Source organism: Gadus chalcogrammus, chromosome 16 (assembly GCF_026213295.1).
Source record: "Gadus chalcogrammus isolate NIFS_2021 chromosome 16, NIFS_Gcha_1.0, whole genome shotgun sequence".
Classification (NCBI taxonomy): domain Eukaryota; kingdom Metazoa; phylum Chordata; class Actinopteri; order Gadiformes; family Gadidae; genus Gadus; species Gadus chalcogrammus.
In genome coordinates this window covers 27,850,385-27,994,563 of record NC_079427.1, presented here as the reverse complement: position 1 = coordinate 27,994,563, position 144,179 = coordinate 27,850,385, and the positions used below count along the sequence as shown (strand labels likewise).

The 144,179-nt window shown below is 42.4% G+C and overlaps 1 protein-coding gene and 4 long non-coding RNA genes across 6 annotated transcripts; 1 reads left to right on the top strand and 4 right to left on the bottom strand.

Moving 5' to 3' along the window:
- Positions 1 to 35,912: 35,912 nt before the first annotated feature.
- Positions 35,913 to 37,990, bottom strand: LOC130405466 (uncharacterized). Of its 2 annotated transcripts, XR_008904341.1 has the most exons (4): positions 37,124 to 37,990; positions 36,689 to 36,841; positions 36,180 to 36,317; positions 35,913 to 36,093 (listed from the first exon to the last, which is right to left on the bottom strand). It is a non-coding gene; the product is annotated as an uncharacterized LOC130405466 (long non-coding RNA). The 2 variants fall into 2 exon arrangements; XR_008904342.1 differs by lacking the exon at positions 36,689 to 36,841.
- Positions 37,991 to 37,992: 2 nt separating this feature from the next.
- On the bottom strand, positions 37,993 to 39,560 carry LOC130405460 (uncharacterized). Its single transcript, XM_056610547.1, has 2 exons — positions 38,787 to 39,560; positions 37,993 to 38,645 (listed from the first exon to the last, which is right to left on the bottom strand). Exons 1-2 carry the CDS (start codon positions 39,302 to 39,304, stop codon positions 38,429 to 38,431), a joined length of 735 nt encoding a protein of 244 aa, XP_056466522.1. The 5' UTR covers positions 39,305 to 39,560; the 3' UTR covers positions 37,993 to 38,428.
- A 15,973-nt stretch (positions 39,561 to 55,533) lies between these two features.
- LOC130405462 (uncharacterized) lies at positions 55,534 to 59,275 on the bottom strand. Its single transcript, XR_008904338.1, has 3 exons — positions 58,190 to 59,275; positions 57,300 to 57,507; positions 55,534 to 56,848 (listed from the first exon to the last, which is right to left on the bottom strand). It is a non-coding gene; the product is annotated as an uncharacterized LOC130405462 (long non-coding RNA).
- An 81-nt stretch (positions 59,276 to 59,356) lies between these two features.
- On the bottom strand, positions 59,357 to 96,087 carry LOC130405464 (uncharacterized). Its single transcript, XR_008904340.1, has 3 exons — positions 96,028 to 96,087; positions 64,946 to 65,162; positions 59,357 to 64,357 (listed from the first exon to the last, which is right to left on the bottom strand). It is a non-coding gene; the product is annotated as an uncharacterized LOC130405464 (long non-coding RNA).
- Positions 96,088 to 118,110: 22,023 nt separating this feature from the next.
- LOC130405463 (uncharacterized) lies at positions 118,111 to 123,259 on the top strand. The gene is made up of 3 exons (XR_008904339.1): positions 118,111 to 118,285; positions 118,650 to 118,809; positions 123,123 to 123,259. It is a non-coding gene; the product is annotated as an uncharacterized LOC130405463 (long non-coding RNA).
- The last annotated feature ends 20,920 nt before the right edge of the window (positions 123,260 to 144,179 follow it).

The window sequence follows — 144,179 nt, the reverse complement described above, 5'->3', positions numbered from 1 at the left end:
TTCAAGACACCAAATGGCAGGGAAAAGGTAAAGAGGTACTGGTTAGTCCATAGCAAGAGTTTGAATGCACTTTTCTGCATTCCCTGCATCCTCTTTTCACATTCATTAAAAAAGCCCTCCCATAGTTCCCTGAATAGTATTGAGGGATACAAAATGAGCAGGGTGAAGTGGCGACGAATGTATGACAAATTTCAGGACCCACAGAGAGTGTTACGTAAAGTGGAAAAATCTGCAGTGCTCTGTTATGGCTGCAAGTGGCATTGACTGTCACCTACAAAAACAGATGCAGTCTGAAATTGAAAGGAACAGAGCTCTCTTAGAGAGATTACTTCAGGTGACTCTCAGCTTGGCCTCAAGGAATTTGCCTTTCAGGGGTAGAAACACAGAACTAGGGAATATTCACAATGGTAATTTCTTGGGAACCCTTGAGCTTTTAGCTCGTTTTGATCCTATTTTGAAGGAACACTTAGAGCAAATGAGAACTTCAACAAATAGCAGACTGACTCACTACACACTGTAAAAAATGAAAGGTTGAGAAAACTCAAAATTGCAAGGCAACTTACTGCAATAAATGTTTGAGTTTTGAGCCCAACAAAATGTCATTTTTCTTCTTTAGACAAACTAGAAAGTTAGAGTTATACCAACTAAGATTTTATATTTTACAAAATTCAAAAAAGTAAGTCAGGGTTGTTAACTTAATATTTCAAATTAAGGTTAATATTATAAAAAAAAAAAAAACTCAAAGAATGGAAAACTAGTTTTAAGTTCACTTTATTAAAATTAATAATTGGAAACTTCCAATTTGCATTATTGAATGTCAGACAGCAATAGAACAAGCAACATGTAGCTATTTCAGCAGCAGAGAATCGCTGTCTAAATGCAGCAAACCAAAGTGCAGAACAAGTTCGACATTATGGTCAAACTTGTTCTGTACGATATAGGAGCCCAGGTTAAACGGTGACGCAACTCTCGTGCCTCATACACCGCACGATCCCGAGAGCTGCCTTTATTTAACACACACCCACAACACACAGCGCACCGCACACCTAACCAACGGACATGCAAGTCTCGGTAACGGTGGCGGCAACACTACGCACAATAAACAACACAAACAATAAAGACCCCAAACCCGTTAAGCCCACTTAACCTAACAGAAACAAATTGACAAAAGGCAATAAACCCCTTTTTCCCAACCGGCATCACGAATACCCAGACTCCCCGGGGGGTAGGAGTCGCCACAATATTTACCATCTGAAAATTCCGTTAGGAAACCCCGTATTTTCCAAAGTGTCGAAATGCGCATGTGCACCGTAGTTGGCCCAGCCTCAGACAGAGTCTGACTTAAACCCGTGTTTCTTGCTAACAAAGATACTACACTGAGCCCAACTCTTGACCCAAAACTCAACATTGTTGGTTGGACTAAATTGCATTGCACAGTTGACATGAATACTTAATGTTTTATATTCATTTTACTCAGAAATCATAATGAGACCAACAATTTTAGTTTTCGTTTTTACAGTGCACGAGTCCAAGAATTCAGAATGAATTCATAGAATTGTGTGGGCTAAGAGTCCTGAAAAAAATCCTAAATGAAAGGTTGGAGGCCATCTATTATGGCATTATTTGTGATGCAACCCCAGACATTTCTCACACAGAGCAAACTGTTGTGCTATTGAGATATTGTTTCACATATATTGAACGTGAGAATGAATGGGCAATAACGCAGAGGTTCATCAAATTCTGAAATTTCAATAAAAAAACAGGAAAAGAGATAGCCGACATGATGGAAAATGTGCTTTTGGACTTACATAGACATTGGAGATTGCAGGGGACAGGATATGATAACGGTGCACAATATGTCAGGCAAAATAAAGGGTGTTCAAGCACAAATTTTGAAAAAAATCCCTTGGCAACCTCCCCTTGTGCCTAACGCACATTAAATCTTGTTGGTGTACATGCTGCACAGACTAGTACAGAGGTTAAAACCTTCTTGGCAAGATGAAGCTCTGTACACATTGTGTGAGTCCAAGTCCGGAGAGATGGGCCATTTTCAAAAGAATCACAGGATGCTCACTTCATCAATTGTCAGACACCCGCTGGATTGCACGATTGATGCAGTGAGACCTGTGGCAAAACACTTGCCCGGAGTGATTGAGGCTCTTGCCTCCATTCTAAGCACATGCAGCCTTGCGAATAAAGCTAGAGCTGATGGTGTCGGTCTGAAGAATTATTTTGTCATTGAGGCCATTGTACTTCTCAGCATTTGGGTTAAACTATTGCAGTGTATTGATAACAGAAATGTGATTCTGCAATCAGAGACAGTGCAGGTGCAACATTCCGAAACACTGTGTTTTCACCGCCATTGACCACATAATTAGTGACTTAGGCTGCATCCGAATACCTAGTACATACTATTTCTGTCTAGTGTCTACTACTTGACCATACTACACTTGACTGTGTAGTACGGTCTACAGACATGCGTAGAACGCCTCCGCACGCCGCCGAAACTCCACCGGATGTTTGGAGATGATGTATCTCCCCCCAGATGGCGGCAAAATGTACCTGTTTTCCGTCTTGTTATCGTTGCTATTAAATAAAAAAATGTCTCTTTCTACGCGAATGGCTCTTGAAATGGATATCTCTGCTAGAAGGGCGTCGTCGGTCATCTCGTAGAGCGACTTACGGCAGGTTATGTTGTATATATGTGGACATTTGGTAAGTCATTTTTTTTGGAATAATAATAATACATTTACAGTTATTGTTACTCTGTGAAAAAGACGATTGAAGTTAATTTTCCTTTTTTATTGAACACACACACACACACACACACACACACACACACACACACACACACACAAATAAAAAGCCGCTGTTGGTGGTGTCGGGTCAGCCATCTCTTCTTCGTTTGTTACCAGACTCCGGTTGCATTGTGGGATAGCGTAGTGTGGTCTGTGGTTCACTTTGGCGGTAGTATGCATTCGGAAACGACTTCCGTACTACAGAATGCATACTAGAGTATTCGGACGCGCTAGATTTTTCGCATACTACAAAATGCATACTATATAGTATGCAAGTACGAGTATTCGGATGCAGCCTTAGATTCTCGCTTTCAGACCATAGCAAATATTGTTGAAGAATTTGCCGCCATACTTAAAGTGGGCCAGTTAAGTGACAGTGGTATTGCTTCTTTGAGTCAGCCACTGATGGCTAAATACAGAAATGATCTCACACCTCAATTTGAGAGGGAAATCATACATCTTAATTCAATATTTAATGCCACGTTCCCCTCAGTTTGCAGCTGCCTTGGTCTCTTGAATGCAATTTATAAAATGCAACTCCACAGCATTTTTGGAGAGGTCTGCATTGCTCTTAGGATTTTTTGCCCTCTCCCAGTTACTGTTGCTGGTGGAAAAAGGGTAGCCTGGTTCTACCAGACTCTCGTACTTCACTTCATTTCATTTGTACAGAGTCTGGACCTAATCAATTGACAAACGTTAACTCACTTGAAGGCGGGTGTCTGTTGAAGTTTAAAATGATTGAATCTGCCCAGTGCCACTCTGGATCTGCCATAACCAATCGCTAACGTTTGGTTGTGACGTATGTCATGCACCAGGAATCACGCGCAGGTTGTACACAAACCAAACACCTTGCGCGTCTGCACGAAAATGTCCGTCAACGACAGCTGCAGGTTTTGTTCGTCTAATTTAATTTATCAGGGAAAAATTGCACATTGTAAATCAACTACCGACCTACAACAACTCAAACTGGCGCACGACTTTATCGTCATTGTTCTCAGACATGCCCTCTGTTCGCTGATTGGGCGCCGCTGTGGTGGCGCCAGAAAACCAAATTACATACAGCAGGTCCAGACCTAGTACTGAAGGGAAATTCAAATTGAGCGGAAGTACTTAGGCGGGCGGAGCCAGGCTAGAGAAAGGGCATTTAGTAAACTGAATCTTATCAAGAATTATATGAGATCAACTATGTCTCAGGAGAGGTTGAACGCCTTGCAATACTCTCAATCGAACATGAGCTGGCTCTGTCACCTGACTTTAAGGATTTGATCAATGATTTTGCTACCCGGAAGTCTCGAAGTTGGATTTTGGCATCTAAATTATTAGTGCAACAGGCGGGAAAAAGCTATGAAGTTTTTTATACGTCTTTTTTCATGACGTTCATATATTCATATAGTTTAGAAATATCTGTACAATATTGCTATTGTTTTGTTTGTATTATTTTGATATATCCTGTTTGTTTTCTTACTGGATTGTTGATTACTGTATTTACTGTGTCTTCTATCAGTCTATAAGTTTGACTGAATATGTTAGCACCCAAGGGGTTGAATGCGGAAGCCTGTTTACTGAGAAGTTTGGCACAGCCAGTCTATTAGCTTATTTCTGTCTATAGTTACTACAACCCAGGTAAATGTGTAGCTAAATACTAACATCTAGTGTACAAAGTAGCCTAGGTAAGTAGGTAGGTTTATCATGTTGTTATTCAGTTGTTATTCATTTTCTTCTGATGATAATGACCCAATATTACCCAATATTTAATGATTATAAAATATGAATGAATATCTAACATTAAAGATGTAGGCTGTTTTTTTTGGGGTTGGGGAGGGGGGGGGGGGGCTCCATAACTGAATTCTGTCAGGGGGCCCAGAATTCCTAGGGACGTCCCTGCTGCCACCCTGCGACCAGACGGCTACACTTCCCGTTGCAAACCACCCGCAATCTCATTCCCAAATACTACATCCTATATGACTGTACCACCCGGTTACACAGACATCGGGTACAAGCCCATAACTTTTAGGTTTGATGAGTATTTGATCGTGTGAAAACATTGTGGTAACCCTTCCTTTTACAGTCCCCTAATTACTAGGTATTTACCCGGTACATACATGGTAAATCATAGTGTATTACTGGGTAATTACCACTGGTAATAAGAAGGTAAATACAGAGGTAGTTACCCGGTAAATACATGGTAAATCATAGTGTATTACCACTGGTAATAAGAAGGTAAATACAGAGGAATTATCCGGTAGATTATAGTGATTTCCTGTGTAATTACCACTGGTAACAAGAAGGTAAATACAGAGGAATTACAGCTGAAGTACTAAGTAAAACCTCCACTATTACCCATCAACTCAACTAAGTACCGTGTAGTTGTAGTTGTAATAACTCCGATATTGTGTACTTCCTAGGAAATTAGGCAACCAATTATTAGAAACACCTATAAAATCAAGTTATAATTGTAGTTGTTAAGTGTTAATATATGTGTCAAGTGTTAATATATGATTACGCCCTTACTTTGAAAGGACAACGTGATGACGTCACTACGTTTTTGTGAAGCAACCCGTGGGTCAACTGTCCCCGTTGTTCTGTTGTTGTTGTTGGAACTGACTGGACAGTAGTCAGTCATGTATTCTAGAGAATAAATACGCCAAAGGCTAAAGAGAACCTATCGATCTGCTTATTCTTCACCACACAAGAGAAGAGGAGTCACCGCTCCATCTAAACTTAACAGGTTATGGGCCCAGGAAACGCTTGGACACATAAGCTAAAAGGGACAATATTGAATGAGCCTGCCGGAGCCAACGCAGAACAGCTAGCCCTAGATGGCGCGAAGAATGCTGATTGTTATGCTGAACTGGTAAGACTGATAGACGATAAGAGCCTATCGCTGATCAGGCACGATGCAGCCGATAGCCCTGGAAAGCCCTGGGAATATTCGGGAAAAAGCAAGCCTAGAATAATCAACTTGTACACGCCTTTGACCAAGTTAAGCATGACAGAGAACGAGAGTGCTACTGACTATATGATAAGAGCGGAGAACGTCATTACTGCTTTGAGAGATGCAGGGGAGACCATGAGTGATGGACTGACCATAGCCATGGTATTAAACAGACTACCAGACTCCTTCAATCCACTCGCCGTCCATGTAACAGAGAATGAAGATAATGTTACATTCACAGACTTCAAGAGAAGGCTACGGATTTATGAAGAGTTAGAGAAAATAAACACAGTAGAATCTGCAGACAACGTGATGAAGACGAGTGTGAGGCGAAGCTGAGGCCCCACCAAAATGCACGCCAGCAGCAGCAGAAAAGGTGAAGACACCGACGTAATATGCTACAGGTGTGGACTAAAAGGACAAGTCAAGAGCTGTTCAGCACCCAGGCTCTGGAACTCCCTCCCCCCACACATAAAACAGTCAGACACCATTACAACCTTCGAGTCACAACTCAAAACTCACCTGTTCAAACTCGCACACAACGTCTAACTGATCACTGTTTTGATTGTTTGTTTGTTTTGTTTTGTCTTGTTTTTTTTAATTGTTTTTTTATTTATTATGTTTATTTTTTCCACAATGTCTTGTTTTTTTTAAACGATTTATGATGACTATATGCTCTGTAAGGTGACCTTGGGTGTCTTGAAAGGCGCCTCTAAATTAAATGTATTATTATTATTATTTATGATCCATAAAAGTGTGGTGCGGTTACTACAAGACCAACACACACCAAGAATCTATATGCAGAAAAAAGAGGGCTCAAGATGGAGCCAGAAGAGTCGCAGAGGAACCAAATAGCAACCAGGATCAACTCTTCAAGGTCAACCACACCAAAAGAAAGAAACCACCGGACAATGTGAACATGAAGGACATCATGGTGGACGGGGGGGCGACATCCCACATTGTCAATGACATCGGAAAGTTCAAGAGCTTCGATGACTCATTCCGGCCCGAGTCCCATTCAGTGGAGTTGGCTGACGGAACCAAGTGCAGCGGAATAGCACCACGGAGAGGAACAGCGATGATCTACCTACTAGACAACGCCGGACGCCAGCACAGAGCGCTCCTTTGAGACGCACTGTACATACCTTCATACCCACACGACATCTTTTCGGTTGCAAGAGCAGTAAACGGAGGAGCGACGATCACCTTTCAGAAAGAGGACAGTCGCATGGTTACCAACGATGGCAGCAGGTTTGATATCTATGAAAGTCAAAATTTGTTTTACTTGCCAAATGTAGAAATTAATGTTGATCAATGTAAACAATGTGTGTGTCATGATGTAATGCAACCCGGTATCACGCGATTTCGTGCTCATGCGCACGAACGTTAATCTATTGAATCGTGTTCCAGAGCAGGATAGTCCGACTTTTTTCGTGCTACACAGAACGAAATGTAAACCAATGCATTCTGAATGGGAGTGTTCTCAGACAATTAACGTGCTCCACAAAACGCTACGAGAGAGAGAGAAAGAGAGAGAGGGAGGGACAGAGAGAGAGAGCGAGAGAGAGGCTTAATCAGAAAGGGTGTGCGCAGATAGTACAGTGCACCCTAGTTATGTTTATGCCAAAACCACAAATGCTATATATATATATATATATATATATATATATATAGCCTAATTTTATATATTGCCTATATATATATATATATAGGCTATATATATAATTAGGCTATAATTATATTATTTAGCTATAGCCAAATTGTCGAAGATGCCTGAGAATCTCCGGAAATATCAGCATGGGAAATCTGCGCATGAGACCCATGAACCTATAAAGAAAGACGTAATCTCAAGCGGGAGAGAATGTTTGCAGTGCTGGTTTGTGTCACGTGAGTACCGGGCTCTCAAGTCTCATGCATTCGGCGTGAGACACACGCAATTCAACCCATGCACACGCTCGAACCTGGTCTCACGAAAATACTAGACATTGTCACGTTATATGATCTATTAAAACATGATCATGGTCACGTATTTTCTAAATTTTGTATTTCAATTGGAAGTATTTGTCGTGTTACTAAGCACGACTTCCACAGTAAGGCCGTTTCTCAATTCCAAGTACGCAAACTACGGACTCGTGGACTTCGAAGTTCGTACTTGGCGAGTCCGGACTTCAAGTACACACTTCCGAGGACGGGAGTACGCACCTGCAATTGGAACAGCAGCAGACTCGATGACGTCACCAGCTCAGCTCGTCTGTTAACTGTGCTACGGCCTCATGTAGGCATATAATTACTGAACAATATAAACAAATTATATAAAACTAAACACCAGCCTCTTTAGTTTTAAAATAGTATGTTAGTATTTTGAATGAATATAAACGAAAAGTTACGCGTATTCACACGGCAAGCCAGCTGTACCCTACATATAAACAGTAGGGCTGTCACTTTTTCCAAAAATGAAATTCGAACGAATTTCGAATGTCCATAATTAATTTGAATACATTCGACCCCCCCCCCCCCATAGAACACGACAACAGTCTTGATTTTTTATGTTGCTCTTTTTATTTCTTGTGGAAATCACGTTTACCTACTGAATTCATAACAGCACAGGATAAAAACACATCTTTGATAACACATTTGTAAACACAACAAGAGGAAGCTCCGACACACAAGTGCGGCTGTATTTTATACATTAACAATAACTCGCGCGGCTGTACACTCTGTGCTGCTCCGCTCGGCAGTTGTTCCTCTGCTGCTACATTTCGGTGGTAAGCTAGCAGATGAGTGCGCAAATTTGATGTTGTCGATATGTACGACAGCTCTCTTTTACAAAGACGACAAACGGCCTCGTCTTTGTTTGTGACTTTTCCACCCACGGTGTAAAAGCCAAAATGCTTCCATACGCTGCTTTTTAAATGTGATGGTGTCGTTATGGTCCGCTCAGCATTGTACTCCTCGCAATTCTCCATTTTTAATAGCAGTTTTTTAATAGCCGTATCTCAGTTCGCGTTCTCTTCAGTTACGTTTTGTTTCAAAGCCCTCTTGGCCTATCTGTATCGAATGTTGATTCAACATTCGATACAGATAGCCAGGCCAAGAGGGTCGGCAACAGGTCAAACTGATCAAATGTTAGCGCGCCCTCTGCTGGATCGAAAGCAGACTACTTAAAATGGTCTGAAGTTCTTATGAGACGGCAGCACACACACTTCGAATTCGAACTTTTCACCCCACCTTCGAACGAATATTCGAACTTCGAATAAAAAGTGACAGCCCTAATAAACAGTGGCTTGAAAAAGATTGTATGAGATTGCCGTTTCTCAATTTTCCTATATAGCCTATTATTATATTATTGGAGAGTAGGCTATTGATATAAGAATTACGAACGAGCGAGAATAGAATAGAAACACACACACACACACACACACACGATCAGATGGATCCGACCGGGATTTGCGTTGCGATGGGTTTCCTCCATCAGCGACTGTCGTGGAAATATCAATCATAACTATAAATATACAATCATATACAAATTATATTAACCTTGTTTACATAATTATTATGCACATTAGAAGGAACTGTATACATTCTCCCTGTGTCTTAAAATATATACGTTCCTCTCTCCAACTGAGAGAGGTTGTGTAAACTTGTTTACAGCCATGTCTTACAGACATGCAGACATGTCCAATTTCCACCTATTGTATTACAAATTGACTTGGCCTAAGGTCACTCCCACTCCCTACCCACAATGAAAACGTTTTCCTATAAGAATCTTGTTCATCTATTGTCTCGCTGAATGTATCCTTGGTAACTTTGCTGCCAGTACTTTTCCCATTTATTTATTTTATTTTATTGGTTTAGTTCAGGGATATTGCACACTAATCGACATTCAAAATGTAAGTGAGCCAGAGTTAGCCTGAGAGGCTAGTTTTCATTTGTTGTCCCCTGCCAGATATTCAAAAGGCAACCTAAAATTACAGAAATAAAATGCATATAAACAAAGATTAAAAAACAACATAGTCGTAAGAATGAATTGACAGACAATGGCAAACAAACAATAAAATAAGCAGACAATAAAACAATAAAACACAGTGTACATTAAACATTTTAGGAAAGTGCACAAAACAGTAGATTAGGGCTGTTTCCCAAAGTGAAGGCTGCAGCCTTGCTAGGACGCGTCCTTGCTAGTCGCGTCCTATGGAGATGAGAATAGAGTGCTAGCTCGAGTGCTTCCTAGCGTTTGTAACGTTCAGACATTGGAACGACTTGGTAGTGTGGAAGCGCTTCCGCTTTTTAATACTGCGTGTCCGCTTGTAGACACATGTGCGCTTATGAATAAACATGGCAGCAATCAAGCTGATCGATATTTATTTGACTTTTGTCTGTTATGAATGCGGTCATGTCTCCTTCGCATGGAACCTCTTTGGGGAAGTCACAAAAGCTTTGTTGCGGTTGATCGAATCGTCTTTATTAAAAGGAAAATCCATTAAATTTTTATAAAACTAAGTGAAATTGTCTGAGAACTTAATTCCTGACCTGAACTTACTTCATGCATCACATTTACAGTACGGTTGATTACTATTATGCAGGGGGGAAAAGACAAAGAAAGAGATGATAAACATGTATTTATTTGGATATATTATTTAACTGATCTGATTCATTCATTCATATATGCCTACAATCTATCAGTGCTTTGAACACATAAGTATATCATATAAAATACAATTATATACGTTCATTCAAAATTACAAACATTGCAAATGATCGGTTGTGCATTAATTTTACAACATTGGATAGTGGCACTATCCCTTCCACCGGTAAACAAATGTTTGTGCGCCACCCTAAGGCGCACAAAAGCCTCCGTTTGCTGGGCTGACCCTAAAAAAAACGATTCAACACAAACAGGTATACATAAATAATGTAATCTTGTGAGCAAGTAAATTGACATTGGTGGCAGTGGTGTTTAACACCAGCTATGTCCATGCAAAATATAGCAACGTATCATTAAGTTGCAAAAACGTTTGAAAAGTGGCACAGGTCTTTAGCCTTGATTATTTGCATTAACATGATGAATCTATAAAAAGCAAAACGGCACAAAATATTTCTGAAAGCTAATATAACCTCACTTCATTTGAACGTGTACTGCTCTGCCATTTTCAAGAACCCGCCCAGTGAACGCAGAGGATTGTGGGTAGTTTTGGCTCGTCTAGGATGCAGCGATGCATCCTTGAAAAATCTCGGAATTCTCAAAAACAAAGGACGCAAAAATGGCGCGGCTTTCGAGTGTCCTCAACATTGGAACAGTGCTTGTCGGCGTTCTATGACGTAGCGTCCTTAAAAGGGCGGCCGTTGAGCATGCTTCCTTGACATTGGGAAACAGCCTAGAGCTGGACAAATGCACCTACAATAAAAACACATTCAGCAGCATAGAACACAAACATGCAGAACAAACATATATAGCAGCATAAAGGACAAACATGCAGCACAGACATACAGCAGCCTAAAGCATAAACATGCAGCACAAACATATACAGCAGCATAAAAACACAAACATGCAGCACAATTAACTTAGACACTAACATGACCTGCACCGGACAGGAGCACACAAGAGACAAGCAAGCAGGACATAGCATTTACCAAGAAGTCGGCAGAAGAAGCAATTGCAGTCCTAGTGTGTACATAATTGATGACCAATAAGCCATATTTTCAGCTGTCCTGAAAAGGGACGGTAAGAACTAATTTCTCTAATATGAGCTGGTAGTGAATTCCATTCCTGTGACGCTGTAACTGAGAATGCTGAGTGGCTAAAGGCACTTTTTCTAAGGGGTACTACACAGTCTCCCCGGGACGAGCCTCTGGTTGAAGATTATGCAAGTGGCTAAAGGCACTTTTTCTAAGGGGTACTACACAGTCTCCCCGGGACGAGCCTCTGGTTGTCCGGTTTGTATTTGACCTCGGAGTGATACACTGTTGAAGTGGTGGGGGGGCTTTGTAGTGCAAAATTTTAAAAATAAGGCAAAGATTTGCATACTTTATTAGGTTGTCCCAGCTCAGAAGTTTATACTTTCTTAAAATTAGACAATGGTGGTAGGTATTTGACTTCCGGTCCAAGACTTTCAGGGTTCGTTTATACAGTGTTTCAAGTGGTTTAAGTGCTGTCTTATTGGCTTGTGCGAAGCTGGTCAAACAGTATGTGAAATGTGACATTATCATAGCATGCATATAAATCTTTGCTGCATCAGTTGTCATTGAATTTCTAATAAAGCGAAAATTCGATAAGTTAAACTTAACCCTGTGACCTACTTTTTTTACATGAGATTCGATTAGGAGGCCAAGGTACTTGAACTCAGAGACAACTTGTAATTTTACTCCTGACAGCATTATGGCTGGGTCTGGAGTGCTACATTGCTTTTTGGAAAAAAACATGCAGACTGTTTTTGATCATGATCATGCTTTAAGATTAAATCAAATATTTCGCTGTCCGACGTGTCCGCGAGAGAAGTTTCTCTTCATCAAATGGCTTTGTCGGCAGGATCCCAATATGAGATCATCAGACTGGTATGTTATGTTTTGTTAAATGACTATCTTGTAGGGCTGTAACGATACACAAATTCACGATTCGGTTTGTATCACGATTTTTGACCCACGGTTCGATACATCCCACGATTCTTTTAAATTTAAAAAGCATTTTATTTAAACAACACTTAAATACCAATTATCTTAATGTAACATTTAATAACAAATAATTTGGAACACTGAACAGATTTGAACCGAAAGAATACTATTAAAGTATAGCTAAATTAATAAAGAAATAACCAAAGATTGCAGTTGGAGGATGCTTTTTGCTGGTAGGCATAATAGGGCTCCTTTAACTGTTTGGTTGATTTATTCAAATATCCTTATTAGCGCTTCTTATTAGGCTATGTAGCTTAAATAATGACATAATCAGGCCGTATAGAATGCAACATGTTTAATAGCCTAACTTTCAATAGATGAGGAAAAACATGAACGTCGCAATAACGAGGCAGAATGTTACGAGTAGCATATGTGTGTGCGCGAGAATGGCAGTGTGCGTATGCGTGTGTGAGTGACGTCAGCGAGCGAGTGGACGAGCGAGGAGAGCGAGCGGTAGCGCGTGTGTCTAGTGAAGAAGCGAACGAGTCCGGTAGAATAAAGTACCCATCCTGTCAATAATCGGTGGCCGCTTCATTCCGACCTATAAGCAGACAAACTGCCAGTCAAATCACACAAAACAATAGAGACAGGATCACACAGGCAATTTTTTCGCGCTTGGCCCACTCTGGATAAATGTCGTTCATATCGCATATGAGGACTTCGACGGCTGTGGAGAAATGCAATCCTCCGTAGCCACGGAGAGCTGTGATCACAGAGAGGGCATCTCGTCACATATTTACGGCATCGATAGGAGGGGGCGCTGTCAGCAGGACATCATTGCCCTGCCTCTGGTATGATGAATGTATACAAGTGGTTTATTTTATATAAGAGTGAATATGACGCCCTCGGGAAGAGCGATCTAAAAGCATGAGTTTTCATTTAAATTCTTGTTTAGGCGGAGGCTCTGTCTGATATTTTTTGCTAAAATATCCAAGAATTAGGTATCCTTACGAATTGATGATCCGTACTACGTAGGCATCAAGGATTGGCCGGTAGTACACTGTTTGTTCCTACGAATGGTGAGCTTGTGCCTTGTGGATCATTAGCAAGATTCCGCACTGCAGACTCTCTCTTGTTATGTGACGTATGTAGGAGTGTTGGTGGAGGTTTATCACGACTTGGACTGCAACGTTTTGAGTTTCCTATCCGAGTGGAAGTCCTGTACCATTGGAGATTCCTTTGTATTGGCTCTACTCGCTAAAATACAACCCTCATTAAGGGTAAAAACCCTCCAGAGAACTAGGTACATTGATAGAGTTAGGTTGGTAAGAATTCCAAGAAAATTCCATTCAGTAAGTAGTAATAAACCAGTTTGGGATCCCACATACGGCCAACCAGTTTTGGACCTCAGATGAATGGGTAGTGTATGTCCCTCGGAAGATAAGCAATTCTGACCCGGACCTTTGAAAACCGCTTTTGCACTGCTCGCGGCCCTTTCACTGGTATGATGAATATAGACAAGAGGTCTATTTCAAATAGGGGTGATGATTGCACCCACGGGAAGACCAAGTAGGATGAATAGAGTGGCCTCATGTTGTTTGAGCCTGAATTAATCAATGTACACAAAATAGAGGAGCCTCCCAACCTAAAGACGGCGGAAAATTTGATTTAACCACTGTTCAACTTTTCTTGTCATGTTACTAAACGTATCTTATTTCAGAAAAGCGGACGAGTCGTAAAACTAAATATAATAGAGAGATAACGTCCGGCCTTTACGGACGAAAACAGTGCCAGCAGGTAAGTATGGCACTGAAACACATGAGGGTATAGGCCCCCCTCGGTTGTGAAAAGAAAAAATATATAAAGAACATCGTTGTGTCTCATCCCAATAGTTATGTTATGTATTTTTCGCGCCGTGTTTCTATCCTTTCATTCCATGCTTTGCTTTCATGTTGTCTACAACCTCTTGTAGACCCTTCTTCTCTCCACAGCGCTGGAGAAGCAGTTTTACGCCGTCCCGAAATTCTAAATGTATTCGAATGCGATTGTAATAGATTTACTGCTGAGTTGTATTAATCAACCCAGTCTCACCAATATGCGTACAGATCGCACGGTTTGACACTTTCAAAATGCTTGAAGGTTGAAGCGTATGCGTCCTTTGAGACACCCTTTGATATATAAGAGACCCCAAGGTACAGCTTACTTACATTTTCTCGACTCAGTCACCTATTGCATCACTTCCTTTAGGGCTTCGGCCTCCTAATTGATCATTGTAGTATAATTGAATGCCCTCTTTCATATATATGATACCTCCACCACTGGAACGTGGCAACAATTCTCCAAATCCATATGGGGAGGGGGGGGGATGCTTGTGGACAGTAGGGGTGTACACTAGACATAAATAGGAAGCAAACTCAGGAGAAGGAATGACCTCACAAATATTTATTTAATAAATTGTTTCAAATAACCCTGCCTCGTTAAATCAATGAGCTTGGTGTTTTGCTTTCAAAAATAGGTTATAGAAGAAGTCTAAACTGCAGAAAATAAAAACATCCAAGCTGGAATTGGACCTTGGAATATCTGTCTATTTTTTAACCATCGGACCCTAGTTTACGACAAAAACAACACAATTGACGGCAGCTCCTTTGCCGCGTGGTTTTTAGAGCCATGTAAGGATTAGAGGGGGTGGTTGATAGCAACCACCAAACCGCTTTTTGTCAAGGGAACCCAGGGCGACGCTCACTTCCGGGTTGGCCAACATACGTCATCCCTCCACCACTCTATACTGTAATAACACATGTTGAAGTTGAACGATAATGAATTAATTTATTCTTTATTCTGCCTTAGTATTCATTAATTTATTTAGCAGTGAAATGCAATGTGTGTGTGTGTATGTGTGTGTGTGTATAACACGCTATTTTATGTTGAAATGCGACGTAATCCAGTGTTCACGAAAACGTACACTGTCAACGTATGCTTTTGGCGACTGGGTTGGCTCTCAGATATACGTGTTTCGAACAAGATGATATCATTAAAAGTTACATAAAGTAACGGTTTAATAACACAAACGCAGGAAACACGTGAGCTGCTAGTTTAGCGAAAGCAGCATCCCTAACAACCTGACGTTGTTGAAACATGCGAGCGAGCCGATAGAATCTTCTTAATAACTATAAAACTAAAGATTAGACACAATCACTGACTGAAGATTATGCAAGTAAAAAGTATATTTCTCGCTAGAAATGTTATTAGAAACACGTTTAACGGTGAATCGGTCCTAAAATATTGCATTTCCCATTCAGATAATAAAGATTAATAAAGATCATACACATTCACTGACTGAAGATTAATCAAGGAAAAAGTAAATTTCTCGCTAGAAATGTCATTAGAAACACGTTTAATGGTGAATCTGTCCTAAAATATTGCATTTCCCATTCAGTTAATGCTGGGTTTTGCGCATCATATGCATGCGAAATGGACGCATCCGCCCTCCACAGTAGTTAATGCTGGGTTTTGCGTATCATATGCACGCAAAATGGTCATTTGGCGTATGTACTGCACGCATTTTGAAAGTGTCAAACCGTGCGATCTGTACGCATATTGGTGAGACTGGGTTGGTATTAATATGATCTGAGAGATCGTATAGATTTTTTTCAGATAAATAGCAATGTCCAAGGAACGCATGCCCGAAAAACGTAGCAGTTCAGGACACTGATCCAGAGGCAGAGGACCATTCAACTCTACAGAAGTTTTTTCTTCAAACCGGTTTGATTGACAAACCACGAGTGAGTACCCTGAAACTAACATAGAAATAAATAAATCAGGCTCCTTTGAGGCATTGACTTTACTCTGATTTACAAATTTTGTACAAAATATATTAATATCATTCAGTTAGGTAACATTTCTTTGTTTCTTTATCAAACAGATCTGTGATATCCATTTACATTGAGTTCCACATGTTTTAAAATTATTAAATAACATTAACATACTTTTAGCATTAAAGAATTCATGAAGTAAAACTATAACCCAAGTGATTGTGTTTTGTTTCGTATATCCCTATCTGTTGTATCAGCTGTGTGTGTATTCCTTTATTTGTATTAATTTGTTTGTGTTCTCTTTCCAAGAGAACGTCTGACTCCCACATAAGGAAGAGTAAAATGGGCGCCCATTCATCAAAACGGGATGCTAAGGTGACAATAACGGTATCTAAGCGAATTAAAAAAAGATCGGACCTGGTAAGAACCTGCTATGGTAAGAAAAAAAACGATCCTATAGTGCCACCAAGATCCCCCGCAGATACAGTTTTGAGAGAAGAAGGCATATACTCGGTCTTTCCATTTACTTATGATGTGTACGAATGGACAGATGGCAGTTGGCCAATGGGTGGTTCTTTTGATTCTTGCAAACTACAAGAATTAAAATAAACAATAACATCTTGACCAGATCCGAAATGGGATTTTCATTACACACAGAATTGTTTTGATGCATGGATTCGCACGGAAAAAAAAGACACCCAATACCGAAACCAGCTAAACAAGACTTAACTCAAGAAATCGCATCTAACATTTTCAAAAAAACTATGCAAATCAACCCAGATTGGCCAGAATTGTATAGAACAGCTCTGTTGAACATAACAGCAACTAGTAATGCAGAACATGTTGATAAATTAATGACTGAAATAGAGTTAACAGCCGCAGAATTCGACGCTATTAAAACAGCCCAAAACAACATAAAAGACAAAACCGTCCTCGCTACACTTTGTGTATGGAGCCAACGTCAACTCGTTATAGACCTAAACAGATTGCAGAAACTAGCGCGTAAAGTAGGACTTTCCGTTAACCAAGACTGTACAGGATTGTTTCCAAACTGCCCACAGATAACGGACTAGACGACACCGAACTCACCACAATAGCAATCGCAACCCGAAAATCCAAAGAATCGAATCAACTCGGTGCTTCAGGTACAGCGTCTAGCGCTGTACCAACAATACCAATTACAACCACCTCACAGTCGTGTCAAATTGAGCAATGCCCGAAAATAACAATAGGCGACACCGCGATATTGAAACCTTGATCACCAAGTGAACCCATGCGACGAAAAACCGTATAAGTCCAAAAAATTTAAAAAACAAGATAACCATATAACATGAATGTATGTGTGACACGTTGTATACAGAAGCAGTTTGGGGGTGGTGGTCGCGCGATAAATACTAGTATTTTAAACTTTAAAATAGTCTCACGCGGAAAAAACGTTTATGTCCACTGATGAAAATGGAGACGCCGGCAACGTGGGCCTGACACTGAAGTTCCAAAGAGGAGGTACACCTTTAAGTACCATGTCCAACAAGGAGGCAAAAGACTGAGCGTTTGTAAGCTCACATTTATGTCAGTCTTTCAACTGACCAACAGTCGCCTACAGGCAAGTTTTATATAGCCTTATGTTTTCCATTTAACTTTTCATTACATGCATGCTTTTAATGAGATACATTTTCCATAACATATTTACTTAAAGTTACTTATATTTGAAAAGGTTATTCAAGAAAAGTTAGGCAGTCAGACTGAGGGAACAGAGCAGGTAGCTGAAGTCAGATCTCCATTAGAGGACTTAAGAGGAAAGCACAAGAACAGGTAAGTTATTATCCAAGCCTAGTCTAAGTGTTATCGTGAAAGACTTCATGCTGTCAGGAAACATATTTTTGCGCTTTGAGATCGATATCAGAAGTGAAGTGCTATGCAATTATAAAGTATGATTATTCTTTGTATCGTTTCAACATGTGGATCTTAATGATTGTATGTTAAAACAAAATCCTATGTTAGAATTACACATATGGTCACAGAAACAATCAATTGTGCAAAACAGACCAGCATAGTTTATTATATTTCCCTTGTCCATGAGTTGTGTTTTTTTTAGGCCTCATAGCATTCATCCTGCAGTGAGAGAGGAGATAAGAGAGCATATCCTGAGTTTCCCACGCCAACCGAACCACTACTCACGGGTGAAGGGAGATGTGGAGAGGGAGCCCTGATTAAAACCTGCTCCGCATGTACCGCCTGTACAAGGAAAACAATCCAACATCCACTGCAAAGTTCTGGCTCTATAGGGACATCTTCAAGCAGCAGAACCTCTGTTTTGGGCAGCCAAGAAGTGATACTTGTGTGAAATGTGACGCCCTGTTCTCCAAATTAACAGCGGCTACAACCGACGGAGAAAGATCAAAGATTGCAGCTGAGAGTGAGCTTCACCATCGCAAGGCTGAAAAAGCATACTCCCAGTTGCAGGCTGACACAGAGTGGGCCAAAGCCAATAACGACTGCCATGTAATTTGTATTGACATGCAGGGGGTAGTGTACACGCCAAACCTGACACACTCCAACGTGTACTACCAACGACAGCTGGCGAACTATAACTTCTGCATCCAGGAGATGGGCACCGGCAGTCCTCCTACAATGTGCCTCTGGCATGAGGGCATTGCGCGCAGAGGTTCAATAGAGGTGGCAAGCTGCCTTTTGAAGTGGGCAGAAGCATCTTTTGCTCCCCTTGTCCAGGCGAAGGAAAGGAAACTTATCATCTATAGTGACCGATGCTGTGGGCAGAACAATAACCGGAGAGTACTTAACCTCATGGCCCTGCTCGTATCTAGAGGGTACTTCAGCCAGATAGAGCAGAAGTTCATGGTATCTGGTCACTCCTTCCTTCCCTGTGACCGCTCCTTTGCCACGCTGGAGAAGAGGCGTAAGGTCTCCACGCTCTACACCCCCAGCGATGTCACCGAGATGATCCGGGGAGCCAGGCAGCAGCCATTCAGCGTGATAGAAATGCAGTGTGCAGACTTCAGACAGCTCCCTGATGCTACTCTAAAGTGTCCACCTGGCTTCCTAATCACATCCATGATGTGGTTGAAAGTGACAGGTAAAAACTGATGAGTTGGGTTTCTGAGATTATCAGTGTTGGGGATATGTTGGGTAATCTTAATTGAATTTCTTGTTGAATCATGATTTCAGCTGCTGATCCATGGTGTGTCCACACAAAAGGCAGCCACAGCCACTATGAGGGATGGAAGACTTGGCTGATCACCAAGCAGAGGAAGAAACAACCACCTCAAGCTCCCTTGTTTTCCACCACATACGCTCGCGCATACGAGGACCCTCTCCCTGTCAAAAAGGAGAAGCACCATGACCTCATGACAATGCTAGCCTACATGCCAGCGGAGGCCCAATCATTTTATGAAAAATTAGAACGTGAAGAGTAGAAAGCATCCCCAGAATCGCGATCTGATATATAATAATAATAATTATTATAATAATAATAATAATATAGGTATTTATGTATGGATGTATGTATTTATTTATTAAATGAATGAATGGTGTGAGTATTTATGCGCTCTCTAAGTGAGGTTGGTGTTAAATAAAAAAAAATTAAAGAATGAAGTGGTTATTTTCTTGAAGGCTCTGTTACTGTATTAAAACTAAGATAAAGGAATTAGATCTCCAGTGGTTTGAATTGATATGATGAATTGGACTTATACTGTTATTCCACATTAACTGGACATATACCGTTCTTCCACATTCCATAAATGTAAATTGCTGTAACTGTTTGTTTTTAAGATTGACACTGAAAAATGTTATCTCAATAGAATTGGGAAGCTTTTGTTGTCTATCTTCAAGTAAAAATAAATATATTATATAATGTTCACAGGCCAAATAATAAAAAAAAGTTATTATTTGAAATTTGAAAATATGGACTTATATGGTTCTTCGTCTCAAGCACTCAAGTGAAGCGCAATCAATGGCCAAAGATGCTCCAGATCCTCTTCGCGCGCCAACACCTTTTTTACATTGGTTGAATCAAATGTGTACAATTTACAGTCCTTTACCAGGAGACGTGTTAATCATTCTAAAATTGGCATACGATTCAAAATGGCAGTTAGTTCGAGAATTGTTTCATGTCCCTCAAAGAGCCGAATGGGGATCAGAAGAAAGGGGAAACAACATCTCCCTAGACATTTGGTTGGACACAGTCTGTGAAAGAGTGGTAAAAGCCGAAGCATCAAGTCAAGCTGACTTTTCCATTGTTACTCAGACCATACAGAAACCAGATGAAGCCCCCGTAGAATTTTCTCAACGTTTTAGACACATATGGGAGGAAAGTGCTGGAATAACAATGGACTCAAATATGATGTTTACTGTACAAACGTTTATAAACTGCCTTAACCCACAAACTCGCTCTCTTCTCATTCTAACTGATTTGCAATGGCAGGAAAAAACACTAACTCAACTAACCACACAATTGGCTAATATGGAACGCTTAGGCATGTTTAAAGATAAAAAGAAAACTAACCAAAGTAACCATCAAGCAGGAATGTTTCTACAGCACAACTTCAAAGAACGGAACAAAAGACCGTTCATAAAACAGACCCAGGAGTACAGAGAACGTACTAATGATAACGACCAAGACCAACACGATTTTAATTCAAAAGAAAGTCACGTTAAAGATTTTAATAAAACAGAAAACCATAACCACAGCGACTGGTATGGAAAGGACACACGTGAACCCCCCAGATGCAGTTACTGCGAAAAGATTAGTCATTGGGAGAAATATTGCAGAAAGAAACACAGCGATGAGGCCAAACCGTCGGCCCCGCCCATGGAACCAGTCCGCGCCCCCCACACCATGAAGAACCCGCTCCAACGCCAAGGTGAGTATAATCATTACTAGGACCCCTTGGAGAAGGAAACAACGATCCAGGCAACGCTTCTTCAACTGTCTTCCACCCCCACCGAAAACCCTAAATGATCCGTGCAGGTAGGACAAAACCATTTTGAATTTCTTGTCGATTCTGGTGCTACAGTATCAGCTATTAACAAAACTGGTATTTTACAAGAAAGTAACCAAACATTGAGAACGGTTGGTATTGCTGGCATAGCGATGAGTGAAACAATATCAAAGCCGGTTCCTACTATTGTTTCAAATGTCCCGTTGGAACAGAAGTTTTTAATCTCTCCCTCCTCTCCTGTTAATTTAATGGGACGAGATATGTTGTGTAAACTAAATGCAGTAATCTTTTGCACTCCGGATGGTTTGTTTATGCGAATACCCGATGATAAGTTAATTCAGGCTTCCCAATTGTTAACGCATACCGAAGTAACTACTGCTTACTTGTGGAGATTGTTAGGAAAACCTAGTGTTGATATCTGCAATATCGAAAACATTCAAAGTTTGTCTAAAACGTCCCCAGGTCTAACGCAAATGTTACCTTTTGAAACCTTTCATTGTAACGCTACATTTAACGACGTCGTACCAATAGAATATCAACAGAAGACGTGCTTGTTTCTAAATCACACTGATGCATTTAATCCTATCACGCAACTATACATTGGTCCGGCCGGTTGTGCTGCAGTTGTGTCTCTCACAAAAGACCAATTTTCTCTCCTTCACGACGATACAGTACCACACATCATACTAGCTATTTCACCAACACATACACCCCAAGAATTAGAAAACATGATTAAAACCCTACACAACACAAAACCCATTAGTTCATCAGCGACCTCTAGAGGTATACTGCACACACTACAGTCTGACGGTTGGAGACTAGATTTGAAAACCCCGTTGTTTGCGAATTCGAGTTGTACATTCGAAAAACACTCTCCAGCACCGTCTCCTGATTACAGTCCACCCCAGAGTTTATCCCAGGTACCATCTAATCTATGGGCCATGCATAAAAATCATGCAGGATTTGTAACCTCTTCACCACCTCTTAAGGTTGCATTAAAGTCAAATGCTACTTTGCCTTGTATTCGACAGTATCGTTTGTCCCCCGAAGCATTAGATGGGATTCAGCCAGTAATAACTTCTTTCTTATCTCAAGGTATTCTAAAGGAAACTAATAGTCCTTGTAACACACCCATATTGCCCCTCCCGAAGCCAGGGAGATCAGATGAATGGAGATTTGTACAAGATTTGAGAGCAGTTAACAATTGCGTTGTTCCTATCACACCCATAGTACCAGACACACATGGACCAGAATGCCACAAGGATACACTGAGAGCCCTACTATTTATGCTGCAGCAGTAAATCGTGATCTAGCTGACTTGCATTTGCTTGGTAACAGCACCCTCATCCAATACGCAGATGATATACTTCTAGCTTCCCCTTCCAAAGATGTTTGCATTAAGGACACTCTTCTCTTACTCACACATCTAGCAAACAAAGGACACCGTGCAAGCCTCTCCAAAATGCAGTACTGTCAAGAACGCGTACAGTATTTAGGTCATGTACTTCATAACGGCCCTCGCCAACTTTCTCCAGGTAGAATAACGACTCTGCTCTCAACTACACGCCCACAGACTAAGAAACAAATGATGTCTTTCCTCGGCATGGCTAATTTCTGCAGACAATGGATTTTTGAATATAGAGCAATGGAAGCTGTGTTGAGAAAGGCTACTTTAAACGACAAGCCTGTTCACATTGAGTGGTCAGAAGAAATAAATATTGCATTTGAATCTCTAAGAAAAGCTTTAAGTACTGCCCCAGCTTTAGGATTGCCTGATTACTCATTACCATTTCACCTATTTGTCTCTGAATGCAACGGTCATGCTAATGGTATTCTGTCCCAGCAACACTGCTCAGGTAAACGCCCAGTAGCATACTACTCCACCTCTTTACCACCAGTTGTTCTCGGCATGCCAGGTTGTCTCCGGTATGTAGCGGCTGCTGCAGTTATGGTTGAAAAGTCTTCACCAATTGTTTTAGATCATGATTGCACAATATATGTTCCACATGCAGTTCAATTATTACTTAATTCCGCAGCAACACAATATTTCACTAATGCACGAAGAACAGGTTATGAAGTAATACTATTAAGCAAACCAAATCTACATTTGAAACGCTCCCCCCCTGTAAACCCAGCCGCACTAATGTTTGACTCTTATGAAAATGACGCATATGAACATCCTTGTGTTGAAACTGTAGAACAATACACGGCTCTTCCTCCAGACTGACAGACACTGATTATAGATCAGGATATGCTGTTGTAACTGATTTTGACATTGTAGAATCAGCGTCACTCCCTCCGGGTATGTCAGCTCAATTGGCTGAGCGGTTTGCATTAACTAGAGCTTGTGTTTTGGCTAAAGGAAAATCTGCTACTATTTACACTACCTCTAGATATGCTTTCGGCGTAGTCCATGATTTTGGTATGCTGTGGAAACATAGAGGATTCATTACCACCTCTGGTAAACCTATCCAACACTGTGCTATGGTAAAACATTTACTAGAATCTATAATGTTCCCATCCGAATTGTCTGTTGTAAAATGTGAAGCGCACACAGGTGGATCTGATTCAGTTTCCCAGGGTAATGCATTAGCAGATTTCGCTGCTAAACAAGCTGCATTGAACCCCTCCATGATGGTCCTACAAGGTCCCAAAACAGTGCAATCTAACTTGATACCAGTCCCCTCACTTAATGATGTCACTATACTACAAAATAGTGCTGATGGTTGTGAAAAGGCAGTCTGGTCCAAGAATGGTTGTACACCCTCTGAGTCAGGCTTGTGGCTCCACCCTGATGGTAGGATAGTGGCCCCTCGATCCCTTCTCCACTCTCTGTGCCGACTGGCACACACCCCTTCGCATATAGGGAAAGGGGGGATGAACCATGTCATTCAATCTCAATGGTTTGCACCAGGACATACCACTGCAACTGAGCAATATTGCAATCAATGCTTAGGCCACGTTTATACGTAGCAGGGTATTTATAGAAACAAATATTCCCCCCCCTCCGTTTTCAAAAATAACATTGTGCACACAACATCGTTTTCAAAAAAGTTGTCGTTTACATCAAAACGGATAAATACGCCATTGGGACATTATAACTATGCCAAACCTATGGGCGGCAGTGTAGGGAGAAGGATAAAGCCATGCAAGCCAATCAGAATCCTCAGAATCAACAACAACGAATAACACGAGCGTCTTCCTGTAACAAACAAACTGTAAACATAAGGCGCTCATATGAGTTTAAGCATTTCCTGGCGCATAATGTGACGTTTCAGAACCTAAAACCCCGTTTCTACCCGTTGACACGACAACGCGTAACCGGCGTTTTCAGAAATCTCCACTTTGCCCGGAGTTTTTAGAAATGATCGTTTTCTGTGACAAGAACGGCGTTTTCGTGTAAATGAGAGGCCAAACCGTGTGAAAATATCTGCGTTTTCCCTTCGTGTAAACGGGGCCTTAATATGTGCTCAACATGCAAGAGGTAACATTAAACTGGCAAAACATGATCACCTACCTCCTTCATCCGGCCCTTTTGTAAATATGCAAATAGATTTTGTTCACATGCCTCCAAAACAAGGCTACAAGTATATGTTGTTGGTATGCGTAGACATGTTTTCAAAGTGGGTAGAAGTATTCCCCACAAGAAAAGATGATACGTCTACTGTTGTAAAATGTCTAATGAGAGATGTGATTCCCCGATTTGGCCTACCCCAAAGCATAAATAGTGACAGGGGAACTCATTTCACTGGCCAAATTGTAAAAAAGATGTGTCAAACACTAGGAATAAACTGGCAGCTACATGTTCCTTACCATCCTCAATCATCAGGACAAGTAGAAAGGATGAATGGCACCATTAAATCCAAGTTAGGAAAAACTGTTGATGACACTGGCCTGGCCTGGCCAGACGCGCTTCCCTTGGTATTATATACCATAAGAAGTACCCCATGCAGAACAACAGGACTGTCACCCCATGAGGTACTCATGGGCAGAGTTATGTCCACAGGAGTTAGCCCACCTCCAACAACTAGCAGAGCAGCTCTAGTATGGACAGATGAAGCTATCACTGACTACACCATAGCTCTAGCTAAACTGATGACAACATAATTTGAAAGTCAGTATAAGCCTCCCAATACCATCTGACAGCCCTACCCATGGCTTTCATCCTGGTGATATGATCATGTTAAAGTCACTTAACCCAAATGTTCTCCTCCCCAGATGGCAAGGACCAATCCAGGTGTTACTGACCACGAGGACTGCAGTCAAACTCCAAGGAAAACCAGAATGGATCCATGCAAGCCGATGCCGCCCAGCACCTCCGGAAGAGGAAAGCACCATCGCCTCGGATGGACCACCTCTACCGCGATCTGCATAATACTCCTGATGAGCCCAGCAGACCAATGCAACGCAACCACCAGTAACAACGACCGACTCCCGACCATAGCGGAACCCCAGCTAACCACATCATCACACAACCAGTTTGCAAGCCTACTTGCTGCAGCTCAAACCCACTTCAACACCACCAAGGTCTGTGGAATCAGACCCCACTCTGCATCCTCAGGATTACCCTTGATGGCTGTAGCGCTATCCCCATGTGCTATGGCAGCCGTTTTCTACTCCTACTACAAATCAGGTTTGATTCCATTGAACACTCGGACAAACGATTGGAGTTGGATGATAACAGAATGCCCTAACATCACACAGTATCCCCTAAGAACATACCCATGTGAAACAAATGGGCCCCTTACTCCAATGAAGAGTTACCAAATGGAAAATGAGTGTCCTGATTGACACATAGTTAATCTTAAGCTCTCTATTTACAAGTTTTACTAATGTACATATTTATTGCTTTGTTTATTTTTACTAATTTCTTTGAATTTCATTTGATTATTAACGGTTATTAATGATTGCTTTACTAATTTCTTTGAATTTTACTAATTTCTTAGAATTTCATTTTATTATTTTATTAATGATTATTAATGATTGCTTTACTAATTTCTTTGAATTGTACTAATTTCTTTGAATTTCATTTTATTATTTTATTAATTACTTTTACTAATTTCTTTGAATTTAATTGTTATTACTTTATGAATTATTACTTTTACTAATTTCTTTGAATTTAATTTTTATTACTTTATTAATGATTACTTTTACTTTTACTATTTTACTAATGTACATATTGATTACTTTATTAATGATTGATTTTTACTAATTTCTTTGAATTTTGTTCCTATTATTCTGTGCTTTAACTTGTTTTACCATCATTTGTAATCCTGTGACATAATATATCACCTGTAATAAGTGTTGATCTTATGATCAAAAAGGGAGGAACTGTCGTGGAAATGTCAATCATAACTATAAATATACAATCATATACAAATTATATTAACCTGGTTTATATAATTATCATGCACATTAGAAGGAACTGTATACATTCTCCCTGTATCTTAAAATACATCCCTTCCTCTCTCCAACTGAGAGAGGTTAAGGTAATTCGGATTTGAATCCCCACTGGAGCCAGTGAGTCTGGTATTGAGACCAGGGCCCCGTTTCCCGATATCGATGGATCTTCGCTCGTAGGATCATTTTCCTGATGGATCTTTCGAACCATCAATAATTTCTTTTTCGCGTTTCCCGAAACTCCTCTTAACGTGAACGCGCATTCGCTGCACTCAGGACTTCGTAGGATTGTAACTGTCTACTGACACGGTGCTGAAATGGGCTCCGTAGGAGGGGGAGACGCAGGAATGTCGCAGGAAAATTGTCAAGGACAACAGCAGAGTAGCCCACGAAAAAAATAGACTGCAATTATATGAATGCTAAAGACATTAAAACACAATTGATTAGGCTTAAGCCGACATATATCAGTCCTAATCCTGAATGCACTGTGCGTTTCACGGCGTTCCCCTGAAATAATTCCATGACAAAAAATTAAAAATAGCTTGTGTGACAACTACATTTATCTTAATGGGCTGATTTCTGAAACATGCTTTGCACAGCAAAGAGAGCCGACTTAATCTGATTCCGCATAAAGTTTCCTTGATTGATCATTTGATTGGCTATAAAAGACCCTCCGGAAAAAGGGTAAGGCCTCTAGAAACGCGCAGTCATACAGCGCTACAGGCTGCCCAGGGAGGCCATCAGACAGCTGCTTGGGGCGATCAGGCAAGACCTCAGACGTGCTACAAGGAGGAGCTTTGCGCTCACACCGCAAGTGCAGCTCTTGGCCGCCCTCCGATTCTACGCCACAGGGAGCTTCCTGCAGGGGGTAAGAGATGGCCAGGGCCTGTGCAAGGCGTCAGTGTGCAGATCGGTCCAGGCAGTGACATACAGCCTCCTTCGTCTCGTACCGCGACACGTCCGTTTCCACAGCAGAGACGAGATGGGTGCGACCCAAGATAACTTTTTTCGGTCGTTCCGCATCCCAGTGGCCGGAGTCGTGGATGGAACTTTGATTCCAATTCTCACACCCCACGTTGATGGCCACGTCTACATCTGTCGGAAGGGATATGCCGCTGTCAACTGCCAGGTGGTGTGCGACCATCAGGGCATCATCCTGGATTTCGTAGCGAGATGGCCTGGAAGCACTCACGAGTCACGACTCCTTCGTGTTCCGCGAGTCCTCCATCGGACGGCTGGCTGCAGCCTCCAGGGGAGAGTGGCGGCTCTGTCACGTTAAAATTGTACCGGGGGCGAAAATTGTACCGGCCTACGTCATCAGTTGTTTACATCTTGACAACCTGTCGACAACATTCGGCTCATGTTTCCAAAAGACGAAATAACATAATACAGATAACGGATCGCTAGATAACACTTGTTTTTACTTTATATTTGTATTGTATTTAATTGTTTAATCGAGGCGATCGCGTCAAATGACGTAGGAATGTACAAGAACCTTCCCACGTCATTTGACGCGATCCCGTAGGCCGGTACAATTTTCGCCCCCGGTACAATTTTAACGTGACAGCTCCTCGGAGACAGTGGCTATCCGCTTAGGCCTCACCTGTTCACCCCAGTGGCTAACCCGGGAGACGTCCACGAGGAACGGTACACCGAAGCCCACCGTGTGGCATGGTGCATTGTCGAGCGCACGATCGGCAGGTGGAAGTTGCGCTTCCGATGCCTCCACAAGTCCGGCGGAGGGCTCCAGTTTGCGCCAGCCAAGTCGTGCGCTGTGATCTGCAGTGACAGCAATGTTGCACAACATTGCAGCCAAGGCTGGGGTGGCGTTGGGTGAACCGGACGAGGAAGATCCGTTTCGGGACGGCCTCCCGGATTACGCTGTCACTAAACATCCCCGTCAACGTGACCAATCCCCACCATATCCCAGCCTTTTGCCTGCTCCTTTTGCCTTTAATTTTATTTTCATTTCTTTCATTCATTATTTGGTTTCTTTTTTCTTTCATTTCATTCATTATTTTATTATATCTTTTTGTCATTTCTTTCATTCATTATTATATATATATATATTTTCATTTCTTTCATTCATTTTTTTTTCCTTTCCTTTCATTTCTTTCATTCATTATTTTGTTTAATTTTTGGGGTTATTTTAGGCTATATTTTATGAGTAGCCTATGTCACAGTCTGCACAAATCCTGCCTGCGCAAACTTTTTCTGGACTGTCCCGTTTTATTTTGGCCATTTTAACGTCTTTTTTAATAAATAAATTAATAATCTTTATTAATCACCAAACTAAGAACATAAAGGCGCAATGCGTTTTAATAAAACGCATCCAATACACGGAATGTCCGATGGTGAGCTGAGCCTATAGTAGGCTAACGATGCTCTTAGCGTTCTACGAGTACCTACGAGTACCCCTGGAGTACTTGTTAGTTATGAGCGTTTTCACGAAGTTCGTTACTGTGGGGAAAAACGATCTGTCTAGTTACTGGACCAGATGAAATGAGACGGAGAGGTAATAAAGTCTGTCGGCACGAGGACCTTGGATTTATTAAGTAAAGTGGCAACGGTTATACAGAGTCATAAAGCGTGAGAAATCGAATATGTCTAAGTCCCTAATCAGCGCTGATGGTTCGTCCGGAGCTTCGCCTCCGTGGAAGGTCTGCTTCAGAAGAAGAGTGAAGAGTCCCTGTGTGGTACAGTTTTTATGCTGTATCCTCCTCTCGATGAGGTGTGTGCGTTTGAGGTGTGTGTGGTTCTGTGTGTTTTTGCTGGACCTTGGCTCCCAGGCCCTGGATCTTCTCCTAACGGGGGAGAGCTCCTCGTGTCTCCGGTGTGATAAATTAAAACGGGGGAGTGCCCCCCCGAAGTGTCTAGTGTGTGATAATTTAATGTGGCTCTCAGGCCCCTGGTATGGGCAGGTGTTTCTCTTGGTTCCTTCTAACGGGGGAGAGCTTCAAAGTGTCTCCTGTGTGATAAATTAATGTGGCTCTCCCGTTCTTGAGGATGACTGGTGCATTGTCTGAGTGTCTACCATCGCCTGGGAAATGGGGCCTTCGGCTCTGGCCTTGACCTGACTATATATTATCATGTTTGTGTTCGTTGGGTTAGAGCAAGAGTTGACTATATTGTAATGTGTCTGCCATGTGATGTGCTCATCAGGCTAGGGTAGGAGTTAGCTATATTTATAATGTACATGTGATGTACTCAGCAGGTTATTTTTCCCAACATTACCAATGATGCTTTCGGGAAACGCGGTGACAACTCTACGATGCCCTTTCGACGCACTTCATGATCCACTTAGGCTAACGACGCTTTCGGGAAACGAGGCCCTGGCCAATCGACTGACTTCTTTGTTGTGTAAACTTGTTTACAGCCATGTCTTAGAGACATGCAGACATGTCCAATTTCCACCTATTGTATTACAAATGTACTTGGCCTTAGGTCACTCCCACTCCCTACCCACAATGAAAACGTTATCCTATAATAATCTTGTTCATCTATTGTCTCGCTGAATGTATCCTTGGTAACTTTGCTGCCAGTACTTTTCCCATGATCATGCTTTAAGATTAAATCAAATATTTCGTTGTCCGACGTGTCCGCGAGAGAAGTTTCTCTTCATCAGCGACTTATACAATATAAACAAATTACAAACCCCTCTTTCATTTTAAAATAATAGTAGGCTATGTAAATATGTTGAAAAGGCCTCCCACTTTGTTATACTTTTAAAATGTTCCCATATAGCCTATTTTATAGCTTACACACTGATATTTTAAAACAGGAATGCGAAATGCATCCTGGGATATTTAACGGTCCCAAGTCTACACAAGTCACCATCGATTCAGGCTCGATATTTCGGCCAAATTAAGAACGCATCAAGAGCACTTCCGGGTTTTACAACAGTACTTGGCCTGATGCGTACTTTGAATTGGAACAGTACTTGGGCTACGACTGATGACGTTTCACAAGAACGCAAGCACACAAATACAAAAAAGAACGCAAATTGAGAAACGGTTCTGTCCGCGAGCGTTCTCCCTAATGTCCCTTAAGGAGCACCGTACAGATCATTCATTGTTGAAAATTGTCTGTGATAACTAACAAATGACAGCTTTTAGCAACCCGTTTCTACTTAAAATTGTCTGTGATAACTAACAATATGACAGCTTTTGGCCACCCGTTTCTACTTTCACCTTTGATTCTGAGAAATTGTGACAACACACGGATATATTAAATGCAGGTGCGCTGCTCTGTAGGCAAACCGCGAAGGAAAAAAGGGTAGCTGCTTCATCTGTTCTTTTTAGAATTGTATGTTTTGATGTTTATTTTATCTAGCCATCTATTCTCTTGTTTTTGGCTATGTGAATGAAAGTCTGCGTCGATGCCTCGCAAGTCCAGTGTCGCGAGCGGACGTGCCATGACATCTAGAAATCATACCGTATTTAATGGGTTATCATTAATATTGATGTGTAGGGGTTGATTATAACTCGTGAACGGTCTGGGGGAATACTCGTATTCTGATTGGCTGCAGGGCGTGCATTAACTCCTGATATAGGCCTACAGACACCTGCTAAGTAGTTCCAGTCAGTGTTTAGATTCTCTGCCCGAGCCCGACGCAGGCCGGGTCAGGCCGATATTTCCCACCACTATACTCGGGCCGGGCCTTTGATCGAGCGTTTTTATTTTTATTTTATCATTGGTTTATTGGCCTTATCTGAGGAGAAATCTATGCCATAAACAGAAATATTATAGGCCTTTATTACACAGGTCTTCTCAATGCCGTGGAACGCTCCGTTCACTTGCATGGGTAGTAGTCCGGTGACTTGTCTACCCCAGCGTCTTCCGTTGCTTAGCGACGTCACCGTCTTTGCGGACAAATTATTTCTCTGCTGATCAACACTACGAATGGCCAAAATACTTGTTTGCCCCCCCCCCCCCCCCCCCTTAAATAAATACTATGGAAGAATTATTATTATTATTATTGTCATTCAACTTGAACATGTGTTTTTACAGTAGAGTGGTGGAGGGATGACGTATGTTGGCCCACCCGGAAGTGAGCGTCGCCCTGGATTCCCTCAACCCATGCAAATAAAGACTTCATGGTCATAATCATTTAAATATCATTAATCTCCTGAGTGGGTGGTATTCTATTTTTTTCAACGGGGCTGCATCCAGTCACTTGACCGTCATGGTTGCTATGGTGGTTGCTATCGACCGCCCCCCTCTAATCCTTACATGGCTCTAAAAACCACGCGGCAAAGGAGCTGCCGTCAATTGTCTTGTTTTTGTCGTAAACTAGGGTCCGATGGTTAAAAAATAGACAGATATTCCAAGGTATCCTTAAAAGGCAGCTTGGATGTTTTTATTTTCTGCAGTTTAGACTTCTTCTATAACCTATTTTTGAAAGCAAAACACCAAGCTCATTGATTTAACGAGGCAGGGTTATTTGAAACAATTTATTAAATAGATATTTGTGAGAGCCTGATTCTTCTCCTCATTCCTTCTCCTGGGTCCCAGTTAGGCCCTAGAATAAGGTATTCAAATTTCAAGGCGGTAGGACCTTCCTATCTCAAAAACTGTTTTTCCACCACATTCTGAACCATTAGGTCTTGCAGGCAACACTTCTGAGGGGCTTTGTCCAAAGGACAGTCCATTCGGGAAAACTTTTTTTCTCTAAGTGCTAGAACTCCAAATCTCGGATGCGTCGTTCTCGGGGTCCCGGGAAATGTGTGTAAACATTTTAGCATCCCTAGCTATCTCGAAAAGGCCGGAAAAGGGGCGTGACCTCCAACAGTAAATGTACATAAGACAGAGGTTAGTTTCCTCCTTTTTTAGAGGCATGTAAGGATTAGAGGGGGGCGGTCGATAGCAACCACCATAGCAACCATCAGAGGCGGAGTGGCCGTCGGGACGATCGGGAGATTTCCCGGTCGGCCGGCCGGCCAGCTAGTTCAGGTGGGCCGCCCCACAATTGTGTAGCGGCCAGCGAAGTCAGTTGGACCGGCCCACAGTTGTGAGCGGCCGCGAGGCGTCTGCAAGCCGGCCCTGAGCATAATTTATTCCCCGTCAAGACGCCGTAAAAATCCCCGATATAAACAATATATGTATCGAGAAAATCCAACCAATACTTATACCACTTGCTTACTCTCTATGTCTCATTCATGGTTTTTTTTATATTATTTTTTTTTACTTCATTTAATTCTTCATTATTCAAGCGTTACAGAACTTTCATGGGCATGAATAAATAATATGAACTACAGTTTACTTTAATTTGTTTGTTCTTGAATTGACGTAGAATGGAGCAAAGACTCCTGGGATTGGGAAATGCGTTTATCCAATAAACAGCTTGCAGGTCAAGTCCATTTTCGGAAATGTAGGGGGATATATGAGCGGCCCCACGTCTAATGGCATGGCCCTAAAGACGCGTTAGACAGAGAAGGTGAGCAAGTTTGTGGTTGCTCTTTTGCTTGTTGTGGCACTCATGGAAGGCAAGAAGAGAAAAGAGAAAGGAGGGGCTGAAAAGGCCAGAATAAAGAAGAAGCGGATGCTGGAGGGGGATGCATCTAAGTGCTCAAGTCAGGCATTAACGAGTTGTGCAGGTGAATTGACAGAAAAACAGTTAGCCAGAGCTCCAGCATTGACGTTATTGCTAGGCGGGAGCTAATCTAATCTAGCACAAGCTGCTAGTCAAATGTGTATGTGCTGGTTGGTATATTTCAGACAAATTAATGACTTAACTGATCTTTCTATTGTAATGGATGTAGAATATGTTAACAGATTTGGAACATGTAGTAGTAGTCGTGTAGTCGTGTCAACGTTACACCGGTATTACCGAGCATAAATGGTATAAACTTTGAAACTAGGTCAACCGCCATCTTCTCTGTCAACTCTCCTCTCTCACTCGATGACAGCGTCTTATAACGTTCTATATATAATAATAATAATAATAACATATAATATAACATATATATTAATATAACATATTAATATAACATATAATAGTATAATATCATTTTATAGATAATATCACGGCCAAAAGCTCTGTGTGCCTCCGGATGGCTGTAGTGCGGGGAGCAGGGGAGGATTCTCCCGGTGGCTATTAGTGCCCCACTCCGCCCCTGGCAACCATGACGGTCAAGTGACTGGATGCAGCCCCGTTGAAAAAAATAGAATACCACTCTACACACTCAGGAGATGAATGATATTTAAATTATTATGACCATGAAGTCTTTATTTGCATGGGTTTACATTTCGTTCTGTGTAGCATGGAAAAATCTGAGAAACACTCCCATTCAGAATGCATTGGTTTACATTTCGTTCTTTGGAGCAAGGTTATTTTTATTTATTATTTATTTTCAGTTTTTGAGGAGGTGCTTCAAAGATGCAAATGTTTCTGCAATAATCCAAAATCCAATGAAAAAACCCGTTGGCTTTTTGTCGAGGGAATCCAGGGCGACGCTGGCCAACATACGTCATCCCTCCACCACTCTACTGTAAAAACACATGTTCAAGTTGAATGAGAATAATAATAATAATAAAAATAATTCTGCAATAGTATTTATTTAAGGGGGGGGGGGGGCATACAAGTCTTTTGGCCATTCGTAGTGTTGATCAGCAGAGAAATGATTTGTCCGCAAAGACGATGTCGTCGCTTAGCAACGGAAGACACTGCACAGTAAATTCAATAGTGTTGAATTTACTCCTATAGAGTTGATTTTAACACTGTTTGGGATAACATATGGTTCCATTCCCGATAGTGTCAAGTTTACTCTAACACCAGTGTTAATTCTCCAGTGTATATTTAACAACAATAGGTGTAAAAGAATAACACTTATTGAGTCACACTTTTCACTGACAAGTGTAATTAAAACTTAACACTAATCATATTTCTTTTATATTATTTCTTTATTTTTTTTAGCTTGTAACCAATCAGGTTACAAGCTTTAACGATGTTGGCCCCGTTATCTGTGGTGATGCTGACTTGACGGGCTTGTTGTAAATTCCATGCTGCCAGTACTTCCTCCAAGCCGTGTGCCAATATCTCGCCGGTATGATCTTCCGGGAAAAAGCTTGTTTGAAGGCACGCGCTCTTCAACTCCCAGTTGGCAATGTAGTGTACTGTGAAACTTAAATAAGGATCACACGTCCTGCTCGACCACAAATCGGTGGTCGACGCGTAAAAAGTCACGTCTGTGAGCGTGTGGGCCAGCTTCTCTCTCTCTGATATGTATAGCTCTGGTAGAGCTTTTTCGGCAAAAAACTTGCGACCAGGCAACTCATATTTAGGGTCAAGCGTCTTAACGAGGTTTTTGAAACCAGGCTTTTCAACGACACTTATTGGGGCCATATCTTTGGCTATGTAGTGTGTGACAGCGGCAGTCATTTCTTTCCATTTCGGACTTTTTTTTTCATACGGGACTGCTTTGGAAAAGGACGCAGCCAAAGTAATTTGCTTCTGGGCTGGTTGTGTGTTGATGTGGATGGAGATTGGGCCATGCGCTGTTTTTGGCATTCTTCGTTTTGCAGTGGGTGGCATTTCAAATGGTGAAATAAATTTGTGGTGCTGCTTGATCTCGTGGCAATGGTTTTGCGGCATATTTTACATAACACCGTTTTTTGTTCCACATCTTCCTTTCGGTAGCCAAACCACTGCCAGACGACGGATCCTGTACTATTCTTTTTTTAAACCAAATCCTCTGTTTCCATCATCTTTTCTCTCTCTCTCGCTGTTCTCACTCAACGGTAGGAGATGAGTGACCGGTCGCTGTTCTCACTCACCGGTCGCGTGTGTGACGTCACACACGCGACCGTCACACACGCGCGTAGAATCCTAGAATCTCGCGGGGGGAGTGAGTGTGTTTAATGCATATGAGTCTGAGGCAGAGAGCCACAGGAAAGAGCGAGAGAAGGGAACACAACGAGTATGCCGGCGGCGGCAAAAATAAACATATTACGTGCCAATTTGTATTCGATGTTCGCGACAGGAGCATTTTATACATCGCCTGGAGAACATCTCGCGATACATCGCATATATTCGATATATCGCCCAGCCCTACTTACTAGGCCTTTCACATCTTTAAAACGTGGGTATTCTGCCAGGACATCGCCACATCTTTCAGGATCTTCAACCATATTCCTTCGATACCGAAAGGTACTCCTCATTTTCTGCTTGACTGTTTCTTCATCAACACTATGCTTCATCAGGGAGATTGCATTGACGCAGTCTTCATCAGAGTGTTGTGAGGTGTCTGCAAGACATTTGACCTCCATCAAATGTCTTGATGGAGATTGTGCGAGTTGTTTCTCTGGACCGTCTTTATTCGCCAACTGAGGTAACCCTGGCCGCTCTGGGAATCATAGTAAAGTTCCTATCGGTGAAACAAAAGCTTAAAAGGCTGTTCAGAGCTGCAAAAAGATGAAGGGTCAACAAGTGAGTAATATGTATGGACGAGTTTGTGTGTTGGGGGTGCACAAATGTCAAACAACTTACATAGCCATGTTTGGCTTGGGGATCCCTCAGGTATGGAAAGAGCTCAATAATTCCCTGTGCATGCATTTCTCTTATATGGCGTGGTGGCATTTTTCTGAGGAAACAAACATTCTGTCTTATTAATCACATACTTAGCATAGCCTAAGAAGAGATTCTGTGTTCAATACTCATGACACTCACCCATGCTTCTCCATCATTTCAGCTACTAGAATGTTCACCGTTTTCCGCCGTGTACTGTCTGATAACATTTTTTGTTCTGTCATACTCCCTAATGACATTATCACCACCAGGTTTCTTGCGAAGTATTTCGTCAACCAACTAGGAAAACAACAATAAGATGGAGCTCTTATTTTAGCCTGCAGCAGTCATTGCACATGACTACCACACACACATTTTCAGCAAAACTCAAGACAGCAGGATGGAGGACTTGCTGATAAATGCTTATTTGCGAGCACATGACGCTAAACTTGAAGTGAATGGATCCAGGAGGCTTTTGCGCATTAATTAAGAGCAACTGCCAGTTGCCATCAGATTACTGTGTTGGGCAAATATAACTGGCAACAGGCCATGAATTATCTTTCATTTGGGAACTTTCTCTAGGTATGTTGGTGTTCTGAGACAAATGGCTCAATAGGCCAGGACACGGTTGAATAATTTCGAGCCAATATGCCACAAAAAAAGATACTTACAGCATGGGCATCAGACCTATTTGGTCTGGACCGTTTCCCCTGGGGACTTTCATCGCTCAGAATGACAGAGTCAGTATCAGGGTCCTCTTGACTTACAGCTGGTGTCGACAGCTGGTGTCGACTGGCCAACAGCTGGTGCCTCAGAAACAAAACCTGTATAGCAATATTTTACGTAAAGTTTGAGAACCATTTGCATCCAAACAGGTAAAAGAGCACCTCCAAGGTCTCCTAAAAACAACCCAAAGAGAAAGAGTACCCTAGGACATACAGGTTGGGTAATCTGTTCTACCCATGTCCTATTTAGACATTTAACATTATTAATGCAGTATAATCCTGTGTCCCCACTGCCAATTATCAACAAAAAAAATAATTCAATAGCATCTATATCAGCCTGAAAAAAACACAACAACATGACATTGATTAGACAATACAAACCTTCAGAGACACCATCAATGGATAGCTCATAAACACCAGTATTTGCACCGATCACTTCTTCAAACACCTCATGGTCAACCTCAGTTTTGGAGTCATCAAAGAGCTTTGCATTAGGCAATTGGCTGAGGGAGATGCCAAACTTCTGGAATCCTATGGAGAATACAAACATAATGAGCACATTTTCTCCAAAGCATGCCATGAACCATTTAGGTCATTTACTTAAGGCAACAGCATTAGTTATGAGTTAGTGTGTTTCTATGCCATGTGAAAAGCTGTTAAAAGCTGTATATCGTCGCTGTCCGATGAAACTCGCGTATATCCAAAACGGTTACTTTTCAGGAAATGAAAAAAACACCCTAATTTCAAAGCAGTTGAACGTAGCGTTGTCATACTTGGTACGTCGTCTTTAAATGTAGTCGTAATATTGCCAGTGTGATGGTATAGTTCACATTTTACCAAAATCGAGTTTAAATGGACATACGTGCATATTTTACAGTAACGGTGGTCGATACGCGTTCTTCCGATCATGAATGGGCAAGTCGCGTTTCATACTGACAGATGAATAGGCTACGCTAAATTTATTAAATAGCCTACGTCCAACCTAAGGCTATTTAATAAACTGAGCATAGCCTATTAATCTTGTCAGTATGAAAATCAGTGTACTGATTCATTGTCCCTTCATATTTATGTCTCCTGCTAACTATGAAGCGATAATGAATCAGTACACTAACAAGCTATACAGAGGTTGTAACGTTAGACCTACCGTAATTGTGTCACTCCTCCACTCCTTGACCTACGTCTCAGGCGACAAGGGGAAAACTTTTCTTGAGATAAAGTTAGGCCTACTGTAAAGGAAAGCTATTGTCTCACCAGGCTATCATCAAAAGAATATTTATTTGGCACTGTATTGCAGAAAAGAAAAGGAAAAATGAAGCTGCCATTTCACTAAACTCCAACTAGCCCGTTCCTGTTTAAGCAGTTACGGCTAATTAGACTCACTACTGCTACTACAGGTGGAATTATAAAATAGCAACTTGCCTAAATGCAAGATTTTAATCATGTCTTTCCTGTCAGATTGGCAGATAGGAATTCCAAGAGTTCAACAGATAAAACCAAGTCGTTTTCAAACATGCACATAAACAATTACTTGTCAATACTCAATAAATATAACATTTCATTAATACATTAATCAATAAGACATGTATATAGGTAGTCAGAAAAACCACACTGGCTTTTATTAATAAATAAATAAATAATGTTTAATAGTGGTGTGTATGTTATTGTTTGTGCTATTTGAGCTGACCATCACTCATGGTCAAGTGCATCATAAAATGGATGAAAGTCCTTCGGTAAGACATGTTTCAGTTCTTGAAGGTGCTTGAACTTCAGTGCTTTAATTTTCTGGGGGGATGTATAGAGTGGGGCCACGCTGACACACGCCTTCCTCAGGGATGGGGATGTGAAGGGTTGCCAGTTGTCGGAGTGGAGTAATTTGAACTCCATACTGCCGTCCACATTGTATCTAATAGAGAGATGAAAGAAAAGAGGGGTGTCGGGGAACAGAGAATAGGAGGGAACCAAAAGCAAGTTTAGATTTATGAAACAAAATATTTTAATATGATGTGGCTAATATTTCATGTATGAAAAAGTAGTCTGTACAGACCTGACTGCTCGGAGGTCATGCACCGTAGGATCGCCTGCTTTGCTACCAGGTCGAATTGACTTGCAGATTTTCACTTTGCTGAAGTCTTGGAAAAAGCTGTAATCAACATACTTCAGCTCGTATGGTTTTGGAGTTGAACGAGCTCCCCGAATGACTGCAGCATACTCAGCTGGAACATGTACATCTCGGTTCCTCAACTTTCTTTCGATCACACTGTGCACAGAGTCACATTCCATCTGTGTGTGGCCTCTTTGAAGGTACTTCTGCGTCACTTGCTTTTTTCTTTCAGTGGCAAACTTTAAGAGGGCATTGCTCAGGACCAGGTTTCGATTTTGATAACCACACCCATCACTCCAAAGAATGAATTCAGTGTGAGTGAGGTGTGTTTCAAGATAGTCCACAATGCAGGAGGCAAACTCATTGGCAGAGACCCCCCCCTCACCCTCATGCCAAAGGTAATTTGTCGCTTCATGTGATGCCATATTGTAGATGGTAAAATTATGGACACCAAGCTTCATTTTGAAGTAGAGGGCAAAACGCTTGAAGCTTTGGGCAGAGGAGAAGGCCCTGCAGATCCATGCATGCAACCGAGGTGGTGTTATTTGCAAGTTGCTTGTCCCTATCCTTTTCTGCTCGTGCCTCGTCCTTCTTAACGCAGTGTTCCTCCCACACAGCAGCCTCGATGTTCCCGGCTTTGAAGGCACAGTAAGTGTCACACTGATCTTTTTTTGGATGGAACAATGACAGATTTAATTCTTTAAAGGTGTTACTGAACACTTGTCTTGACAGAGCCTGGATGCCGTTGGCTGCACATGTCCTGCTTATATTGTGAGTGGAGATGATTGATTGATTTGAATAAAGGCTCCAGGTACATCTTGGAAGAGGAGGACCTACAGTAGTGCGATGGTACTTTCGGCAGTTCAAGAAGAAAGGACTTTAGGAAGTCTCGCTCCTCTGTCCTCACCCTCACTCTTGCCGTCTTCTCAGGACTTTCATCTCTTCTTCCAACCCATTTTAGAACACTCCACTGCTTGATGCCAAGGGTCGACAGGAACATCCGCTGACAAACTCTGAGCCTTCTACCATCAACACATAAAAAACAACAGAGAAGCTGACCTCCGAGACTGAACCGCTTCTGTCCGGCGCCGCTTGACATCACTCACCTCCACCAGTGACTTCACGTAGATTTTCCTTTCTTTCCAGTCCAATTTCCCCAAAAAGACTTGAATATTTTTTCCCTCTTCCCTTCATTGATTTCGGTGCAGTGTAGTTTGCTGGATTTCCGGCAGGCCTCAGCCAGGCACCGCCCCTCCATTTTTCTTTCTTCTATGTTGATGAATCCTTTTTTTTTCCGTCCAAGATATGATTGGCCCCTCATTCTTCTCCTTTTCTGAATGTTACCCTTCCAAGCGTCTGGGTTGGCCCTCTTTCTTGACCTTCCCCGGTCAACAGCAACATCAACATCAACAGCATCTTCATATGAATAAAAGAAAAACAAAAGAAAACATGTTTCACAAATTCACATTTCTCTTACATGGTTTCTTAGCATGTGGAAGTATGTGTGTCAGTGTGTAGGCATGCATTAAAGTTTGGCATTGCTGTGGTGTGTGTGTGTGTGTGTGTGTGTGTGTGTGTGTGTGTGTGTGTGTGTGTGTGTGTGTGTGTGTGTGTGTGTGTGTGTGTGTGTGTGTGTGCCCATTAGTAGCTGACAGAAATGTAAAAAAACAAATTGACAATAAGTTACTCACCTTCATTGACAGGTGTGTATTCCGGGTCATTTTCAGGATCGTGTTCAAGTGAGTCTTAGAGCAATATAGAGGAACACATTTAGTACAACAAATGCACTTATGACATCATTCTGATATAAGATTGCATTCATTTGGAATCATAATTGATTAAATACACTTGATTTGTAATTAGTAATGGGCTTTAGTCTGTCCAACTCAAAACCAATGTGAGGTGGAGGCTGCAGTGTAGCCTAATCTGAGAATAATGAGATACTTACCATCACTGGCACTTTCAGAGTGATTGTCATTATCACTTTCCAGAGAATCGAACAACAATAAAATATAATGTACATTTAGCACACGACAATGCTTTAAAAATTCAGAACTGAGCAGCAAACGTACCTATTCTCTATGAGTAATCATTTTTAATTTAGCTACATACAATTTGATGAGTTAGTATTTGGATTCCTTCCTTGATCAAGGGAATCAGAACAACAAGTGTGGCAGGCTTTCATCTTAATGTGCAACACATCAATAGGCTTTGGGTTGCAGAATAGTAGGTAGCTGCTACTGGGAGAAAAATAATTTAAGCCTAAAATACATACCCTCATTGGCAGCTGTATTTGCACCGTCACTTTCAACTGAATCTGACAATGACAGAGGGAAACCATTTAGAGTAATGAATACAGTTTAGACTTTCCTGTCTGGTTGACTCAATTTTAGTTTCCTACAAACCTTCCTCCTCATTGTTGACCCTCACGTTCGCCTCAAGTACCCTATCATACCTGACATTGACCATTTCACACATCTCCTTAAAGGGAAACTTCACCCATTTCACATAAGCTTTGTATTTTTAGAACCCCCCCGCATATTTTTGAATGGTCTAGCATCATTCCCTTATTTTCTGGAGAGATCCGTATCGATCTCCAACACTTCCTGTTTTTTATGACGCAATATGACGATTTTTGCATACAAGAAAACAGGAAGTGTAAGAGGAGATGATTCTCGTAAGACTACAACCACTAGTCCCACCCCCCTCTAGCGGGTGGGACCCACTGACGCTACAGACCTATTAGAGCAGTGCCAGTGGGTGGGACTTCACCAGCAGAAACTAACATCCACAGCGTCTGAAGCTAAGATAACAGAGGCTGTTGATAAAACTGAAGTACATTGGCGGAGGGTACTGGATCTGACATAGAAGATGGCTCCATGCAAAAGTTCACCATTTCGAAAGAAATACAAACGAGGACTACCGTATTTTCCGTACTATAAGGCACACCGGATTATAAGGCGCACCTTTAATGAATGGCCTATTTTAGAACTGTTTTCATATATAGGGCGCACCGGATTATTAGGCGCATAGAATAGAAGATACTGCAGTCAAACGTTTGACTGGGGTTGCGTTATGCATCGACAAGACCGAGCTACGCTATAGAGAATGTCAACAAAACAGTCAGATAAAGTCAAACTTTATTAAGCGTTCTGACAACTCCGGTCACTCCCATGGTAACGATGTTCAAACGTTAATGTGCATATTAACAATATCAATATCAATCAATATCTCTTAACAATAAGCTCACCTTTTCAGTTCATTCCTCGTCTACGAATTCCTCGAATTCTTGTGTGTGCGAATTGGGGGAGTAGGCCTACGGCATCCAACATGCCCGGATTCCTCTCGTCATTATCCGAGTCATTGTCGCTGTTGTTGCCTGGCAGTTCAGTGATTATTCCTGCCTTCGTGAAAGCTTGGACCACAGTGGAGACTGTTATATCAGCCCAGGCATCCACGATCCATTGGCAGATAGTGGCGTAAGTCGCCTGGCGCTGTCTCCCCGTCTTGGTGACGTGTATTCGCCTTCTTGGCCCCGTCCACACGAAGCCGATTTTTTGGGTGAAACCGCATAAAAAAACGCTTTTGGTGGACACGGGCTACGGCCACACCAAACGCGTGTAACGTGCCTAACTTGTCGCTTGATCATTGTGTGTCACAAAAATTGCTTCAACGCGCCAAGGCGCCTGTGGCTGCGCTGGATTTAGGAGTCCGAGGTAGGAAACCCAAACGCCGCCATGTTTGGGTGCATGATAGAGTTTAGATCGGGTTAGATTAAATAATCTCGGATATAAATATCAATAATATAGTCCGCCAAGACGTTGAGGTTGCTTAGCAACCAGAGACGCTGTCCATGCAAGTGAATGGAGCGTTCCCTCTTCGTCATAACTATCAAACCAAACATCCTTCAAATTCAACGAGCGAACATTATGAAATTAAAATGCACATTTCTCGCTAAAAATGTTTACATAAACGCATTTAATGACGTAACTATGTTACTATTTCCACCCAGAATAAGGAAAGATGTCGGCCGTATGCTTCTGTGCCAGCGTCACTACTCTAGTAGTCTGGCTGAACGGAAGTGGACAGCGTCTATTGCTTAGCGGCCGATTTGGCCGCGACTCCTCCCCTTCCGGTTGCTGGCGTTACCAAGTTTTCGAAATTGTTTGTGGAACTAGACATCCAATCTTGTTTAATTTTAATATAATGTAATTACTGATTACTGACTATCTGATTTCATTACAATGGTAGGACCACAACATAGCCTATTTTGACATTACCTTGGAAAAGCCCAGACTCCGTCTGGCAGGATTCTCCCCGGGGACGATGCGTTTGCGGTCATGACTATCGCCGGTTGGTGTGGATTTGGCGCATCGTTTCACTCTGACAGCGGCATGAGCGTTTGACATGGATTTAACCAATGAACCGATCCGTTCCACTTCACAATAGCTCCTACGGTATTTCTTTAGTAGTGTTCTACAAGAACCACATATAAATGTTAAAACGTCGTTCGTTTTTATAGGTCCCGTGGGCCAAAGTGTATGGTGGCTTGAAATCATCGTGACAAAGAATCAAACGATGTTTGTTCTTTTTATCTATAAAATTATCTCCACATAGGCGACATACATCGTTAATGGTTTTTTGTGGCGTTTGGGATTGAGCCATTTCTGACAGCCTCTGAACGTCAAGAAGTTCCGTCAAAATAATTTCCCCCCCGGCACTATTTTGCATGGACACCGCTGCTGCTTCCCGGGCTTAGCCCCGCCCTAGACGATTGTGATTGGTTTAAAGAAATAAAACAGGCCCGCCCAGTTTCCCCACGGATAGACGGCTCGAGGTAGCGTGGCTCCAGACCATTCTACTTGCTGTAGTTTGGTCTGGCTTTGCGAGACTACTACTCTAGTGACCCCGGTTCAAGCTCCACGCTGATTTGTTCCATTAGTAGATGGAACAAGGAGGTGTCCGATAGGCGGAGATGATCAGCGGGAGTGGCCGCCAGCGAAGCTGTGCATGGTGGGAGTTGTTGTCTTCAATCCACAAGCGCCAAAAAGTCACTTTCTGCCTTTTCTCGGTCAAGACGGCACCAAATTAGAATTTTATTTTATTATTCGACTACATATAGGACCCAATTTCAATACATATTCATGTCTGCACCGGTGAAATGCTCCTTTAAGAGAGAAAGACATCCTGAAGAAAGGGAAAAACCCAGATCAGAAAAAAATATAGCGCTATGCCCAGTCAACATAGCTTCACTTCGGAAATCCTATTAAAGTACAGCTAAATTAATTAATAAATAACCAAAGATTGAAGTTGGAGGATGCTTGCAGGTCGGCAAAAACCCTCAACTAGTTTGGTGGTTTAGTCAAATATCCTATTGGCGCTTCTTATTGGCTATGCAGCTTAAATAATTACATAATCAGGCCGTATAGAATGCAAAATGTTTAATAGCCTAACTTTCAATAGATGGGAAAATACATGAACATCTAACATGAACGTCGCAATAACGAGGCATAGGGTTACGAGTAGCTTATGTGTGTGCGCGAGAATGGCAGTGTGCGCATGTGTGTGTGTGTGTGAGTGACGTCAGCGAGTGAGTGGACGAGCGAGGATAGACGCACCTACCGCTCGCTCGCTGACGTCACTCACACACACACATACGCACACTGCCATTCTCGCGCACACACATTTGTTACTCGTAACACTATGCCTCGTTATGAAGGCGGGAATGAAGCGGCCACCGATTATTGACAGGATGGGTAGGCCTACTTTATTCTACCGAAATCGTTCGCTTCTTCACTAGACAGTGTCTAGTGAAGAAGCGAACGATTCTGGTAGTTCGCTCGCTTCTTCACTATACACTGTCTTCACTAGACACTGTCTAGTGAATAAGCGAACGATTCCGGTAGAATAAAGTACCCATCCTGTCAATAATCGGTGGCCGCTTCATTCCGACCTATAAGCAGACCAACTGCCGGTCAAATCACACAAAACAATAGAGACAGGGATCACACAGGCAATCTTTTTCGCGCTTGGCCCACTCTGGATAAATGTCGTTCATATCGCATATGAGGACTTCGAAGGGTGTGGAGAAATGAAATCCTCCGTAACCACGGAGAGCTGTCATCACAGAGAGGGCATCTCGTCGCAAACTTACGGCATCAATAAGAGGGGGCGGTGTCAGCAGACTATTATTTAGACAAATTAACAAATTTCAATCGGACAATTTTACCGGAGAGTTAGAAAGGGCGTATCGCGCTTCTGCCTTCTCACACTGCGAGACAGGTTCGTGGCTTAAAAAGTTAAAGTGAGTGTTGCGATTACGGTTTCGATACGCGTTACCAGGGCCGTTGCTACAATTCCTGGGCCCCTAGACAAGATTTACTGATGGGCCCCCCTGCGCTGGATTGTTGACGGGGGGGGGGTGGAAGGAGCAATTTTTGACGGGGGGGCGGTGGAAAGAGCAATTGTTGACGAGGGAGCAATTGCTGACGGGTGGGTAGCGCGCTATGGTAGTACTATGGGCTGGTAGTAAAATATATTTTTTTTTTATTATTATTTTTTATTATTATTTTTTTGTGGGCCCCCCCTGGGCTGTGGGCCCCTAGAATCGTCATCACCTTTCACCCCTTATCGACGGCCCTGCGCGTTACAGCCCTATTTAGCCTACTTAATTTACGTTCTTCAGTCAGGTTCACAATAAAAAATATTCGGTGAAAATTACTTAATCTTATATTGCAACTAGAATAAACTTGAGAACAGTTGACAAAAAAACTAAATACCTTACCTTCAAAGTGTTATTCGGCTACCCGATGATGCGCTTCCAGAGACGCTAATGAGATGACTCCACAGGGCGGGAGATACGCGGCGGGACTGACAGCTTTGACACCAAATGGATACACTTGAAAATCAGATGACGTGTTTCACAACTTTTCATTGGTTCATGACGTATACTGTATACGGAAATGAACCTGGACATAACTATCATCGTAAAATCTCAAAATCGGCAAAAATGGACATACGCGGTTTTCATCGGACAGCGACGATATATTTGAATATTAATGTTAATAAACAGACAAACTTTAAATAAGATTTTTAGGCAAAAGCCACTACTACACTGGTCATAATGCATACTGAATATCAGTTCATTAAGTTGATTTACAGACCAGACAAAATCATTTCAATTAAAGTTAGACTTGCCACACTCAAGCAGTTCACTGAGCTTGGCTTCAGAAATGCTGATGAATTTCTGGATGCCTCTGAACTTGACTTTGACCAACATGATCCGTTTGCCTGGAAGGAGGGATTACAGACAAAACAAACTTGATTTCCAGTACAGCACTCGATAAACATAATTCCATGCATTATAACCTTCTCTAGGCTTTGAAATGCATTTGCACTGAGCAGACAGAATCTAGCCCGAGCACATGGCGGCTAGTAACCTCCATTTTGAACAACCTCATCAGCAATACAGTCAACCATCTTTCACACTGCAGAATTACGCAAAGTCACCATTGTCGCCAAAATAACCAAGCACAATGGTAAGCATAAAACTGGCAAATAGTGATAGCTGTGCTCAAGAAAACCTAGGCTTAGTGGCGACGGTTAGCTATGATGACTGCTAACTAACCTAGCGTTAGCTGTTAGATAGCTAATGAACTTCACAAGGTCACTAAGAGAGATCATGGGACAGCATAACTAACGACAACGGAGCCACGATGCAATGGTTCGCTGACAATCAATTGTCTTGACATAACGTGATTAAAATATCAAGAAGTTATTCATTATTTTCACATTTCGTGGCATGTTTTAATCAATAAATGATCATACTGTAGTTGCTATTGGAACTTTCCTTACCTTGCTAGCGTTAGAGATTAGCTTACGTAGCTAGCTAACGATGTCACTACAAATGTGATGCATCATTCAGTTTTGACCCCTCACGCTAAATCAGAGCCCCACTGTATTTCCATGAGGCTAAATAAGCAACAGATTGAAAAAAATGACATTATTTTAAATTATTACGGACACTCACCTTTCTATTGGAGCCTGTTCAAAATGGCGCTGACTTCAAGGACAGATTCTTGAGGTCTGGCTGTGTAACTGCGTTGTTCCAAAAAAAGGGGTGGAGCATTCTTTACACTAATGTTTTTAGCTCTGGTTTTTAACATAGGCTTCAGTGCAAATTTAACTTTATCTGTAGAGGAATCTACTCTACCTGTAGAGGAATCTACACTATAAGTGCAAGTTGAAGTTAACAATGTGATTTCAACACTGCAAATTTTACTGTGTGGGGTAGACAAGTCACCGGACTACTACTACCCATGCAAGTGAACGGAGCGTTCCACGGCATTGAGAAGACCCGTGTAATAAAGGCCTATAATATTTCTGGTTATGGCATATATTTCTCCTCAGATTAGGCCAATAAACCAATGATAAAATAAAAACAAAAACGCTCGATCAAAGGCCCGGCCCGAGTATAGTGGTGGGAAAAATCGGCCCGACCTGGCCCGCGTCGGGCTCGGGCTCGGGCCAGAGAATCTAAACACTGACTGGAACTACTTAGCAGGTGTCTGTAGGCCTATATCAGGAGTTAATACAGCCAATCAGAATACGAGTATTCCCCCAGACCGTGCTCTAAACAATATTATTCACGAGTTATAATCAACCCCTACACATCAATATTAATGATAACCCATTAAATACGGTATGATTTCTAGATGTCATGGCAACGTCCGCTCGCGACACTGGACTTGCGAGGCATCGACGCGGACTTTCATTCACATAGCCAAAAACAAGAGAATAGATGGCTAGATAATATAAACATCAAGACATACAATTCTAAAAAGAACAGATGAAGCAGCTACCCTTTTTTCCTTCGCGGTTTGCCTACAGAGTAGCGCACCTGCATTTAATATATCCGTGTACTGTGTACAATTTCTCAGAATCAAAGGTGAAAGAAGAAACGGGTGGCCAAAAGCTGTCATATTGTTAGTTATCACAGACAATTTTAAGTAGAAACGGGTGGCCAAAAGCTGTCATTTGTTAGTTATCACAGACAATTTTCAACAATGAATAATCTGTACGGAGCTCCTTAAGGGACATAGGGAGAACGCTCCCGGACAGAACCTTAGTTTGGAAGTCGTGCTTAGTGACATGAAAAATACTTCCAATTGAAATACAAAATTTAGAAAATACGTGTCCCTGATCACGTTTCAATAGATTAAATAACGTGACAGTGTCACGTATGTTCGTGAGACCAGGTTCGAGCGTGTGCATGGGTTGAATTGCGTGTGTCTCACGCCGAATTCATGAGACTTGAGAGCCCTGTACTTGCGTGACACAAACCAGCACCGCAAACGTTCTCTCCCGCTTGAGATGACGTCTTTCTCCATAGGTTCATGGGTCTGATGCGCCGATTTCCCATGCTGATATTTCCGGAGATTCTCGGGCATCTTCGACAATTTGGCTATAGATTGTCTCATTACACGCTAAATAATATAATTATAGCCTAATTATATATATAGGCAATATATATGATTAGGCAATATATATATATATATATATATGTATATATATATATATAGCATTTGTGGTTTTGGCATAAACATAACTAGGGTGCACTGTACTATCTGCGCACACCCTTTCTGAAGCCTCTCTCTCGCTCTCTCTCTCTGTCCCTCCCTCTCTCTCTTTCTCTCTCTCTCGTAGCGTTTTGTGGAGCACGTTATTTGTCTGAGAACACTGCCATTCAGAATGCATTGGTTTACATTTCGTTCTGTGTAGCACGAAAAAAGTCGGACTATCGTGCTCTGGAACACGATTCAATAGATTAACGTTCGTGCGCATGAGCACGAAATCGCGTGATACTGGGTTGTGTAATAATAATAAATAATAATACATTTAATTTAGAGGCGCCTTTCAAGGCACCCAAGGTCACCTTACAGAGCATAAAGTCATATACATCGTTTAAAAACAAGACATTGTGGAAAAAAAATAAATAAATAAATAAAACAAAAACAAGACAATCAAACAATCAAGACAGTGATCAGTTAGACATTGTGTGCGAGTTTGAACAGGTGAGTTTTGAGTTGTGACTTGAAGGTTGTAATGGTGTCTGACTGTTTTATGTGTGGGGGGAGGGAGTTCCACAGCCTGGGACAAACCTGGCACGAGATTTTGGGTCATTGTAACTATGAAGATGTACAGAAGTTACAGGGTATAGTGGAAGGCATGGAGATAGAGGGAGGTGCAGTAAGGCCAGCATTTTGTGAAGTGTGTACACAGGGAAAATTCACCCAAACAAGGAATAGGGAGCCAGACAGTAAGGCTAAGAAACCTTTGGAACTTGTGCACACTGACTTAGCAGGTCCCATGCGAACACCGAGCATAGATGGACACAAATATACACAGTCTTTTACAGACGACTACTCAGGTACCATATTGGTGTATTTTCTAAGGTCCAAAAGTGATGCAGTACAGGCCACAGAACGGTTCTTGGCCGACATAGCACCTTATGGAGAAGTCAAGTGTATCCGTTCAGACAATGGCACTGAGTTTACATGTGGAAACTTCCAAACACTGTTAAGGAAGAATAAAATCAGGCACGAGACGTCTGCGCCCTATTCGCCCCACCAAAACGGCACAGCAGAGAGAGGGCGGCGAACACTGTATGATATGGCCAGATGTTTTCTGATAGAAAGTAAACTACCAGACAAGCTATGGAACTATGCTATCCAGACAGCAGCTTACGTGAGAAACAGGTGTTACAGCAGACGCACAAAGAAAACGTCAAAAACAGCCCAGCTTACCTGGTATACTATCCTGACACAGAGAGGGTTCAGAAACACAGGTTGGTAAAATTCCCAACCAAGGCAGCCACAGAGAGAAACACAAACGCCAGAGTCACACATAGAATGTAGTGATAGAGAGGTACATCCCAAGGTCAATATGCAAGAAAATGTTGATGAATGTGTAAAAAATTTACCAGGTCAGGGTGTTCAAAGTGGTGCTTCTGAGGTTTTACCTGAACAGATTGTAAACAGAAGGAACCCACGAGAAACAGGAGGAGTCCATCTCACCTGCAGGAGTTTGAGACCGAGGACAAGGTTGACAAACTGCAAACAGCTGTTGACTTCTGTTACAGAGCCGTATGCGACATTCCGCAAACCTACCAGGACGCCATAGCATCAACAAAGTCAAAGCAGTGGAAAAATGCAATGGATGAGGAGATGCGATCACTGGAGGAGAACAAGACTACAGCCTCACTCAGTTGCCACCGGGTAAACAGGCAGTGGGGGGTAGGTTGGTCTATGCACTCAAGAGTGATATCGACGGATCAGACAAGTACAAGGCGAGGTTTGTAGCGAAAGGCTACAGTCAAAAACAAGGGATTGACTATGAAGAGACATTCTCACCTACAGCAGATATGACAAGTGTGAGGGTGGTCATGCAAAAGGCAGAACAGGAGAATCTTATTTTGCACCAGATGGACGTTAAGACGGCCTATTTGCATGCACCGATTGACTGTGAAATATATATGGAGCAACCACAAGGTTTTGAGAAAGAGTCTGAAACTGGTGAAAAAATGGTGTGTAAATTACAGAAGTCTTTATATGGTCTAAAACAGTCAGGGAGAAATCGGAATGTAATGTTACATACATATCTTACTGAGAATGGTTTTGATCAGAATCCTGCAGACAACTGTGTGTACACAAGAGAAAAACAGCACAAAAAGGTTATTTTGATCATATGGGTTGATGATCTAATTGTAGCCGCTAGTGATGAGGATGTACTGAACAGTGTGAAGAGAATGCTCGCAGAGAGGTTCAAGATGAAGGATCTAGGGAGGTTGAACCATTTTCCGGGGATACACTTTAACCAAACAGAGGGTCAGGTTACAATGTCAAAGCAGAGATATGCAACCAAGATACTAGAGAGGTTTGCAGGATTGCAGGCCAAGAGAGACTCCATGTGAGCCAAAGCTTGAGTACTCAGAGGATGCTGACAAAATGAATGAGCCAAAGAAGTACAGGTGTGGAGCAGCAGTGGGAAGTTTAATATACTTGTCCACATGCACTCGACCACATCTAAGCTTTGTGGTCAGTAACTTGTCTAAACCAAGTTATCTTAACCAACTGAAGAACATTGGAACACAGTAAAACATGTGTTCAGATACCTCAAAGGTACAAAAGAACAGAAGTTATGTTTCAAAGGAAGCGACACAAAGAGACTAGGTCTTATGCTGCTATCCATTTGGATGGTACGCTGGTACGAACAACGAGAACTTGACGTATTTCCCTTGTGCCAGCCTTCCAGTTTGCCATTTGTGTTTCTGTCGAGCCACGAGGGGGAGTAGTAGCAGGCTAGTCATCATTAGCAAACCAGCTTCAAAACAAAACTTTACATTGAATTGCACGCAAAGCAAGACCGTGCAATGCATATATTGGTGACCGGATTAAAGCAGCAATGAAATCAAGTGTGTAAGAGGTTTTAAAAACGACATTAAAACCACCAACGTGGTACAAATAGAAAGAAAATACATCTCATCCCCCATTAACTATGGGCGCAGCCATCTTCTTTGCGAGTTGTACAGCTCTGCTCGCTCTACTTTGAAAGCGACGAGATACTACGACCAAAAGGGGGCGTGCCTCAGTGAAATGCCGCAAGAAAGCTGGGAGATTTGCGGCTTTACCACTTCGTAAATCCAAATGGATAGCAGCATAACCTTGCTATGCCACATGTAAATCCCTTGGCTGTCGGGTGCAGCCTGCTGGCAACGACGACTAATGTGCACACTGCACAGAAGTGTTCCCCCTCATTACAAATGCATTGAACCGGAACTGAAATCACACGCAGCCTCTATTTTTTTAACCAATCTGATCGCAGTTGATTTAGTACGTCAGGTGTGGCCATAATAAGAATGCATGTGCTTTTTCAACTTGAAGGGACTTGGGCAATACCAAATATCAAATTATTACATAACTAAAAACGAATGTTATTAAATGTTAACATTCAAATACACATTCACACAGAATGCACGGTTTTAATCCTGTCAGATAAGCACACTGCAAGCCATCTCATAAATAGTATATCTTAGTTTTTTTACAGCTGCCTGTAGGACCTTCTACACTTCAAAGTGAATGTATTTGTATATTTATCCTGAAATAGGTCCTTAATAGGCTATACATTATTAGAAGGGGGATTCTTCACTTGCATGTGAAAGGGTTAAATGCAACTATTCATTGTTGTCACACTATGCCATCAAAACTAACTTTGTGTTTTTTTTCTTCTTCATTTGCATATTTATGGGACACTGAAGACCATTCAAAGCTCACGGCAGAAAGGGTATCAAACTTGCATTTCATAATTGTATCCGATACACACAGAGATGGCCTCTTATTGGAGTAAAAGGAGGCGAGTCTTGTCCAAAGCAAGGGAGACAAGAACAAGATTTTGCAGCAATTACATTTAATTACAGTTAATCAGTCTGAAAATGCCCCCCCCCCAGCTTACCAGATCTAGCACTGTGTGGGACAACTTCAGAATTCGAGAACAGTCTTTGCCAAAACACTACAGACAGTGATGCCAGTGAAAGAGAGGATTTTAGTGGGTTATCCAGCTCTGATGAAAGTGAGCCTGAGGAAATGAGTTTACAAGCTAAACTAAAGCAATGGGAATCAACTTTTGGCATTACTCTTGTTGCAGTTACCGCTCTTCTGTCAATATTGAGAGTACACCACTCTGAGCTGCCTAAAGATGCCAGGACACTTCTTGGCACTCAAAAGAAAATAGCTGTGCATGCATTAGGTGGTGGTGAATATCACCATTTTGGATTGGCTAAGGGAATTTTATCAAAATTGAATTCAATCCATTTGCCTAGCTGCCTTCAGACAATTCGGTTACAATTCAACATCGACGGTTTACCCATTTTTAAGAGTTCAAAAGTTCAGTTTTGGCCAATTCTTGCGATGCTTGATTGTGATTACACAAAAAACCCTTTTATTATTGGTTTGTTTTGTGGAACTGGAAAACCATCTAGTGTGTATGACTACCTCAAAGAATTTGTCAATGACCTTACCCAGCTACTGAGGAATGGAGTGACCTTCAGAGGTAAACCTCTAAAGGTGATGGTGTGCTCCTTCATTTGTGATGCTCCAGCACGTGCTTTTGTCAAACAGATGAAGTCCCACAATGGCTACTCTGGGTGTGACCAGTGCAATCAAGTTGGCGTGTGGCAAAATAAAATGACATATCCTGAAATAAATGCCAGGCTTAGATCAGATGAAGACTTTGCTTTAATGTCAGACACAGATCACCACCTGCGACCTAGTCCCCTTACTGGCATTGTTCAGATGGTAACCCAGTTTCCCATTGATTACATGCACCTCTGCTGTTTGGGTGTAACAAAAAAACTCGGTAACACTTTATATTAAGGTACACCTATTCACCATTAATTAGTTGCTTATTAGCATGCAAATTAGTAACATATTGGCTCTTAATTAGTCATTATTAAGTACTTATTAATGCCTTATTCTGCATGGCCTTATTATACAACCAGTAAGCCATTAACTAAGAGTTTTCCCTCAATAACCTCAGAATTATTGCTTATTAGCAGTAAGTAAGGAAGTTGTTGCATATGAATTATGATCTTAATATGCTTTGCTTAGTATGGACTTTATAAGGTGGTAGTACCACAAGAATAGTTATTCTCCCTTAATAACACTTAATGAATATGGTCTGTTCTTACATAAAAAATACACAAAACTACAAGTGTTAATAGTGTCCAAATAACTCTAAATTAAGTCTTTGTTACTTAGAATATGTTCCCCATACTAAAGTGACATCTTGATCATTACTAATTCACTAGTAATTGAACACTTATTAACCAACACATGTTCCCTAATCTAAAGTTGCCTCCTTTTTACACTTAGTTAATATATTATAGCACATAACTACTGCAATGAACAAGCGATGGGTTACACCTTTGAAAAAAATGGATCTATCTATAGGTTCCCTCTCATTCAGTGGTACAAATACCTCATTTATTAAACCACTGGTTCAGGTTTTCCCAAGGCTGACAACAAATACTGCCTGAAAATTCAAACACTGACAAGTATCAATGTTTATAAACATGTCATACAATATGGTATCAAATGTATAAGCAGGTCATACTGTATGATAATACAGGTACTCTATTGTTGAACATCTGTGTGATCCTTTAACCAAAATCTGCCTGCTTAAAAAAAACACAATATAAAATACTGCACAATATTAAGTACAAAAATACCATAAATTGCACAATCTAAAAAATATAAAACCTGCACAGCTCAACATGAATTTGCTCTTCATCAGCTAAACTACACTTGTCAAAGCTTAGAACAAATGTACTGAACTGTACAAACATTGCACTTTCACAGCCTAAACTTGCTCTATAATTACTGCATCAGGTTGATTTATTTCCCCTGTGCACAAATATTTCACTTTTCCAATACAATATAACAGAATTTTAACTGAACAAAGAAGCTCACTTGCATTTTAATACTTTAACAAGGGAAGGAGTTGGCCTTCGGCCTTCATGTCCATGATAATAGTATTTTTCTCAGAGGTAACCAGGGGTGTAGTGGAGGGTAAACGCACGTAAACGCCGTTTACGCACCTCTGGAATTTAGGAAATAGCGTTTACGCACCTCTAAATAGCGTTTACGCACCTCTAAGTGGCGTTTACGAACTTCAAAGTTCCCTGTGCCTTGTATTCTGCCATTGGAATAATCGGAAATAAATTTAGTATCATTTTAAAACACCTAAAACAAAGTTTCAAATTGTTGAACAAATAAACGCTGTAATCTGAATCATTTTCATGTGCGCTGTAGGCCTATGCTATTATGGTCTGTGACCCTCCAATCAGTGCCTTGCGGCTGCGGCGGCGACACAAATCAGGATCCAGGAAAATATGTAAACAGGAAGTATGTAAACACATGGCCCTACGCGTTGTGGATTATCATGCCTGCCTACCTGTCATTAATAAGCCATGGATATCAGGCGATTTTTGAAGAGACCTTCGAGTGCTCCCACTCCAACAGAAGCCCGAAAAAGGCCTCAAGTACAAAGTAAGACTGAAGATGATCAATTCACATGAGTTGTTTTTGTGATTTATAAATCAATTTTACTTGACGAACTATTAAATGACTACGAGCATTCAGATTGGCCAATGCGTAGTCATGCTATCCGTGTACTGCCCCTGTCAAGGTGAGCGAAAGTCAGTCAGAGTTTTACTATCCATATCAAACTTCGGTTTTGGCGTATCAACTTCGCTATAGCTCGGTCGCTATGTTAAAGCCTCAATTTGGAGATGCGAGGTTGGCGGTTGCAGGCAGGCGCGGCCTTCCCTACAGGCGGGTCAGGCGGCCGCCTAGAGCGCCATCTAGAGGGGGGGCGCAAAATATAAAAAAATAAAATAAAATACTTATTGGCCACGTCTACCCGTCTACCCCCCCCCCCCCCCCCCGTCAACAATCGCTTCACCCCCCCCCCCCCCCCCCCCCCCCCCCCGTCGATCGCTCCATACCCCCCCCCCCCCCTCGCCTAGAGCGCCAAATGTGCTGGGGCCGCCCCTGGTTGCAGCCGTGGACTCCGCGGCTGAACCGTGGATCGGGCGGATGACGCGACCTATATATTTTAATTAAATTCGGGCGGTTGGCGGTTAAATCGATTATTATTTATTTTCTTTTAAGTTATTTTCCCAGCAAACTGGCCTGTTCCCCTAGACTAGAGGAACCGTATGGGGAATCCAAGTTGAAACAACTTGCCCAAAGGTTCAGACTTGATGACAGAAAAATTCTTGAAGGCTATAGGGATTTTAAGGATAACTCAAGCATCATTCCAGAAAACCTTGCACCACTCCTGAATATCGACCATCTCATTCCAGTTAGCACTGCTGAGTGTGAGAGGGGGTTCAGCTTAACGAACATCATAGTGTGCCCCCTGAGATGCAGTCTGCACTTCATGGTCACAGTGTCGTCCTTGATGTTTATTCAACTGAATGGCCCACCACTCAGCCACCACAAAGTTCAATCCAACACGTATGTGAAGTCCTGGCTGGTGAAGCACAGGGGAGCCATGAACCCCAGAACACACCCCTGCAAGGCAGGACCTGACGTGGAGGACATGAGACCCTCTGGGCACTACTGTGAAAAGCATGCATACTAATACACACACATACACACATGCCATAGATATAGTTCTTAATCTACACATACCTTTCTTTACTGTTGATATTTGAATAACTTGAATAAACTACAAACACATTCATTAACTGTCATTGATTGATTTAATATGACTTTAATTGATAACATAATGGAATATAGCCAGGCTTGCCTTACAGAGTCGCAACACTTTGCGTTGCGTTGCGTTGTGTCGAGGTCGGTCTGATCACAAAATTCATAGTTTACCCACCTCTAATTTGACCACTACAGCCCTGGAGGTAACAGTACATTTAGTGTGTCGAAACTTTTGACTGGTAGTATAAATATCAACTTGATATCTGCATCTACATTTCAGACAGGTTTCATACTGGATATTTTTTCCTAATGTCATGCAAAAGCATTCCAAGTGTTCCGTTATTGTGATGTTTTCCACGCCAATAAGTCCACTCAATTACATCTAAGTGATCCCTCAACAGTTTTTGTGTGCGGTTCCCTCTTTGTCTCCAGATAGTTGACTTGCAAATACCCCAAAATCTCTCCAGGTTTTGTGTATGTGCACCTGTAACAGGGTCGACAAAAAAAATCTTGATGGTTGACAGTCAGGTGATTGTACCCTTCATCCTGAAGACGGCGGTAAGACCTCCACCCATCTGAAATGACAGAGCTTCCACGACGAACATGCTTCTTTATTAGATGCCTGACTGAACGGTGATGCACAATCTTAAGAATGGGTCTCCTCCTGTCATTCTTAATCCCTAGCATTCCGAACACCCAGGAACTCCTGTTGCTTGCCCGTCCTCTGTTGTACTGAAATTCACAAGAGCAAATATTTCAAAATGAGGACAATGGCACTCACAATACAATGATTCTGCAATAATGGTGGGAAATGGGAGAGAATAAATCATAAGTCAAAAATTCAAAAGTTCTCTCTAGCTTTGGAGTAGTGGTGCATGTTTACAAATATTGAACTGTTCTGGGGTGTAGGAATAATGTGGTTTCTTAAAACTGACATTCCCCTCTATTGCATCAATGAACTACAATGTATCTTATTTCATAATGCAGTAGTTACTTCTCGAGATACAGCAGATACACCTCCAAGCACCTCAGGCAAAAACAGGTTTTAAATGTATGTATTGTCTCTACTTTCAGTAGCTGAGTTTAGCTCAGACTTAACCAACATCAAATACATGTTTTTAGACACAAAATCATGTATTTGGCATCAAAGTAATACTCATAAGTGTTTAAGTAACTTTCATACCTTTCTTTTATGGCCAAATTTGCTTTCATCTATCATAACAATCTTTGCTCTTTGTCCAACAGTCTGCTTGCCTCTTCTTCTCATTCTTTTCATTCCTGATTTGCAAACTCTCCGCAGCTTGTCTGCAAGTTTACTCAGAGTTGCAGAACTCCGAGTAATTCCTTCCTGCAGCATGTCCACTTGTCTCAGTCGAAGGCCTTGGGCGAATCTGTAATAGATCAACCAGATAAATATTTCAATGACACAATTTAGAAGTGGGGGGTTAAAACCAATTTCTTAAGTTGTCATAATTATAACCATAATTTCTCATTTGCAGTCCCATTTGCAGACACAGCAGATACTCATAGCCTGAATACAAGAGTGTATTTAACCGGAAACAACAAATCTCAAAAGCAAAGTAGGGTGAAGAACATTCCCTGTATGAGGGGAGGAATGGAATAAAATCCCAAAACAAATTAAATCTGCTGTATCTTTGAAGAGTTTTAAGAAACAACCGAAAAAATGGATACTGAGTAAATTAGCACAGTGAAGTGTCTGTTTAGAAAAGTTAAGTTCTTTTGAACTTGTGTGGGTTTTTTTTCTCGCCAATGAATTAAGTTATTTTGAGACAATTTCCGGGAACCACCTAAAACCTAAAAATCCACAAGACCTTTGTACTACATTGGACTCTTCGCAACCCAGTACTTATACAATTACACATACTTGATAAATTCGACCAATGTTCAGAATTCTTCCCATATAATGTATAAACTCATGTCTCGTAAGCATTGGCTCTTATAGGACCCATCCCAACCAACAGTATAGTGAGAACATTCAAAGAAAACATTATGGTCCGAGTTAAGAGTTTGTCTTTGATGGCTTTTGTTATTATACAATGTAAAACCACGCACCTGTAGATGTAATGCATCCACGTATGCAGTCGAATGTGAGAATTCTCAAACATTGAGCCACTTCGGATGGACCTCGACACCGTTTTCCCTTTGTGACAGGAATCTCGGCATGTCCTGATGATTAAATCCAAAGGTTAATGTAACAAAATAAAAACCTATGATACTGTGCTGATTTCACTTAATAAAAATGTAACATAAATGAAGATGGAGAGGGGGACATAGATGTTTATGTATAAGTGTTGAAACAGCTAAGATTGGGATTGAACAAGGTCGTAGTTCTTGTGATTCCCTCCCCCCATGCAATCTCAAAGCACAACAGAACAGTCCCATTTCTAGGCCTACTTGACAAGTAATATCTATAACTTACACCTTAAATTGGGTTAGACATTTGAGTAAATTTAGCTGTGTCTACTCTACTCTACTTGTCACCACTTGTGCTTCCGTGCCACGCAGCATGAAAAGGGTGATATCAATCAATTAATCCCTGTGCATGTACAAGTTTAAAGTCAAGCTGATTGGTGGCATGTATTGTTAAATAGGTGAACAATATGACCAGGAATGTGATCTAAAATTGGTAAAAAGCAATTTTTCATTTCAGATTTTGTACACATATACTTTGTGGAAACATTAACACCCCTATCTCTACCAAATAAACAGTAGCTTACTTAAAAGTTAAAATTTGCAGCTGTGTGTGTGATTTGTATTGTGACTGTCTAGATGTGACTTAGCATATTTTGTGTGTACACCACTCATAACTTCTGTATTAAAAAAATTGTCGTAAAATATAGGATTTGCCACTGAATTCTAGCAGATATAATTGGATGGCTGCATGCTGCACACTCCCCTATGCTTACACACAAAGAAAGAATTAATAAATAAGGCACATGTCTAGTTGTTCTACTCACCATGCTGCCTCCTTTTTGCCGTAGGACCGTTTCAACTTCATAACATGAGAGCAAGAGGGGCATTTCATCCATTTTCGAAGTAGGCCTTCTTTCATTAACCATCTGGTGAACTTGTAGTTTTCCTTGGGGCACCGTCTAAAATGTATTAGACTCAAAAACTCGTAACCCAACAACATATTTGTTAAACCTATGGAATAATATTAGATTCAAAGCTCATAATATTGCCCAGCGCACCCGTCTTCTTTGATGTCTAAATGTGTAGACAGTCTCGCAGTCCTGCATCAAAGAATGGCGCGAAGTGCCATTACAGTAATTGACATAACAATCTACCAATCCGTAGCCGTGTTCCTCCGATATGTTGCTCTCATCCAATCATTGACTGTTACTATGCTGTCATGTGACATCCTCATCCAATCATCCAAAGGGAGCCACCAGTCACGTCAAAGATTCGGAGAAGGTGGGTATTTGCCGTTTCGTTCACAGTTTGGAGAGTGAAGAGGGAAATTCGTGTAACAAAAATGGTAAGTTAAGCGCTAGCCTGTTAATTGAAACTCCCCCTGAGTTTTGTAAGCACATCATAACGCCCGTCCTCGGGCCGTTTACATAGTTAAAGAGTAGTAAACCCTCCTATTTATCTGCAGTGTGTAGGCTAATTAGCTAATGTAACGTTAAGCTAGCTGAGTGCGTGAGTGTGCACGTGAGCTGGGTGAATAGTAGGAAAGAAACTGTAACATTAACATAAAATGTGAATGTAGGTGCATATGTAATGCTTTGGCGTCACAACCAGGTATTGAAATGTTTGGCAGAGGCTGTTGATGCTAAACGGGGTGAAGCTAATTCATCAGCCGCTAGTAAAGAGGGTAGGCAAATTAACTTTGTGCATCAGGGGGAAAAGGCTAGACCATTTAGAGGCAGGCACAGAGTCGGGCAGCTAAGTAATGGAGGAGCCTGGGAATTGAAGGCGGATCTTATTCAGCAGGTTGTTGTGCCTCCACACATTGTTAGCACTCGGCTAAGCCCAGATATGCTATTGTGGTCAGACTTAGAGAAGATTGTTTATTTTATTGAACATACAGTTCCTTGGGAAGACAGAGTTGAAGTAGCTAATGAGCTTAAGAAAGCGAAGTATGCTGAGATGGCTGAAGAGGCAGCACAGAGAGGCTGGAGTTCGCGACTAAGGCCTATTGAAATCGGTGCACGGGGGTTTGTTGCTAGATCTGCTATTAGCTTGCTGACTGAACTGGGTATTTGTGGACGAAGTCTGAGGCAGGCGGTTAGTTACATGTCCGTGGCAGCAGAACGAGCAAGTGAATGGCTGTGGGTAAGGAGAAAACATACTTCCTGGGGTGCAAGCTGAGGTAAGCCAGCTGTGCTAACGTGAGCTAATATGCCAACGTGTTTGTGTGGTCAGGGTTAGGGGTAGGGCTAGGGGTACGATGCAGGAAAGAGTGTTTAGATGCTTTAAATGTGGCAATGTGGTGGCAGCATTGAGGGGGGTGAATCCAGGACGCTGGTTTCATTGTTAAGCCTTCAGGAGGTGTCGTGGGCCTAACTTAAACGAAACATCTGTGAAAGAGGGTGCCCACTTGATAACCCCAATGATATTCTGCTTACTGCTTACTGCTGTATTTACTGCTGTTAATTGGGCTAGTTGTCCCGTGTTTTTTCACCTTTGGTTGGTAGCTCAGTAGCCAGCGTGCTTATAAGGTTGGTTTGGACAGGGGCTTCTGAATATGTGTTTTCCTTGGATTTTGGCACAAGGGATTATAACATCTGATCCTGTGTATTAATGAATTAGTATGAACCATATTTTGTAATGAAAAATAAATTATGCACTATGCAGTCATTCGAACAAGAAGAGCTTTTGAATCTTGTGTAGATTATTTAAGTTAAATTTTGCCGGTTATAGTGACATGAATTTATTTATATTTTTACAGCCTAAGGCCAAGAAGAAAATGTCCCTAAAAGTCCCTAAAAATGACTCGATGACAGAGGTGACCAAAAATGATTTGGATGGTAAATTTTTCTTTGTCAACTTTCAAGTAACTTCAATACCTAAATAATTAGCTTGTCCAAATGTGTTTAAACATTGAAAGTCCTCTATTCATATGTTGATTTTGTTGTACCTATGCCATACTGTAGGTCCTGAAGTTGAAGGAAGCTCTGCTCCAAGTCGCAGCAGCATAAGCAGCATTGGATCAGGTAATGATTTCTCATTTTCTAGCAGTGTATCTTAGCAGAGTTTCATTTTTTGCTAGGGATTTTTCCTGCCTGAGATTAAAGTTGTTGGCAGATTTTGTCAGTATACATGTGCTTACAAATCAAGTTGAGGCAGCCGCACACACCATATCTGGTCCACTACCTTTGTTACATGCATGTCATTCTCTCTCACTCACTCACTCACTCACTCAATACTGTCAAATCATAATATTTTTTGTATCCTGCTCTCATTTTTGTTTTTAAGGATCAATCTCCAAAGTGGAGTTCCTAGAAGCAAGGATCCAATGGCAAGAAAAAATAATAAAGGATCTTGAGCAAGAGCGCAATTTCTTGCGTGAGCAAATCATGGGAAAGAAGAAATCATGTGAGTGATTTGGGAGCAACTTGTATCTGCAAAATGTAATGTAATTGTAATGAAAGGTGTGATATGTCTTCATAACAATCTGATCTTTGTCTCATCTATCCTCCTATTTGATCAAAGCTCAACCAAAAGTATTTACTTTGGAGGACGACGACGAGGATGACGATGGTAACATGGATGAAGATGACGTCATTCCCCCATCTTCTCCAAACATCAGTGAGTCCTCGGACAGTGATGTTGTCATCCAAAGACGGAAGAAACGTTGGACACAGCCACCTGCATCTGCAACTGTGGCTGTGCTTGGAAAAGCTCATGTGAGAGGTAAGAATGGCATAACTTGAACCACCTGCCCTGTTAGCAACAAGTGGTCATGAAAAGTAATTATTAATAAAAGCATTGGAAGAGCTGTTAAAAATATATGTTCTGAAGTAATTATGAGGCAAAAATACAGATCTTCAGTTCTAGAGTCTGAATATACTAGGAATTTGATGATAAATAAAAATTAAATGTCTAAAGTAAAAAATGTGGCTTTCATCAAGAATAAAGCTCCATTTTATTTTGCAGCATTCACACTAACTAGTTGATGAAATATTAAAGACTTAAGTGATCTGCTTTGTTCAGTTAAAGATCGGTTGTATTGTATTGGAAACGTGAAATATTAACCTGTGCAGATTTAGTTATATCCTTGTTAGTGCACAGGGGAAATAAATCACCTGATGCAGTAATTATAGAGCAAGTTTAGGCTGTGAAAGTGCAATGTTTGTACAGTTCAGTACATTTGTTCTAAGCTTTGACAAGTGTAGTTTAGCTGATGAAGAGCAAGTTCATGTTGAGCTGTGCAGGTTTTATATTTTTTAGATTGTGCAATTTATTGTATTTTTGTACTTAATATTGTGCAGTATTTTATATTGTGTTTTTTTTTAAGCAGGCAGATTTTGGTTAAAGGATCACACAGATGTTCAACAATAGAGTACCTGTATTATCATACAGTATGACCTGCTTATACATTTGATACCATATTGTATGACATGTTTATAAACATTGATACTTGTCAGTGTTTGAATTTTCAGGCAGTATTTGTTGTCAGCCTTGGGAAAACCTGAACCAGTGGTTTAATAAATGAGGTATTTGTACTTGCTGTCTTTGTTATTCTACCACTGAATGAGAGGGAACCTATAGATAGATCCATTTTTTTCAAAGGTGTAACCCATCGCTTGTTCATTGCAGTAGTTATGTGCTATAATATATTAACTAAGTGTAAAAAGGAGGCAACTTTAGATTAGGGAACATGTGTTGGTTAATAAGTGTTCAATTACTAGTGAATTAGTAATGATCAAGATGTCACTTTAGTATGGGGAACATATTCTAAGTAACAAAGACTTAATTTAGAGTTATTTGGACACTATTAACACTTGTAGTTTTGTGTATTTTTTATGTAAGAACAGACCATATTCATTAAGTGTTATTAAGGGAGAATAACTATTCTTGTGGTACTACCACCTTATAAAGTCCATACTAAGCAAAGCATATTAAGATCATAATTCATATGCAACAACTTCCTTACTTACTGCTAATAAGCCATAATTCTGAGGTTATTGAGGGAAAACTCTTAGTTAATGGCTTACTGGTTGTATAATAAGTACTTAATAATGACTAATTAAAAGCCAATATGTTACTAATTTGCATGCTAATAAGCAACTATTTAATGGTGAATAGGTGTACCTTAATATAAAGTGTTACCAAAAACTCATTCTTTTCTGGATGAAGGGCAAAAACCTGGGCATAAGACAGCCATCTAATGTCATCTCAGCTATATCATCTAAACTGATTGCTCTCCGTCCCCATATTCCATCTGAATTTGCCCGAAAACCACGAGAGCTGATAGAGATAGAAAGATGGAAGGCTACAGAACTAAGGCAGTTCATGATTTACAGTGGACCTGTGGTCCTAAAGCACAATCTACCAGAAGAGATTTTTGAGAACTTCCTGTTGTTTTCCGTGGGTGTGTTCTTATTACTCAGCCCCAACCTCTTTGCACCCATGATTGATTTTGCCAATAGAGTCCCAACAGCCTTTGTTAAAAGCTTTGGAGATTTATATGGTCAAGGAGAAATTGTATTTACAGTTCATCAGGTGATACATCTAGCTGATGTGTACAAACAGTTTGGTGCCCTTGACCGTGTCTCTGCATTTCCTTATGAAAACTTCCTTGGAAAAGTTAAAAAAAAATTGCGAAATCCTCAACTACCATTACAACAGGTAGTCAAGAGACTGTCAGAGGTGCATCAAACTGTTACTCCACCTCCAAGTAAGCCACCCCTTTTATACGACATACACCAGGATGGTCCTTTGCCTCTGCAATTCAGTACTGCCAAACAGTACAGAAAGGTAGCAACAACAGATTTTTGCCTGTCAACAAAGACTGGGAACAACTGCATAGCAGTAGGACAGGATATTGGACTGGTCCAAAACATTGTGCTATCCTCTGGTTCAGTCTTCATCATCTACAGACGATTTGGGTACAAGGAATCCCATTTCACATATCCCTGCCCCTCCTCTCGAATAGGCTGTTTTCAGGTCCATACGTTGGTCGATGATCTTGAGGTTGAGATGTGTGCTTTTTCCAGACCAAGACCATTATGTTGCCATCCCTCTTCTTCACCAATCCTAATTCCTTGTCTTCTGCAATCCAAAAAATAAAGAAAAAAAAAGATTTTTTGTTATTGAACTTTTTCTTAAAAGTCCTAAAATCGAATTAATGAACGAAAAAAAAACAAAAAAAACGATATACACAAATAGCCCAAAAATATATATCTGAGTGGTGACAAACTGCTGTAAATCAGCTGTGAATGATCTGAGTAGTTAGAGTGCTTCAGCTGAGTAGCATTGTATACTCTTCCTGCGAAGTGCTTTCTTTTTCTTTCTATTTTTTTTGTCTTTGTGAAGGTAATTCTGGGGAGGGGGCATTTGCCTCGAGCCCGGCAAGCCTTTGAAGATAGTTAAGCTGGTGTATGCAGTTCTCTCACCACTTATGATAGTGATTCAATTTTCAATTAAATTGTATTTGTATAGCCCTTAATCACCATTACAGTCTCAAAGGGCTTAACAGGCCAAATATTTCTGAGACTGATCAACTGTGATCACTGTTGATCTTGCAACATACACACTATGTTATATATAACAACAATGACTGATATATAGGCCAAATATATTTCTACAGCTTATTTTTCACACTCAAAACACAGCGATTTTTTATTTTCTTTCATTCACCTCATTGACAGATGGCACAAGTGTGGAAGGTCGTCGAACTCAAAGATAGGAGCACTACCATAGTGCCAAGCAGCTGGTTGGAGGTGGCAGGGGAGTCATGGAATTGTTTCTGGCCTCATAGTTCTTATGATCATATCCGCCTCCAGAAGGCAGTCGCGCACCACCTTCCTCCAGGTGCAGCGTGGGACGTGCCCGGTGACGTGAGGGTCTTGGATAGCTGTGGTAAGGAAAAATGCTGCATATGAAAATGTTTCCATAAGATTCAACTTGCTAAATGTCACTAATGCATGCCATTCACTTTCAGCAACATATGTTAAGGCAAAGGACTACCTGAAAAAGTCCTTACAGTGCTTAACATCAGCCATACAGTCAGAGGCTGAAGACTCTATCAGAAGGAAAAGAAGGTAAAAAACAAAAAATGTTCTCCTCTCCAGAGGTGAATGGGGCCACACATTCCCGCTATCCATCAGACCCTCCCAACCCTCTAAGCCCCTTCCTTGTGTTGGGAAAAATAACCTGCTGAGTAGCACATGTACATTACAAATATAGCTAACTCCTACCCTAGCCTGATGAGCACATCACATGGCAGTCACATTACAATATAGTCAACTCTTGCTCTAAACTTTTAACACATAACACAAACATGATAATATAGTCAGGTCAAGGCCAGAGCCAAGGCCCCATTTCCCAAGCAGGCAAATGGTAGACACTCAGACAATGCACCAGTCATCCTCAAGAACGGGAGAGCCACATTAAATTATCACACAGGAGACACTTCGGGGGGGCACTCCCCCGTTTTAATTTATCACACAGGAGACATTTCGAAGCTCTCCCTCGTTAGGAGGAACACAAGGGTTACACATGCATCCCAGGGCCTGGGAGCCAAGGCCAAGCAAAAACACACAGAACCACACACACCTCAAACGCACACACCTCATCGAGAGGAGGATACAGCATAAAACTGTATCACACAGGGACTCTGGACCTTCTTCTGGAGCAGACCTTCCACAGAGACGAAGCTCTGGACGAACCATCAGCGCTGATTAGGGACTTAGACATATTCGATCTCTCACGCTTTATGACTCTGTATAACCGTTGCCACTTTACTTAATAAATCCAAGGTCCTCGTGCCGACAGACTTTATTACCTCTCCGTCTCATTTTATCTGGTCCAGTAACTAGACAGACCGTTTTTCCCCTCAATTTGGTGAACCCGACGTGATCTTTCGTTGAATTGAACCGCAACTGGGAAACGAGAGACGGAGAGCGGCACGACCTCGGGACCCCGGAGCACCGGACCGATTCCTGCAGTCTCACCTCGCGGCTGCCCAACAAAAGGTAGGCAGAACCTGTTGATAAAATCCAAACTCTGCATAGTTATATAGGAACCACATTAGGAGGTGAGACTGTGAGAGCGTTTCGCTACGGGATATCTCGTGGGGACGAATAGGACTGCATCCCAGCATTTCCCCATAAACCCGATTGACCCTGAACGCGTGACACATCGAATATCGGCTCGTTGCATGGTGAAAGAATACCCTCGAGACCATAGGGCCTATAAGAATCGGGCATAGTGATACAAGACTACCGATGGCCAAGTAATGGATGTGTAATAAATACACTTATGTCTTAAAGGGGGTTAGAGTCCCTCGGGTGGGGTTAGAGTCCCCACCTATGTCTTAAGGGGGTTAGAGTCCCCACCTATGTCTCAAGGGGGTTAGAGTCCCTCGGGTGGGGTTAGAGTCCCCACCTATGTCTTAAAGGGGGTTAGAGTCCCTCGGGTGGGGTTAGAGTCCCCACCTATGTCTTAAGGGGGTTAGAGTCCCTCGGGTGGGGTTAGAGTCCCCACCTATGTCTTAAGGGGGTTAGAGTCCCTCGGGTGGGGTTAGAGTCCCCACCTATGTCTTAAAGGGGGTTAGAGTCCCTCGGGTGGGGTTAGAGTCCCCACCTATGTCTTAAAGGGGGTTAGAGTCCCTCGGGTGGGGTTAGAGTCCCCACCTATGTCTTAAAGGGGGTTAGAGTCCCTCGGGGGGGGTTAGAGTCCCCTTCTTTGTTTGTGTATTAAATAATTCTATGTGGTAAGAAGGTTAGAGTCCTTTATCAGGGTTAGAGTCCCTTTGCAGAGGAAACGGTATGCCTGGGGCATGAGTGACACACAGAGAGAATAAGATAAACTAGGCTCGTTGCGTGGTGAAAGAACACCCTCGAGGCCTAAGGCTCGCCGCCCTTGATAAGTGAATCTGAGGTGCCCGAAGAAGCACAACGATTTCTTGGCCATATATTCATTGCATATGCGGGGACTGACGGACAGACACCTGAACTGACGCAGACTAGGGATAGCAGAGACCTCTCACCCCCACCTTCACGACCAGAGAGCAAGTGCGTGTGTATGGAGTCAAGAACGAGAGTCAGCGTGGGTGGAAGAATAGGAGAGCATGGGTGAGAGAGAGACAGAGAGACAGTGTGAGCATGGGTGAGAGAGAGACAGAGAGACAGTGTGTGTATGCGCGTGAGAGAGAGACAGAGAGACAGTGTGTGTATGCGCGTGTGAGAGGGAGACAGAATGAGAGGAGCCGTGTGTGAAGTCAGTGTGAATGTGCGTTTGTGTGAGAGGGAGCGAGAGAGATAGCAAGGAGAGATAGCAAGGAGAGCTAAAGTCGGAGGACGATCGAGAGGGACCATTTTCCCTCTAGTCAGTTGGAGGTGGCGATAGAGTGTGTGTTTTTCTAACAATGAACTGTTGTTTCAGGACCACGAGAAGGGACTCTGTATGGTTTTCAGGCCCAGAGTGTAATCCCCTTTCCCATATGTGTAGTCCTCCCATTTGAGGTCCCCGTCCACCATATTTGAAGTCCTCTACTCCACCTCATGTTGTAGTTCCCCTCCCTAGAATTGTATGGAAGTTAGAACCTGTGAGGGTGTTTTGGTTCGGCCTGACGAGGCCTGTACCAATTTCGGTGGTCAGCTTCGTAGTTTTGTGTATATAGAAATTTGGAAAGGTGGAGCAGTATTAAGTTATATATAATAAAGTGAAAAGTTATTTGTGAATGAAGGGACAGAAGGATCTTTTTGTGTGTGAGAGATAGTTATTAGGCCTTGTTCCATGATGGGGAGTTGAGGATGTTGCATTCCAGGCTTATCTGTTAACGGTCCTAGCTGCTGCTTGACCCCAAGGGGAGTGAGGAAGGGTGAGAGAGAGAGAACACATTTCACCCCCATTTGTCGACCTACACCATTAAGGCAGTACAGAGAGACACACTAACACACAGTACAGAGAAAGGTAATAGAGAGTGTGTTCAACTGAAAGCGTGTGGTGGCCAAGATACGCCATAAAATACCACATATCCAAGGAATGCAGGTAGAGCTCTGTTGAGTTTTCAGGCTTTGATAAATTTGTAGTTCCCCGTCTGCCATGTTTGAAGTTCTCTGTAGTCTCTGTCCATAGGTTTCACCTATAAAGGTTTCACCTCTGCTGGCCGAGAAAAGGAACTACCACTGGTTTCTCCCACACCCAGCCCCCGGAGCACGCGCGCTCTCAAGGCGTTATGGCCGCACCCAACGTGGGAGGGAGACACGCAGAGAGAGAGAGAAGCCACATTCCACCCTTATCTGTTGTCTTGCACCAAACAGCACCCCGTACTGAGGAGGGAGAGAGAGCGTGTTCTCCTGAAGGAGGGAGAGAGTCACAGGGAGACACACAGTGGATATTCACATTATGGCTAATTTGTTTTAGTTTTAGTTTTGTTTTTTGTCTTCCTAGGACAACAGTTATCATTCATGATGATGAACATCGAAGTTCATGAGGAGGTTATAAGGACAATAACGTTGATACTTTAATGGGACAACAGTGATGCTAATCTAATGCAATTGGACTAAAGAAGGTGTTGCTATTAACTAAGTGATTAATATTATTTTCACACAGGAAAGAATAATTGAATAAATATGGATATGATAAAGATAAGAATAATAATAAAAAATAAAACGTAATATTGATAAACTGTACAAGTAGGACAACACCTATTAAAATATGGGGTATATCTCTTTGGTCAAGGATGACAGGTGGATTAGCGCTACATCTGCTGTGAAGGGATCCTACATGCTATGTTGTCAATTTGGATTCGGAAGTAGTGGGTTTACCTTTCAAATGCCACTACTGCTGCTGCAACACTTTAATAATTTTAACTCTGATAAATGACTTTTTGTTTTATAGTTTCCCTGAGGTGTATTCATTATGCACAAACTTGGCTGCATAGGGCAGTTGGGGCTGAAGACTCTGTCTCCATCCCTCCACTTTGCGATCTATACCACCATATAGGTGGGGATTGATTGTATCTTCCAGGTATGGCATCCTGCAGCGAGCCAGTATGGAAGGCTGGTTAGCCAACGACGGGTAAGATCCCACCTTGACACCAGGGACAACCTAAGGCAGGCACAGTCACGATTACTTGGCAGAGTCGCTGTGGGCACTGGCTTACTTGATCATGAAGTCACAAGCTGCAACAATCATAGGAAGTGCCGGGTGGGGTGTAGGGTGGAGGAGGAACAGGAGTCAGATAAGTCAGCTCTTGCAGCAGACGTGGTCTTGGAACGGGGCATGTCGCGTTTTATTTTACCTTTGTGGTATAGAAGCCCACTAACGCATGTACGTTTTTCGGTTTAGTGCATTACTTTGGAACAGCGTGGTTTCAGGCGGCTGATGGTAAACCCACCCATATTGGGCTTTGGTTTTGGACATACTGGTTTCGATTTCCCTTCCCAAAAGATTGGTTTTAGTTTGCTGATGGTTAAGGTTAGACGTTTCGACGTTGGTTGCACCAACGGCGTTCTTAGATTTGCTTATCATTTAATGCGCATGGTTTTGACCATTGCGCAAGGGGGGAGGTATTGAGGAGAATTAGGAAAAATTAGGAAAACAAGGTTTTTCTTCACCATACTTGCAAACAATGATTGACATCCAGCTAAATGAGTGTGAAATATTTGAAAAAACAGTGTTCAACAGATGGGTAGAAGCAGTCCCATCAAAAGACCAAAGTGTGACTACAGTAATCAAGTTTCTGACTGGAGAAGTCAAGACAAGGTTTGGAATTCCGTCAGAAATAAGCTCAGACAAAACGTTTATTCAGAGAACACTCAAACATGTGATTCAACATTTGCATGTCAAATAAAGACTAGATTACGCCCCAATCCTCAACCACAAGGTATGGTGGAAAGAGTGAATGGGACGCTCAAGACAAAAAATTAACAACATTTGTGCAAGCACTAAATTGAATTGATGCACTACCACTGACACTAATAAGTTATCGCATGAAAACTAACAGAACGACACATCTAACCCCGCATGAAATGCTAAAGGGTCGACCCATGCCTTCACTTAACATTCGAGGGTCCCAAAAGGGACTTCCATTAGAGTAATTAGAAATAGAATTAAGGAAAATATGTTTGAACATCTAACTGTTGTACATAAGTTTGTAATTCCAGCAAGAGGAACACAAAGTTCCAGGGCCAGAGGAGGAGCCAGATGCAGACACGCCCGGAGCCGACCAACTACCCAAGGATGATGCAATCAGATTTCGGCAGGGATGGATGGAGAGCCCAGTGAGCGATGGGCACTACAGGTGCAGCGGGTGCCGTCCAGGCTTACCTGGGGATCGAGTATACACCGGGGAGTTTGGACGAGGGACCACCAGAGGGGCCCGACCTGATCTGGCTGGAGAACATGGAACAGACCCCTGCCCCACTGTCCAAGAGCCCCAAAGCAATGCAGCGCACCAATACATGAAGATCATCCGGCCCCGGCGTCCTGTTTCCACCACCGGATGCTGAAACCCCACCACCACACCCCCCTCCCCCCCGCCTGTGACGTGCTAGTAACCTCTCCAGGTGGGCTGCCCCATTCCCGTCCCCGCCAACGGCACCACCCCCCTCCCACCTGATGCACCCACGTCGCCCGGACCAGGGATCTGCGTTCCGGTACCAGGGGCTGCGGCCCGTTCCCTTAAGGCTTGAGGGCGCCCCTGGCTGTATTTGCTTCTGTACGCTTCACTGTTTTTAGCCGCTCCCATATCTATGCCCGCGTCTACGCAACCGACGCCGGGAACGCAAATGTTGTTGTTTATATCGCTGTCCCACTAGATGGAGCTCGGGGATACACACGGGCGAGATTCCAGGGGCCTTGATTGCCCGTTTATCAGATGAGGTCCTGAGCGCAGTTGAATAAAAGGGTCTAATGCTCAGGTGGCGCCTTGCGTCCACCTGCCCGTGATGACGCTCAGGACTATTCCGTGGTTTCTTAGTTGTTCCCGTGCCCCGGGCCTACCCTGAATACCCCATGCGTGTGATTGCTTATTGTTACACGACCGGTTAACTCCTCCTCACATCCTTAGTGTGTGGTCATCTAGGGATAGGGTGAGGGGGATTGCCATTCGTTGTGTACCTCATATCTTTCTGATATTATTATTATTATTTAGGGACACGTTTCATGGTTGCATTTCTTTCCTGTGATTGTTATTGTGTAGTGTCTGTGTGATTGTTGCATTTTTGTTATTGTCTACTGTTAGTTTTATCGTTGCATTTTGTTGTTGTTATGGTTTGGTGTTGGTTTTGTTGTGTATCATCTGCTGCCAGTATTGTTGGTATTGTTTGCTCGCGATGTAAGGCCGGGGTGGATGCCACCCCCTAGGTGGGGTGTGTATGGCATACCCATGTCTGAAGCATGGGTAGCGTTTCTCCCACGTGGTTCCCCATACACCCGGTCCAGCGAGATGTTTTAGTCCCATGCTCATGGTTGTTTGTTTTTATGATAATTTTGCCTTCTTTCTGTTATTTCTGATGGTGTTATAATGGTAGTCCCGCGCTGGAGTCCTATCCCTCGTACCCCTAATGAGTAAAAGTCGTCTTGCGACGACTTGAGGGGGATATGTTGGGAAAAATAACCTGCTGAGTAGCACATGTACATTACAAATATAGCTAACTCCTACCCTAGCCTGATGAGCACATCACATGGCAGTCACATTACAATATAGTCAACTCTTGCTCTAAACTTTTAACACATAACACAAACATGATAATATAGTCAGGTCAAGGCCAGAGCCAAGGCCCCATTTCCCAAGCAGGCAAATGGTAGACACTCAGACAATGCACCAGTCATCCTCAAGAACGGGAGAGCCACATTAAATTATCACACAGGAGACACTTCGGGGGGGGCACTCCCCCGTTTTAATTTATCACACAGGAGACATTTCGAAGCTCTCCCTCGTTAGGAGGAACACAAGGGTTACACATGCATCCAGGGGCCTGGGAGCCAAGGCCAAGCAAAAACACACAGAACCACACACACCTCAAACGCACACACCTCATCGAGAGGAGGATACAGCATAAAACTATCACACAGGGACTCTGGACCTTCTTCTGGAGCAGACCTTCCACAGAGGCGAAGCTCTGGACGAACCATCAGCGCTGATTAGGGACTTAGACATATTCGATCTCTCACGCTTTATGACTCTGTATAACCGTTGCCACTTTACTTAATAAATCCAAGTTTTGCAGATGATGTGGTCCTCATTGGATCATCGCCTGTGACCTTCAGCACTCACTGGATCGGCTGGCGGCCGAGTGTGAAGTGGCTGGGATGAGGATCAGCACCGCTAAATCTGAGGCCATGACTCTTAGCAGGAAACCGGTGGATTGCTTACTCCGGGTAGGAAATGAGTCCTTAGCCCAAGTGAAGGAGTTCAAGTACCTCGGGGTCTTGTTCGCGAGTGAGGGTACTATGGAGCGTGAGATTGGCCGGAGAATCGGAGCAGCGGGGGCGGTATTGCGTTCGCTTTACCGCACCGTTGTAACGAAAAGAGAGCTGAGCCGCAAGGCAAAGCTCTCGATCTACCGGTCGATCTTCGTTCCTATCCTCACCTATGGTCATGAGGGCTGGGTGATGACCGAAAGGACGAGATCACGGGTACAAGCGGCCGAGATGAGTTTTCTCAGAAGGGTGGCTGGCGTCTCCCTTAGGGATAGGGTGAGAAGCTCAGCCATCCGTGAGGAACTCGGATTAGAGCCGCTGCTCCTTTACTTAGAAAGGAGTCAGCTGAGGTGGTTCGGGCATCTGGTAAGGATGCCCACTGGGCGCCTTCCTTGGGAGGTGTTTCAGGCACGTCCAGTGGGGAGGAGACCTCGGGGAAGACCCAGGACTAGGTGGAGAGATTATATCTCAACACTGGCCTGGGAACGCCTCGGGATCCCCCCGTCAGAGCTGGTCAATGTGGCCCGGGAAAGGGAAGTCTGGGGCCCCCTGCTTGAGCTGCTCCCCCCGCGACCCGACCCCGGATAAGCGGATGACGATGAGGATGAGGAGGAGGAATAATAGTTCCTCATACATAGTTTTCCCCATCTGCCCCGTTGATCATTGCTTCACCAACACGTTTTTTGACACATTTCATTGTTGGTCTGAATGGTTGAAGGACTACCCAACTGCATACAAAGCCATTCCTCTTGTGCAGTAAAGAATACACCACACACACACACACACACACACACACACACACACACACACACACACACACACACACACACACACACACACACACACACACACACACACACACACACCTCTGTTGTTGGCATCCCAGGACCAAGCCGAACTTCCTCGATATCAGGCTAACTGATGGTTGAACAAGTAAAACTTAAAATATTGTAACTTACACACAATTACATGAAATTATTATTTTTTTATTCCAGCTCAATCAAATGGCAGCCAGAGACTTGAGCTACTACATCTAGGTAAGTGTTGGCGTCAGTAGAACACCTAATTTCAACATGTATTGATTGAACATGTATTTATATTAATTTCTTACAAGGTAAATCTTACAAACTCTTCCTTAAATACACTACTTTGAAAAAAATATATAATCATTGGCACTTGACACTAATCAATGACTTTTGAATATAGATACAGTCCAACCAAGCCACCAGCTATTGCATGGTAAGTCGAGGAGACAAACATTCTAACCATTGTTTTCATCATTATCATACACATTATAATTAAGATGAAATGGGAAAGTACACCAAAGTACACCAAACCCCAGAAAACATTTCTAATAAGTAACTTACATGAACAGATATGGGAATATCTAAAGTCGTGGAGCTGCTTTCCAAAGTACTGGAAGAAAATAAATTGATGAAAGCGGAAATTACCAACCTGGGGAGTGAAGTGAGGGCGCTTATGAGAGAGATGGTGAGGCCGGTGTTGGGAAAAATAACCTGCTGAGTACATCACATGTACATTATAAATATAGCTAACTCCTACCCTAGCCTGATGAGCACATCACATGGACACATTATAATATAGTCAACTCTTGCTCTAACCCAACAACACAAACATGATAATATATAGTCAGGTCAAGGCCGGAGCTGAAGGCCCCATCTCCCAGGCAGGCAGATGGTGGACACTCAGACAATGCACCAGTCCTCAAGAACGGGAGAGCCACATTAATTTATCACACAGGAGACATTTTGAGAGCTCTTCCCCGTTAGGAGGAACCAAGAGATACCTCTGCCCACACCAGGGGCCTGAGAGCCACATTAAATTATCACACACGAGACATTTCAGGGGGGCACTCCCCGTTTTAATTTATCACACCGGAGACACGAGGAACTCTCCCCCGTTACGAAACTCTCTCAGGGCCTGGGAGCCAAGACCAAGCAAAACACACAGAACCACACACACCTCAAACGCACACACCTCATCGAGAGGAGGATACAGCATAAAAACTGTACCACACAGGGACTCTTCACCCCTTCTTCTGAAGCAGACCTTCCACGGAGGCGAAGCTCCGGACGAACCATCAGCGCTGATTAGGGACTTAGACATATTCGATTTCTCACGCTTTATGACTCTGTATAACCGTTGCCACTTTACTTAATAAATCCAAGGTCCTCGTGCCGACAGACTTTATTACCTCTCGTCTCATTTCATCTGGTCCAGTAACTAGACAGACCGTTTTTCCCAACACCGGCACCAGAAGCGGCACCAGAAGCTGCCACTTCGTCCATCAAGCTGCCTCTGAGGACAATGGAGGAGTTTCAATTAGCAGAGGCTGTTATGAGAGAAACCCCCTGCGAAAAACAAAAGATGGTAGGTACAAATCTGCACTACCCAAAAGCTAGTCAAAGTATATGTGTAAATTAATAAAACCATACCTCTTCTTTCCAGCCATCCACTACATCACTCATTATTTGTAGGAATCATCTTTCAAAACAAAATTAACACATTACTCATTATGTGAAACAGTGAGGAGTTCACCTAACCTAAATTGGTACATACAGTAACTCACAAAACCCTATGCCATTTTTTCAAATGTTTTATTGTATCTTCTCATGGGACAACTCCATAGACATGAAACTTTGATGTAACTTAAAGAAGTCAGTGTAGAGTTTGTAGATTACGATAGATTTATTGTCACTATGGGCGCAATGGTCATGTTCATAATTAAGTGTACTCAGTTATGTGGCCAGCTGTTTAGTTGTTAATGGATGTGTTTTTAGTCATATTCTGAGGACAATAAATCTATAGTTCTCTACAATACGTATAATGACTAGTTTAAGTTATAATAAAGTTTCATTCCAAGGGTTATCCTATGAAAAGATACAATAAAATATTTGCAAAAATGGGAGGGGTGTAGGCCTATTCACTTTTGGGAGATATTGTAATTATACATGTTATAATTATCAATGTTTCACTTGTTTGTTTGTTGGTTTATTATGTCTTGTCAGATCTTAACATTCAGTCTAATTGGAGGGCACACTGCAGAAGAGGCCGTAAGAAGGATGTTGAGTGGCCTAACAAATAGCCTGGCGTGTCGCTTCAACTGGGCAGGGAAAGGCTTCAAGGAAGCCTTTAAAAGCAATGTCCTCAGTGATGTACTGTTCGGTATGTTTGCCAAAACTCAGTCACACCACACAAGCATCAGACACAGATACCACTGATTAAAATAAATGCTTTTAAAACAGCAAGTCGATTTTTTAATATGCACTATGGGTAGTCTTCTGAGCTATGCTTATTTCATGTAAAATCAGAAAAAGTCAATTTATAGGCTACTATGCAATCTCAGTTTTGTGTCCAGATGCAGCAATGCTTTTAACACTGACAATATTCTGCACTGCACTCTTGGACTATCCGTCAGTACTAGAACACTTTAGTTTGACGTTATTTTACTTTTACTATCTAGCTATCTTGCACCGAAAGCCTACATTCACATAAGAATGTAAAAACGCGCTACTCCGCTAGCATTGGCTACTCGTGGTATGTCGGCCTACGGGCATGCATGCCCGTAGCCTACCAATTTGACCCTGCATGCATGCATTCTGTAATCAAAGAAGTAACTGGGATGGAGTCGATGTGGTAACCCATAGTGCAGTACAATGAGACTGAGAGCACAGTGAAACCACTGCACTGCGCACCAGCGTTAAGGGTCTGTGGTTAGGAAACAAATTGCTGACTTTTTGCCTGGTGCACTATGCAAAAAATGGCTGCCATGTTACAGCTTACCGTCGCCATGTTGGTAATTCTTGACCGGGTTTGTTTCTTTATTTCTTTCAGCTGCACTCGAAAAAAAGCTGCCAGGGACCACCCATATTGTTTTTTCAGGGACACTGAAGAAGTGGCTTAAATATGCACCGGAGAGAGAGGGAGGTGGAGGGAGGCGAACAAATGAACGTGATCAGGTAGGCCTATGTACGCTTGTTCCACACACCATGCGTTCGTCGACAGATGAGCGTCGCGAGTGCGACACTGAACCATGGACAGGTCTGAACGGACGGACCCAAAATGCATTTCGAGAGCGCAACGCTATGGAGCCAGTTTCCTGCCATAATTCCAACCTGAAAAAAAAAGTTTCAAAGGCTTGTAAGTCTGGGTTTGAAAACTCAACACCTTGTAAAAAAAGGTTTTGCAACACTGAAAAAAGAGATTATTATAAAAATTCAAACAAAAATTCAAACATCTGTAAACATGATTTTGTGTCCTATTTTATCTTCTTCATCATTTCACCAACACATTTTCAAAGTTTCTTTTTTTCACAAACATGTTTTCAAAGTTCAAACAATAACACCAGCGCATTTGCAGAGTTTCAAATCTGGCACTGTTCTAACAGTGTATTTCATTGTTTCCCAGTTTTGAAACCTTGTAAATGGGATTCTGCAAACAGGTGTTCATACATTGAGAAATAAGTTTTGAAAGGTTGAATATTTATTTTTAAAAACATGTAAAGGTGTACGTCTTTTGTCAGAACTGACTTTTCAGAGATTTGACCACACAGGCGCAAGCTTTGAGTCACGTGAATATTGGCAGCGTTCTGTCGCGCATTCGTTTTGAAACTCCTGACAGTCAAAGTCTGAAGAAAAAGAAAACGTTCCTGGGGGCGGGACCATTTAGATCTAAACCCATTGGTTGCTCTCGGCTGACGTACATTACAATCACATGTGCCGTTCACCGGGCTGTGCGTGATTGACAGTGCTCTGCCAATGACAAGAATGTGATTGGAATGTACGTCGGTACATTCCAAGCGGTCAGACAACTATCATACCGTCGCAGTCCACCGCCCAGACTCCCCCATCCGCGCCAACACCCGCATGGGGAGGGACGAAGGATGTACATGTGCCGTTCACCAGGCTGTGCGTGATTGACAGTGCTCGGCCGATGACAAGAATGTGATTGGCATCAGCCAACCAAAGTTCGTTTTGGTGGTCTCCTGATCTTTACCAAAGCCTTAAGACCCACCCCATGTGTATTTTTAACCAACCAGAGTGAGTTATATGCTGCATTCGTCATGAAAACAGCACGTGTACAAAATGCTGCGCTACGCAGCAACCGGCAGGAAAGCCTATGTTGCGCTACGCAGCAACCGGCAGGAGGGGCTATGCTGCGCTACGCAGCATCCGGCGCCAATGGGTTAATCAGGAAAGACTCACATGAATCATGCCAGCAGCTCAACATGCTATGCAACGGGAACGTCTGCAATGCTAGCGAACACAACAAGGTAGACCGCCAACTCAGCTGGTCAGCGGTCTGCAATACTACACTATCCCCTAGTGGCCGGAGGTAAACTCTGCATCCCCCCCAGTCCGGAAAGCTATGAACGGGAATAGGTTAACGGACTCAGTCCTGTATCCAACGGCCCGTCTCGGGCTCGTAGCGTCTGGGTGGCCTCCTCACGCGGCGCGGCTGTCCAAGATGGGGCGACTGCGACGCCGGAAGCGACGCATCTGGGTCGACGCCCGTAGGAACGGGGGCCTCCTGGGCCCCGAGACCAGAGGATGCCTCACCAGGGGGCTCCGGCTGGGAGGTGTCCAAAGCCGCGTCATGGGGTCCATCTGCTGCCTGAGGAACGACACCCCGGGGCGTCACTAGCCCAGGGTGGACAGGCAGGGGCTGGCGGTCCAAGGTCGCGGGCGGCGTCAACAGGGCAGCTGGCTGCTGCCGGGCGTAGGGGGTGGCTGGAGTGTAGCTGCGAAGGAATCGCTGGTTGCGCAAAGTCAGGCGCCCCGACCCGTCAACCCTAACCCGATACTGATCGTGACCCAGTGACTCCACCACGACCCCTGACCGATCCCACTTGTGTGGACTCGGGCCCTGCTGATTCTGGAGGAATACCGTCTCACCAAGTACCAATGGGCGGAGCGGTCTCGAGTGAGCCCTCAAAGACTCAGTGGTGCGGGACATCCGGGTCCGAAGGGCGTCCTCCTTCGCGGCGCCAGAGCGGTCGGATATGAGGGTTCGAGAACTTTTCTAGCCTGTTGACGAAAGAAAAAGAGTCTCGAAGGGGACGACCAAATTTAATCTGCGCCGGTGATAGGTTGCAGTCGGGGTCAGGTGTGTTGCGCAACTGCAAAATGGCACGCAAAAAACGATCATGATCAAGACCGCCATTTGGGCCAGTGTTGGACACCAGAAGACGCTTAGCAGTCTTCACCGCAACTTCCGCCCTCCCATTCGACTGTGGAAAACCAACAGAGGACACACGATGTCTGATGTGCCATAATCTGAGGAAGTCCTCTGTATGGCTAGCCTTGAACTCTGGACCACCATCGCTCGAAAGATCCTCCGGCACGCCAAATGTGGCAAAGAACGTGCAAGGTGGCGAACCAAGCCAGCCGAGCCTCCCAGATCAGTGCCTGCTGTGGAGCAGAGGACCTCCACCCAGCCCGAGAGTCGATCACCGACAACCAGGTAGTGGCGGCCTCCATAATCAAAGAAGTCAGCAAACACCGCCTCAAACGGGGTGGATGGCGGTGAGGATGGTAGGGGGGGCGTGGATGCCTGTGACGGAGCATTGCGGTTACAGTCTGTACATCCATACCTGGTGGCTCGGATGTCCCTCAACATCCCGGGCCAGAAGACTATGGCACGGGCGTGCTGCTCCATCGCAGAAGCTCCTTGGTGGGCGGCATGGAGGTGCCGAAGGACTCCTTCATGGAGGAACGGTGGAACCACGACACGTTCGTGATATAGGAGGACGCCATCCTGCGCGTAGATTGACCCACAGACTGGTCACAGACTCACTAGGGCAGGGTCATTAACATCAACCCTACCCTCATGCTCGATCAGGGACAGAAGGTGGCCGAGGCACGCATCAGCTGCCGTCTCTCGTGCGAGAAGGGACCATGAGATGGCTCCTAGTTCTTGTGCATCGTCGCGGATGGAAGCCATAAGTGCAGATTCTACAGTGTCTGGTACGCTAGGCGATCCCAATGAGAGGCCGTTCGCAGAGCCCGAGAGGGAAGGATGCCTCGAAGTCGCATCAGCAGCATGGTTGCTCTTGCCAGGTAGGTACACAACGTCAAAGCGCCATGGGAGGGTACGCTGCTTGAGTCTGAACAGGCGTGAGTTTGTTATCTCATCTAGTGTGCGGTCGCCGAAGATCTTCACAAGGGACTTGTGGTCGGTGACCACGACGAGGTTGTCACATCCTTGCGTGAAGTATCGCGTCTGCTCCAGGCCCCAGGCCACGGCCAGGGCCTCTCCTTCGATGGCCGCATAGCGTTGCTCCGCCGAGGATAGGAACCGCGAACCGGCGAGGGTGATCCTCCATCCTCCGGGGCAACAGTCAGGTATGCCCGAAGTGCAGCTACAATGTTGTTGGAGCAGGAAGTAGCCAATGCCACGCCTGGACCAGTCAGGGCGGAGGCAGGTGCGCCTCCGCATGTCGTAGATCTCCACGCCCTCACGGATGGCCCCAATTATTGCCTGTTTGGATGTTTGGAAGGCTTCCTCCAATTCAGGGGACCATGAGAATTTGCAGCGTGGGCAGAGGAACGGCTTGAATAGTGCCATAGCGTCGCGCAACTGGGCGTAGTTCGCCACCTGGTTGACCAGGCCAAACCAGCTTCTGATATCCGTCGTGGAGTCCGGGGTGGGGAAGTCCCGGATGGCGTCCAAGTACTTCGGAAGCGGCTCTATGATGGCTTCTGACACCCTGAACCCAGCAAAGCCAGTGACATGGTGCTCCGATGGCACCATGTCACTGGCTCACCGTATGGCACACGTTCAATGACTCCAAGGGATTCGTCCCGAAGGAGGTCGTCGTAGACTTTCTGCTGCCAGTGCAAAGGCACATTAGCCGCGGTGTGGCAGGCCTTCGGCGTGGCTGCTGGGTCCACGTGCATTTCGATAGGGGGCCCCTCCATGTAAGGCAAAGCCTGATGAGGGCAAGTGTTGAATGTGGATGAGGCGTATCTCTCTAGTAGCCAATCTTTCATCCGACCATTGTTCTCCGGTGAGCAGGGGAACGGTAACGCCTGAGGCCGTGGTGGAGGGGCTGTGCGCTTGGGGCATGAGCACTGAGTATCCTGGGGATTACCCTGGTCTGTGCAGCCACTGTCGGCAGACCTCGTAGCATTCACAAACAAGGGCTTGATTGGTATGTCACGTGCGCCAGGGCCATGGTCGTCTCTGGGTCCTCCACTGTTACCTGATGGGAAGTCCGCAGGGAAGAGGCCGAGGTTAAGCAGTGACTCGTAGGAGAGGTACATCGCTCGAACTGAGCTGCTCACGTACACCATCGAGCGGCAGGACGTAACACCACTGTCGCTGGGGGCTGTTGAGAGCCTAGCGAAGAATGCTCCCTCAATGGCTATGGGGGAGCGGTTGGCAGCTGACAGGCTAAGATTAACAGGACGCAGGTCATCACGCGAGAATCCGCAGGCGAGGAACTCCTCAAGAGACCACAGATCAGATTGTGCGCCAGTGTCTGCGATCGCGGATATGCTCACCTCATTGTCCGAGCATCGGTGGTTGATGCTGCCCCGCGGCCCGACTGACCTGTCGACCGAGATGGTGATTAAGACTCGGGGGTGGTCTCTTAGCTTGGCCCGCCTCCATTCCCCCCTGGAGAAAATGTGGTGCGGAGCCTGATGGGTGTGGGACCACCGATAGTGCTGTGTGTCATCCGAGTGCGGCGACGGCCCCCGCAGCGTCGGCCAGGGCGTGCTTTGAGTTGAACCGATTAAATCTGGGAGATCGGCACCGATTCCATGGCAGCCTGCTGACCGTCGTTTGATGGCTGTTGACGCCTCTTCTGTCGGCGGGCCCTATAGCGACACAAATCTGGTGAGGCTTGGTATTCCAACCGCGAGGTCCCTCCGTGAAGACCTTAAAGGTGCTTTTACAGCCCAGGCACGAGGCTTGCCTAGCCCTGTCTGTTGGGGCTGGGGTCGGGACGGGGCCCGTCTGTTGATCTCTCCGTAGGCGCTGGAATGACGACATGGCTGATAGAGTGGACGACGGGAGAGCATTGCGGGCCATTTCCTTGTTTTCAACGACTGCAATTACATCGTTCACTGGTTTTGTCAGAATGTCAGGTATCCCCAGTGTCTCGCGGCGTATGTCTGAGTCGTAAATCCCGTTGATCAGAACATCACGGATGATGTGGTCGGTAAAGTCCACATCCTTGCCACACTCGCATACCGCAACGTAGGCGCATGTCTCCGCCTTCCCTCGCACCCTGGCGGTGAAGGCACGGAATGCTTCATCACGCTCCTGGTGCAACTGAAGCAGCTCGGTGCGCAGGACACATGCTATCTCCAAGTTCAGGCCCAGCGCACTGAAATAACTGGAAAGGGGCGTGGGCAGCCCCGACGCCTGAGCCGGTGCGAAAGACGTCCCAGCGACGGATGAAAACGTTCCATTCCTCTATTGTCACGCCAACATCGACCTTAGGCCGATCCAAGTTTCGGACCATGCGTAGTCGGGATCTGGGCCGGCGGGTTCCGATGGACAAGTCTGTGATTCGTCAACAGCGCAATGGCGAGTGCTTCAGACACATCTCCGGTCTCGAAAGCGCAGCCAGGAGCAGTACATCCAACGACAACCATGACTTCTTCATGAAGAAATACACTCCTCGATGTCAGAGTTTGGATTTAATGACAAAGATGAAGAAGTCCTGCAGCAATCACACACAATAACAATGTAAGCTACAAACGTAATAACAACAGTAATTCCTACATGCACATAAATGCATACACACATAAGCATCTCAAGTATCTAACAATAACAATTGTATTAATCAGGAAAGACTCACATGAATCATGCCAGCAGCTCAACATGCTATGCAATGGGAACGTCTGCAATGCTAGCGAACACAACAAGGTAGACCGCCAACTCAGCCGGTCAGCGGTCTGCAATACAACACTATCCCCTAGTGGCCGGAGGTAAACTCTGCAACCTTTACAAGTTTTTAAAAATAAATATTCAACCTTTCAATACTTATTTCTCAATGTATGAACACCTGTTTGCAGAATCCCATTTACAAGGTTTCAAAACCGGGAAACAATGAAATACACTGTTAGAACAGTGCCAGATTTGAAACTCTGCAAATGCTCTGGTGATATTGTTTGAACTTTGAAAACATGTTGCACTGGAGAGAGTTTTTTTATACTTTGAAAATGTGTTGGAGAAAATGATGAAGAAGATAAAATAGAACACAAAATCATTTTACAGATGTTTGAATTTTTGTTGAGTTTTCAAACCCAGACTTACAAGCCTTTGAAACTTTTTTTTTCAGGTTTGAATTATGGCAGGAAACTGGCTCCATACAATGCAAGTCACGGACGCATGGCGTAGTTTGAAACAAACCTCATTCAGTCGTATTGCTGGACTCATTTTGTAGCCTATACCGCTTATGTTAATATTCCTCTATTTATTTTCAGGCGCCGCAGGATCCTCGACCATGAATGAATGTGTGTGTGTAAATAATAATTATATTCGTTAGAATAAGTAGGGTTAATTGGGTTTGGGTTGTTCGTGTTCGGTTATCACGTTGTGTTGTTCATTATTGTCGCCACCGTTGTTGTGTCATGTTTGTTTGTTGGGTGCTCTATGTGAGAGGATTTTAATAAAAGTAGTCTGCGTCGAGGGGTGTACGGGGCGCAGAACTACAGTTAAATAAAGCCTGAGCGTTTCTTGGCCGCCGCTACAATATGTTTGACAACAATAGCCTATGTTCTGTGTATTCATATATTCATTGGAGCCTTGAAGGAGATTCAGTAGCCTTAAAATAATAATTTAATTGTAGTCATATCATGATGTCCTTTAAATAAATCAGTGAGTGAAGAACCAACATCGACCAAAATTCTACCATAATCACTAGTTGAATAAAGGTTAAAAAGGGATTGACGCACCGTCGTCGGGGGGCCTGCCCGTAATTCCGACACCTCATTGTTCCGACGTCTCAATGGTCCAAAATATTTCCCATTAGATCGACATACCACTATGCCGACGGTTCAATGTTCCGAAAACGGAACCCATTGGTCCGAAGGTTTGTCCGACTTTTCAAAAAGGAGGCGCATTAGGCCGACGGTTCAATATGCCGAATAGGCCTACATAAAGAGTTTTATACCTCGCTCGCGCTCTCTCTCGCTCTCTCTCACTCTCTCCCACCCTCTCTCCAAAAAACAACCTAGGCATATCACGTTCACGATGATTATTGGAGAGCAAAGTGACAACGCTTCACTTAATTTCGACACAGTGTTTCAGCCCCATGGACGGAGAGCGTAGGTCTAATTCTCAACACGGGCACGCACACACACACACACACACACACTCACTCACACACACTTGACTAAGTACACGGAATGAGGTATAAGTTTGACTAAATCAATACCAGTGAAATTATTTAGGCTAAAAGCCCACTGTAAACACAGTAAACAACACATATAGGCCCTAAAGCTACTAAAGATAAAAATAGTATTTGTTTTTCACTCACCGTTTGACTTCTTTACGGGAAAAGTATTGGTCCTTGTAGGCCTATAACGTGCGCTTCATAAATTCACCTCTTGTGACCGTTCAAGCCCACAGCAACAGTCTGGCTTGGTGAAGTGCACTGCTGGAACTTAAAAGACGATGCACTGCCTACATCGTCTTTTATTTTTGGTTTCATAATCACACATGTGGAATTGCGCCTTGGCCTATTCGGCATATTGAACCGTCGGCCCAATACCCCTCCTTTTTTAAAAGTCGGACAAACGGACCTTCGGGTTCCGTTTGGGTTCCGTTTTCGGAACATTGAACCGTCGGCATAGTGGCATGTCGATCTAATGGGAAATATTTCGGACCATTGAGACGTCGGAACAATGAGGCGTCGGAATTACGGCATGGCACCGTCGTCGGTCGCCTTCCATTCAACGTTGAATCGACCTGGAACAGTATGAGCAAACTGCCGTTCAATCGACCAAAATTCGACCATAATCACTAGTTGAATAAAGGTTGAAAAGGGGTCGACGCGCCGTTGTCGGTCACCTTCCATTCAACGTTGAATCGACCAGGAACAGTATGAGCAAACTGCCGTTGAATCGACCAAAATTCGACCATAATCACTAGTTGAACAAAGGTTGAAAAGGGATCGATGCACCGTCGTCGTTCGCCTCCCATTCAACGTTGAATCGACGATGGACATTATGAGCAAACTCATGTTGAATCGACGCCCGGTCTCAACGCTGATTCAACATGTTTTGGTTGAAAATGCAGAGGTTGATTCACCGTTGATTCAACGCTCTTTTGCTGTCTGGGAAAGGAACGTAGAGAGATGACGTTGTTGCACAGACATGATAGCGACAACATGTGTTTGTGTTTTTTCGCGATAGGTGTCCTAAACTGTCCTCAACATACTAAGCCTGTGATGTATTGCACTTGTTTTTATGAATCCGATTGGGTGGTAAATCGAATATCCGGCGAATATCACACCGGAGGCTAACTTGCACCTGTCGAGGCGCCATGCTCCGGTAGAGCTGCTCTTTAGCATCGCGCTAACCGGGGCTAACAGAGCCTGACTCTTCCCGTCCTATTAACGGTACTTATGGGAGAGAGCCCGATTAAATCTGTATATTTTAATAAGTTGGGTGTTATAGGTTTTAAACAATATGTCCCGAGTTGTTTGAATGACAGAAGTTCCGCTAGCTCGATGCTAAAGTGCTAACCGGAGCTAACAGCCTGTCCCCTCCCATCCTATTAACCGTATTTATGGCTATGCCTTTTTCTCTTTTTAATATGACCAATCACAATGGCCAAAGGACCAGCATCCTTTCTTAACTGATAAACAAAATAATCTTTGAGTTCTACATGTTCTAGAAATGTTCATTAATTGACAGTCCTAATGTTTATTTTCTTGTCTTCTGATTCTTTATTACAGTTTTGAAGGGGAGATTTGGAGGTACCTGGTCAGGCCTTGGTCAGCCTACAAATCCCAGATGTGGAGACTGCAGGGATACCTCACAGAGAGGACACTAAAGAGCCATCTCTCATTCATCGAGTGGACTCATTGGTTTGCAAATGACCACAATGATGCTCCCATAGCCAGATTGCTGCATGGCATTCGCCACTTATTCAAATTGTAGAGGTAAAAGCAGTCTTCATTGTGGTGTTACGTATTTTAAGAATCTAAGCTACCCACACATAGACCTAATGAAGCAGGACCAAACATATAAGCCGTAAATACCATACATAGCCACAAGGGGAGCAAGACCTTACTGAAGGCTGCAATAAATACTTATATTATAAATACTAAGGCAGCATCACAGACCAGGCGAGAAAAATACTGAAGGTTATCTCACATCGGCTCCCCCCACTACTTCCGGACCGCGCTGATCAGACCATAACAGCCTACTGACCCACATTGTCCTCAGAAACTCCCGGTAGCGATTGGACAGGGTTAGGTCTATTGATCAGCTAGGAGTCGCTCAGCACGTGTTTAGAATACATCTTCAATCTCTCTTTGCTTCAGAGTATCAGTTTACCATACCGAAAATACTTTATACAAATAAAGTCTCTTTAAAGCTATTCCTTTGTATTCTAATACTTTCCCTGAAGAATATGCAATAGATGGTGACCACCGACGTTTGGAAGAAAGTCCCGAGAAATCCTGGCGGGCGCGACGCTAAAACAACTTCAACAGGCCACACACGTCTGAGGTAAGTAGAACTCATTGTCTTAAAGATTTAATCTGAAATAGGATTGGTTATAAGAACAATTAGGTGTAAGTTTGTTTTAGCCACCGTCCGATCATACTGCTCCAGAGGCCTAGCATAACAACACGTGTAGATCAACGGTTGCAAGGAACACTGAAGGCCCAACCTCCCCCTTTCTTCACACTTGAGTTGTTTTTAGTACTCGTCGTTAACGATCATTCTTGGTACTGGTTGAGAGGTGAAGCCCTCCACTATCGGTCTCTGTATCGATCGGGCCAAAATAGTATATTAACGAGAGTTATCTTTCACTTCTCCGCTGAGGCCGGCACGATCTGTGTTCCTAAGCAGTAGCACCATAGCGGACGTTCGGAGTGCATACTATCTTATCTGCCGATCCGCTAAATGCCACCCTAGACTGCATGCTCGGTCATTTTACATTCAAGTCTGTTGGTATTTTGTTATTAAAGACGATGAATTATTAAGGTAAAAGACCCTCCAGTCTCCCTACACACGTGTACCCCCCTCCCCCCCCACACCCTTTGTCCCAGTCTTCCAGGTCCGGTAGTCAGACCCCCCCCCCCCCCCCCCCATCCTTTTGTCCCAAGTCCGATCGTCAGATCCCCCCCCCTCCCCACCCTTTGTCCCTGCAAACATTCTCTTCCCCTACCCTTCCTCATTCATATTGCTTAGAGAAGGCAACTCGCCTCTCTATTGTTAGTTAAATTGAAATTCTTGTCTTATTGTTATTTCTTCCCCTTGCCCCCTCAAACCCTCACACCTAGCCATGTGTTGGAACCAGGATGTAAATTTAGCCTTTGCAACCTGTGTTTGTGTGCATTGATCTTAATATTCTCTCTCTCTCTCTCTTCAGGAAATAGCAGTATATGCAGTAACGAATGCCTAACACTCAGACATTATGTTTTTCAGGTTGCTAAGCCCTTCTGTCTATTCAACATGCGTTTTGTGTATCAAAACAGGAGTGCAATAGACACGGGTTGTGTCATGCACATTGATTAGGGAACCAGGATGGTTCAAATAGACACGGGGTTCAACTGCTATAATAATATGTTTAATAAATGATGCACATGGTTTTAACCGGTGCACAAGGCGGGAGTTAGCTCAACTGCTGTAGTTCAATTACAATAACATTTGTTTCAACCGATAACTTCTGAATTTTTCTTTTAGGTTCAGTTTTTGTTTTGTTTATAGAATATCACCATATATTTAATACCAAGATGTGCATAATTGTTGTAAGTTTGGATGACTCTTTATTCTACCTAGTTTAGACGGTTTTGATTGACCTAGCTCAAGATTCACCAGGTGTCAGACGTAGGATTGTGACACTTCCTGGGAGCCCCCGAGCCACACGTCGACTGCACCAGGTGTCAAGACGTAGGATTGTTGCACTCCTTGAGGAGCCTCCGAGCCACGCGTTAATCGACTAATCGTTCCTGCAGAGTTCTGAGGTGGTAACGGTGGAGCTCAATGGGAGGCTCCGGGAGAGTACAATCGCGGGCTCACACGGGGAGTGGTGGCGGTGGGGCTCATGGGGAGGCCCCGGGAGAGTTGTCATTCGCGGGCTCACACGGGGAGAAATCGGGTGGGTCAGTAAGTCAGAAGGTTGAATTAATGTATCGATTTGATGTTGACCAACAAAAAACTAGATAATTATAATAATAAATACTGTTCATGTAATGGTATAGTTAGGTCTGGGACCTGCGTAGCTAAAAAAACTGTTTTGGAAATAGTAATGAACGTGTCCGGGACATGTATAGCTATAAAATAAGTAAAGATAAAACTGGGTTTTACTTTACTTCACTTTGCTAAGACATATTCACGTTTGATGTGGTATGCAGAAAGTGGCGCAATAGGATGTTGTGCAGAGAATAAGGCGTATTCACGTTTGATGTGGTATGCGATGTACATAGGAGTGAATCAAAGTGTGGACAACATCAAATGCGAGCAATAGGTAGAATAAATGAAGATTAGGTCATCCAATATACATAGTTAGTGTAGGACAATCAGGTAGTATGATGAAGGTAACTGTTATTATGAGATACGGTTAACACAGAAGTGATATTGAACATGCACATTTTAACATTGTTATTTCCCTTTTACATCTTTTTGGTTATAGGAACTTGGTTGCACTACGGTGTTGGTAGCTTTGGTTGTCATTCAATGCGCATGGCTGAAGCAATGCGCAAGGAGGGATGTAGTGTGCAATTAAATCAAAGTAGATACTGTAAAACAATTAAAATTAGAATTCATGGAAATATGTTTTTGAACAACAACTAAATGCAGACACACCCGGAGCCTACAAACTACCACCGCCGAGCAAGGACTAACAGTCACATGAGGAAATCAAATGACGCTCCGGATGGGTTGGTGACCAGGGCGCTGGCATAATTACAATCCCTCAGGTTAGAATTGGCAGAGAACTCCGGCATTAATGACCCTTTCACAGGATGGATGGAGAATATGTTTGGGAGGTGGAAAGGCAGAATCCAGTAAGAGCCCGTCGCGGGAATAAATGCAGAGACCGTGTTAATTGTCACCGGCTGCCGTTGTATTCCCTGCGCACGAGGGCTACTGCATCTGCTGATCACCACAGCAGTGGGCGCTACAGAAGTGCCAAGTGCCATTCAGGCTTACATTACCTGAGGGGCCCGACCCTATCCAGCTGTAATATCTAGAACAGTCAACACCTATACTATTCTAGTAGAATCGCCTGTATATAAGATAATCAATATCCCGGATTTACTTAAATAACAAATTTTAAAACAACCACCAAGACGAGTTGTGTTTGTTATTATATAGTATTGTTTGGTTGCGAGTGCAACCCGTTATTTCTGAATCGCTGCATTGATAATGGTACTGTTGATCTTCCTTGAGACGGTTGTTTTACAGGCCACCTGTTACTGACACGACGACGACGGAGAACTTGCCATAACACTGTCATGTGTTTTATCAAAACACCATCAGTAACATTTAAATTGAGTTGATGTGGACGGCTCTTTTTGTCAGATTTTTTCAGTGTTAAGTCCCTATTTTTGAGATATGCATTGTTACAAAGATAAGCCTTTGATTTTGTTTAATTTTAATATGCCTTTCATCAACAGTGGTTTGGGGGTTTATAACAACAATTAAAGTACTTAACTACTGGTGAACGACGTTGCAGAACATATAGGGCCGATTGCTCTGTCGCTAGCTTAGCCACTTTTTAGAGTTTAACACGGGTTTAAACTCGTCGGTGACGCAAGAAGTCACGTGACGTCTTAAACTCCATTGCTGTGTCATATGTACTTGTGGTTTAACCTGCAGCTGCGTTTTACCTTGATCTCAATTGCTGTGTCTTCAGAGAAATTCACATCAGACACTAGAGGGCATTTTTTTGTGCGTGTTAGTCTAATCTCGCAACTGGCGTGGTTTTAGAGGAGACTAAACCAGTTTGCAGGATGAAACAAGGCTCCATCATGACCAACACACACACAGAATTAGTTTAATGAATAATAGGTACGATACATTTACACTTATTACACCGGGTAGGCCTTCAGTACAATACAGGCTACAATATAGGAGTTGCTTAAAGTGCCCAACTAAAACTCTACAAAGAACAGATTATTTGTATGTAAAAAAAATAAATGAACGCACAGAGGATCGTACCATTCAACGAAACATAAAAAGGTCGATGCTTAACTAAAATGGTCCTAACTCTCCTTCTCCGAGAATTGAAAGGCGTGACATTACCCTAATTACTCACATAGGCCTATTAGTTCGTCTTCAATTAATTAAGTAATCACGTTTGCATACACACACCAAGAGAAAACAATGACAAGTAATTGATTGACGTAGGTGAGGGCAGATTCCAGACTCAGATTTCCACAAAAAGTAGCCTAGACTATTTCATAATCTATGTCAACATTATTAGCGTTTTTATTATATTAAAGTTCATTTTACATTCCCATTAAGTTTTTGTTGGTAATTATAGCACAAAATGCATCCACCATGAAGTAAAGACTGCATCTGCTCTGGGGTATACTAGAAATCAGAGTAGGCCTACTTCCGGTTTCCAAGCAGTTTAAACCGAGTCAGCTAGGAATCAGCTGATCCTGTACGAGTCGTTACACAGCAATCGCGTTCAACCTTGTGCGCAGCTGCGTGTTAAACTCCAAAACCTCAGTTTTAAGGAGTACGGTTTTAAAGCGCAGCACAGCTAGCGCAATGCTAACTGACAATCGGCCCATATGGTACAAGTTTGTGTTGACTGTATGGAAAAGGGAATCATGTATTACAAATGATATGGTAAGAACCTGGTAATACCATGGAAATAAAAAAGGCTTCCTTTTACAGTAGGCTACAGTTTCAGCTTACTTACTGGGTCAATTGTTGTGTTTTACTTGGTAACGTCGCAGAACGTGCATGGTACAAGTTTGTGTTGACTGCATGGAAAAGGGAATAATGTATTACAAATGATATGGTAAGAACCTGGTAATACCATGGAAATAAACGAGGCTTCCTTTTACAGTACAGTTTCAGCTTACTTACTAGGTAAATTGTCGTGATTTACTTGGTAACGTCGCAGAACGTACATGGTACAAGGTTTTGTTGACTGCATGGACAATGGAATGCATCTATTATAAATTATATGGTAAGAACATGGTAATACCATGGAAACAAACTGCTTCATACCCAGTATTTAAGAAAATGTACCATGACACTAGAGGAAAACTGTTCCTGCGGAGGTTGTTACCAGGTCAGTAATTCCATAGTGGTAAATCGAATAAACCCTTTCTAAATGGGTGTAGCTATGAATAATAACTAAAAAAAGTAATTTATTGGAAAGTACTATGCTAATTTCTTGATAGTACATCACTAAACTTGGGCTGTTACCAACATAAACCTTGGAAAACTACTGTTAAGCTTAGATGGAGCGGTGACTCCTCTTCTCTTGCGTGGTGAAGAATAAGCAGATCGATAGGTTCTCTTTAGCCTTTGGCGTATTTATTCTCTAGAATACATGACTGACTACTGTCCAGTCAGATCCAACAACAACAACAGAACAACGGGGACAGTTGACCCAAGGGTTGCTTCACAAAAACGTAGTGACGTCATCACGTTATCCCTTCAAAGTAAGGGCGTAATCTTATATTAACACTTGACACATACTGTATATAAACACTTAACACCCCCACTCGCACACGGTTTCCCTCTTTGGCTTAACACACAAATATACTCTGCACTTTTAAGAGCCAAACATATCCTGAGCAAACTTCTTTAGCTTTAACTTAGTGGCTGGCTTTGTCAACACATCGGCAATCATTTGCTCAGTAGGGCAGTATTCCAAAGTTACCCTTCCATTATTTACAGTTTCCCTGATGAAGTGGTACTTAATATCTATGTGCTTGCACCTTTGCCTGCTTACTGGGTTTCTGGCTAATGCAATAGTACCCTGGTTGTCTTCGTACACCTTTGTTTGTGTATATTTGTATTTGTCCATGCCTTCTAGTAGCTGTAGATACATTCCTGTAAGGCTGATGCTAAAGACATGTACTCTGCCTCGCAAGTAGATAATGCTACTGTTGGTCGTTTTCTGCTTTTCCATGAGATGAGAAAGCTTCCCTCACTCAAACTGGCACAATATCCTGTCATACTATGCCTATCTGTTACGTCTGAGGCCCAGTCAGCATCACAGTATGTTTCTAATGCTGCTATCCATTTGGATTTACGAAGTGGTAAAGTCGCAAATCTCCCAGCTTTCTTGCGGCATTTCACTGAGGCACGCCCCCTTTTGGTCGTAGTATCTCGTCGCTTTCAAAGTAGAGCGAGCAGAGCTGTACAACTCGCAAAGAAGATGGCTGCGCCCATAGTTAATGGGGGATGAGATGTATTTTCTTTCTATTTGTACCACGTTGGTGGTTTTAATGTCGTTTTTAAAACCTCTTACACACTTGATTTCATTGCTGCTTTAATCCGGTCACCAATATATGCATTGCACGGTCTTGCTTTGCGTGCAATCCAATGTAAAGTTTTGTTTTGAAGCTGGTTTGCTAAAGAGGCTATGTTGCTAATGATGACTAGCCTGCTACTACTCCCCCTCGTGGCTCGACAGAAACACAAATGGCAAACTGGAAGGCTGGCGCAAGGGAAATACGTCACGTTCTCGTCGTTCGTACCAGCGTACCATCCAAATGGATAGCAGCATAAGCAGCAGAATTGTTTCCCAATTAAGCGTAATTTAGAAATGGAGTTGTAGTATTATGGTTTCATGAAAGCAAGGACAGCACTCGGTTGCTTTCGAAACTTTGAATCGCCAACAAAGGACGTTTCGGGCCGCGCGCCCTTCAGCGTGTAATGGCTTCTTCACGGCCATTACATGCTGAAAAAGGGAAACGTCCGTTGTTGGCGATTAAAAGTATTGAATGCAAGAGTGCTGTCCTTTCTTTCAGGAAATAATATTACGATACGTTGGATTCAGCACACAGTTAAGTTATATAAAGAAGTCTAGTTAGTGTGAGCGCGTTACTTAATATATTAGATATTTTTTCTTGCCCTTGTGGAGGCTTGGGTGAAGGGGGTCATTAATATTTGGTTTTATTTAGTATTATGGTACAATATGTAGATGGACCGACATGTCCACGGGTCGATTTCCCGTAGTCAATTTATAATTTTAATGATTTGGATTTCCCCGCGACGGTTTCGCGGGATTTAGCTGCTAGTCAGGGACCCAGCGCGTGACCGTGACAACGTTATTTCTTGGGAAATGGGACTATAACGAATATAATGGATGACATACATAGTATTATTGGTATAAAAATTCCATTACTTGTAGTACAGCAAACGAACAATTTTGTAAACAAGAAATCGTTAGTATTTTATCAATGTCCTTCTAGAACCTGTCATGAACTTTGATAATCAAATCAAACGATGTCTCGAGCGCAATAGATGTCTCTGATATAACGGACATTTAGCTGCTATTCTTTGGCAAGTTGACATTTTAAGTTGGCCATGTGAGCAATGTTTCTTAATGTTACTCATATATGAACGTAGCCTAATATAAACATAGACTACGTTAATGTGAAGTAAATATACACAGCTGTGATAACCGCAATAACTTATCCTGGCATAGCAGTAGCCATAAGCAATTTGGCACAGAGTTTAGCTGAATGTCATTGATGATAAAGCTAACGTTAGTTAGTATATCTAGTTAGTCATCTATGAACGAATATGGTCTAACTAAAGTTGCTAACAGACCGACAGTCAAACACGATCGCTATTCGTGTTAGTCTACTTACCAAGAGTTGTATATAATAAGAAATAATTATTAGCTTATTGCTGTAAATGTCAGTACGACCGCAACTACCTCAACGGAAGATTAGCATCTTCCCTGGGGAGGCTTGTGCGCCTGGTTCAGGAGCAGTGTATTGCTCGAGCAGTCAACTGCTCTTGAACCTGGCGCTCGAGGCTCCCCAGAAACTGGAACGTCAAGGTTCATGTTTGTTTTACCTTATTTGTGTATTTTGCTTTGGTGCCATTTTGATGTTTTTGCCAGGATCAATTCATGTACCCGTCATTTCAAGGTTATTTTCCCTCACAAGAGCTAGAACTTGTTTGGGCAATTTAGTTGTGCAGTACATTATACATTGTAAAAAGCCTGTTGTAAGAGAGAAAAGAAAAGACATGATTATGTGTACTGTGATCAAGACACCCAAGTGGTTTGACATATTTGGTGTAACTGATGTTTTTCTTTTGCTCTTGCAACTTTCCCTTTTAAGGTGCGAACACACCAAGCGCGTACCTCGCGTACCATGTACGCGCGTAACGCAGCTAAAATGTTGCTTGACCATTTTGTGTCAAAAATGGTCAGATACGCGCGTACGCATACGCGCGTAGATGAGACCGCCCAAAACTCCCCCCCCCCCCAGCCTGTGGCTGCGCTGGATTTAGGAGTCCGAGGAAGGAAACCCAAACGCCGCCGTGTTTGGGTGGATGATAGAGCTTGGATCGGGTTAGATTAAATAATCTCGGATATAAATAACAATAATCGGGTTAAATAACTTCACATGGTGTGTCTGGTGTGTTTCCAGCATTCGTAGTGTTGATCAGCAGAGAAATAGTCCGCCAAGACGTTGAGGTTGCTTAGCAATCAGAGACTCTGTCCATGCAAGTGAACGGAGCGTTCACTCTTCGTCATAACTATCAAACCAAACATCCTTCACATTCACCGAGCGAACATTATGAAAGTAAAATGCACATTTCTCGCTAGAAATGTTTCCATAAACGCATTTAATGGCGTAACTATGTTACTATTTCCACCCAGAATAAAGAAAAATGTCGGCCGCATGCTTCTGTGCAAGCGACACTACTCTCTGCCAGTGACGTCGGGACAAGCTCCACGCTGATTGGCTATTGCGGCTAAGTATCACGCGTATGAGCGTAAAAAGTTCAATTTTTTGAACTCCTCGCGTACGCGCGTATATATACGCGCCTCATACGCCCCTAACGCGAGTAAAATGTTGCTTATACGCATGTAACGCATGTACGCGCCTCATACGCGCGTAAACCAATGCTTCCCTATGGAAAAATTGCCGATTTTATACGCGTGGTACGCGAGTAACGCTTTTGGTGTGTCCGCACCTAGTCTCTGAAGCAGTGTCTCACACTCGAGTCCTGACCGAGGGCCTTGAAACTGGATTGCCTGTTCAAAACATCTCCAGGACAACAAGGTTATTTTGTGTTGACGTGTATTGAATTCTTAAGGGCAAAGGTTACTCTTAACAGGCACATTCTGTCGAAACTCCATATGTGCGGTCGCGCGCTTGCGCTCTTGTCGTAAAAAACGGAGGGTTTCATTCAGGTCTACAGAAAAATAAATGGCAGTTGTATTCACATCCCAGCGTAGTGTCAGTATAATGATTATCTAAAATAACTTGGCAAAATACAGTGGATTCCCTAGATAAGCCGCCCAAAAAGAGTTTTACTAAATAGCGCTGGTTAGTGGTTAGCATTAGGCTAACGGCCTACTGTCGCTAATATGCTACAAAGCTAAATATGATAGGGTGACCAGACGTCCTCTTTTTCCCGGACATGTCCTCTTTTCGAGACCTAAAAAATGCGTCCGGCAGGGATTCCAAAAACGTCCGGTATTTAGCCTCGTCGCAAAAAAAAAATATATATATATATTATTGTTATTATTATCTTTTTATTTTTTTTTGCCTCGTCGCATATTTGTGTTTCTGGGTCTTTCACATAACCTACTAGTTATTACCATTGTATATGTCTATGGTTATTACGGCCTTCCAAGTTCTGGAAATGGTATCTCCCTTACGTTCCATCTTCTTGCGCGAGCTGACTGTAGAGAGAGTCTGTCATTGGGCGACCGATCTCATGTGCTCGTTGAGAAGGTGCCGTGTATAGACGGAATGAAACCCCCACTGAAGTTCGTAGGCTCACGATACAAACACCCCCCCCCCCCCCCCCCCCCCCGCGACGAAGTGTCCTCTTTTTCACAAACTCAAATCTGGTCACCCTAAAATATGATAACTTCAAAAATACGAATCACACACATTTCACCTCAGTGAAAAGTGTATAAGCACACAATAAGCATGTGAGTATTTTTATCTAACCACAACTTACCTTAAAATTATCACAGGATTGAACTTCCCCAACTCCTATCGTGAGCAGCATAACCGGATTTATCCTTGTACGTAAAGAGTTAACAGGTCCGTCACTTTGCGGTCCCACGGGAAACAACTGCTTGTCGAAGGTTCCTAGGTCCGTAGCGAATATGCACTAACCGGCATTGGGGGAATGCAGATGCTATCTCGGCTGGTTGACTGACTAAAACAGTTTGTTGCATATTTGTGACACCAGGCGTTAAGGGGTTAATTAATTAAGGGCGCCTCCAGAGGGCGCCCCAACACATTGGATCGGCCCTCCGCTTTGGGGCCGCATTATCATCTAGAACGTGTATTAACTTTTGATAGTCTAACGTGGTCCATTATCCCTTACTTGTTGCAAGACACAGTTAGTCTACACATACATCTATACATAAGATTTCTGAGAACAGCAGGACAAGTTGGCACATCAACATTCACAAACTGAAGGCTTGCGCTACTCCATCTAGGCACTTTGAGTTGTAGCCTCATACCATAATTGAATGCTGCTTCTTTTGTAGCAAGAAGCAGCAAGTGTTATTTTCACAGAAGATGAACACATACCAAATTTTCTGATAAGCATATTAGCTTGTGCATACATCATACGATACTGCCTGCAAATTTCACGGTCATTAGACTGGTCGTCAGTTATGTTATGTTATACGTTTTTAGCCTCATTACATATGTTAAGGACTGTGCCAGGAAAGGAGAAATCAGTAGTTATCAGTTTCTTATCTGCCTTACTTCATGAGCATCAGCTGTATGTGGCCTTAGTGCCTAGATTTTATATGACAACCGCCACTGTTGTTTGGACAGATAAATCTAAGTGTTATGATTTCTCTCATTCATTTCTTACGTTTGCATTTGTGTCTTGCAGAAGATGAAGGAGAATGCGTGCAGTGGGCTGAATGGAGAATTTGTGAATTGTTGGGCAAAATAACCTGCTGAGTACATCACATGTACATTACAAATATAGCTAACTCCTACCCTAGCCTGATGAGCACATCACATGGCAGGCACATTACAATATAGTCAACTCTTGCTCTAACCCAACGAACACATAACACAAACATGATAATATAGTCAGGTCAAGGCCGGAGCCGAAGGCCCCATTTCCCAACCAGGCAAATGGTGGACACTCAGACAATGCACCAGTCATCCTCAAGAACGGGAGAGCCACATTCATTTATCACACAGGAGAACCTTCGAGGGGCTCTCCCCCGTTAGGAGGAACACAAGAGATACACATGCATATACCAGGGCCTGAGAGCCACATTAATTTATCACACAGGAGACACTTCGAGGGGCTCTCCCCCGTTAGGAGGAACACAAGAGATACACATGCATATACCAGGGCCTGAGAGCCAAGGTCAAGCAAAAACACACAGAACCACACACACCTCAAACGCACACACCTCATCGAGAGGAGGATACAGCATAAGACTGTATCACACAGGGACTCTTCATCTTCTTCTGAAGCAGACCTTCCACGGAGGCGAAGCTCTGGACGAACCATCAGCGCTGATTAGGGACTTAGACATATTCGATCTCTCACGCTTTATGACTGTATAACCGTTGCCACTTTACTTAATAAATCCAAGGTCCTCGTGCCGACAGACTTTATTACCTCTCCGTCTCATTTCATCTGGTCCAGTAACTAGACAGACCGTTTTTCCCCTCAGAATCAAAGGCAACACCATCAAATGCATTATGAAATTAAGCACTATCAGGTTGTCAAGGCTGTAGCTCAGCGGGCACATGGTCCTGGATACCTGATTTTTTTTTTTTTTAACTATTTATATATGGAATCTGAATGCACTCTCCAAGAAATGCTGCAGTTCTTTGTGCCACAAGAGGCCTAGAAGCTCTACTACAAGAAGTTGAGGCAGAAGATGAAGATTATTACAAATTATCCAAGTCAGTTCCGACCAACTAATTTGATTGGACAAGAGGCATTCCAGTGCTGATATAGAGTATAACCACTGGGTCTTTTAACTATACACGTATCGCTCCGCTTTACGGGTGTTCTCATAACCGTTAATGTTATTAACAATCTTTTTGTAGCTTAGATTGCAGCTAACTTCGCACAGCAAATATGAACATGTTTCCAGGAATAACATTGGAGTTGAATTAAGAATGGTCGCCAGAAGAGGACCAAGGGAACCTAATGCTAATGTGTTTATGTGTTGCTTGGCAACAGTTCAGTCCAGTTGCGGATCTATTTGTGTTGGCGGAGCCAAATAAATCATTAATGAACCAAAGAAATCTGATCCTAATATGTTGTTAATTATTATTGTTAACTAATGATTGGTGCTTGTAGAACTGTTGTATAAAAGCAAAATCACTCAGGAGGGAGTGCTGTTGTACTACGGCTGGGATTCGGTCGTAGGTATGAGGCCGTTGGCCGAGTGCCGAAGAGAATCACAGCCATGCTGATATTCAGTACAACAGCACTCCCTCTCGTGTGATATTGCTTAATTATTCTGTTCCAAAATTCCATAAAAAGTTTGATTACTAAGAAATATTGATGTATCATTACTTTTGTCAGTTTCAAGTTTTTGTTTTAACACAGGGGTACCAACAATGTGTATGATGTATGACTACCTGAAAGCATTTGTCGATGACCTCACCCAGCTGCTGAGAGAACCTTCGGAGGTAAACCTCTAAAGGTGTGCTCCTTTATAAGCAATGCTCCAGCATGTGCTTTTCTCCAAAACAGTGTGCTATCCTCTGGTTCAGTCTTTATCATCTACAGTTGATTTAGGTACAAAAAATCCCATTTCACATATCCCATTGATTAAATGCACCGGTAACCCTTCCTTTTACAGTCCCCTAATTACTAGGTATTTACCCGGTACATGCATGGTAAATCATAGTGTATTACTGGGTAATTACCACTCAGTGTTTCCCATACATAGACCATTGTGTGGCGCGGCGCCACAGAATCAACATCGAACGCCACGAATTGATTGTGTCATTTTTATTTTTAATTTTTTTTTTTTTTTATAATATATATATATATATTTTTTTAAACGCGATTTGGAAATCTAAAAATCGTTCCGTCCATTCATCTCTGCATAGCACTACGGAGTGATAATAACAAAGACGTGAATCAGGCAATAAATCCAATTTCCTTGACAGCGGTAAAGTTCGGTGTGCATTAAAGTACAGACGGAGTGGACCAATTGCGAACTACTGCAGCTGCTCCAAGTTAAACCCCAAACTAATCGGAATAAGTGTTTATAGCGGACTACACCACCTCTCATATTCCGCATAGAATTCTATTCCGAACCGATTGAGGCGTATATATATGATACTTTTCTATTCCGATTGAGCTGTTCTTCCACATCTATGCGGATCAGATGTGTCCGCATGTAAACGCAGAGTTACATGCACACTCACTGACGGCCGCGTCGCCGTGCTGTGTCGCTGTGTCGCTGTGTCGACCCCCCACCCCCCCGCGCACCACACATTGGTCCTTGGTCTGTGGGAAACACTGCCACTGGTAATAAGAAGGTAAATACAGAGGTAGTTACCCAGCAAATACATGATAAATCATAGTGTATTACTGGGTAATTACCACTGGTAATAAGAAGGTAAATACAGAGGAATTATCCGGTAAATTATAGTGTATTACTGTGTAATTACCACTGGTAATAAGAAGGTAAATACAGAGGAATTACAGCTGAAGTACTAAGTAAAACCTCCACTTTTACCCATCAACTCAACTAAGTAGCGAGTAGTTGTAACTGTTTTAGGTTGGTAATAACTCAGATATTGTGTACTTCCTAGGAAATTAGGAAACCAATTCTTATAAACACCTATTATCCAAGGTTTATGTTGTTAACAGCCCAAGTTTAATGATGTACTATCTAGAAATTAGCATAGTGCTTTCCAATAAAATACTTTTTCTTAGTTATTATTCGTAGCTGCACCCATTTAGAAAGGGTTTATTCGATTTACCACTATGGAATTACTTACCTGGTAACAACCTCTGCAGGAACAGTTTTCCCCTAGTGTTATGGTACATCTTTTTAAATACTGGGTACAAAGCCGTTTGTTTCCATGGTATTACCATATAATTTATAATAGATACATTCCATTATCCATGCAGTCAAGACAAACTTGTACCATGTACGTTCTGCGACATTACCAAGTAAAACACACCAATTTACCCAATAATTAAGCTGAAACTGTACTGTAAAAGGAAGCCTCGTTTATTTCCATGGTATTACCAGGTTCTTACCATATAATTTGTAATACATTATTCCCTCTTCCATGCAGTCAAGACAAACTTGTACCATGTACGTTCTGCGACGTTACCAAGTAAAACACGACAATTTACCCAGTAATTAAGCTGAAACTGTACTGTAAAAGGAAGCCTCGTTTGTTTCCATGGTATTACCAGGTTCTTACCATATAATTTGTAATACATTATTCCCTTTTCCATGCAGTCAACACAAACTTGTACCATGTACGTTCTGCGACGTTACCAAGTAAAACACGACAATTTACCCAGTAATTAAGCTGAAACTGTACTTTAAAAGGAAGCCTCGTTTGTTTCCATGGTATTACCAGGTTCTTACCATATAATTTGTAATACATTATTCCCTTTTCCATGCAGTCAACACAAACTTGTACCATGTACGTTCTGCGACGTTACCAAGTAAAACACGACAATTTACCCAGTAATTAAGCTGAAACTGTACTGTAAAAGGAAGCCTCGTTTATTTCCATGGTATTACCAGGTTCTTACCATATAATTTGTAATACATTATTCCCTTTTCCATGCAGTCAACACAAACTTGTACCATGTACGTTCTGCGACGTTACCAAGTAAAACACGACAATTTACCCAGTAAGTAAGCTGAAACTGTACTGTAAAAGGAAGCCTAGTTTGTTTCCATGGTATTACCAGGCTCTTACCATATAAGTTGTAACTGGTTATTCCCTTTTCCATGCAATCAACACAAACCATATATGTTCTGCAACATCGTTCACCAGTAGTTAAGCACTTTAATTGTTGTTATAAAACCCCAAACCACTGTTGATGAAAGGCATATTACAATTGTACAAAATCAAAGGCTTATCTTTCAAACAATGCATATCTCACAAACAGGCACTGAACACTGAAGAAATCGGACAAAAAAAAGAGCCGTCCACATCAACTCAATTTAAATGTTACTGATGGTGTTTTCATAAAACACATGACATTGCTATGGCAAGTGACCACAAGGAAGACTGCTTCAACCTCTTCCATTTGAATAAGCGGTGAATGCCATGCAGCAATCTGCCTATGGGAGTACTTTGTGGTCATTCGCAAACCAATGAGTCCACTCGATGAATGAGAGATGACTCTTTAGTGTCTTCTCTGTGAGGTATCCCTGCAGTCTCCACATCTGAGATTTGAAGGCTGACCAAGACCTGACCAGGTACCTCCAAATCTCCCCTTCCATACTGTAATAAAGAATCAGAGGACAAGAAAATAAACATTAGGACTGTCAATTAATTAACATTTCTAGCCCATGTAGAACTCAAAGATTATTTTGTTTATTAGTTTAAAAAAGGATGCTGGTCCTCTGGCCATTGTGTTTGGTCATATTGAAAAGAGAAAAAGGCATAGCCATAAATACAGTTAATAGGACGGGAGGGGACAGGCTGTTAGCTCCGGTTAGCACTTTAGCATCGAGCTAGCGGAGCTTCTGTCATTCAAATAACTCGGACATGTTGTTTAAAACCTATAACACCCAATTTATTAAAATATCCGGATTTAATCGGGCTCTCTCCCATAAGTACAGTTAATAGGACGGGAAGAGACAGGCTCTGTTAGCCCCGGTTAGCGCGATGCTAAAGAGCAGCTCTACCGGAGCATGCCACTTCAACAGGTGCAAGTTATCCTCCGGTTTGATATTCGCCGGATATTCGGTTTACCACCCAATCGGATTCATCAACATAAGTGCAATACATTACGGGCTTAGTATGTTGAGGACGGTTTAGGACGGCGTATCGCGAAAATCACAAACACATGTTGTCGCCATCGATGTCTGTGCAACAACGTCATTTACGTTCTGGCTGCTACCTGTTTTAGGGACCGTCAACAAGTTACACTCACCGACTGGTGGCAGAGACGTTACCATGGAATTGTTTCTGGAAATAAATCATATAAAATAACATAAAAATCCCTAAAAAATACATTTTGTCACCTGATTGTAGTAGTAGTTGCCAATGGTGGGCTGCTACTTACTGCAGGTAACTTTGCTAATATATTGCATTATTGTTAAACGGGATGCAATTAATAATTTAAAATATAGTTTAGTCGATTTTTGTCGAATATTAAACTATTAACTGCATTATGATTAACTATATTGCAATATATTTGTGTGATTAATTTCCTCAAACAATTCCATGGTAACGTCTCTGCCACCAGTCGGTGAGTGTAACTTGCTGACGGTCCCTAAAACAGGTTGCAGCCAGATCGTAAATGACGTTGTTGCACAGACATCGATGGCGCCAACATGTGTTTGTGATTTTTCGCGATACGGTGTCCTAAACAGTCCTCAACATACTAAGGCCGTAATGTATTGCACTTATGTTGATGAATCCGATTGGGTCGTAAACCGAATATCCAGCGAATATCAAACCGGAGGCTAACTTGCACCTGTTGAGGTGGCATGCTCCTGTAGAGCTGCTCTTTAGCATCGCGCTAACCGGGGCTAACAGAGCCTGTCTCTTCCCGTCCTATTAACTGTACTTATGGGAGAGAGCCCGATTAAATCCGGATATTTTAATAAATTGGGTGTTATAGGTTTTAAACAACATGTCTGAGTTATTTGAATGACAGAAGCTCCGCTAGCTCGATGCTAAAGTGCTAACCGGAGCTAACAGCCTGTCCCCTCCCGTCCTATTAACTGTATTTATGGCTATGCCTTTTTCTCTTTTCAATCTGACCAAACACTGGCCAGAGGATCAGCATCCTTTTTTAACTAATAAACAAAATAATCTTTGAGTTCTAGAAATTTTTATTAATTGACAGTCCTAATGTTTATTTTCTTGTCTTCTGATTCTTTATTACAGTATGGAAGGGGAGATTTGGAGGTACCTGGTCAGGTCTTGGTCAGCCTTCAAATCCCAGATGTGGAGACTGCAGGGATACCTCACAGAGAAGACACTAAAGAGTCATCTCTCATTCATCGAGTGGACTCATTGGTTTGCGAATAACCACTCCGCTCTTTTTTTTGTCCGATTTCTTCAGTGTTCAGTGCCTGTTTGTGAGATATGCATTGTTTGAAAGATAAGCCTTTGATTTTGTTTAATTTTAATATGCCTTTCATCAACAGTGGTTTGGGGTTTTATAACAACACTTAAAGTGCTTAACTACTGGTGAACGATGTTGCAGAACATATATGGTTTGTGTTGATTGCATGGAAAAGGGAATAACCAGTTACAACTTATATGGTAAGAGCCTGGTAATACCATGGAAACAAACTAGGCTTCCTTTTACAGTACAGTTTCAGCTTAATTACTGGGTAAATTGTCGTGTTTTACTTGGTAACGTCCAGTGTTGGGCCTAACGCGTTACAAAAGTAACGCGTTACTGTAATATATTACATTTAGTCCGTAACGGAGTAATATAACGCGTTACTAACTATATTTCGGTAATATTATTATAGTTACTGAGTCCGGTAACGCGTTACAATCATGGACATAATAAAGGATGGACCACGGACTGGAAAGTGGCGCAGGGTAACATACAGGAGCGATTTGCTTCCGCGTTATGGGGCCAAGACACGTGGCCTAGTCCGTGACGTACCGGATGCAGAAATATAGAACGCATGCGTGCCCATCCCCCCACTCCGGTCCAACAACAATATAAAATGATACCGTAATGCACCTGTTCTTTGTCTTTGGATCTTTTGAATAAATGGATCAATACATGATGAATCACAATGATCGCAAGCAGAGGACCGTGAGAGTTATTGAGCAGCAGATGAACCAGTCCAAAAATCGGACACGTTAACGGAGCACTGAACTAGGCCCTCTCGGATGCCATTTTTTTTCACTACGACTCCTTTCAGCTGCACACCCCTCTTCCCCCGCGAGATAAGGGTTAATAAAACGCTTGAGGTGGCGTTTTGAGGACATGGCATGAAGGTAATTATTAGCCTTTGATTGATATCCAGACATTTTTTGCGGAGACACATTCCTGTTCCCCACTTGTATTGGAGTGAACGGAGATATCTACTTCTGGGTCCCATGGTTTGAGGGACCCCTCCACAGCCAGCTTAAACAGCTGCAATACCAGGCTTGGCCGCTGAGCACTGGTGGATTGCGGAAGTATGCAGTGTTCCTGGGGGCTTGGTTACACATAGGTTACAATCTGAGCCACACAGACTCCAGCCCTTGTTTGGCTGTATATTTTGTCTATTAAGACTGTTGTTTGGTCCTAACCAAAACATTAATAGGCTCTAAGCATAAGTTCCTTGTAAAGTCTCTGTGGGACTGAAATGTTGAATGTGTTTCATTATTTATGCTGTTCTCATGCTCTTTTTTTATTACTGCTATTTCAGGGCAGGATATATGCTCAGGTTCTAAAATACTTGATTACAAAACATGCCCTGTCTGGTGGCTGTTAGACGTCATTCTTGAAGTGCACTTTTATTTTATTATTGAAATAGTATAAACTATTAACATGTTTGATTTCATGGAAATGCAACTTTTTTTGTTAAATGTTTGTGTGGCTGCACTTTAACTAAGGAGCTAATAAATGAGGCATAGAAAAAGAGTTTGTGTCATGTCGTGTAAAGGTTTTGGTTGTTTAATTATTCTGTATCAGAACATTATTGTAATTCAGCTATTCATGGTACACACTACATGCAGATGCAATATAGACCTCATTAGACTTTAATGTTTGCCCCCCCCCCCCCCTCCGCCTTGTCCTGAATGTTTATTTTGGTGTAAGTAATAAGTTACTTATTACTCTACACAGAAGGTAATATTGTAAAGAAACTTATTACTTTCAAATGCAAGTAACTAGTAATATGAAATATATTACATTTTGGAAGTAACTTGCCCAACAAACGTCGCAGAACGTACATGGTACAAGTTTGTGTTGACTGCATGGAAAAGGGAATAATGTATTACAAATTATATGGTAAGAACCTGGTAATACCATGGAAACAAACGAGGCTTCCTTTTACAGTACAGTTTCAGCTTAATTACTGGGTAAATTGTCGTGTTTTACTTGGTAACGTCGCAGAACGTACTTGGTACAAGTTTGTGTTGACTGCATGGACAATGACATGTATTATAAATTATATGGTAAGAACCTGGTAATACCATGGAAACAAACGAGGCTTCCTTTTACAGTACAGTTTCAGCTTAATTACTGGGTAAATTGTCGTGTTTTACTTGGTAACGTCGCAGAACGTACATGGTACATGTTTGTGTTGACTGCATGGATAATGGAATCTATTATAAATTATATGGTAAGAACCTGGTAATACCATGGAAACAAACGGCTTCGTACCCAGTATTTAAGAAGATGTACCATGACACTAGAGGAAAACTGTTCCTGCAGAGGTTGTTACCAGGTAAGTAATTCCATAGTGGTAAATCGAATAAACCCTTTCTAAATGGGTGTAGCTATGAATAATAACTAAGAAAAAGTATTTTATTGGAAAGCACTATGCTAATTTCTAGATAGTACATCATTAAATTTGGGCTGTTACCAACATAAACCTTGGATAATAGGTGTTTATAAGAATTGGACGGCTCTTTTTTTTGTCCGATTTCTTCAGTGTTCAGTGCCTGTTTGTGAGATATGCATTGTTTGAAAGATAAGCCTTTGATTTTGTTTAATTTTAATATGCCTTTCATCAACAGTGGTTTGGGGTTTTATAACAACAATTAAAGTGCTTAACTACTGATGAACGATGTTGCAGAACATATATGGTTTGTGTTGATTGCATGGAAAAGGGAATAACCAGTTACAACTTATATGGTAAGAGCCTGGTAATACCATGGAAACAAACTAGGCTTCCTTTTACAGTACAGAAAAACAAGTTTACTTGTTTTTCTGTGTTATTACAACCTTGCAACACATTTCCATTAATGCAGTTAGTTTATTCCTTAACAGTTTTCAAAAAACACAATCAAATGGGTATTAAAACCTTAATCTTTGTCAAGCCAGACTCTTGAGTAATTATTTCAAAGAATAGGGGCGTGGAAATCAATGAGGTAAGTGGGCTTTGGGGCTTATCTTATGACTAACTTTGGATCTGAACTAATGTGAATTGTGAGTAGATCTCATGGTGTTTACATCGCTTTACTAAGATTTCTAAATTGCAGCTTCTGTGTTTTAACCCCTCTCAAATGCTACTGTTGTAATGGGGTTTTCTTAACCAGTGATCTTTATTGCATTTGTGAAAGCTGTTTGTGTGAGCTTGCTAAAAGTATATAGACCAGTTTTCCTGCCAGAAATAGTTGTAGCTGCGACATTCAATGGCCATACCTGGATTATCTACAAGGACAAGCATTAATTGATCTCATTACAAAATGACAATCGAACTATCAGGAAAATTGCTAATATTCGTTACAACCTCAATTCAACGCCATTTCGACGTGTGGTAAATTACGTTGAAAATTAGCACGCAAATCATCGTTGAAACAACATAGTATTTTTGACATTCTCAGACCGTCGAGATAACGACTATCCACCACGTTGATTCAACGGTGAATTTTAGTCGCCTGACGGAAACCGACTATTTTAACCAACAATCAACCCGTTTTCGACACCCCATTGCTGTCTGGGTTGCTACCTGTTTTAGGGACCGTCTACAAATTACACTCACAGACTGGTGGCAGAGACATAACCATGGAATTGTTTCTGGAAATTAATCACACAAATATATTGCATTATAGTTAATCATAACGCAGTTAATAGTTTAATATTCGACAAAAATCGAATATTAAACTATTATCACCGCGAGTGAGCATTGGTGACAATTAAGTGCACTGAGGTGTATTAGAAAATATATTTCCAAAGTACACAATTCATTGTGAAGTATATTTTAGGTAGACTTTTGGAAAAGTATACTTCTTCTGAGATCTATTTAAGTTCAATGTAAGTGTACTTGAAATAAATATACCAACGCTAATGAATTAAAGTGGGGTTTCAGTTTACATCTTAAAAGTATACTTAACTGATATTTTTCAACGTTTATTTAGAATATATTTTAGATGTGTGCATTTCAGTGAGGATGTCATCAAGCTCAACTTTGATAAACTGAAAATAAGTACACAACCCCTGTAATATTAGAAGTATGAATTCAGTATACTTCTTGAAAGTGTACTTCACTGATCTGAAGTTTATTTAGCATATATTTCAGATGAAGTGTGTTTCGGTCACGATGTCATCAAGCACAACTTTAGTCTATTGAAAATAAGTACACTACTGCTGCAGTATTTGAAGGATGATTTCAGTATATTTCTTCAAAGACTACTTAACTGATCTTTTTAAAAGTTTATTTAGAATATATTTCATAATAAAGTGTACTTCGGTCACAATGTCATCAAGCACAACTTGTGTCTATCTTTCGTCGTTTCTACATCAGATGCAGATGTGGCACTGTGTATTGAAAGACATAGGATTATCCCCCTACCCCCCTTCAATATTTATGCCAAAGTCAACAAGCTAAACACAGGTTCTGTCTTATCACAAGGTATTTTGAAAGGGTTACATTATTGGCTGGACGAACTCGTATTCACCAGCAGAGGGCGCTCTAGGAGTTACAGGTGGCTGGGCATCGGTGACTGACACCACTGTAGCACTGAAGTAGGACAGAACATGAAGTATCGCTAATGAATGTATGCTAAGCTAAAGAGAGCGCATCTCTAATGTAAACTGTTTATATTTCCAACAATTATGTTGTAATACACACAGTGTTGGTAATAACGCAGTTTAAAATAACAGCGTTACGTAAGGCCCTAATTTTTTCAGTAACGGGGTAATCTAACTAATTACTATTTCAGTCGTTACAACGCCGTTACCGTTACTGTACGAAAAATACAGTGCGCTACTATGAATTGATTGAATAAACTGCGTAATCCGAACGCACCCCTGGCTCCAAACACAAACTGCTAGTGAGGAGACCACGGGGGTGTACCACGAACCTCGCTGAACATACCCAGACTTCGAGCCGCAACTCGCAATCAGAGTTAAATGGTACCAAGACGCTCACTTTAGACTCAATTAGTTGAACCAGGTTTTCCGCTTTAGGTTCAATGCGCGTTCACATAAAAGGGGCGTTTATTTGACTCACCCTTACGCAAAATGAATCGAGCAAGAGCGGTGTATTTCGCCCAAGGCGAGCAGTGAATTATTATGAACTCCTACGAGGAATTCAAAGTTCAAATCACAGCAGGGGAACACGGTTGCCCATAATATGGCTACCCACACAGAAGGAGACTCCTAGGCGGATCCGCCTTCAAGTCGCCAAACCCGCGTAACTGTTTCAGTCGTTTGGGCGCCGCCAAGAGGATCAGCTCCGCCTCCGAAAGTTCTACTGTCAAACAGCGGATCCTGAGCGGGCCCATGTCGGATCCCTGGACGCGGACGCGCCTTTCACAGAGGATGGCTCCGCCCACTGTCAAACAGCGGATCCTGAGCGGACCCATTTCGGATACCTGGACGCGGACGCGCCTTTCACAGAGGATGGCTCCGCCCACTGTCAAAAAACGGATCCTGAGCGGACCAATTTCGGATACCTGGACGCGGACGCGCCTTTCTCAGAGGATGGCTCCGCCCACTTATAACGGTTGAACTTAACAGCTATCGCTTAGTCGCGTCAAGAACCGGAGAAGGTCAAGACATCATCTGAGATTTTCTTTGCTTTTTCAACTTTGTGCTGAATCCTCTTGACTGAGTAAGTGCATTTATTAATTGAGATATTGCGACATTCACAGTAAACATTGGCCTTTGTTTTTTCATTGTGTAGGGGCTATGCTATAATTGTATTGTAATGACTTTGTTTGATATTGAACTAGCAGTAGAACCGAGAAGTGATTGATCATGTGAGTGTATTTGATTTAAAATGCAATAGCAATTTCGGCAGACTATGTTATGTAAGGGACAATGTATAGAACGCCGGTCATTATGGGGAAAATTAGCCCCGTGTCGGTCTGGTCTGTTTTAATGCCCATATCCATTATCTACTCCTAGCCTATGCTAGCAGCATGTAGCTGCTCGCTTGCATGTTTGTAGGCAGGCACGATTGCATCATTTTAGCGTAGTCTCCACGAAAAGGCCGTTGCATTTCAAATACAAAATATCCTCTGAGCGCGATCTGTTTTCGCGGTGTCCGTGGTTCCAGGGCTGCGATGCCCGCGTTGCCTGGGCCGCTGTCACGGTGCATGCGGTTCCCGGGCCATTCATTCATTGACGGGGCACGGCGGGAGGCGCGGGAGACGCGGGAGAGGCGTGCCCGCGCTTCCTGGGCCATTCATTCATTCGTCCCCGTGGCCACGGCGTTCCCGCCGTTAGTCGGTTGTTGCTGCATTTTATTATCCAGGTCCGAGGACATTGCCTAGCGACACGTCACGCACGCACACGCCCCCTTTCCTCGGACGGCGAACTCGCCATCTCGGTTGAACTAATTTCACCGCCGGAAGATGTTAGGCTATATATAAGAATAAAAAGTACAAATATTTTTATTTCGATTGGTTTAACCGCCACCCGCCCGAATTCAATACAAATATTATTTTTTGTCGTGCCATCCACCCGATCCGCGGTTTAGCTGCGGAGTCCGCGGCTGCAACTGCCAACCGCGCACCTCCAATGCCCATGCTGGTACAACTGTAGCATGTTCATTCACTGATAATGCTTTAGCGCTAGGTTCTAGCTAAGTTTGCATTTTGGCAAGTTTGGTCTCATAGTTTCTATTGCCCCTTTTCCATCCATCTATCACATTCGTTTAGACAACGCCTGTTTGTGATTTCTTATGGTAGCATTATGGAACTTGGTCCCCATCATCTTCTATTTTGTGTTCTGCAGCTTCAACCTTTCTGCCATTGCCTCCTCTGCTGGGTTTGATTGATCAAGTAAGTCAACATTTCTGTTAATGGACACCTCGTCAGGCATTATCCCTTGCATCTTGCTCATGTTATGTTTATGATACAATTGCCTTTGGAGCACAGAAAATTTCATTGCAACCTCATTACATTCCCTCCATATTGGTTTCTGCTTCCCACTTTACTCACGCAGTCACAACACATCAATGGAACTAAAGCGCCCTGTTGTGGCATGAATGGTCTGCTAACAATAATGAGAATAATAATGCCATAAGATACATTTTCAAAAAGGCCATTTCATGGAGCCGAATCAAGTAGAGCATCACAAATGTTGCTCTTTTTCTCATTTTTTGTCTAGTTTGTAGCAATGAAAAAGACAACACCACTAAAGTATATTCAACAATGTATTTATTTAAAAAACAACATGAGGAACAATGATACAATTCACTCCTCGCCGGCATCTCCACCACCTCCATCAACAGACTCCAACTGGTCCAGAATGCAGCAGCCCGTCTCCTCACTCATACTAAAGCGTGGCACCACATCACCCCAGTCCTCAAGAATCTCCACTGGCTCCCCATCTCACATCGGATCCACTACAAACTCCTGGTCCTCACCTACAAAGCTCTCCACCATATGGCCCCCCCATATCTCTCTGATCTTCTCTCCCTCTACCAACCCCCCCGGGCCCTCAGATCCTCCTCAGCTGGTCTCCTCTCCACCCACACATCAAAACTCCACAGCCTAGGTGACGGAGCCTTCTCCAGGACATCTCCCAGGCTCTGGAACTCCCTCCCCCAACATATTCGTGACTCTGAGTCCCTCACCATCTTCCAGTCCCGCCTCAAGACTCATCTCTTCTCCTCTGCCTACCCCTAGATCACTCACTATCTCTAGCCCCATCAACTTTTTTTTTTTTTCTTGTTTATCTATTTTTGTGCCCCTATGTAAAGCGCTTTGAGTACGTGAAAAGCGCTATATAAATGGAATCTATTATTATTATTATTAATTGTACACATGATTGCAACCTGTCTTTCTCAAATGTCTCTTTTAGAACAAAAATGAATAGAAAGACTCTGCCTGTCTCCTCAAATGCCTTAAGACGAAGGGCACGTGTTGACGTCCAAAAAAGGCTTCTTGAAATTAGGACAGACATGACACTGCTCCTACCTCTTCAGCTGCAGATGCATTTGATTCACTTGAAGATTTAAGTGAAGAGGACATGGATTTTGATGATGGGGATGGGACAACATGTTCAGATTCGGAACCTGATGTCCCATCCCCATCCCTTTCCGATAACATTGCCAACTGGGCAGTGAGATTTGGCATTTCAATGGTTGCCCTGACTGCGCTGTTGAGCATACTCAACATAACTCATCCCAATCTGCCCAAGGATGGTAGGACCCTTCTCAAAACAAAAGTCCACTATGATATTCAAGAGAAGGCTGGGGGGAACTACCATCACTTTGGGATCCTTTCCTCCTTAAGGGACACTTTAAATAAACACGTCAAAATACTGACAGAGGGCATGACATTGGGGCTGCAGATTAATGTAGATGGTCTGCCTTTATTTAAAAGTTCCACTTTACAGCTGTGGCCGATCCTTGGATTGCTAGTGTGGTAGAATTTAATGAGTATATTCTATGGTAAACTGATTATTATTAGGCCTTATATCTTAATGGTAGAGGACACATGATACCTGCAGAGCCTGGGGTCAGAACAGATGGTGGGACACAGATATGAGCAGGAAGCTACGGGGTTAAGCCATGTTGACCTCAGCCTTCAGCCTTGGGTCATCTTGGCTACGGGGTTAATGCATGCTGACCTCAGACTGGTGTCCAAAATCACTTTGTTGAAAATGTGCTAAGACAAAGATTGATGTGGGCGGAAACCTCCATTAGAACAAAGGAATTGTTGTATGTATGTGTGTATAAAGAGAAGCTGGAATCCGTGGTCCAGCAGTGACTCTTAAGACCTACTCGGCTGTTATCGTTGTTGTTTTTCTTCACGATAAAGTCTTTGGTCAATTCTTGCTCCGGACCCCTTGATTTCTTTTACACTCTCTCTCTTGAATTGGTCTAAGTGTTTTATATCTCGGTTAATCTTCAACACTAGTTACCGTCCCTATGAAGGAACCAGTGGTGATTGGGGCGTACTGTGGACCTAAAAAACCAAGTTCGGCCACAGAGTTCTTATCAGATTTTGTGACTGAATTACAGGAGCTCGAGGCTGGGTTTTGCTTTGGTGATAAGAACCTCACAATTGAGCTTCACACAGTAGTGTGTGACACCCCTGCACGGGCCTTTGTGAAAAAAAACAAAGGCCCATAATGCTTACCATGGGTGCGATAAGTGCCAACACCCGGGGAAGTACCAGAATCACCGCATGTCGTTCCCTGGACCAGAGCACCCCCTTAGAACGGACATGTCATTCAACTCAAAGCTCGATGAAATTCACCACCATGAGGGGCCTCATCCATTTCAGGGTATCAAGATAGGCATGGTAACACAGTTTCCATTAGATAACATGCATTTAGTCTGTTTGGGCGTTGTTAAAAAAATGCTCCAGTTCTGGCTCCGGGGTCCTTTAACTGTGAGAATGCCTGCACTGATAGTTGACAGGATGTCACATGAACTCCAGTCTGTCATCACAGCCTTGTAGACTATGCTGGCCAATTGCTGAAGTCTTTTGTTGCTCATTTTGGTGAGCTGTATGGGAGAGACCAAATTGTTTACAGTGTTCACTGTTTGGTCCACCTAGCAGACGAGGTGAATCGACATGGCTGTTTTGATACTTTTTCAGCGTTCCCGTATGAGAACTACCTCGGGAAAATTAAAAAACTTGTAAGAAAACCGGAGTTCCCGCTAGCCCAGCTTGTTCGGCGCCTTCCAGAGGTTCAAGCTAGGAAATTGGATGTTGATGCAGACATCACTCTAAAAGGGAGCATTTTGTGGGGCCAATTGTTGTTGGGATGGGAGTGCAGGGCCAATATGGGGAAATGAGATGTGAACGATGGACAGTAAAATGATCAACAGGGGACAATATATTTCTGGTGGGGGAGAAAGTCTGCCTTGTCAAAAACATCATCCAAAATGATAATGGTGTGTTCATTGTATACACTAAATTTTTCCCAGCAGTCGCCATTTTATACCTACCCCTTCAACTCAGGCAGAATTAACATATTCGTTGTAAATCATGCATCTGATGAGCTGAAGTCGGTTGAGGTGTCAGCGCTGCGACAGAAATGTGTAGCCTTGCCGTACAGGGATGGTTTTGTGGCCATACCTCTCCTCCACTAAATAAATAAAAAACAATCAGTTCAATCAATCAATCAATCAGTTCAAACAATCGGTTCAAGTTAAAAACTCTAATAATATGGTTGACTGCTGACTTCTGACTATGACTTCCATTACTTCAATACTCTGGATGAAAATTCGCTGTAAGTATTTCAGAAAAGGTGGTATTTTTCCAGGTATACACTACATCCATAATGTAATGTTTTCAAAATATGAGATGACATAAAATACATAACATTATGCATAAAAAAGCCAGGGGAAATTACATTTTATGCTGAATTTTATTCTGAATTGATACATGTGCCAACTTTCTCAATACCATGAACTCTACGTAGTACAGATTATTATTGGCAATGAGGTTTTAGTGAGATTATGAAACAACATGGACCGCCCCACACACGCACACGCACACACACACACACTTATTTTTTTTGCATGACAAATAACTTTTCTTTCTTTCTACATTAAGAATGAGTTTTCATCTCATAAAGTTTGCCAACGGGGACATTGCTGTTGTCCCGGATAATTGGTGTGATGACGGGATGGTGTACTGGCCAAAATATAAAAACACAGTACGTGCCAAAAGGGCAGCTGCCAACAGTGAGACACCAGAGTCAAACTGGCCAAAATATGACATGATGATCATCAGAACTTGTGGTATGCCAATTCATAAAACTGTAGTTTAAAGAAAATTTGATGGTTTCTTCTCCTTCTGCTTGGAATAACATATTCTGTCTATGTTGTGAAAATTGTCTTGCATTGTTTAAAATGTTCCTTTAATTTGTGGAATGAGCAGCAGTGCTGAGTATGTAGGTTGCGCCCAAGAATAATGTACCAAACAGCACTCTGCCATTGACTCTCTGACTCTGACTCTCAGCGCTCTGCCATTGTCCCAGATTGGCATCGCCTGGGAATACCAAAAGCTCAAACTTAGAGTCAATGGCAGAATGCTGTTTGGCACATTTTTCTTGGGCGCAGCTCTGCTGCTCATACCACAAATGCATGTTCCTTACAAATGTGGCATCATTTAAAAGGGGAGGTTTCAGGCTTTCCAACGGTGTAAGTTTTCTTGCTAAAAAGCATTGTTATAGCAATGAAAATATCAACCAAACACAAGTTTGCTTACTTTTTGTGCCTAGTTTACGTATCTTTAGTAATAATATTACAGCTAATTTCAACCTTATGATCATTTTAACATATTCAATTTTAGACAACTACAAAGATGCCTGTAGGCTTATGGAGCAATATCAGACGGGCTGCAACACCTCTGATCTACAGTCTGAGGCAGAGCAGGAGTGTGGGCCACCATATAAACGACAAAGGAGGGCAGTGTAAGGCCGAATCTCGATTCTTCCCCTTGCCCCTTTTGCTTTGTCTTTGTCTTTGTCTTAACCAAGACAAAGACAAAGACAAAGCAAAAGGGGCAAGGGGAAGAATCGAGATTCGGCCCAAGTGAGCTCTCAAATCATCTTAAAAATAAGGGGTACATAGCACTCAATCTTATCCCTTAATCTTGATCAAATTGGGTATTGAGACACCACTAGCTCTCACATGAACGCGCAACTTCAAGGGTAAGGGGGAAGATAAGGGGTAAGGGGAAGTATTGAGATTGGGCCTAAGTGTATTCTGTCTTGTTTATGTTTTTTTATTGATAGGAAGGATATTTCCCGTAGCATTCAAAAATAGACCAGAGATGTTTGTGCTATACTGTATGTATATTTGGCAATTTTGGGATTGCAGTAACCCCAATAATAATATAATATGGTTATTTAACAGCCATCACTTTGGGGACTCTGATGAGAGTGAAGATGGTGGCCAATTGCACTGGCAGAGTAAGGGATAATCTCTTGCCATCAGAAATAACAAAATCATAACTTTAATATTAAGATATGGTTAACATTCTTAGTGCTAAAGATAATCACCTCACCTTGTATCCATTCCTCCAGCTCCAACATCTCGCCAGAGTCTCTCAGCAGAGTCTCTCCTCGACTTGAAGAAAACTGTCTAGGTAAAGACTGATCTCCGAAATAATATTGAATACAGTGGCCCCATCTATATTAACACAGCAATGGTCACTCTGTTTCAAATCAACAGATTGCAACTGCATTACCATCTTAGATTTTCTGCATATTCCACTGAAAATGTAACTTTCAAAGTATCTAAATGTCAGCCACATATTTTGTCAATTATAAACATCTGCATTCATGCAATATTTATCATTCATCAATACCAAATTGTACTGAAATACATCGTCAACCCATTCATGGGATTTAAATAGGTAGTGCATTCCAAAATGTTGCAACATACAAATGAATACACAACCAGAGATTTTTCGTTTGCAATTGTTTGGTCCTCTAGCTGACAGCCTACATGGTTAAAGGGACACTGTGTAAAAATTACTCCCATCTGGTGGTACAATTGTATATTGCATTCAAACTAATAGTGCTCGCTTGTCCAAAAACTACGGTGGGCAGTATGTGGTAAGAAGCTGTGACATGACACCTACTAGGCTACCTCATCGAGTCATTCGAGTGATGATGAGGTTCGTGGACAACTGGACAAATTAGATGGACAAATCAGATCAGGTTTATTGACCAAGCATTCTTACAGACAAGGAACTTGACTCCAGCAGTTGTGGACTTTCCAACATGACAAATAACTATACAGATGATAAATAACAGTAGGTCATTTAATGTCAGATTGCATAAAATGTCAGATAACATAAAAGTTGACATAGCCTTTGGTAGTCTTGGAGTTACCGATAATCAAAACAATAATTCCCATAATGCGTGCGGCTGAGCACGCATCCTAATCAACGCATTGTAATCCGTTGATTTCAACAATGTAACAGTATTCTAAATATCAACAATTTACATTGTAACAAACGGAATCAAATCGAAATCAAATCAAATTTATTGTCATTTTGTCATCGAGGGTAGGAGCTGAAAGAAGCTGTTCAGTTTGTTTACGTCCACCCCGTCTCTGCTGCTTCCTCCTCCGGGCAGTTGCGGGCACGGTGTCACAGTGTCCGTTAGTATTCTGTGTTTGCGTAGTATGTCCAGATGCCAGCGAATGCCAGTGATGTTACTCGCTCTCAATGTCCTAATGTTTAATATTGTTTCCCTGTCATAAACTACGTTCGTAGGACGTCTCACACTCAAACATTCAATCTCAATCTCACAGATCTCAAGAGGGGCCGCTGCGACTGTACGCGCCGCCAGTTAGACGCCCTGGCAACGAGTTTACTTCCTCGTCTCCTATCCTGTTCCTAATTCCTCCTCTCGATCTTCTTTTCCTCCGTATTGTCTTCTTTATCAGAGTTGTTGGTATGAAATCCAGTTGTTCGGGTGATAAATCAACTGTCTGGCAAGCGAGTTGAAGCTCCAGAAGGTCCGCTCTAGCGTAAGTGCGTCTTGGTGGATTTGGATACGTGGTGACCCCAGCAGAGAATAAACCTCCATAACTTGATGAAGAATGGCTTTTGAATTCCTCCAACGCATTTGACAGTATCCATAAGTCATAAGAATATTGTCACGATTTAAACTCGACAGAAATGTGAAAAAGTAAATTAAATATGTAATAAAGTAGCCTTTCAATGACGAGTCGCTCAAACATAGGAGCGCCCATCTCGTTGCCATGGAAAACCATGTTATACATGCTTACACATCGTCGTTTTTTTGGCGACGATGATTCCTTCTCCTGTGGCGTGGCATAACTATGGTCTTTCAAACAAATGCGGTGCATGTTCAAATTTGCCGGTAAAACTCGTCTCGCTAAACTAAGCTCTGTTCCACCGTCACGCTGGCTCAGAGTGAAAACGCGTTTGCAATTCCTGTACGACGTAGTGCTTTTTGACCCTCTCGGCAGCTCATAGACCGGAAGAAAATGGAAGCCTCCATGAAGCTTACCCGTCCTATGTAACCATATTGATATTAATATTAATTATTCTTCGCTCAGGAGGATAAGTGAGATTTTTGGCATAGATAATTTTACACCAATGAGGACTTATTTATGAATGAATATGTTGATTTGAGGTAATAAATTACTCAAAATATTACATAGTGTCCCTTTAACAGATCACAATAATTTATTAACAATTTCTGTCCCTTAGCACCTCACCATGGGGCAGGACCGCAACAACCGTTGCCAAAACAACTCCCTGCATTTAACATGCGGAGAGTTACTCAAGGTAAGGACTGATCTCTGAAATATTAGTGAATAGAACGGTCCCATGTGTATTATCAGTCATGATTAACAGATGACTGATTTAATACAATTCTTTCCCCCTCTTGCACACCGCATGCCATCCTCCTCACTATGGGCCAGGAACGGCAGTCCCTCCTCTTCTCCCTCCACCCCCGACATCAACCCTGAACCTGCGGCCAACAGAGGAGCCTTCTTCAAGCCCCGCCATCAGACCAACATGGCGACGGGGAAGAATGAATGAGTCCATTCCCTGCTCTGGTAAGCAATAACTGACAAATACTGGAGGGTCATTCTATGCTACAGATTTTGGAAGAAATTACGACAACTCTCACATATTTTCTTCAAACTTTATCAATAACTAATGTCAGTAGTGTGAGTAATGAGGATAAGCACTGAAACGTGATGTATTTCACACACTACATTTTAGCTATATTTCATGTTTGTCATCAGCAACTGAAGTCCACATCCTGAACCTGCTGGATACAATTAAACAGCAACAAGACCAGCTCGTGGCAAAGGTCAACTACCTCAGCAGCAGGATGAACAGCACCGGGGCCAGTCGTTGAGATGCCTGACAATATTAATCTCCCCTTGGAACACCTGGAGGCAGTGGAGGCATTTGAGGTGTTTTTAAAATAACCCTCAAACTACCCAGCTCGACAGAGAGTAGTGAGTCTTCTTAATATGAATGGTCCATGCTGTAATGCTATTAGGTATATTGATTGTCCATGATTATTGCAAGTATTCTATTGAAGCAGCCCTGAACAGGCCTGTCCTGAACCGCCTTTTCCCAGATTGTGTCAGTGAGCGACAGTCTATCTGGTATGACATTGTGTGTAAGGTGGCACATGTCCATGAGAGTGTGAGCCAAGTACATGTTTAGAAAAAAAATAATCAAGAGAACAGTATTTTTTTCTTTAGAGCAAAAAGTACAAATATAGACGTTTTTGTTTTTCTACATTTCGGGATGCATAAGCTTAGAATTGTTTACCTTGCTGATATTTAAAAATATATATATATATTTGCCTTTTAGATTGCTTCTTTGGCCACAATTGGAGGCCAGGATTTGAAGAGGGTGACTTGGAACATTCTTGGCCGGCTATACACAGACAACGTGTCCCACCAAATCAACTGGAAAGGTGTGAACAACAAAAAGGCCTTCAGCCAGATGTCGGCAAAGAGCTTGCTTTTCAGTAAGTATATAATTCAAAGTAATATTGATTGTCTGGCCAAAAAATGCTTCCTGACCTATTCTTTCACAAAAAAAATAATAAAGTGCCGAGGCCAAATTATGGCACAATCTTTGGCAAAACAGTGCAATTGTGCCAAGTAGCGCATTTATGGTTTAAATTGTGAGAAATCACAGTAGTCATGTCAAGAGAAACACACCCCAGAAATGGCAACAGGGCCATATCGAATTGGCTGCCTGGTGGTTGCGATATTTACTTAATGCATGTAATGTTAACCAGAGCTGTAGTGTAGACTCAACGCAAGTAAATGAGGTTTACCCACCGCTGACATGTCAGAATTAGAGTTAATCCACAAGAGTCTATCCTCAAGAGTGCAGTGCCACCGACGCGTGTCTTGTGCCGCCCCTTATGGCAAGCCAACCCCGACAGAAAACAACCTCATTCAGTCACGTATCCAGTGGCGGTTCCTTAGAGGAGGCAACGGAGGCAACGCCTCCTCGTGATTTTCGTAAAAAAATTAAAATAAATTATTATTAAAAAATATTTATTTTTCAAAATTATCTATGTGCAATGTGTGTTTATGACAGAATAATTACATGAAAATGTTGAATATGTTAAAAAACCACAACTGCGAAGTGCCTTTGCAAGCGCGGAGGCTGGCCGATGTTACTCTCAGCATGTTGTTGTTGTGTCCAGGGTTGACCACTGAAGGGAGCGGAGGCAAAGAGGCCAAAACTCACTTTTGCCGCCTTTGTGAATAAAAAATAACCAATCACAATTAAGTTTCACTGTTGCGAGGTAAATCATCTATACCATGTTAAACATAGGAAGGGAGGCCAGCCTCATCTACTCCTTGCAACCAATCACAAATCAGTATTTTTTTAAATAATGTTCTGAGCAAATTCGTTCTTTCTAGTCAGTTGCCGCGGCTAAGAAAGATTACGACTAACAAAGATATCAACATGGAGGAGAATATAATTAAATATCTACAAGAACACAATTTTCGAGGCTACAGTTTGAGCATAAAGAGAATGGAAGAACAACACCGAGACTGAACTTGATCCAGACCACAAAAGCAGGTGGCTCACGAAGCTTCAAGGAGGAGAACTACGCTCGGACGGAATGGCTAGCTGTCTCTGATCGGAAATTATTCTGCTGGCCTTGCATTTTGTTTGATGAATCACACCTAACCCATGGATTAGCATTGGATTTGATGACTTAAAGAAGAACTTTCAAAGAGCCATGGAGAGACATGGCAAGTCAAAGAGCCACATTAATTCCAACTTAAAGTTGAAACTGTTTGGACGTTTGCAGTTTTGATGAAGCCCTCAGCCAGGCAGCTAGCATCGCTACCCAGCGCCACAATGGACTTGTGAGAAGAAATCGGGAGATACTACGTAAAATGATTATTGCAGTGGTATATCTTGGGAAGCAAGAGCAGGCCTTCCGTGGGCACAATGCGCCAGCTGAATAGCCTTAATAAGGGGAATTACGTTGAATTGGTGGAGTCTTACTGTGAGGTAGATCCTGCTAGCTCAACATCTAGAATCAGCCACAGTTTTCAAAGGGACATCAAAAGCCATAAAGAACGACATCATTCATAGCATAGCAATGGTGATTAAGGCAGACATTGATCGCGAAATTAGTGCAGCTCCATTCATCGCCGTGCAAGCTGACGATACAACTGATGTGTCCTGCCAGTGTCAGATCTCTGTCATCCTTAGATAATGTGAATGAGAAAGGGAATGCGTGCAAACAATTCTTAGGATTTGAGGATGTCAGTGCAGAAAGAGATGCCGCGGCTTTAACTGAAGTTGTAACGGGAACATTAAGAAAGTACAATCCGGAGGAGAAATTAATATAATCTACACTGTTGTATGCATATCGTTTACTCTGTCTTGGTTGTTCAGGGATGGCTGTCCCATTAAATGTTAGTTTACTGTTTTGGTTTTCTAACGAAATAAACGAGTCACGCATTCGTGTGCCAAACGTGAGGAATTGTCTCTTTCCATTTAATGCAATTTCCACAATATTTTATTTATGTCATTGGAAGATACGTGTCGTTGACCCTGTAGGCTGCCATGCATTACATTTAAGCAGCACGCTCGCACCATGAATGAACTTAACTTTATGAAGTTGAACTTTGTCTGCACGTTTAAATAAAAGTTTAGAAGCATTGTACTCTGCTGATACACTGTTAAGTGTCTAGTTTATTTTAGTTATTATCCTCTCTAACGACGCCTCCAAACGACACGTCACGCGAGTATGTTTTTTTTTTAAAAGGCACCCAGTGCAACTTTCGAGGCTTAAAAATAAACATTCAATTTCTAGTCTTTTTTACACATAGTAAGTTTCAATAACTCCATACCATTACATACCGGCATTTAAGCAGCAAAGATGAGACGTCGGTTGTGTGGTGAGAACTGATACAAAATCGATAACAACAACAATGCCGCCATTTTCTTTATTTTTTGTAACCTACAATAAATAAAGCAGGCTTCCAGTCAATGGAAAAATGGCTTCTCCCCACCGGCGATTGTTGTTGTTTACGATTTTCTATCAGTTCTCACCACACAACGACGTCTCATCTTTGCTCCTTGAATGTCGATATGTAATGGTATGGAGTTATTGAAACTTACTACGTGTAAAAAAGACTAGAAATTGAATGTTTATTTTTCATTGAATGTTTACATAAAGTTGCACTGGGTGCCTTTAAGTTGTGTAGAAAAGACATGCATGTGCGGGTGCACTGCGCGCGTTCATGAATGCGCATTCATGTTTGCCTCCCTGGTGAGCTCGGCCAGGAACCGCTACTGCACGTATCACCTTCATTACGCCGTAAAAAAGCCATAAAATGTAAAAGAGCAGCGTTTTTTACACCGTCATGCGCAAAAAAATGCGACGCTTTTCTTACTTTTTATGAAGTCCTTCAAGAGCGCGTGTAAAAAACGCTGTTTTCTCCTCTCATTTCTGTTGTTAGTTGTAGCGTCATATAGATATATATGAGTGAATCCAACCTGAGCCATGTGTCCACCGTGGCCTGATCGATTGAGGCGCTTGCTTTGTAAGCCAGAGGTTAGTCCATCTTTTGTCAGATTCTCACGCTTTTATGATCGCAATGCTTTTTAGTCAGCAAGCCAGACCTCCTGTGTCACAAGTTTAAAATTCGGTGTGGCTATAATGGCTAATAATTTAAATATAATTAACTTATAAAGCGTGGAACAAGACACCGAGAGGATCAGGCTGGCTGACTAAAAAGGCACTGAATTTGGAACTTATAAGACAGGAGGTCTGGCTTGCTGACTAAAAAGCATTTTGATCATAAAAGCGGGACCATTTGACAAAAGCGCAATCCTGAAATAAATGGCTTCGATCTGGCAACCTCTGGCCTACAGTGCAAGCGTCTCTATCGATTGGGCCACGGTGACCACACTCTTTAAATCGGATTCATTGATATATATCTATATGACGCTACAACTAACAACATAAATTAGAGGAGAAATCGTCACAAGAAGATCTGTGCTGAACTGATTTGGTCTGCTTATCTTGTTCAGCGATTGGGCGCAAACACTTCAAATGCATTGGCTGAGAGAAAAGAAGGGTGGAGATTATTAGCATACTAGAGAGACGCCGTATTTTACGCGCGTTGTGATGTGCACGAACACACGTATTTTACGCGGTTTGATGCTCAAAATTGTGTTTTTTACGGCGTAATGAAGGTTATACGTGACTGAATGAGGTCGTTTTCTGTCGGGGTTGGCTTGCCATATAATAGGACAGTGGCGTGAAGTGTAGCGGGGCGGCGCATCGCCGCCACAGGTGTGGTGGTGTAGGCCTACATAGAAATGTTCTGTTTTGAGGCGCGCCGTTCGGCAGCGGTGTGTTTTGGATTTAGTCTTCTCCAAATAGAATGTAGCCTACAGTATGTCTGTTGGACCCTACAAAATTCAAAACATTACAAAACCACCCCGATTTATCCATGTACAATATATGTGCTCTGATCAGGGAAACATTTAATACAACTGATATTGTTTGAACATTTTGGATGTCCTTTTAATCATGTCACACCTTGCCCTGATCACAAATTCTTAATTTACCCAAATTCTCAAATTCTTAGTTTACCCACCTCTTATTTTGATCCGCACAACCTTCATAACTTTGCAAGTCATGTTTTTTTTAGGCGCATGAGCCATGCACCTCGTAATTTTTTGAATTATTATTTAATCTCCTTACCTATCTCATCTATTGTATTGTGTTAGCCTACTTGGCTTTGAATGCTACATACCATAAACATAAACATATTTGTCTGATTTCAGGTGCTGTGAGGAAAAATGCTATCACAAAGTCTGTCACCGATGCGGAGGTCACCAAGCACACCATCAGGTGGTTTAACCTGGCCATGGATCGGGCGACAAAGAGACGAGGAGGTGTCCGTCCCCCATCTAGTCCCTCACAGCCGTAGTCTTAATTGAAACAGTTGAGAACATAATCAATAAAAAAAAAATTATTGAACATTTGATTCTTGTTGTTAACCAGTTTTTAATTTTCTGATATTTTAGCTGTGCATTGCGCAACATTTCATTGAATTTCATTGAAGATGTAGCCTAATATATATGTGCATTAATGGTGGAATGTAGAGAAACCACACCTGGACCCAGAGTAATGGCCTGATAAGGCACCAAGGACTTATAATTATATATATAACCGGTAACTTTCCATAAATGTAAATGTCCATTTTCCATTGAGAAGTTATTACTTTTGTACAGTAAACTGATGTTTTGAATTGAACCTTTTCTGTTAGGCCTATTGTATTGTACGGTTGAAAATATGCAATGCAGATTCAAGCTTTAGGCCTATATTGCTGTAGTAGGCCTAGTTCTAGCGATAGTTTTTAGTTTTATCAAATAGTTTAGTTTATCCTATTTTATCCTACAACAAGAACAGAAGGGATTTGGAAGGACAAACGGATCCGGGCCGGATGAGCCACGATTTTTATGAGTCCGTTGTGGGTCCGCGACGGATGTATGTATCAATTTACGGGTCCCGAACGTACCCGTTGCGGAGGTAAGGTTTTAGTCGTGGATGCGGAGCGGAGGCAGCGTGGAGCCACGGCGGGTCCGCGATCCACCTCCGTAGCGGATCCAACGCGGCGTGCAAGTGGACCCCGATACGGATCCGTATCGCGGGCCCGTTCCGGAAGCGGAGTACTTCTGCTGTGTGGGTAGGGTGGCGTGCTGGTAAAAAATAGCCGACCGTGTTAATTCGTAAGTGAAATGATTCTGCATATTGTCTAAAAAATATCATGTTTTACCCCCATATGTGGTGCCAGCACGCTCCTACGAACATGGGGCCAAGTCAAAAATAATATTATTCAATGTGGCAAGTTGTAAGCATCCATTTGAATAATTTCAGGTGAATCTAGCCTATGATTTTCAATGGCCTAGGCTCCAACCTTTAATCTCATGTTGATTACCTGTAGCAAATAAAAAGAAAACCCAAATTAATGCCGCTCCACCGCCCTTCACCACTTCGGAGGAGCTGGCTCTCGCCAATATCGAAGGTCGGCCGATGAAGGGGGGATGTCCTCTGACCCCACTGCCTCGACATCCAAGGCGTTTGTAATGAGTATTCACTGGTCATCAACCGCCTCGACTACTGCAACTCACTCCTGGCTGGACTTCCTGCCTCTGCGATTAAACCTTTGCAGCGCATCCAGAATGCGGCAGCGCGCCTCGTGTTCAACCTACCGAAGTTCTCCCATGTGACCCCCCTCTTCCGGGACCTCCACTGGCTCCCTGTCGTAGCTCACATCAAATTTAAGACGATGGTACTGGCATACAAGGCAGTCGATGGAACTGCCCCTGCCTACCTCCAAGCATTGCTAAAGCCACACTCTCCAGCTCGATCCCTCCGCTCAACTACCTCAGCTGGACGTGTGGGAGAAATTAACCATTACTTTTATATTAACTATGAGTATTATCAGGCCTATATACATCAGGCATAAACATTAATGGTGGAATGTAGAGAAACCACACCTGGACCCAGAGTAATGGCCTGATAAGGCACCAAGGACTTTGGGGCCCAGACTACTGACATCCTCCCATTTTTAGATTAACTACAGGAGATGAGCACATACGTAAGGGAATGTAAGGCCATTTTGAACATATACCAGGATGGTCATATAACATGCATGACAGCTCAGTTGGTGTGGATAAGAGGGACTGGGATCGGAGCGCCAGTCAGTGTGTCTTTTGCAAAACCACATGCTCGGCTCTGTTGTACCTATTTTGTGGGTAACAATAAAGTCTCTGTCATTACTTTTTCCGGATTCCCCGATTTCTATTGCTCATAGCTAGTTGAAGTAAATTAGATAAGTCGTTAACAAAAATTGCAACTACATATTGGCGTCACGACCAGGAGGAAATAGGGACTCGCCAGCTGCCGGGCCAGAGGACGGGACGCGAGCGGATCATACGACCAGAGCTCAAGGGTAAGTTGTCTTGCCATATATAGGATAGAGTCGTTTGATCTGTACTTGCCCCGTCTGAACGCTGAGCAGCAGGTAAAGTGTCTCTTCGATCAAACAAACCAAAATTATAGATAAATGAGCGAGTGAGAGATACGGGGGCTCCGGGAGAGATTGACGTGCGCGCGCACATATGCCATAACGTGTTCTGTGGTTCTAAATGACCAAGACGCTTTGTGGCTCCCTATTTTGATACGAGTTGTTGTTATTTGGTGTTTTGGTGTTTTGGTTAAATAGACCTATTATAAAGTCCTGTGGCTGTATTCTAGAGGAACGAATTAGTGAGAAAGTTCCAATAGAAAAGTGGGTCTGCAGGTCGAAAGATTGCGCACCTGTTGGATTTCTGAGATCTCGGCTCAAGTTGGGTCCACAGTTCGAACGATTGCGTAACTGTTGGATTTCTGAGATCTCGGCTCAAGTTAGGTCCACAGTTCGAACGATTGCGTAACTGTTGGGTTTCTGAGATCTCGGCTCAAGTTGGGTCCACAGTTCGAACGATTGCGTAACTGTTGGATTTCTGAGATCTCGGCTCAAGTTAGGTCCACAGTTCGAACGATTGCGTAACTGTTGGGTTTCTGAGATCTCATTTGGAGTTGGGTTGGAATTCATTGCCGTCGATGAATTCATTTTATTTGAGAAGAGTTTCCTTGGGATGCCGACTGGTTAATTTCAATTCTAATCTTGGAGCGGTTGAACTGCAAATCCTGCAAAAATTGAGGGTGAATTTCGAGTTCCGTTCTTGGCATTTTGAGAAAACAGGCTTCTCGCACTTTTGAATAGATAAGGTTCTTGGTTGGAGTACCGTTTGAGTTGGTATTTTGGGAAGTTTCTTGTCTGTTTTTGATCTGGTCGAGTGTGTACTCAGCCATTGTTTTCAAAGAATAGGCTTGTTGTTTGGAGTGCCATGTGAATGAATTAAATGTGCTGATCGTGGACCGATTGAGATGCAGCTCTTGGATAAACTGAAATAGTTAATTTGTAATTCTGATCTTGGCACTGTGAAGCGATAGGTACTTGTCTGAAATGCTGGTTGGTTGATTATCCATCCGACCGTTCATGTTTTAATCAAAAGGCCAGTTTCTACGCTCGGTCAACCTTTTATTTGTAATTAATTACAAACAATTCAGACATTTTTCAATATAATATTAAAATTGTATGAATTGGTTTATTGTCTGTATTTAAGTCGTGTTAGGATTAAGTTACCTCTGAGATTTTTACGACCCGGTTTATTTTTTGTTGATTCTGTCATAAATAAATTAGGCGGACAGAGAATAGTTAATTTGTTTAAAGTAGTTGATAATCATATATAAATTAGACGGATAGAGAATAGTTAATTTGTTGAAGTAATGAATAAATGTGTAAATCTTCTTTGACTTAAACATAATCGCGCTGACTCTAACTTCATGTGCACGAGCACACACAGGGGACGAGCAGGAGTCTGTAAGGCAGGGTTGAGAATTGATAACAGTGAAGGGTTGGGGCCACATTCCAATCTTCGGGAGGGAGAAGAGCACCGGGGAAGAGTTCACATTTGTAGCTTAGAGATAATAAAGTATTTAAACTAACTATTAATAAATTCTAAACTAAACTCAAATAAATTGTATTAATAAATAGTGTATTTCAGAACAAATAAAAAGTAATAAAGTAATAATTAAAAATGGCACCAACAGCGGTAGAGATTTTGAGTAGAGACCGTCTATTGCTCAAAGGTGAGATGAAAAAGATCTCTGAGAAATGGGAAGAAAGGACAGAAGGATCAGGCACTATATTGTACATGGGAGGAAATTTTGATCCAATAATGTATAGGGAAATGGAGGTAGTAATACGGAATTACATAGATAACAGAAGTGGAAAAACGGCCTCAGCAAAGAGGGACAGGGAAAAGTTAGTTCTAGCTTTGTTCTGAGAGGAAGGAGAGAGATGGCGAACATTACAGAGAGTGGCGGGAGAAATAATAGCTAATAACAACAAGGCTCAACCATTGCCTCTGAAGGTTGAGCCACCGCTGCACAAACTAGTACCATTGTACCCATTGCTAAAAGACAACGTAGAATCTAAAGGGGAAGTCACACTAAATGAAGAAGATAAGAAATGCAACCCAGAGACAGAGGGGCCTGTCTGCAGTAAAGCATTACAAAGAGCACCCCACACGTCATCAGGAAGTTATCCTACTCTAGTTGATGGACAGCAGGCATTCTCTCCCCCAGTACAACAGCCTCAGAGCCAACAGTCACCTACTCCACCCGTCACACATGTACACATACATAATACTGGCAACCCAAGAAATGGGAATAGGCAGAATCAGTACAAGGGGCCCCAAGGACAGTTTAGAAACAATCAACAACAAGGATCCCAAGGACAACGCAGAGGTCCTTTAATATGTTATGGGTGCAACCAGGAAGGACATACTAAGAGAAATTGTTTGACTAACCCTTTTCCATCCCAGCAAGGACAGGGTAACGGTTATCAGGGGAGGCAAGATCAAGGGAACTACAACCAGGGACAACAGGGTCCCTTCATGGGTCAGGGATACTAAGGGTGCCCAGAGAATCCACAGGGGGAGGGTCAGCTTGTAGCAATCACAAAACAAGCTGATGAGGAACCAATACTGCAGGTTCTGATAAATGATAGAGGCACGCCAATGATGGCTGACACTGGAGCCACTTACACTTGCGTAGGTTCAAAATATGCCTCTCACCTCACCATGGCAGGAAAATTCGCCAAAACTTTAGAATTCTCGGGACACACGCAGTTAATACCTATGACAGCTCCAAGGATGACAATCAGAGAATTCTTATTTTAAGTTGTATATGTGAGTGAGTGAGTGAGTGAGTGAGTGAGTGAGTGAGTGAGTGAGTGAGTGAGTGAGTGAGTGAGTGAGTGAGTAAGAGAGAGAGTAAGAAAGAGATTGAATTTGCATTGTGCTGAATAGATTATTTGTGTGCTTGGATGTACTCTGTATTTGGTCCCTGAATGTAACCTATGTCCACTGTTTTAGAGAAAACGTAGAACCACCACTGGGATTAGTGATTCTGTGGTTCTTGGAGACTCTCCATCGCGTCGGAACATCATGTGGTATAGATCATTACATCTTGGTACACAGAGCATTGGTGAGACAACGGTTTGGATCAGAGGGAGAAGGTGTTTGGAGAAGGGAGAGGAATGTAAAGAAAGAAAAAAGGGCGGATGCGGACCGACCCAGAGGTAATAAATCAGCGGAGAGGAGGCTGGGGGTCGGTTTAGCTCAGGAAGTAGAGGGTGTCTTGTAACCGAAAGGTTGCTAGTTCGATCCCCATCTCCTCCTAGCTGAGTGTTGATGTGTCCCCCCTGAGTAAGTTACATGGTGATCACAGGATTTAGGAATAATTATCTAGACTCCAAAACATGAGCAATTAGCGTTAAAAATTGTCTGCACACCACACTCCACAGGAGTCAATGGGTTCAATGGCGCCAGGGTAAAGTGACTCATCAAAAGAGGAGCAGACCCAACCCATGGACTCTGCGTGGATAGGTGGATGTTATTTTGGTGCTTGGACCTGACGAGGTCTAGGTGCCAAGATAACAACACAAATAAAATATTTCCTTAGAGATTATGATAAGTAATAGACAATTTATTAAAAGTGATCTTATAATTTAGAAAAAACAATCGGCAATACTTAAAAATTAGACCAAATAAGTATGATAAAACGTTATCCAAATTTCTAATTTAGGTTATCCACAATGACAAAATGTCATTTAAAATAAATAAGCAAAAAAAAAAAAAAGGATGTGTGTGTGAGCCTGTTCTCGTGTGTGTGTCTGGGCTGCCTAGGTAGGGGAGAATCCTCTCCTACTCGGAGTGATGGGATACACAAGCATACTTCAGATAAAACAACATGGTTAATTAGTAAATGGAAACAATGTATCAATTCAGTGTTGAATAAACTAGATAAGGACAACGTAGAGGGTTTGGCTTTGGTATAGTAGTGAATCAAAATGTGGAAAACACTAAATGCAATCAATAGGTAGAATAAAAGGTTTAATTAGGTCGTCCAATTTAAATAGATAGTGAAGGGCAATCGGGTAGGATTATGAAGAGAATTGTGATTTTGAGTAACGGTTAAGACAGAAGTGAGTCGCCCAATATTGAAAATGCAAGTTTTAATATTCTGATTTTTGTTTTCTTTCACATACTTTACTTTTGCACATGTTGAAAATTGTATGACCTTGTAGCACATAACCGAAGGGTATTAGCTTAGGATTTCTATGGATACTTTTGTTTGTGTGTTGTTTGACCATATGATTGTATGATAACAAGATATATGTTCATTGTTGTATTGTTAAATAATGACCTGTATTTCCTATGAGACCCACAATGTGAATACCGTTTCAGTATTATCGGGGACGCGTAGTGGTTTTTCACTATTTCGATAGAGTTGTTCCCACACGGTTGATGGTGTTGATGATTTAATCTACTTTGACTATGTTTTCGGTGTGGTAAATGGTGCATTTACCACAATAATGATTTAAAATATTATTGTATGGTCATCTGAGATGACCAAGGAGGGATTGTTAAGTATTTTAAGAAGCTGCATTACCCTCACATAGCCACAAGGGGAGCAAGACCTTATTGAAGGCTGCTCCACCACAGAAGGCATCAGCTTTGGTTAGGTGAAGAAGCCGAAGCCATCACGCCCACTAGGCCACGCCCACTTGACGTCCTCTCTAGCGGGTGATTTCGAACTCCAGAGGCAGAGATCAATAGGTAGACGGCGCAGAAAGCCACCCGGGCCTATGCCCGGGGGGCTTGAAGTAGATCACGGTATTTTCCTCTCACACGCGTTAGATACAATTCCCTCCCTGAAGCTTCATAGTTTACCATACCGAAACATGCCGACTTTATAACAAATAAAGTGAGTTAAAGTAAAGCAACCCGGGATTGGACAACTTTCTTCAAGAATATGCAACAACTCAATATGTCGAGTTGTTTCTGGAGATAAATTAGTACAATGTACAGAGAGATCCTCATTTGCATTTCACCTGCCATTCTTTTGATTAGTTTCTCGGTCTATAGCGCAAGCTTGTGGCAGTGTCATGGCAGTGTCATGGCAATCGAACGTCATCGTTTCTGAAAGCCTCCGTCTGTCCACACTACAACGCAAACCCAGCGTTTTCATTTATCCACCTCAGCGATCGTTTTCGAAAAGGACTAAACGGATGAATATTGATGCATTTGTAGATTTACCCGGGTTAGTACTGTGGACGGGGCCTCAGTTGGAAGCATATCAGGGCCTTGAATGGGCAGTTCAACCATTTAACACATTAAGGCCAAGTGAAAACTGCTCAGAAAAATCCAAATCTTTCACATATAGCAACTTTTTTTTTTTTAAAGTAACTCAAATAGTTACTTTCCCTGGTAACTAGTTACTTTTAATATAGAGTAATTCAGTTACTAACTCAGTTACTTTTTGGAACAAGTAGTGAGTAACTATAACTAATTACTTTTTTAAAGTAACGTTCCCAACACTGAATACACACTAGCGAAATGTATTGTAGAGCGTAGACTTTGCCCTGTTACATTAATATTGAACATTGAAGTTGACCGTGGCTAAGGGTGTTGATGATTTTGTATGTGGACGAGCCGGTGTTTAAGATCGCAGGCGCCGATAGCGATGATGCGGCTAAATAAATAAGCTAGTCATGTTTTGTGTGGGCAGTGGCGGAGCCAGAATAATTTTATAGGGGTGGCCAGACTGGGACCAAAATTCACATAGTGGTGGCCACATAAATCAGAAACATGATTGTTTTCATTAAGCATCTAAAGTCGGCTTTACCTGATAGCATTAGGCCTTTTCATGCCACTGACATGGTTACCAGGCAGCGGAAAAAACTGTACTAGTTTATTCTAACTATTATAGTAGTCCCAGTCCCCAATCCCATTTTACTAAATTGATGCAGTTAACTTAAACATACTGTCACGACACAGAACGGGAATCAATTGCAGATCAAAAAGGATTTATTCCCATACAGTCCAGCGGGCAAATCAGATTCCAGGGCCCTGTACCACGAAGCTCGCTTAGAGGGTTAGCGAGGTATGTTGAGCTCCAAGCCTGGGTTAGTTGTACCACGAAAGTCGATCTCTTTTAGCGTCGCTGTATCACCATGGTGACTTATGCTCGCAACCAAACCTGGTCGGGAGCAGTTTTTCGGCTTAGTCTAGCCGGAGATCGGCTACTTAAATCGGCGTGCGCAGCTTCCTAGCCCCTCCTCTGACAATGGGGTCACCATTTGTGGGTGTTCCCGTGGACCCCGGCGCACTTCTCGTACAGGCGTCTCTCCGGAGACAGAGGGTTTTACGGGACAGAACCGATCCCTTGGCATTGTCTGACGATATTCAGATTTCAGACTTTATTGTCATTGTGCAAACAACGAAATTGGGGTTCTTCATGAGAGATACAGATTCTCATTAGAGGGTGTTCGTTATTTGATCGTCCTTTTGGACCTTATGTAGACAATGATTACTGTTGCGCATTGTGGCTGTTTCCCAAAGTGAAGGCTGCAGCCTTGCTAGGACGCGTCCTTGCTAGTCGCGTCCTATGGAGATGAGACTAGAGTGCTAGCTCGAGTGCTTCCTAGCGTTTGTAACGTCTGACTTTGGGAACGACTTGGTAGTGTGGAAGCGCTTCCGCTTCCGCTTTTTAATACTGCGTGTCCGCTTGTAAACACATGTGCGCTTATGAATAAATATCGATCAGCAATCAAGCTGATCGATATTTATTTGACTTTTGTCTGTTATGAATGCGGTCATGTCTCCTTCGCATGGAGCCTCTTTGGGGAAGTCACAAAAGCTTTGTTGTGGTTGATCGAATTGTCTTTATTAAAAGGAAAATCCATTAAATTTTTATAAAACTAAGTGAAATTGTCTGAGAACTTAATTCATGCATCACATTTACAGTACGGTTGATTACTATTATGCAGGGGGAAAAAGACAAAGAAAGAGATGATAAACGTGTATTTATTTGGATATATGATCTGATTCATTCATTCATATATGCCTACAATCTACCAGTGCTTTGAACACATAAGTATATCATATAAAATACAATACAAATACAAATATATACGTTCATTAAAAATTACAAACATTGCAAATGATCGGTTGTGCATTAATTTTACAACATTGGATAGTGGCACTATCCCTTCCACCGGCAAACAAATGTTTGTGCGCCACCCTAAGGCGCACAAAAGCCTCCATTTGCTGGGCTGACCCTAAAAAAAAACGTAAAACATAAATAGGTATGCATAAATAATGTAATCTTGTGAGCGAGTAAATTGACATTGGTGACAGTGGTGTTTAACATCAGCTACGTCCATGCAAAATATAGCAACGTATCATTAAGTTGCAAAAACGTTTGAAAAGTGGCACAGGCCTTTAGGCTTGATTATTTGCATTAACATGATGAATCTATAAAAAGCAATACGGCACAAAATATTTCTGAAAACTAATATAACTTCACTTCGTTTGAACGTGTACTTCTCTGCCATTTTCAAGAACCCGCCCAGTGAACGCAGAGGATTGTGGGTAGTTTTGGCTCGTCTAGGATGCAGCGATGCATCCTTGAAAAATCTCGGAATTCTCAAAAACGAAGGACCCGAAAAGGGGGCGTATTTCGAGTGTCCTCAACATTGGAACAGTGCTTGTCGGCGTTCGATGACGTAGCGTCCTTAAAAGGGCGGCCGTTGAGCATGCTTCCTTGACATTGGGAAACAGCCCGTGTCTCCGTGACAGTGTGCTAGAGTGGAGGTAGCGCGTCAGTCTTGAATTTCTGCGCGGGGGGGTTCGACTCACAAGTAATGCAAATGTATGTGAAGCTTAAAAAGTCCTAATTCTCATGCATATGGAATACTTATTCACTAAAGCTTATGAAATTATTTTTTTGTGCTTATTTCGAACTTGAACCCATATTTTCAAGGGCGTGCTGGCACCACATCTATGGGGGTAAATTGCATGATGATAGACCGGTGAAATTGAACCCCGGTCGCTGGCGTTTGGGTCTTATACCAATCCATTACGCTAGAGCCGCTACCTCTCAGCGGTCGAAAACATGCGATACATTTCTTAAATAGGGTGTATTTAAAGTGAATTCCCTAAATGATAGAATAAGGCAGGATGGACGTTGCTTATGCATTTTTAAATCATCATCATTCTATTTGGATTAATGGCGAACAATTCTGCATTTGGCATAGTTATTCTATAGACAATATGCAGAATCTTTTCACTTATACGCATATAGACTGCTTGATCTATCGTAAAGGTGAGAAAAATGACGCAAAAAACGCCCCTTTCACGTGAACGCGCACTGAACCTAAAGCGGAAAACCTGGTTCAACTAATTGAATCTAAAGTGAGCTTCGTGGTACCATTTAACTCTGATTGCGAGTTGCGGCTCTGTCGAGCCAGGTTTTCCCAAGAAAGCCTGGGTATGTTCAGCGAGCTTCGTGGTATAGGGCCCAGGTACAGGCAGGGTTCGTAAACAGGCAGGCATGCAGACAGATACTGACGGACAGGTACAGGCAAGAGATCCAAAACCGATAGGCAGAAGGCTTAGTCCAAAACAGGCAGGGTTCAAAACCGGGAAGAACAGTAACTATAGTTTCTCTTTAAAGAGCTTCACGCTAGTCGCACTCACGTGGCAGTCGGGTAGCAAACAGTACCTAACGTGACGATCTGACAAAGTGAACAGAAAGGGCAGGGTTTAAATACTCCACCAATCAATGCCAAATGAGAGACAGGTGGACAGAGAAAATGGAGGGAACAAACAAAAGGCAGGAAGTTGCCCAAATAAGGACATGGGTGTCACCCCGGACACATGACCAACACATGGCTCCAAACATAAACAAAGTCCAGAATTATCACACTCCAACAGAGCCCTATACCACGAAGCTCGCTGAACATACCCAGGCTTTCTTGGGAAAACCTGGCTCGACAGAGCCGCAACTCGCAATCAGAGTTAAATGGTACCACGAAGCTCACTTTAGATTCAATTAGTTGAACCAGGTTTTCCGCTTTAGGTTCAGTGCGCGTTCACGTGAAAGGGGCGTTTTTTGCGTCATTTTTCTCACCTTTACGATAGATCAAGCAGTCTATATGCGTATAAGTGAAAAGATTCTGCATATTGTCTATAGAATAACTATGCCAAATGCAGAATTGTTCGCCATTAATCCAAATAGAATGATGATGATTTAAAAATGCATAAGCAACGTCCATCCTGCCTTATTCTATCATTTAGGGAATTCACTTTAAATACACCCTATGTAAGAAATGTATCGCATGTTTTCAACCGCTGAGAGGTAGCGGCTGTAGCGTAGTGGATTAGTATAAGACCCGAACACCATGCGACCGGGGTTCAAATACGCCGGTCTATCATCATGCATTTTACCCCCATAGATGTGGTGCCAGCACGCCCTTGAAAATATGGGTTCAAGTTCGAAATAAGCACAAAAATATAATTCCATACGTTTTAGTGAATAAATATTCCATATGCATGAGAATTGGGACTTTTTAAGCTTCACATAAATTCGCGTCACTTGGGAGTCGAACCCCCCGCGCAGAAATTCAAGACTGACGTGCTACCTCCACTCTAGCACTCTGTCACGGAGACTCAATGCGCAACAGTAAGGATTGTCTACATAAGGTTCAAAAGGACGATCAAATAACGAACACCCTCTGATGAGAATCTGTATCTCTCATGAAGAACCCCGATTTCGTTGTTTGCATTATGAAAATAAAGTCTGAAATCTGAATATCGTCAGACAATGCCAAGGGATCGGTTCTGTCCCGTAAAACCTTCTGTCTCCGGAGGGACGCCTGTACGAGAAGTGCGCCGAGGTCCACGGGAACACCCACAAATGGTGACGCCATTGTCAGAGGAGGGGCTAGGAAGCTGCGCACGCCGATTTAAGTAGCCGATCTCCGGCTAGACTAAGCCGAAAAACTGCTCCCGACCAGGTTTGGTTGCGAGCATAAGTCACCATGGTGATACAGCGACGCTAAAAGAGATAGACTTTCGTGGTACAACTAACCCAGGCTTGGAGCTCAACATACCTCGCTAACCCTCTAAGCGAGCTTCGTGGTACAGGGCTCAGGTAAGGGGAGACAAAAACAACAGTCCATGCGAGAATCCTGACACATACCCATCTAGAGAAAATAAGTCCATTATTTTAGTGTCTCATTTCTCCTAGGACAAAATCACTGTGAGCCAAAGAGTCAAGCATAAATGAATTGATGTATTTATTTAACATCTCTTAACAAAATAAATTGTACATCATTCAATTTGCATCAAATGTGAGTAATCACCACAGACAATACAAAGCCAGCCATTTAGTATCGTAGCACAAATGACATCTGTTCCTTCTTACTAACGTCTTTGGTTTCGTCTGCCATAAGGGCAAAGACCTGGGACTCTTTCACTTCTTTGATGATGGTGAATCGCACCATCTCAGCCAACGTATCCAAAACCTTGTTTTGGATTTGATGGCTGGTGTATTTTGCATTTTGCACGCAATCCAGGGGAAAAAAGGCACCCGACACCCTCCCAGGTAATTATTCCATTCTAGTCAAAGGACAACAGGTCCAATATCAACCGTGGGGTTCACAGGACCTGGAGGGAGTCATTTCTAAACTCCCCAACATGCATAACGGGGCGTCAAAATGGGTTAGAACATTTGAGGAACTCACAGTGGGAAAGTTAATGGCAGTGGGGGACCTGAAAGCTCTGTTGGCAAGAGTATTGGGGTTATCTAAGATGGAGTCTGTACTGAGGAATGGAGGGTTGGATAAACTGGATGGAAAGTATGATGAGACTACACTTGATCATTACAGAGGGGCGATGTGGGCCACACTCAGGAGGGAGTTCCCGGTCCGCATGGATCCTAAAAACATGAGGTCTCCCTATTGGTGACACAGAGAACCCTGCATCCTACCTGCAGGCCCAAGTAGACAGATGGCGCATGGAGACGGATGAGGATCCTGAGATCCATCCGGTGTTCTCTGTTTTGTTTAGAAACTCTGTGATAGAGACACTACCCAGCCAAATCAAAGCCAAGCTAGAGGATGTGGTTGGACTGTTTACATCAGGATCTCATAGAGATTTTAATGACCATTTAGTTCATGCAGTGGATGAATATCGTCAGAATAAACAAAGAATACAGGAACAAAGCAAAGAGGTCCAGAGGAAGCTATATCAGCTTCAGCTGGAAGATCTCACAAGGAAGGAAAGAGATAAGGAGAGACAGGCAGGTGTTTTAGAATCAGCTGCTGTAATATTGCAAGCCGTCCAGCAGGGCGCACTTCAAAACCAATATCCACGATTGGCATTTTCTCTCCCAGTACAACAGCCTCAGAGCCAACTGTCACCTACTCCAACTGTTAGACATTTACACATCCATAATTATGGGAACCCCACAAATACAAATAGACAGAATCTGTACAAAGGGCCCCAAGGACAGTTTAGAAACAATCAACAACAAGGATCCCAAGGACAACGCAGAGGTCCTTTAATGTGTTATGGGTGCAACCAGGAAGGACATATTAGGAGGAATTGTTTAAGTAACCCTTTTCCACCACAGCAAACACAGGGTAACAGCGACCAGGGACAGGCGGGTCCCTTTATGGGTCAGGGATACTAGGGGTGCCCAGAGAATCCACAGGGGGAGGGTCAGCTTGTAGCAATCACAAAACAAGCTGATGAGGAACCAATACTGCAGGTTCTGATAAATTATAGAGGCATGCCAATGATGGCCCACACTGGAGCCACTAACACTTGCGTAGGTCCAAATTATGCCTCTCATTATGCCTCTCACCTCCCCATGGCAGGAAAATTCACCAAAACTTTCGAATTCTCGGGACACACGCAGTTAATACCTACACAGCAAAACTGCTAGTGTTAAATCAACTCTGTGAGTGTCAATTTTAACACTTAGAAAGTGTGCATATGCATCCACTCTTTTCGGTGTTAAAGTGACACTTTTGAAAGTGTTTTACACTCACACAGAGTTAATTCCACACTAAATCGAGTTAAAAATCAACACTGGCCAACACTGAGTAGTGTTAATAATACTCAACACTAGTGTCAGTGTTAAAAAAAATCAACACTGGCCAACACCAAGTAGTGTTAATAATACTCTACACTAGGCTCAGTGTTATAGAATCAACACTGAGCAGTGTTATAGAATCAACACTGAGCAGTGTTAATATTACACTAGAAACTACACTGGACTCCAATTTATCAACACTTACAGGTGTAAAAAAATAACACTGAGGGTGTAGAATGTTGTGGACGCCCCCCCCCCCCCCACCCCAGCCAAAACCACAATACAAAAGACAATACAAGAAGAAAAAATCATTTCACAAAATAGTGTATTAAAGGCAGGTACAGCACAAATGCAAAACATTCTTAAAAACAAGTACAGCATGGAGTCACACGAAAACAGAGTATGGCACAATAAACATTTGGTCGTCAGTGTAATTTGATAATTGCCTGTCATACGGCCTGTAGTACAGCAGATCATCTACACACATCAGTGTAAAGACATTGTTTTTCTCCTCAATGCTAAATGCATTTAAGTGATCATCAAAATACATTGTTGAGACAGTACAAGTTAGAAGATAAGCGCTGTCATCTCTTACAATAACACTGACAATCCTGTTGAACAACGGCATCTCATTTTCAACACCAGAACATACATACATCCCAGGCTGATACTCTGTGCCATAGCTTTTGACCCAGGTAGTTGTGGAAACACAAGACAAATTGAAAGTTTCATTCAGCGCCTCACTGCCCTCCAAACTGCTGACCAAGACTTCTGTAATGGGGCCAAATTGGAATCTTTTAAAATAAAAACCTTCTAAATGAAAAGCCAACTGATTCTGATGTCTCTTTGCAGTGTTTTTGTGATGTTTTTAAAGTTCTTCACAGACCTTTACAAAAAGTTGTGCTTGCCTTCAAACCTCATGCACCACATGTGTAATAGTGGCCCAATCTTCTAATACACCTTGGGTAATGTATCATGTGGTGTGCTTTGGAAGCAGATTTCGCTCTGGAAAGACAGATTTAAAAGCTTGTGATGATCGAAAATCAGATGTTTCAAATAGCAAGTGATACCATGGGTTACAATAGGTGAAAAGACAATGTTGACGATTTGTATTAGAGAGAGCAGCAAGTTCCAGCAGCTTATTCATTCCTCTCAACTAAATCTCCAAACATCAATGGGGTATTGCGGCAAGAGGGCACCATGACTGAACAGCACTAAGGCCAAGATTGTTGCTATCATCGTCCAGTTTTATCCCCACTTGGCCTGTTTTTTCTCTGTGTAAATCCATAGTTAAAGCTCATGATTCTTTCTGACAATGAGCTTAATGAGCTTATTGAGTTCTTCATCAAGTACCGAAACACCAGGCTTTAACCTCGTACTGCCACCACTCCTTCCAGTAGATCGTGCATTATATCTACTGCGTAGTAGTCTGACGTATGGAACAGCTGGAGGGAATTGAGAGGACATGCTTTTTTCACACCAAATGTTGAGGCCAAAGCTGGATTTTGTTCAACGGCAGCACAGTGTTCTGAATGAAGGGCTTTAGAACGTAGAGTTAAACCTGGATGATCTTCACTGAAAACTGATTGCATCTCTCTCCTTTTCAGTTTAACAAAAGCGACAAACAGTACTTTGGCACTAAACGATTCGACAAAACCAAAAAGGCCATGTATAGCCAAGTTGTCACCTGTAACCTGAAAAACTGAACCTTTCAAAGGTGTGGGTTGAAAGGGCACCTGCATTCCATCAGCCTCTAAAATCTTAAATCATTGAGAAGTGGCTTTAGAATGGATCAAACCCATATTTCTTTAAATCCTCTGAGTGAAAGAGGGCAACAAGATGTATGTTCATCAACACAGAATTAAGCTTCGGGGAAAGATTCTCAAAATAAAATAAATGCAGGCCAAGTTTGTGAATTCCCTTTTTTGAGCCTAATGGATTAGCAGTTTCAAAATCATCGTAGTAGAGCTGTATCTGCAAAGCATTTTCGTGTTGTGAGAATAAAATGTGGTTCCTGAAGTATGAGCCATCATTTACATCTCTGTAAAAACCCTCCTGGTGTGGTTTAGTTTTTTGGAAACTGTTAGAAAAGTTCCCTGTTCCTAAACATAGATGAAAGAGGACCCCATGATGGGTACATACATGAACTTGTCGTTTACAGGAACTTGCCTATATGTTCCTGTTTGTTCTATCTCTGCGTGTATCAAACGCAAACCAAGAATATACTCCACTGGTTCCACTATTTCCATTTTTCTTCTAAGTGCTTCTTTCGTTTAGATTCTGTGTTAAGAGATTGAAAATGGATTGTCAAGCTGACCAAAACAATCCTGAACATTTTTCAATGTGTCTCCGGATGCTTCAGATGACAAACATTCAACAACGGTTTCTTTGCATGGGCATGGATGTCATCGACCAGTTCCTCCATTGACCAACTAAACCCTGCACCGTACTTTCAGGAACTCCTGAGGATTGCAGTTGAGCAATAACAGAGCTGCACATGTCTAGTATTTTCGTTTTATCAATTGGAATGTGTGTAGTGACAGTCGCAGGAGGATCTACATTAACTTGTTGTGAAACAGAAACTCCAACATTAGTTGCCAGGGAACAAACTCAACATCACTGACGGAATCTGAATCACCACCATCCTTATGTGCTCGAGATAAGTGCCGCTGGTAACCGAAGTATGTGCGAAAAACAAATGAACAACCAGCCTCTCCACAACGCATACGCAAAGACCTTCCTGGGTACAATCCATGCTGGAACTTCAAATGTCGACATAACAATTAACAATTTCTGTGCTGTACCTTGCAAATGTCACATGTAAACATTTCAAGTCAGAAATGAGTTCCTCTTCAAATGAACTGTTAAGAAGTCTTACTCTAATTTCCTTTCACCCGAGGGGTCTCCTTCACACTGCCAACGTCAATGCCATACACGGTTGTCTGGATGAAGGTGTAGAAGTTGGACAGCGCCTCATCATAGGACACAGCAAAAGCAAAATGTGCCTTGAAGAGCTCGTCAAAGGCAGCAACTCCAGTCTGCGTCTTGGAGGGAATGGGCCTTTTGGTCCAGGATGATGTAGAAATTCTGGATGCTGTTTTTTCGTTCTCCAACACACAGGAGAAGGGGCTGAGGCAGGGCCAGTTTCCTTCAGGAAGGTCTCCATGCTTCTCCCCACCTAAGAGAGAGGGAGAGAATGAATTCCATGGAATAAAATGTCGGGATTTGGTGTGGAATGCCAGGACTGTTTCCTAGAAATTAGGATACAATCTTCAATGACTAGAGGAGCAAAATTCTTTTTCATTTCACAAGCAATTAATTTCAAATTAGGACAAAGCTGCACTTGTTAGAAACCTTTTTTTTTCCGAAAGAAGAAATCTGCTGCCCATGTCACAAAATTACTATCAGCCCTTGAGAACCCAATACTACTAAAATACTTTAAACACAATTGTAAGAACAGACCTTAAGGAACTTCACCAGGCGGACAGTAGCATCCGTTGCGCGATCTTTGCAGACTTCTTGCCCTTGGATGTTGGAGGCAACAGGTGAAGCAACAGGCAGATGGCGGCAACCTCACAGTCCCATACTACAGAAAGAAATGAAAACACCATTGCAGTTACCTGAATGACTTTACCAATGTCTTCTCAATGTTCACTTACAGAGACTCTGAATTTGCTCTAGATAGCTTTGTTGATTGTTAATGTTAATGAAAGGAAGTATATTTGTGCTGCGAGTGATGTCATTTGAATGTAAAAATAGTATTGCACAATAAAGACAAAAGAAAACAAAAACTGGATGCACAGATATTTGTTTATATGACACAAAGCCATGTTCAACAACCTCTTAGTGTTGCCTTAAACACTTTCCCTGGAGTGAAAGCCAGCAGATTAAAAAAAAAAATCAGGCTCTAAATTATTTTTGATGATGAATACAGTTAATGCCCTAGAAGGCATGGCATAGTCTAAAGTCTCTCATTTACACTTACCACCATCATCATCATCAGATTCCTGTTGGGCAGACAAAAGGAGGTCATCCACGTGCACACTTCGAGGAAGATTTTTGCACTCCGCAATGACCTTCGGTTTGAAGAATGTTGGCCATTTAGCGAGGAATTTACCAGTCACCAAGAGCATATTGAAGTCTTGGTCGATCTTAAACACAAAATATGACATGAAAAAAATACATTAGAGGGCAAACAAATAAAGACAGAACAAAGCTGTCACCAGTCATTATTTCTTACCAAGCCTGGTGTGTCGAGGGAATCTCGGAAAAATGTCTAGGACAGTGGAAGCTGTGGCTGGGTCTTGAACACCTTTTGTCTTTCCGAAATGTTGCCTTCATTTTTTCTTGGACGAGGGTTGTGTCACTTGAGTGCCTCATCACTGATATAGCTTCATTCCATTCATCACCTGACAACTGTCTCACAGGTGAATGCATGCTGCGCTGAGTCTTAGGGCCATCTGAAAGCTGGACCTTGATTTCTTGATCTCTTGGGCAGAGTTGCGCTGCACAGTTTCAGCCTCCATGCCAGGTAACCAGAACCACTCTGGTGATCATAGCAATGCTCCTGTAGATCACATTGCAAAAGAATAATCCATTACCTGGTTTAGAAACAAGGAATGATCCTGAACAGGGCTGTGTCATGCTTTTAATTCAATGCATTGAAGCACTGTACAGCTATGGATGTATATTTATATCATACTTACATAACCATTCTTTGAATCCGGGTCCTTCAAATTTGGGGAACAAGGTTGTAATGCCAAGTGCGTACGTACTGCGGGATATTTACTGGAGGGATCCTCCTGCAAAAAGATAGATGAATTACTAAAGTGATACTTCACCCATTAAATCAAGTGGCTGAAAAAAGGTATAATTGCAGGCTGTGCTAGAATTTTGTTTAAAAAATAAAGTGACTTTTCCGGTAATAGTTTATTTTGAAATATAAAAAACATAAAGGGAAAACAGTGTAAACATGTAAGGGACATAGTGAAACTATGCTGCATATCTAATGTGTACGGGCAGCACGCAAAACGCGTTTACTACGCGTTATGGTCTTCGAAAATACGGCATTTTGCATAGAGAACCATTGGTTTAGGAGCGTTCTATACATTATCCCTTAGCTTCAACGCGTACACCGCGTTGAAGCTAAGGGATAATGTATAGAACGCCGTCATTATCGGGAAAATAAGCACGACAGGCGAATTGTAAAAATATTATATTATGAACATTGGTCAAATCAATCTGTGTTTATAAGTGTGCAATACTTACCCATGGCTCTCTACCAGTCAGCCACAAGTATGTTGATCATCCTTCTTCTTGTACCATCTGACAGACTCTTTGTTTTCTCGTATTCTGTGATTATTGGTCACCGTCCGGCTTTGAATGCAGGGCTGCATTGACAATCTGAAACAACAATTGCCTAGCATTCAAACAGTTCAGGTAAGACCGACAAGAACATATTTGAATTCCATGCAATTCAGTTTATTTAAGAAGGGGGCATTGCAAATTAATAAAGCAAACATGCAAATCATACATGGGTTAAAAATGCCAGATATTAGCCAAAAGGCTATTTTTCCTCTGTAGTCCCCTGGCATGGGGTTAGACCAATACATTTCTTCTCTGGCGTGTTGCCCCTTTTGCAGAGATGTTTTGTTTCTTTTTTAAACAAATAATAATTTATTATCTGCAGCTTCAGACCTTAGTTTAAAAGGTCACTTACATCGCGAGCACTGCTGCTGTCAAGGGGTCCTTCAATCAGCCGTTTTCTTCGAGCTATAATTGTTGAGTCTGAGCTTGAAGATGCCCCATGGGCTGCACGTGATGGTGACCAATCAGATAAAGATGAGCCCTCTGAAGACTCTCCAACACTGTTGTCTACACACACACACACACACACACACACACACACACACACACACACACACACACACACACACACACACACAATATTTTAAAGTTTGACAATATAACTATTTTGGATATAAATTATTACATTTAAAATAGTTATGAGAAATATAAGGTTGCATTTTCTTACCATTGCAATCTTCAGTGAAGGCCTTGAAGGACACCTGAGATGACTTCAAAAGCTCATCAAAGATGTCAGAATCCACTTCAACTCCTGCAGAATCCTTGAGCATCAAAGCAGTAAAACCTGACAAATTGAATTTTGCCAGCACTAAAACAAAAGACAATTTGGATTATAGCATAACTTCCAAGTAAGTTACACATACAACATTGTAAAACCAGAAGACATGGATAAAGCTTGACACTTTAGTTACCTCCTTGTAAAAATTCAGAGAAACTGAAGACCTCCTCCACCTTTGGTAGCCTGACCCATTTGCTCACCCCCTTATATTCGACAGGAACCAGCATGTCTCCACCTTCAAAGGAAAGAATGGCATTTATACATAAATAAATAAAACACATTCTAAAAAGCATAAAACAGCATGCACATGACAAAATAGTTGGTTTAAAAGGGAGGACTGAAGTTAAGAATGAAGAACATGATTATTCCTCCTCTCCTCTTATCTGTCCTCCTGTGCTCCTGTGAGCCTGTCTGTGCTACTGCTAAAGGGAGGGGGCTGATAGTCAACAGCGCTATACAGGCAAACTAAGCTAAACAGAAAGGACATACAGACAGCTTTTTGTTAAGCTTGTTTGTAAGAGTTAGCCAACATGCTGTAAGCTGCTGCTGAGCTAGCGAGCTACAGAGCATATAAAAAAATATCTGTGCCGTTTTATTGCAGTTACTTACAGTTTCTACGAGCGTAGTTCAC

Excerpts from the sequence above, each read along its gene's own strand:
- LOC130405460 (XM_056610547.1), bottom strand. The coding sequence starts at position 39,304 with ATGAAGCTTGGTGTCCATAATTTTACCATCTACAATATGGCATCACAT. Across the intron at positions 38,646-38,786 it reads CATGACCTCCGAGCAGTCAG|ATACAATGTGGACGGCAGTA; the intron begins GTCTGTACAGAC and ends TCTCTCTATTAG.